This window comes from Sarcophilus harrisii, chromosome 2, assembly GCF_902635505.1.
Source record: "Sarcophilus harrisii chromosome 2, mSarHar1.11, whole genome shotgun sequence".
NCBI classification, from domain to species: domain Eukaryota; kingdom Metazoa; phylum Chordata; class Mammalia; order Dasyuromorphia; family Dasyuridae; genus Sarcophilus; species Sarcophilus harrisii.
The window spans coordinates 351,652,544-351,796,722 of NC_045427.1; the positions used below are offsets into that span (position 1 = coordinate 351,652,544).

Genomic DNA, 144,179 nt, shown 5'->3' on the forward strand with positions numbered 1-144,179 from the left:
CTTAGGAAATAACTCCCTATTTGATAAAATGTGCTGGGAAGAATACAAAGCAGTTTGGCAGAAATCAGGCTTATGCCAACATATTTCAAAATTCCAGAATTTAAATTTATTGCTGCCCTCCCCACCCCACCTTTCTATCCTAACTTACCTGTTACTATTGAAGCCACAACTATCCTCCCAGTCTCCTAAGCCATGTAACTTCCTTCACTCCTCATTCCCTTTTACCCTCCCTTATTCAATACATTGTCAAAACCTGTTGTTTCTGCTTTTGAATCATCTCTTGAATATGCTTTCTTCTCTTCTCAGACACCACCACAATTCTGCATCACAAACACTTCATGCTTAGACTATTGTAATAGTTCTGGGGTGGTCTTCCTGCTTAATCTATCTCCCCACTCCAGTTCATTTTCCACTCAGCTATCAAATTGATCTTCCTAAAGCACAAATCTGCCCGTGTCAAACTCCTCTCCCATTTAATAAACTGCAATGGCTCCCTGACTCTCGGGATAAAAGTTAAAATCTTCTGATTGGTTTTTAAACAAAAAGTATTTAGGCGATTCAGTGGATAGAGCACCAGGCCCGGAGTCAGGAAAATCTAAGTTCAAATGCAACCTGAAACACTTACTGTTACAATACCATGGACTTAATCACTTAAGCTAGTTACCTCAGTTTCCTCATCTGTAAAATGAGAACCTACTTTCCAGGACTATTGTGAGAATCACCTGAAATAATTATTATAAAGCAGTTAGCACAATGCTGGACACATAGTAAGGCACTATATAGATGTTTGCTATTATTATTAAAGCCCTTTATAATTTGCTTGCTTCCTATCTTTTTAGATATCTTACATCTTATTCCTTTCCATATCCTATGGAATCCAATGATACTGGACTCTTTGATAATGACACTCCATCTTCCACTTAGAACTTTCACTGACTTTCCCCCATGTTTGGAACTTATCTCTCTATCCTGAATTCCTTTGCCTTCCTTTAATATTAGGTTCTGTGTGAAGTAAACTTAATCTTAGTGCTTTTCTTTTGAGACTATCTCCAATTTCTCTTGTATATATAAAAAAATATATATATACATACTAATTACAAAAATGAAAATCAAATTAACAATCACAAAACAATATAATTGAATGTTGCAAAATCACAAATAAGAAGCATGATTCCAAAGAATAGTTGAGTCAAAGAACAAATCATAGAAACAATCATTAATTTCACTAAGGATAATGATAATAAGACAACATATATTTTGGGGATACAACCAAAGCATCCACTAACAGAAATTTTGTTTCTAGCTATCTTCATTAATAATAATTTTTTAAAAGGAAGAAAAAGAAAAAGATCAGTGAATAGGGCATGCAAGTATAAAAAATTAAAAACCAACAAATTTTAACACTAAAATAGAAATATTGAAAATCAAATAACAGATTAACAAATTTTAAAATAAAAAATGAATTTAATAAGTAAAATTAGGTATTGCTTTTAAAAAAATCAATAAATAGACCATTTGTTAATTTGATTTTTTTTAAAAAGGAAGAAGAAAACCAAATTACCATTTTCAAAAATGGAAAAAATGAATTCACAATCAATGAAAAATAAATAATTATAAACTATTTTGTCTAATTATATGCCAATAAAACTGAACTATCAGCATGAAATAAATATTTATAAAAATATGTAATGATCAGAAATAAGAGGGCTCGGTGCCAACTCTAAATCAGCCAATTCTGTTCCCCTTGTCAGGAAATGCTAGAGATCAATTTTCTCAGAGTGTCTCGTAAGCATACATGAACCAGGAACTCTTAATCTTAACTCATCCAGCCTCAGTTGTTAGAAACTTTAGCCATCCATCTTGTCTCCAACCTCTTAGACTGTCTTGTTTAGTCCTGGTGAGTCACACCTGGCTCTTCCTTGATCCCTTCCTGGCCTCTTCCCAATGCTTCCTACACTCTTCCCCTTACTCTCTAGACCTAAGAAGACCCTAGGAAAGACCTGACCTTCAGATACAATGATTAGGCCTGAGTGAAGTATAAACACCTCCAGACCAATTCTGTGGAATCATCAAAGAAGCCCATAATACAGTCTGAGTTGAGAGGCAGCCTCTACCTTAGAAACTTTTGTGTGTGTGTGTGTGTGTGTGTGTGTGTGTGTGTGTGAAGAATCTGAAGACTGAGTAGGAGATTTGAAGGATATTCCAGTGTCAAAGGATGCCAAGCACAGCTGTCCTAACCAGATATGTCTGAGGTTGGTCTGCTATTGCCAGGGGAAAGGAGCTACCACATACCTGTTGAATGCAGTAGTACTAGGGCAGGGACCCTGCAGCTGTCAACTGTAGCTTGCAGTCACTGAAGGTACCTCAGAAAGTAAAATCACGAGTGGGACAGCATGACAGGGGTTCTAGCTATGGCTTAATAGTAGAGAAGAAAGTCCTAGATAGACATCAGAAAATAAAAGGCTTGGCGCATTATTCCCCATACTTCCAGACTAAAACTACTAATAGCAAGCAGGTAAAAATAAAATAAAACAAAAAATAAAAATGAGCAAGTAAGGGAGAAAGAACCTAACAATAAATAGCTTCTATGGGGATAATGAAAATTTGGGTTCACAGTTACAGGAAGATAATGAAGCTAGAAAAAAAAGCCTCTCCTTTTTCAAAGAGAAACATCAAATGGTGCCAAGGACAAAAAGATTTCTTAGAAGAACTTAAAAAATCTTTTAAAAAATCAAATAAGAGAGTTCAAGGAAAAATTTTTAAAAATATAAGAACAATCCCAGAAAATCAAGTAAATTATGAAAAGAAAGCCAACCAAACCAAAAACTTAAGGAATAAAATCATTCCTTGAAAACTAGAATTGGGCAAAAGAAGAGCTATTGATGAGATCAGGATAGCAATAGATCCTTCAAATAAACATGTGACAATTCACAATTCTCTTTGCCAAAAAGTAAGTTTATTTAGGGAGAGGTTACAGACAAAACAAGAGATAAAACAGGTACCAGGAATGGCAAATATGAAACAGTTGGGAGAACAATAGGGTTGCCAAGGAAAGGACTTTGTAAGAATCCATTAAAGGAATATGTAATGAGGTCTGGGTATGCCATTAGATTCATAGTGGAATTTAGTAGACTAGCCAGAATTAGTTATAGTAAGAAGATGTCATTAAAGGAAGGCACTATGAGGAGGGAGAGAAAATAACCTCATTGTGGGCTTAATCCAGAAAAGGACTTAGCAAAAATCTTCATCATGAACATATCTTTTTTTTTTGGGGGGGGGATATTAATTTTTATTTTAAAAACTTTTTTTATTAATAGCCTTTTATTTACAAGTTATATATATGGGTAGTTTTACAGCATTGACAATTGCCAAACCTTTTGTTCCAATTTTTCCCCTCCTTCCCCCACCCCCTCCCCTAGATGGCAGGATGACCAATACATGTTAAATATGTTAAAGTATAAATTAAATATAAAATAAGTATACATGTACAAACCATTATTTTGCTGTACAAAAAGGATCAGATTCTGAAATAGTGTACAATTATCCTGTGAAGGAAATAAAAAATGCAGGCAGACAAAAATATAGGGATTGGGAATTCTATGTTCTTAGTCATCTCCCAGAGTTCTTTGGCCGGGTGTAGCTGGTTCAGTTCATTATTGCTCCATTGGAACTGATTTGATTCATCTCATTGCTGAGGATGGCCAGGTCCATCAGAATTGATCATCATATAGTATTGTTGTTGAAGTATATAATGATCTCCTGGTCTTGCTCATTTCAATGAGGATATCTTTTATAGGGAAAATTGGGGGCTTTTCAGGGAAATCAGGGAAATAAAGGCAAGAACTCAGAGGGAGGGATCAAGGAGGAGGGAAAGTACCTGGAAGCTCAGACGGGGATCCAGATAGAATACCTGGCAGATCAGGTTCCTTTAGACCTGTCTAGGGTCTAAAGATATGCAATCATTATCTCAAAGTTTGTTTAAAAATGCACAGAAGTTGGGGAATAGACAGTGGAGGTGAATAAAAAGTTCCATCCACACAAACACTCTAAAGACATAGGATAGTCTGGGACTTGGCTATACTTGATAATAGACACATAGGTTTCTTCCTGACAGGAGAAGAGAGTAAGTAAAAGAGAAATGAATTGAGTTGATTAACTTCACCTCCTCTAAGTTTTCAGTTATCATCTCATCCAACTTGAACTGCAGCTCTATTCATGTTTTCTTCATTTTTACACATGAACTTCTGTATACCAAAGGAGGAAGTCACAGATTTTTTCTGAGTCCACCATAAATTTGTATTATATAACCTTAACTTATTGTTGTATGCTTATCTTTTCAACCTTTCTCTCTCTTTTTCTCACTCTCTTTATCTTCCCCTTCATCCTTGCCTATCCCCAAAGAGATTATCCTATAATTCTTCACTCTTTCCTAGTTAAATACCTAGGAAAAGCCATCTCTGCTGGTTGCCTCTACTTCCTCACTTGACCCTTGTCATTCCCTCCAATCTTATCACTCAACTAAAACTGCTGTCTCAAAAATTACCAATAATCTCTTTGTATTCAGGTTCCAAACTAATTTCTCCAAAAGTACAAGAAAGGGCTTCAGATTCTTAACTGGGGACCCTGGAAATTGTAATTGTGGAGGGTCTGTGTTCCCTCCTATACCTGAGAGACTAATACTATCATATACATTTGGGATTTCTTTTTTAGGTGAGGCAGTCATATTCAGTTTATGATGAAGCCAAAAAATGAAACAGAGCCAAAAATGAGGAATACCTTATACTTTTGTGGTTATTTTAAATGAAATTTCTTTCTTCCTATTTTTTCCCAATATTCAGAATGCTAATAATTTTTGTGTTTGTGTAGATTTATTTTATTTCTCACAGTTTCACTGGTTAACTACACACCTCTTAGACTAGCTGACAGGAAAAGATAATGATGAATGTTGGAGGGGATGTGGGAAAACTGGGACACTGATACATTGTTGGTGGAACTGTGAACGCAATCAACCATTCTAGAAAGCAATTTGGAACTATGCTCAAAAAGTTATCAAGCTATGCATACCCTTTGACCCAGCAGTGTTTCTACTGGCTTATATCCCAAAGAGATCATAAAGGAGGGAAAGCAACCCACATATGCAAAAATGTTTGTAGCAGTCCTTTTTGTAGTGGCCAGAAACTGGAAACTGAGTGGATGCCCATCAGTTGGAGAATGGGTGAATAAATTATGGTATATGAATGCTATGGAATATTGTTGTTCTGTAAGAAATGACTAACAGGATGATTTCAGAGAAGCCTGGAGAGACTTACATGAATTGATGCTGAGTGAAATGAGCAGAACCAGGAGATCATTAAACATGGCAATAACAAGACTATATGATGATCAATTCTGATGGACATGGCTCTCTTCAACAATGGGATGATTCAAACCAGTTCCAATTGTTCATAATGAAGAGAGCCATCTACACCCAGAAAGAGGAGTATGGGAACTGAGTATGGTCCACAACACAGCATTTTTACCCTTTCTGTTGTTTGCTTGCATTTTGTTTTTTCTCAGGTTATTTTCCTTCTTGATCTGATTTTTCTTGTGCAGCAAGATAACTGAATAAATATGTGTGTGTGCAGAGAGAGAGAGAGAGAGAGAGAGAGAGAGAGGATTTAACATATATTTTAATATATTTAACATGTATTGGGCTACCTGCCATCTACGGGAAGGAATGGAAAGAGGGAGGGAAAAATTTGGAACAGAAGATTTTGCAAGAGTCAATGTTGAAAAATTACCCATGCATATGTTTTGTAAAGAAACAAAAAACAATTTTGCTGGTTATTATTTCAATTTTTTTGTTGACTTTATAGGGTCAATTTTTAGGTCACCAAATTCAGCCTCGGTGAGCCAAGAATAATTTTTGCATTTTAAAATACAATAAAAACTATTTAAACTATTAAAAAATTTTAAACTACAACTAGGTTATAATTAGTAAAAAATATGATGAGGCAGCTACATAACTCATGAGTTCAAATTCAGCCTCAGGTACTAGCTGTGTTACTCTGGGAAAATACTTAAAACCTTTGCTTGCCTTAATTCACTGGAGAAAAAAAAAGGCAAATCAAGTCAGTACCTTTACCAAGAAGACACCATGGATAGTATCACCCATGGCATCATGCAAAGTCTGACACAATAGCAACAAGTACAAAAACAGATGAAGAAATTGGCCTCTTACTTTAAAGTTTTCTAAGTAAAATATCATCTACAAAAAGTATGACAAAGTCTGGTATGTCAATCCTATGGAAAAATGGATAAAACACAAGCTAGACAATAATGGTGGTTTTAGTTTTTTGGAACTGAAAAACTAGTCTTAAATAATAGTTTTTAGTGGTTTGATTGTCAAGTTAGAAGTAATGTGCCTAAGATTTTCATTTGGTTCAGTGTTGTTGAGCATTTTTATTAGAAGTTTGCATATAAAAGAAATAGGCATACTTATGATATTTGTTTATCTTTCTTTTGCATGTTATCTAGACTATTTAAAAAGCAAGTAATTCCTTCAGTTTTAGTTTTCTTCCCAGGAATGTTTTGAATGCCTCTTTATTATTGAATATTTTTCATAGCTTGGTTCAAATTTGCAAGGCATGGCATTCTGGATTGCTTCTTGAGCTTCACTGCTATTTGGAACATATTCCATTCCTTCATTTGGTTTCTGGTGAATACAGAATAGTCTTGTTTTAATCCAATTTCTTTTGAAAATTGAGTATTTTGGAATTTATAGAATTTGTAGTTGGTCTGTAGAATTGTTAAGTATAGCCATTAGTCATTACAAAGTTTGGACTACGGGTGTTGGTGTGAGTTTTTTGTGGAGAGAAGATCTGAGCCTTTTTTGAATTGGTACTTTGTTTTCTGTCTGAAAACTCTAGGCAGTTTTCTTATATCTTACATTATAGTGTTCAAATTTTTTGATGTTTTATGTTCTTTTGGAGCCCTAAAACCCAATAGTTGTTTTTAATGCAGGTTATCAAGACCAATAGGTTTTCCTTGTATAGAGATCATACTTTCTTTTAATGTTAACACACTTCTTTTATATTATGCTTCACTTCTGTGCATTTACATTCTCAATAATCCTTTCTTGTTTCTTTGATGATATTTGCCACCACAGATTCAAGCTTTTCTATTCTACTAATTATTTGTTATATAGATTATAAATTTTATTTTCACAATTCTTTTCTCTTTTAAACTATTCAGGAACATCCTACTACGGTTCTCTTCTGTCTTGGGAAAACAGAATCCTCTGCCTCATCAGATGTTAATTCATTTTCCTTTGTCTTGCACCATATTGGCATCTACTAGTAATAACTTGTTGCTTATGCACAAGGTTTTATTCCCTTCAACAATTTTGGTAATTTCAATCTTTTTTCCTTATTTTTCTTTATTGCTTACTTTCTGATTCCTTTCCTTTGACATTGGTATCTTTGAGGGCTGGATTTCAAGTCTCTCTCTTAGCTTCTAAGCTAATTAATTCATGATTCACCAGCCTTGGTCACTGACCAATATTTGGGGAGGACAGAACTGACCCCAAAGAAATACTAGTAATTTCCCTCCAGGTCTGGTGGGCTGCCAAAGTCACCCATATGTTTTATCCCTGTTCCCTTGTTCTTCGGTTGTCTGGTCCAGCAGCACAGATCACTACCATGCTATCAAAGTGTAAAACCAATTTCTTCTTATTTGGATATTCACAGCACTTGGGGATAGGGTGGGAGGGAGATTTGGGATGGAGTTGAGTTCTGTCAACAGCAGCTATTGAAGTGACACCACTGAATGCATGGTAGGCTGTTGGGGAAGTGGTGTGGGTGAACACCTGGTTATGATTTAGGGATAATTGATTTACTCAGATGCTTATTACATTTTTATTTTGTCTGAGTTTTTGATGTCTTAGATTGTAAAGACAAGTGGAGAGAGCTGAAATTGTTAAATCCATGATGAATGATTATCATTTTAGAGAACACTGAAAGGTTGTGAGGAATGAAGGAAAATATCTACTTCATACTGTTGGCCCATGTGATATTTTAAGATACTGCAATGACATCTTTCTACTTTTATTATATTTGCAATTTATTATTATTTTTAAAATTTTATATCTACATTTATCATCACCAAACCCATTCTTCACCCATCTGGGGGGAAGGGAACTCACCACTCTCTTTTGTAGTAATTAAGAATAAGAAGTCAAGCAAAACAAATTACCCAAAGATTTTATCCAAAAGTGAATCTCATTCTGCACTTCTAGTTTATTACCTCTGTTAATGACAGAAAGCATATTTTATCATTGATCCTCTGTATTCTGCTTAGTCATTTGATCTGAGTTCTTAGGTCTTTCATTGTGTTTCTCTAATATTTAATGATAGTATATAAATTGTTTTGGTTCTGTTTACTTTACCCTGTATACACACTTCACAAATTTCTCTGAACATGTCCTTTTCACTATTTCTTAAGGTTCTAGGATTTGTTCAGCTGTCTTAATAGGTACTTCCTTAGACTCCAGTTTTTACTACAAAAGCATATGCCACAAATATTTTTGTACATGAGTGTCCTTTTTTCTTTTACTGTCTCTCTTTGAAGATAAATGCTTAGTACTGATATTGCTAGATCAAAATGTATATATAATTTAGTGACTTGGAGGGGAAAGTTCCAAATTGTTTTTCCAGAATGGCCAGACCAATTCAGAGCTCTGCATCAGTGTATTTGTCCATCCACAGCCTCAAAATTTTCCTTTTGTCATCTTGTCAATTTAAGGTGTACTATATTGAAACTCTGAATTTTCTGTTTGACTTTTCGTTTCTCTTATTAATGAATTGGAGCATATTTTCCCCCAATACAGACTGCTTTTTTTCTTTTGAGAGTAACACTTTGATAATTTGATTGGTATGAACCCAAATAAGCAAATTTTAGTAATACTGTCCTTCTTATATTAACATGATATGATCCGATTATGTACAATTTATGATCTAATTATTCAGGTATTTTCTGGGAAGTATTGTAGTTGTCTTCATGTAATTCCTGTGTGTCTTGGTACACTCCCAAACATTTCATACCTTCTAGTTACTCTAAATGAAATTTTTCTCTGTCAGTAATATCCAAGAAAGGTCAGCTAGTTGGTGGATTTTGTATCTTGCTTCTATGCCAAGTTATTGTTTCAATTAATTTAATTGAGCCTCTGGGTTCTCTTAAGATTATTATAAGCAAAAGTTGATAAATTTGCTTTCTTTTTGCCTATTTATATCATTAACACTTCTTCATTTACAAATACTAGGCTCTTGGTTTTAGATACCATTGTTCACATTAAAGAAAGATCTACTTACGTTTTAAATAAAGATGAATGTTATGTTATGATCCGTCAAGATAGTTTTCTTAATATGATCTATTATGTTTATAGTTTCACTGTGTATGAATTGAAGTTAGATAACTACTAAAACAATTTACAAAACAATTACACTCGTAGAAAGAACACTAAATGAAATAAGAAGTGGTGGAGAGATGATGAAAGAGATCATTAGATATGGCCAATGTATTGATGTGTTCTGAGTATCTTTGTTCTGAGGGAGGGTTCTATTGGGGATGGGTGAAGAAGTCATTGGGAAATGACAGTATTATTAAAATTAAAAATCAACAAAACATTTTGTTAAAGGAAAAGACAGTTATTCACACAGGATTTGAGACAAACATACAAATTGTCCTTTCCCAGACAGGAATGTGACTATTAATGTTATTTTTACAATGGCTAATTACCAGAACATTTTTGATTAGTGACAGCAATGGATTATGGTCAGATTCCTTAAATCTATGGCTTGACTTGGATCCAGAGGGAAGGAGAAAAAGGTGGGAACTATAAAGATGTGATTTTTCTCAAAGTGGGTAAAATGCAAACTAGGCCAGTTAATAACCATTTCAAAGGTCGACAGAGGAATCAGCAAACAGAATTAGCCTAAGGGACAGACCTTGAGCAGATTACTCTAGTAGACATTAACTTATTAAAGTTTCTCTGATCTTTGATCCAACCTTTGCCTCCTGCTACACGCAGCCACTAATCACTAGGGTGATTTCGACCTATAAAAAGCAAGAGGTCTGTGCTGGCAGTCACATCTCCAGCTTCCTACACACTGCCATGGGGCATCTTAAACTCTTAGCCTTGTTCATGGTGTGCCTGCTGCTCGTGAGTCAGGTAAGGATAAGGGGTAAGGCCTTACCATAATTCTGGGCAAATATGCCTGTAACATGACTCAGCCTTTTGGGACAGATTGCAAGATAACTGAAGGAAAGATGGGCCTGTTTCACTTTTGAAACTCAACCTTTACTCTTCCCCTTTCTCCGTTAAGGTAGTTCTTTTTTTGTTGTTGTTGTTCAGCTGTTTCTAACTCTTCCATGATCCTACCTGGGGTTTTCTTGGCAAAAATACTGGATACGGACGTGATTTGTCATTTTTTTAGCTCATCTTTACAGATGAGGAAATGGAAGCAAACAGGGCTAAATAATTTGCCCAGAATCACAGAGCTAGTGTCAGAGCTACTGTCCAAAGATTTGAACTCATGAAGATGAGTTTTCTTGACTCCAGGATTGGTCCTCTACTTACTGCACTATCTAGCTGCCCCGAGATTGGGTTTAACAAAGACTTTCCTTATTCTCCTAATCTCACAGGGCTGCTGTGAGGAAAGCAAGAGGCATTACTTAACCTATAATGATCATCACTTTCCACTCTATTCCTTAGGTGGGATCATCTCCCTTGCCCCAACAGAGCTCAACCCAGAGAAGACTTAAAAGAATGACCCCCTTCTGGCGAGGTGTCTCCCTCAGGCCCATTGGGGCATCCTGTCATGATGACTCTGAATGCATCACAAGACTATGCAGGTACTTACAATTTGGAGGCTGTGTGTGTGTGTGTGTGTGTGGGGGGGGGACAATTTGGAGAGAAGGGAGGATATGAATGCAAAAGAAATAATAACTAGTGAAAACTGCTAAAATTTATATAGCACCAGGTATGTGATTGGCCCTGTGCTAAACACTTTACTATTATCTCATTTAATCCCTACACAATCATGATTATCCCCATTTAGCCGATGAGAAAACCGAGGAAAACAGAAGATCACACAGTTACAAAGTGTTGGAGGCTAATTTTGAACTCTGATCTTCCTGACTACAGGCCACATCATTCTAGCCACGGCATCACCTACCTACCTACCAGAGAGGGTACAAAAGGAAAAGAATGCCTGTTAGGTTTAGGAGATAGAAGATTTTAAGACATAAGGACATTTTATTTATTGAGATAAAGAGAGGAAATGAGACACAGAAAGAGAGAGAGGGACAGAGAGCGAGTGCACACACATCCTTGTTTCTTCATGACTGGCACAAAACTGGGACTGTATTCTGGGACAGCGATAGATCTTAAGGGTATAGGGATTAAGGCTTGCTTTTTTTTTTTTTTTTTGTCAGTCAGTTTAGCAACAATTCAGGTAATCAGGACTGTTTAGAAAGACAAATTGCATTCTCTACCATATAAGAGTCCAAAATGGGGCAAAACAATAGAAGCTTTAATTTACATACATACACGTGCATCTGTGTATGTATATATGTATTATGCATGTGTATATATGCCTCTGCCATGTAACATGTCTTTTTATTCACTTAGGAAAAGGCGCTGTTCCCTCAACATGACCCAGGAATAATATATGAACTGAAAAAAAGAGAAGAAAGCAGCTGCTTCTAACAATGCTCCGTTCTATGGAATATTGATTATTAGCTGTATAACTTCTGGAATTATCTGTGAAGCTGTTTTACTATTTAATATTTAAAGGCAGATAGATGCATACCTTTACTCAGTACCATTCTTAAAAAACATGAACACATGGATAAAGACTTTCAAACTTTTGAACTTAAGAGTATGTATTTTTATATGCATGTATTTTTGTTAAAAATTGAAAAATTAAATTAAAAAAAATCTTTTCCTAACAATCAAAAAAATCTGGAATTCAAGCTTTTTGTATATGGAATGTAGAAAAATACATCTATTCTTTTATATAATGGATTAGAAAAATTTTCAGTCTGGAAAGTTGAGGGAGGAGGTCAATAACATGTTAAAGAATAGGAATAATACAGTAGAATGTTAAAATTTAAGACAAAAGTCTATAATTTCAAAACCTATATGTGTAATACTGATCTTTCACTTATGTTTCCAGTGACAAAGTTATGATCAGTAACTCTGACACCTTTCTACCACCCTTCCAAAAAATACAACATGCTTTAAATTATCCTCAAGGGAACTGAAAAATCTTGTAAATTTATCAGAGACAAATCCAACGCTAAGAACAAAGGACGGAATAAAAGCTAAAACTTTCATACAATATCATTTCAATAATCTGATTTCTATGCACATGGATCACATTATAATCCTACCGATCAATTAAGAAGCAGGAATAAGATTTGTGATAAAGTAAAAATACATCTACCAAAACATGTTTTCAAAGAATATGGATCCAGTGCAAAAATATAAAATAAGAATCCAAACTAGACAAGAAAAAATAGAAGTGTAAAGAACACATTAATTATAAAGTTTAATACAGAAAAATCTATTTGATATTTATTAAACTTAGGTTTTTCCAGTTATGGTTTTGCATTATACAAAGCATTTAATGACACAGTAGTTAAAAAGATCTTTACAAATTGAAATGTGATACCCTTTTCTCCAAATATTTTAATTGCCATAAATTTGTTTAAAAATACACATTAAATGCATGTTTCAGACACTCTAAACTTTCTATAATCTCAATACCACAAAATACATAGAATATACTATACAGATGTGGAAAAATCTAGTTAGTATATAATACTTTGCTCACCATTAACAGCTTTATTACGTGAAATGCACATATTGACTTTAAAATCCTAACTTCTGAGCCCCAAACTATCCCTTGAAATTTAAGTGTATTGCAACAAATAAAACTCACAGTATATATTTTAAGTTTTGGTTGAAAATGTCAGATGCCTAAATAATTTGGATAAAATAAATGCAAAACAGGGACTTAAGTCATATACAAATAAAGACATCTTGTCAGTCACTAAACAATATCTTTTCTTTAGGATCAACCAGGGCTTACAAGTTAGCTACTCTCCCCAGCTTCCCTTCCATATCCCCCCCAACAAACAAAAACAAAACAACAAAAAAACCTTAAACCCTTATTCACCAAATAATTATAATTTCAAATAAGATAAAGGATTTTAAATAAATATATAAGCACTTCATCCTCCATATATAAAACTGCTTAAAATCATTCAAAAGGGAGACCAGATACAAATTCTAGGACCTGTGCTTGCTAACACCATGTCTGGTCTTAGGTGAACTTTCAGGCATTCGTATCAATGCAGTCAACTCAATTAGTGAGTACTACAATACTGATGAATGCTCAGTTGAATAATTTGCTAGAGTTACGCATAAAGTCACAAAAACAGGGACATTTTTTGAAAGTCTACATCACCAGCTAGTGGAATAAATATGGGCCCTCATGGCATAGACTTGAAAGGCAGCATTTCCGGTCACTTTTTCCTGATGAAATAAAACAGGTAGAGAATTTCAAAGGTGAATAGTTATAATTAAACCACATTTCTGGATAGCCTTTTCTTGCTTATTTTAAGACATACTGAATAATGGCATAAGGAAAATTAATGGGCTTATTCTCCAAAGGCTATTTAAAAGCATGAGAACCAATCTGCAACTTTAAGATTTTCACAGGGCAAAATCTGTTTACATACATCCCTAACTCCCAGCTTGACCTCTTGTGGTGGAAGTATCAAAGTTTCTTCAACTGAACTATTGGTCTAGAGACCTAATGGAACTTAGTAAGAAGTGCTTTACCTTTAAAATCAGTCTTAATGATAATATTCTAATAAGTGACTTCTGTTTACTTCCAGTCTCTAGAGAGCCAAAAGTTGCTCCATTAGCTTAAGAAATAAGCACTTTTAGAAACCACCAACCCTGGAAAACTAACATAAACTGTTGATGACAATTTACTCAAGTCATCTGGAAGTAAGTTAACTCATGTATCATTTACTTTAATGCAGAATTAATCTGGGTCCATATTACTTATTACTAGGGGGGAAAACCCACTTCTCCACCATACCTTATACTAAAGCTAAAGATAATGAGATCTGTGTTTCAAAGAATTGAGGAATTCTAGTCATAGACTTTATAAGGTTGTACAATGGTTACTCCCGAGTGGGGTGAGTTTAAAACTTGGACTTGCTCAGGCTTAACATAACCTACTTCATACAAAAATCCCACTAAGTGCACCTGTGACAAAGCAAAATATTATATAAATAAAACACACAATGAGGCCATTTTTATCCAAATAGCAATTGGAAAATTAAGACTCCTCTTCACCTGATCCCCCCTCCCCCCTTACAAAGCCCTGACATATTAATAAAGGGCACAGATACATTTTAGAATGAGCTTACTGCAAATAAACTCTTAATCTAAAGGAATACACATTGCACTCTTGTACATTACTATGCAACAAATGTCACTGAATAAGTGACAGAAATGTCACTGAGAAAGTGACTTAGGTCAATTTAATAAATAATGTGGAAACGGGTGCACTAAGCTAAAATACTACACATATATACTTTAGACAAACTGATTTCATGGTTTTTAAAAAATACATTATATATAAAGTGAGTATGTGTACATAATTCTAAAGATTCAAACTGCTCACTATCACACCAAGAAGAGTGCAGAATGTACTCCTTTTATGGCTAAATTATCTTCAACCAAAACGACTGGGACTACACTGGATTCACATGGATTATTATTATTAATAATCCACTAAAAATGAATGTCAAAACCTTGAGCTGTAAAGATTTGTTTTCTGTAATCTTGCTTCACAAAGAGAAACCCAGTTGCTATAAATCAAATAAATTCCATAATATTTTAAACTTTCAGCCAATACTAAATAATGCTTGTCTGAGCCAGCCTGATCTGATTATGATGTTTCTTTAATTAAAAGAAGAAATGGATGTGGAGAAAAGAATTTAGTCAAACTACAAGTGGTTCAAAGTGCAACACTGATATATAAATATATATCGATCCACAATAATAGGAACCTTCTTGGTATAATAAGAAGTGGCCTTTTCCCCAAATGTTCATTATTTGAGATTGGTTTGCATTGTTGGCTTAGGCCAGAGTTTTTCAAACACCTTCTTTGGCAGACTTATGTACAAATCTCATCCTGTGTCACAGCATAAAACTCCTAAAAAGGCCACCTTCTTTAGGGTTTGCTTTAAAGGAGGGAATATTGGTGCTGTCAACAAAAATCACGGATAAGCCACCTCACTAGGTGGAAATTACAGGTCTGCTTCTTGAAGCAGGATCGAAGGGGATGAAAGAAAAAAAGATCTTGACAGGTGATGATAATGGCCCTGAAGAAAAGTTACATCATCTCAAGAGGTTGGGGTCCTTACAACCTAGCTCAGCCAGGCTATGTTGAGGCTCCCAGAATGAAAAAAAGCATTGTTGGACATGACAATATTCTATACTTTGGTTGTATATAAAGGAAAACGTTAGCTAAATCATGTATGTATGATAGGAAGCAGAAAAAATTAAGTCTTTAATGAAACTATGTGATCTGTTTAAAGAGCTATATTTCCAAGATGATCGATACATTAAAGGTCAGATCAACTTTTTGTCATTAGCTATGTTCAGTTTTAAAAGTTAAAATAAAAAAGTCACAAGAAACTTGAGGTGGAAAGTTCACCTACAAAAAAGAGCCAAATATTCAGATGACTGCAGACACAGAGTCAGGGAGGCCATATTCTACACATTGCTACTGGGGTTTCTGCAAGAAACCATGGCATTTGAAATACAATTACTCAGACCCAAACTTTCTATTGCCTATTACTAACTGGAAGGAAATACTTTTCAACTGAAAAGAATTTATCATCCCAGTATGAATACAATTTTAAGAAAAATATTTTAGTGCAGCACCTTTCACCATACATGAGAATTTCTATTCACAACACACACACACACACACACACACACACACACACACACACACATGTGTGTGTGTGAAGTTTCTGTTGACCATCAGGCCATACAAAGATATAAAATACACAGGGCCTTAAGGTCCCCTAAGACAACTGTGGAGCTAAAAGGGAAAGACTGTATCTGCTTTGATGCTAGCTGAAAAACTTTTTACTAAAACATCATTACAGACTTTACAAGAAGGTCCTTTCTTTGAATATAGCCCCTAACAGTCAGTCTCTCCTTCCTCTTTGTCTCTCTGTCACTCATTCACTTACTCACACTCACACATACACACAGATTAAATTCAGAAGGGTGCTAAACTGATAGAAATCTACACCAAAGGAAAAGTTTTCAATTCAACATTGGTCTGCTAACTTTCCCTTCTCTGACAGTAGAAAACCATCTCTTTTTTTTGGAAGTACAAAACAATCAAGGAAGCCCTATAAATATGCAACTATAATACAATAAAAGCTTGCTAGTTTGTAAAATATGAGCTTAAAAGATCAAACTCAGAGGATAAATTGCAGTACTTGATGTTGTACTATGTTTACAACTCAACATTCAATTCCTTTTTTTTTTTTTTTTTCTGAAAGCATATGTTCATTTCTGGTACTGGGAAGAAAATCTGCTTCTTTCAGCAGCCTTATATAATCCAGACTCCCTAGTTTTAGACTAAGTCACGATATTAAAGGGTTACCATTTATAAAAGCAATTATTTTTACATGGTTAGTCTTAAAGAAAATGAAATTTTACCTAAACTACTGCACAAAACCAGCTGTACACAGTAGACCTGGTCCTCCTGTGACACTTCATCTGTAAACAGTCCATCAAGTCTTCATCTAAATGTTAAAGATTTAAGGCACACCAGACGTGATAGGGGCACTAAGCAAAGTACAAACAGTACAGTTCTCACCTTGTATTCCAATAAGCACCTTGTATGGAAAGGTACTTTGGTGCACAACTTTTACAAAAGCAGCCACTTCAAACCCATGGAGGGCTCTCCTTTTACTTACAGTAAGATACTTCTCTAAAGTGAATATTCTGCTCCCAACAGAAATAATTATCACTCATTGGGGGCCTTCATAATACAATGGGGTAAATACATGATTAAAACAAGTTCTATGTCTCCAGATTAGAACAGTTTTACAACTTTGCTCTAAGTTGTAAGGTAAAATAGGACACACCTGAATTCCAGCTCATTTCCACAGCAATCAATGTACATGCATATCAGAGCATCACAAATGAATCGACAAAGAGAAAATAAAAAGAATTCTGAAGATGGATGTGAATTTTTGAACAAAATTTCTCATTCATTGGAAGAGACAGAAATTGTAATAACTAAGGAATTTTCTAACCCATTTTTTCAAATGGTTAAATATACTGTTTTCAATGCAGTATCAAGTGACAAAAACAATGAGAATAAAATTACAACAAAATTTTTTAAAAAGTTCAAGATTGTCCTTTCATTAAAAAAACAAACAAACATAAAACTTCTGTAAGATGCATATCTCCTAGAATCCATGTTCTTGATCTCTTTAATAATTCATTAAATGTAAGTAACTTTAACACTGTGAGACTGCTATGGTATTATTAAGTGTGATCATGATTTTTAAAATAACAAACTAACTTGAATCAAACATGATTTCTCCCCAATCTAGAATGTTATATTCTAATATTTAAATTTCTTTTCACATGTTCAAGAAACCTTTTTGGGTCCTTTTCCTTAACATTAAGTACAAATTCTGCAATATTAAAACTGTAGTTGTCATTTAAGATTTGAGTAAGAGGCAACAGACATGTTAAATACATGTCTTTACATCTGAGAATATAATAATCCTCTTTTACAAGCTTTACCACATGGAGACATTACTGAGAACAACGTTTAAAGTACATAAATAAAAGTGTCTGCATGAAATTTCTGCTAAGCATTTGGTAGGATTAATTTATAGGTAGAAATAATTATTCAAATAGTCCCACCAAACTGGGCAGTTAAAAAATTAAAATAAATATGATTTAAATTGATTACTTATGCATTACAACTAGAATTCCAATCCCATTTCAGATCAGCTAAAACTGCATCTTATCAATATGCTGCAGATGTAAAAATACTTAAATAACTTTCCAAATAGGGAATACCTTAGGAGTCCATTAACATGATGGCTTTGGGTTTAAAGAAAAAAAAAAAAACAAAAACAAAAACAAAAACAAAACAAAAAACAATAACAAAACAACAAAAACCAAAAACACAACTTTTACATGAGACAGTGAGGCAGAAGCATTCCTTGCTCTTAGTGTTGACTAAGCAGTGTTATGGCAGTCTTCCTTATTGATATGACACAGTGTTGTGGAGAAAAATCAGAGGCAACGAGAATATGTTCTGGGTAAGAATCCTTCAGTTCAAGATATCAACTTGGCATCCAGACGAAGCCAGTGAAGTCCCTGCCGGGTATAACGAACTAGGTCTGTCATGATGCTTGAATTAAAGATGAGAGGACCCATTACTTTATCCAGTTCAGCAAAGAACTCTAAAATGAGGAAAAACATCAATTAAATCAAGATATCCATAATTTATGAGAAGAAAATAAGTTTTCTCTTTCCTCCTCTGAGCAATATTAAGCAAACTATATTTAAAATAGCTATTTTCCCACGGAACATTCTATACTTCATGCATAGACTCACTAAATTTCAGCATCAGAAGAGATTCCAAAGTTTTCTAGTACAAACCTTAGCTGTACAGAAACCCTTTCTACCATCCTATACAAGTGATCACTAAAACTTCCAGGTGAAGACCTTTGGTAGAGAAGAATCCACTCTTCTGAAGCATCCAATTCTACTTATGGTTGGTTTTTTAATCAGAATTGTACTACACTACCTTAGGAAATCTTCCATTTTCCAATTCAATCTGGCATCATTTTATTCTTCCTTTTACTTGGAACATAAAGACTGGTGTTTAGAATATAGAGGATTCTTAGTGCATTAAGATGAAACTAGCCAATTTTAGAAGATACTTTTTTAACTACAAAATCTAGTAGATATTTTCACAAATATAGATGTCTCAGTGATACATTCCTCTAACTAGTTTTCACTACCAAAAAAAAGCAAATTAAATTAATTTTAAGTGAACTAAAGATATATCTTACATTATATTTTAAATGTGGATACACACACACACACACACACACACACACACACCCTTTTTAGAAGAGTTCAAAAAGTATCACTGAGGCTGACAAAGTTTTGGGGTTTCTTTTTCCTCCCAAAGAGCTATAACTTTGTTACCAAATGAGATTGTACTCTCTCTATAATCTATTAAGTCTCTGAAAGTTACCACAGCTAAAAATTTCATCACTTTGTGATCACCCTGACAAAGAGCTTCTCTTGATTCAGTAAGTATGATCCTTAGAGAAGAGGGTTATGAACACATTACCTATATTGTCTCTTATCAGGTCTAGGATCAAAATCTTTCCTTTTTAACTTGGTTAACTTTTTAACTTGGAGCTACTGACTCTTACTCTTTGCAGGCATGTATATCTAGAGCCAACTTCCCCCCACAATGAAGCAAAAGTATTAGGCAGAACAAATGTCTGTACTACAGTATTAGTCTTATAAGTATCCTTATTAAAAGCTAAAAATCTGCAAATTAATGTCATTAACCCTAAAACAGATTATACAAAATGAATACCAATACTTTAAAAAATACCAAGACTTAAGTTAATCAAAAAAATTAACTTGTTTGGTTTTTCAAAACTTCATCTATTATCCTCTGAATACATTGATTTCCTGAGATCTACCTTTTTGCTCCTTAGAAAGCTGTTCGGCTTGGTCCCAGATTTCGGTAGCATAAAGGAAGTTGGAAGTGACCTGAACATAGCTGGCTGCCATCTGGTGGATTCTCTGTGGAATTGTTACCGAAGAACTGCTCCCTGAAGTACTGCTTGCCCCTGAAGTGTAATTTCCTGAATTGCCAGGAGAGAGCTTTGGAGAAACTGGAGAAGGCATTCCAACAGCTTTGCTATATGTACATAGAAAGAAAAGGCAACAACTTTGATTGTGACAAGGTGCAGAGAATACACCAAAATTCACCATTTTCATAAAATCCTAGAATAGGGGGCAGCTAGTTAGTGTAGTAGATAGAGCACCAGCCCTTAAGTCAGGAGGACCCAAGTTCAAATCTGGACTCAGACACTTAACATGTCCTGGGCTCAATTGCATCAGCAAAACAAACAAATCAATCTATCGATAAGTAATAATAAATAAAATAAAATCCTAGAATAATGAAATGGCCTTGTTTTTCACAATAGGTATGTAATATAAAATAGTTTCTTAAAATAGGCAATGAAAGAGCCCAGTATTTTACTATGACCACTATAATGCGCCACACAAATCATTTATTTATTATTATCATTTTTTTATTATAGCTTTTTATTTACAAGTTATATGTATGGGTAATTTTACAGCATCAACAATTGCCAAACCTCTTGTTCCAATTTTTCCTCTCCTTTCCCCCACACCCTTCTCCAGATAGCAGGTTGACCAATACATGTTAAATATGTTAAATATACAAATTATTTAACAAGATTATTCAACAATGACAGGCACAGCTTTCAACTATCTTCAGTACTCTAACAGTACAGTTTCTTATGGACTTTTCTTATAGTTGTGATAGTAGCTTCATACTACTTTGACCTTTATAGGACTAATTCAGAAAAAGTTCCAAAATTCATTACTATCTTACCAATGGATACTAATATATGATGACATGCTAAGTAATTAACAGGATATCCATTTGGGAAAAACAATTTTATATAATTACACATATCTAATTTTATATGCAGAATATACATTAAAAATACATCTGAAACTGGAAGATCAGTCAGCGGAAATTTAACCTCAAAGCAAATGAATGAATGTACAATATATAGGCATTTCAATTCCAATCTGAAGTATTAAAAATACTAATGTTTTAACCTGGGGATATAATTTTTAAACAAAAATTGGAATAAAAAAGCCCATAATAATAAAAATCTACATTTGGTGTAGGGAAATCAAATAGACAAAATTACTGTGGATAGTGGTCCCTTTCAATCTGAATAAAATTTTTGGCTCTCCCTTCATACCACAGAAGAAATCTGAATTTTTTCTTTTATGGGGGTATTTAGAGCATCTTGCTGTAAAGTTTGGGTGTCAATTACATACATACACACACACACACAAATACATTTCTGAATTTCTAAATTTTTTGTTTTTGTATCATCTGCTGGCTTTGCATGTCATCTACAGCTTTCACAAAACTCTCCCCAAATTCCCATTTAATTTCTTGGACTAACCTCAATAAACTGAAACCACAATGAGGAAAAGTCACAATGTGGAAAAGATAACTCTATTTAGGGGTGATGGTATAAATAAATGCATCTAAGAATTCTGGGGATACAAATATGTTTATTCTTCTGAAATAGCTTTCCTAGATCAGTGGCCCTCATTAATCTTTCCCCTCTCTCTAATACTTGTCAACTCTTGAGCTTTTACTTCTGTGGATTCCCAAATTTTTATCTGTAGTTCTGATTTCTCTCAAGCTCTACCCACATTTCCAATTGTCTTTTGACACCTGTACTTAAGTGATGTCCTCAAAATTCAATAGATCTGAAACCAAATTGATCATTGGAAGTGTCCTCTAGTATTAATTAGAATGTTGGTATTTGGGGGTGGGGAGCCCACTCCTCAAAATTTTTCTCCCTAGTTCCTGTGTTACAGGTGGGTCTGGCAGCAGTGGTTTTTAAGAGTAGAGGAGAAGTAAACCTCTGGCCTGCTCACATGAGGGTTTCTGAGGACCAGTTTCAAGGTCAAATATCCTAAAAGTTTCAGTTTTAAAGGAGACAAATTATATCCAGTAATTTAGCCAAGAATGTCCCAAATTTTTAGGATAAAAGCATGCCAATTCTTTAGGTTCAATCTATAAAATCTTCAAATGTCAATACATGGAATTGTGCTTTCTGAATAAGGAAGTACAGTACATATTAACTGTTCTTATTATCAATTATAACATAAATTTATGTATTCCACAAATATCAAAGGACTATTAGGAAATAATTTTTCTTTCACAGGATAAGAATGACATTACCTACCTTCCCATGCCAGGTGATGGAGCTTGAGAATTATTATAGGAATTCTAGAGACAAAACACACACACAAATTTACTTGTCAGTTACATCAACAAATATCAAATGTCTACTATGTACAAACTTTGTATTTGCCAAAGCAAGCAAAAAACATGTTTTTTTACCCTCAAAAAGAACTCATAATCCTTTATAAAGAGAAGTCATATGTGCATACAGCACAGATGAAAGACATAATAAAGAAATATATGAATACAAAAGAGGGAGACATTACTGTGAGTTTTGGGGAGATAAAAAGTAGGTTGTGAAAAAAGATTTTATGAAAGAACAGTCGCCTAGAAGTTTTCAGATAAGCAGGAAGGGCATCTCAGGCAAAGGAATTGATGAAATAAAGCTACAGAGGTGGGAATGTACAGAGCTTATTCATGGACAGTGGGTAGCTTTGATGGATAAAGCTCAAAAAGGAAGGATGGGAGTGGATTGTAGATGGTTTTTAATGATAAACGAAGTAGGGACAGAAAAAAAGAAATGCAAGGAGTTAAGAGTCTATTTTAAAGCTTAATGAAAATGTATTTATATACTGAAATATTATTTACATATGGCTAAATAAACTGTTGAAAATAGTCTAAATGGAATTTCAAAGGGCAGTTCACCAAAAACTGTTTTGTTGGAAACCCTACCTAAAAAATGAACATTCAACACAGTCATTAACTACCTTCTCCTCAAAAATCCTCCAATACTCAGATGGTTGTAATGCCCTCCCCACTGCCCCTATCTCCCAATATTCAGAAATATTATAAGGAAAATGAAACCCCTTCCCAAAATTAGATTTGAGAATATGAATTTATATTTCTATCAGCTACATTTACCTTTAAATGTTCAGTTAATGTTTTAGAGTATTTCAAAGCATTCTCCTTCTTCAGCTTAAATAACCTCAGGTACAATAAGGACTGGCACCGAAGACTTAAAAAAAAAAGAGAGAGAGAAAGAGAAGAAAGATTTGTTTAAAATGTCAATACTGGACAGTTCAGGGAAAAAAAAGTCACTTTTTGTTTTTTCAAGTTTATTTGAAATAAATGGTTATCTAAATTGACAATGACATTAGATTAAGTCATAGGTAAAATAACTCAACTACTAATATTACCAGAGGAGACAAAATTACTATCAATAAAAATTTATTAAGAGCCTAAGATTATTTATCTGTCCAAAATATGCCAAGCATAAGTTCTGAGGATATAATGGGATACAAAAAGAAGAAAAAAGTTCTTTGCCTGAAAGAGCTCATAACTTAATGGATTATTAAAATACTAAAATAGAATTAAGAAGTAACATTATTACTAATATTATTAATTACTAAATGGAAACTACATACATTGAGAAATGTAATATCATTGATATCATTATGATTCTAAGAGTAATCAGTTAAAAGCCCCTATTTCTGAGACTGTATTTTTTTATGACTCCCTACCATAAACAAGTCATAAAAATATAGAAAGTCGGCCCATTACACTATCTATATACCTGAGACATCAGATATATTCCAAGAAAAGTTCCTGTACTCTACCAAGACTCTACCCAAAGTAAAATGAAGGGATCTATCTGGCAGACAACTCCATAATGTTTTATAATTTGAAAGACAGAAATCTCATTTTTTTCTTAACTTCTTGTGCCTTATAACACACAAAAACAAATCCCAAACAAAACAAAAAACACCACTAATAGTGCATATTAAAATTAGAAAGCATTCTGTGTTTATCACAATCTGGTGCAAACACAGTACTTTATACAAATCTACACACCAAAGAATGGCCAGTCTTTTATCTGCAGCTGTAGCATCTGGTGCCAAGTAATTCTTCAGTTTCATAGTATATCTGTAACAAAGTAATACACAGATCAGTGAACACAAAATGTAAGCAAAATCAAATACTTCATTTAATCTAGTTACTTCTTTCCTCCCACCCTCCAACATATTAGAATCAAACAAATTCAAAACAAAAAAAACCTAAAAAATCATTTAATTCAGAAGTCATTTAGTCACTCTATGTCAATCCACGATTAAATTTTTGTTATCAGCTGCATCCTTCACATCCAGGTCAGTTAATCAGCATTAATGACTTTGCTGATGCAGATATTTCCATGTACTTACTTAATTAGCTCTACAGTCTCTGAATACATAAGGAATGGAGATTTGAATTCCTGAGCATTTTTCTCCAAAGCATTCCCACATTCAATGAAGGAAACCACAGCATCAAGATAATAGACAGCTTTCTCAAATCTATCAGACTAAAGAGAAGGTACATACAAGAAGGAAATATTAGTCTACAAAGAAGGCTAAAATCAAAGCAAAAATTACAGTTAATTCCAAAAACCTATATATAAAGGCCAACATACCAAAGCATCTGCATTGTGTTTTAATTTTTTAGCTTCTTGTAAATAATGATCTGCTGAATAAGTCCTGCAACAGAAATGGGGGGGGAAAAAAAAAACCTTTCATAAGATAACATTCTAGTTTGTGTTATAGTTTAATATTCAATTTGTTCAATGTTCATAATTACAGGAAATACTGTATGTAATCAAAAGTTATTTTATTTTGCAAATAGACTAATTGTTGCAAGCAAAATATAAATCAGACATAGTTTTGATTATTTCATTATTTCCTATTGTCCCTAGGATATATTATAAACAACTAAATTTGGCATTAAAACTCTTTGTCATTATGGCACCCAACTCTGTTTTCAAGCTGACTTATATTACTTTCTTTTCACACAATCTACAGTCCCATTCAAATTGATCTATTTGCAAACTCAGAATTCTACTTCCCATCTTCATATTGTTATGTAAAGTTATTCCTTATGCCTGGAATGTACTCCTTTCTCATATTTAGTTATTAGAATCCCTAGTTCTTTCAAGATTTATTTTATGAGCCACATCCTAAGGAATATTTTCACAATGCCTTTGTTGTTAGTGCTTTCTTCTTCCTCAAATGATCTTGTGCTCAACTTCTTTCTGTTAATATGTTATATTTCTTCCAATAATATGTAAGCTTTGTGAGGCTAATCACCAATTACTTTTGTTTTGTTCTTATATCTCAGCATCTACCACCTGTCACTGAATAACTGCTTGCCGAATTGGATTCAAATAAATATACTCAACATTTCAGAAAGCAAAATGAGACACCAGGAAGATACTCTTTTCTACACTTTCTAGTATGAAGTATTTAATAATCTAATTTACTCCTGAGATTGAGTACAAATCCAAGAGATAACTTTTTGAATACAGCTGTTATAAAAATAATAATGGAACGATGTTAATGGTTTAAGCTCAGAAAAAGTCATTTATTTTTTTCAGATAGTATTCTGTTGTTAAGAGTAAACATATAACTTGAAGTACGCTTTAATGCCTTGAGGAGGATTTTGTACTCATGTTGGAGTATATTGTGCTATCACAAGAAAGGTAAGAATGCATCTTCTAAAGTTTTAACATTTTTACACACGCTATGTCAGGAGCTCTAATCATGACAAGACATTCATATCTACAATCCATCACTAGTTTAATGATGGGAAGCTTTGTGTACACAGACACATTTCCATTCACTTTACCTGTCATCAAAGGCCAGCTTTGCTCTTCGTGTTTTAGAGCTATCAGGAATTTGTGAAGCTGGAGGATAGTTTGAAGAACTACTTGGAACCTTTTCCTAAAAAAAGGGTAATTAGCACACTTGAAACAAACAATTGCCAGCTAGAGTTAATAAGATATGTAAACAACACAAAAATTATTTTCTATTTCAAGATAACATATGGATCAACTCCTTATATTTTTGCAATTAATTTTAATTCATAATGCTTCATAAACCAAACTTTTCTATGATTTAAGAATTTCTCAAAATGCTCAGAAAGTTATTTTACATTTTACATGAACATAGTTCATTTTATTCACTATCAGTGAAAACATAAGAAACACATGGATCTACGGTCAAAATCACATTACTTCTTAGAATTAATAGTAAATAATATAGTAAATCAATAAGCCTAATAGGCATTATTTTCATGCATGGATTAGCAATTCTGTTTTTTGATACTGAACATCAAGTTCACTCTCACTCATTCCTAGATTATGTGCCTATATAAAGAACTCCATTCATGGTGGAATGGAGGAAGCATAAAATTTAGACACGGTTCTCGCCTTTATGGAGCTCATACTCTAGTTGATGGAAGAAAACACAAAAATACTCAATACTCAAATGCTTTAGAAAATGGCAAAACAAGTACTATGTGAGGTCTGAAGAAAGAAGTTTTGTTGACAGGGGAAAACAGTATAATAGAAAGGATTTGGAATTAGAAGACATTCAAATTCTGACTATGTTACTATAAGATTGTAGACAAGTCATTTCATCTTCATGGATATCAGTTTTCACATCTGCAAAATGAGGAGAGTAGGCTAAAATTCTTTCTACTCTAATCTATTTTATACAATATCACTGAGTTGGGCTCTAAAGGATAGGTAAGACTTCAACAGGAAAAGGAAAAGGAAAACATTTCCAGCATAATTAACAATGTGGCCAGGTTTGGAGGCACATACTTTAAATCTGCTGCTGGGGAGACTGAAGCTGATGGATTGTTTGAATTGTAGCGTTTTGAGCTATTGCAGAGTTAAAGTTTAAGTCAAGCAATAGTATGGCATGGGTGAGCCACTAGGCTACCACAGGAAGGACAAAATGTCCCAAATCAAAAAAATGGAGCTATCTAAAGCTTTCATGTTGATCAGTATTGGGATTGGTACTGTGAGTGGCTATTGCACCTGGTTTATACTGGGTAAGATAGGGAGATTCAGTCCCCAAAACAAAATAGCAACAAAACAACCAAAGGCAGAAGAAAGTAATATAAAAAATTGAGTGCAGCAGCAAGTTGTGAAGGTCCTTATATTCTAGGAGAGACTCTTTTTTAATAGGCAAAAAGAAATTACTAATAATTTCTGAGCAAAAGAATGACATGATCAGAAGTATGCATGGGTATGAGAAATGGATTAGATGGGGAAAGATTAGAAGGCAAGAATACTTGTTAAGAAGATTTTTAACAAGAGTTCAGACAGATGATAATAAGAATCTATAAATCAGGGTAATGTCAGCAAAAACAGAGAAATAGGAGATTAATTTAAGAAATGTCATAGAACTGAAAGGACTTAGAAACTGATCATGAGAGATGGTCTTGAAAATGGTAAATTTAAAGAACCAATGGAATAAGGGGAAGTATACTATAGGCAGTTGGGAAATACCTGTATTTTTCTTATTAGGGATTTGTAACATATATCTTGGTACAATATATAATTTAAAAAGATTTTTCCTTCAGTTTACTACATCCTTTATCTTAGAGGCATTAATTCTGTTTACGTAAAGCTTTTCAATTTACTGTCATCAGAATTATCTGTTATATGTTCTTTAATTGCTATATCTCTAGTTAACAATTCACTTCTGACCCATAGCTGTAAAGTCTTATGATCTGCTTCTCTTATATATTCAGATTACATAGTGATTTTGAATTTACTGTAGAATATTGCTACAAATCCCTAATAAGAAAATTACAAATCAAAACAACCCTGAGATTTTTAACAATTTGTTAAAGGTATTATGTAAAATAACAAGAGACAGCCAGTAAATTGTAAAGAGGTGGTAGAAATGGTTACATTAATGCACTGTACGTGTAGCTGTGAATTAATACAACCATTCTGAAAAGCCATTTCAAATTATGTTAGTAAAGAAAGTAGCTGAGATGTTCATATCTTGTGATTTGGAGATGCCATTTTTAGGTATATATTTCCCAAGCTTGTCACTGACAAAAAGATTTCACATATACAAAATATTTATAAGAGCACTTTTTTTTGAGGTATCAAAGAATTATAAACTAAGTAGATGCTTACTGATTGAGGAATTGGTAAACAAATTCTAATCCAAATGTCTTAGAATAATACTATGCTATAAGAAACAGAAACATATACCAAATAATGAAAAAAATGGATCTTTCTATTTACTCTCTAATTCTAATAGATTCAGGCCGTTTTCTTTCAACATTTCCTGAAATATAATGGCTAGACTATTGTTTTGGTCATGACTTTCAGGTAAATCCAATGATTCAAAAAAAACTCTTTTATTTGTTTTTCAGGTCAGTTGTTTTCACTGTGATACCTTTTTTTTTTTTTTTTTTAAATCTTTTAACTTTTGTTATAATATTTCTTGTAATCTCAGGGAGTCATTAACTTCTAATCAGTTCATTTTTTTCATATTTTTTTGTTGCTTGGGTCAGGTTTTATACCTTATAGTAAAATGCTAATTCGCTAATCCTTTCCTCCACAGCTCTTATTTATTTTGTTAATTCTTTCCTGAAGGGCTCTCATTTTATTTATAAAGTAACTTAACTTTTTAAAAACATTCAATTTGTTTCTTTCAGTAATGTTAGTTGATTTTGTGGTCAATCTGTGTTTTTCTTTGCAGTCATTCTCTCCTAATGTGTGTGACTTGGGCATCCTTATCACCACAACATCTCTTTAATGCTAGATTCTTTATATTTATAGCATATTATTATATCATTTTTTCCTGACTTATTTTCTAAATTTGGACTTCATTTTAAAGCTAGAAGACTCTTACCATGTTTGAAGTGAATATTTAGACCATGCTTGGTCCTGTTTTGTATTGTCTTAGATCCTGCCACTTTCTCCAGATTATAAGTACTTGAAGGATCTCAGGAACAGCTTAGGATGCAAATTTTCAATGAGCTAAAACGATCTGATATAGAGAGAAATCTGTTTCCTGTTTTACGGTCTAAACTCTGCAAGTCCCTGCCCTGGATCTGAGTCTCAATTAACACAACTATGGATTTACTCCTAACTGAAACTCTACTAATAAGCTGCTAGACTCAAATATTGTCAAATACCTAGAAAGCTCTAAGGTTCTAAATGACAAAACCGTAAGCTTCTCTTTGACTTACGTTCCCTGAATTTGTTATTCTGCTGCAAGCTTGAGGCCAGATGGAGGCTGGATCTAAGATCCTATGCACTCCAGTTTAACAGTCATAATCACACACTTGCTATTCAGTTTTTAGAGACCCTAGCCTTGTGTCACACTACTCTTTCCCCCAGATCACCACTCCTAGCAACAGGTTCTTTCCTCAGTGCACACTAACTAGAGGACAATTGAGCTCTGAAAAATGAGTGACAGAACCACCAGTTCACACCTGTTCCTGCTTCCTGTACAAGGTTCAGTACATTCTGTGCTGGATCTGGGACTACTTCTTGCCCTAGTATACCATGCTGGCCAGCTCCGAGCTGTGTCTTACTTGCTCAACCCTGTCCTCAGACCTTTGTACCTAACTCCCAACACATTTATCTGCTAGATTTCAATTGTATAGCTTGCCAAAAGTAACATAAGACACAGCACAGTACCACTAATGATGCCCTGTGATAATAATTTAAAGGAAATTGCTATGCCCAGTGGTCACAGCTTCCTGAGTCACCTCCAAATGTCAAGTAGATTAAATTCTGATGTAAGCAGGGGACCCTAATGCCCCCCCATCCTTATTCCATTCTCTTCAGATAGATACATCTATCACTGTAACTTCTGAGTCAGTGCTCATTCATATCTGTTCCTTCATTCTGACTGAGGAGAATTTAGTAGCTACTTAACTATTGCCAAAAGAGCCCAAACACACTGAACACTTACACTTAAGTTTAGCATTCATAAATTAGTGTTTAACAATGCCATGATTCAAGACAATTCCAGAAGACTTGGGAAGGAAAATGCCATTTGCATCCAGAGAACCATGGAGACTGAATGTGATCAAAGCATAATAATTTTCACCTTTTTGTTTGTTTTTTCTTTCTTGTGGTTTTTTTACCCTTTTGGTCTGATTTTTTTTTGCACAATGACAAATATGGAATTATGTTTTAAAAGGACTACATATATTTAACCTTTATTGGATTGTTTGCTATCTTGGGGGGGGGGGGGAGTAAGGAAGGGAGGAAAAAAAATTAAAACACTAAATCTTACAAAAATGAATGCTGAAAACTATCTTCACAGGCATTTGGAAAAATAAAATAAAATTAATTGGGAAGAATTTCTGGGTAAGACAGCCAAATTAATGAATTAAACACTATTTTCAAAATTTTGCTAACTTATGGAATCTAAACTCAATAACGTTAATTCAAGATCCCAATATCCTAGGACAGTAGTTCAATTCTACTTTTTTTATTCAGTCTTTAAGGAGTTTCCTTAATTACCATGATAGTGTGAAGAGAGATTCATATAAAAGTTTAACATTTTTACCTAAGAAAATTCAAAATTTTAAAAATTTCTTTTTCAAAATGTTCTGCTTTATAAATTAGATGAAAATTTTGACTGGTATCTCTTTACAATTATGAAAGGCTTTCAATTGAATCAAGGCTGGCTCAGCAAAAAACCTCCTTGGCTCTCAAAAAGCTGAATGACTAATTGAGTTCATTTTACATATGTTATCTTAATTATTCAGCTAGAAATTTAAAGAAATCTAACCCTCAAATCTCATACCAAAACTCTAAGCCAGTTATTTACTTAGCAGACTAAACTTTTACAGTCAATAAGAATCTTAAAACCATGGGGTTAGTTTTAATTAACATGTAGTTAACCATTACTAGGCTGTTTTCATAATCTCTCTCCCTTTTCATGTTTTATTGACACCTTTTGTTTTGACCTCATAATTACAAAATATACGAAGAATGAATTTGACAACATGTGCAACATTCTGATTCGTGCCTGCTCGAAGATGAGTCTCTGTTGTTTTCAGTACTTAAGTTTTCTATCAAAATGATGGGTTTTGTTACTAATGTCTGGGATCTATAGAATATATACATATTTTAAATAAAGTACATTTTTAACAAGATTTTTTTAAACTGCCAATCAGAAATACCACACTGGAAAAGTCACATGTAAACCAAAATTTAAAGCAAATAAATCTTCAAAGGGTTAATCCTTTGAGAAGGCGTCTAAATTCTTACCTTGGCTTCCTTGGAACTACTAAAAACTTTCCCTTCTGTCTTTTTCTGCTTGGAAGTAGAACTATTTTTACCAGTACTTTCTTTGTTGCTGCTATTAGTAGATTTTAAGGAAGATGACTGGCTGACTGTTCTCTTCCTAGATCCATGCTCAGTTTTTGAATCTTTCACAGGAATAGGCCCAGCAGGAGAAGGCAATGGATCCTTCTCTTTCACAGCACTCTGTTTGGATGACCTGCCAAATCAAGTAAATGAAATTTAATTCTCCAAATGGAGAAAGGAATAGGAAAACTGTAGATGACACGAGTATTTATTCCCCCCACCCATCCCCTTAAAGGAAAATCAACTTTCTTCTTAGTATTTGATGATCAGGGTTTGATTTAAATATGCATTAATGAATTTTACTCTTCCATTTACTCGTCCAAAAACAAATAATGGCCAAGATTGGCTCTGAAGAAGTGCCACGAAAATGTTCCCCTCCGCTTTTTATGAAGTATTTATTGAATATTTCGTATGTTGTCAGACACAGTCAATGTGTTAGTTCATTATGCCGACTTTTTTTTTTCTACTTTTAAAAGCTTTGTCAAAGCTTTTCATACAGCTCAATATGAGTAGTCCGGGGAGGGATATGTTCAGTCATGAAGATACAAAACAAAAGCTATTAATAAAAATAAGTATTATTTTAAAGCATATAACATAAATGATTTCTTCCTAATGAAAGATGCTCACTGATTATCAATAAACTTTTTTTTAATTTAAAAAAGTTTTACTGATACCTTTTGCTTTTACATCAGTCATTTCTGAAGATCAGTCATTTATAGTCATTCCCCCCCCTTCCAAATGAATTTTTTCATAACAAAGAAAAAGAGATAAGCAAAAATAAGACCTACATCTGCATCTAACAGTGAAGGCCCTATTCTACCCCTGTAGTCCCTCTGCTTCTCTGCTGAGAAGTGAGGAAGAGATTCCATGATGTGTTCTTCAAATTCATTTCCAGTTTTTTTCCAATTACTCAGAGTTTGGCTTCCTTTTTAATAATAATATATTCATTTCAACTGTTGTCATACCTGTGTATACTGTTCTGCTTATTTTTTTTTTCTGAATTCCTCATCTTTGTTAATTTCTTAATGTACAAAATTTCGCTACATTCCTATTACCAGAGGCAATTAAGTGGCATAGTGAATAGGGGATTGAGTCTGAAATCAGAAAGATCTGAATTTAAATCTGACCATAAGCATTAATTAATTCCTATGTGATATGAAGCTGCACTTAAATATTGCTTGTCTCAGTTTCCTCCTCTGTTTATTAAAAAAAAAACAAAAAAAAAAAAAAAAAAAAAAAAAAAAAAAAACCACTTACTTCCCATGATTGCTATGAGGATAAAACAAATATTTGTAAGGTATTTTGCAAACTTAAGTGTTACATTGAGTGCTAGCTATATTATCACTCAACTATACACTTGATCCAAAATATATAAGATTATAGATTCATTCCCCAATTAATAGGCACCCATTTTATTTCCAATTCTTTGATATCATTACAATTGCTCCTAAATTTTCATAAACATACTGGACACTTTCATTTTTTATCTCTCAGGAGCATATATCTGGTAGTAGGATAACTGGGCCCAAGAGCAAGAATTCTTTAACTATTTTTGCATAATTCCAAAATTGTTTTCTGGGATGGTTGTACCAAAGCACATCTTCACGAACAGTGTATTGGGGGGATAGGAGAAGGGAGTCATTTTTGACAATTTTTTGAATGTGAGATGAAAAAACTGACAATTTACATTTCTTTAACAACTGTTCACTTAAAAGCATTTTTTGCATATGGTTCCTGATAGTGTGTAATTTTTATAGGCAATTGGTATTAAGTGATTTGCCTAGGGTCATACATTTAGTGTCTGAGGATGGATCCTACTGATTCCAGGAGCAGCAGATACAGATCTTTAATACTTAATGAGAATTTTTTGCAAAGATTATCCCATTCAAAGTTTCTTTTATCTGCATTTTGTATGCAAAAATATTTTTTTTATTTTACATAATCAAAAATTTTATATGCTCTTTTATGATGACCTCTATTTGTTGTTTGATTAAGAATTCTCTCCCTATTCACATCTGTGAAAGCCAGCCCCCTTCTATTCTCCTTGAAATATTATTGCGGCTTTTAAAATTTAGATTGCATATATATTTGGAACCCGGTTTCTTCACTTTCTAATTATGAGTTTATACTCCAGGAAGAGAAGGATGGCATGGAGCTTTTATCTGCAGATTCTTATATGATGTCATGTATTCTTTGTAGAATACATGAAACAATGCTCCCAAAACCCAGAAAAAAAGAAATGGCATCTTTATCTTCATTTACTTCTCAACTATGTTAAAGGTCCTAGTAATAAGAAAAAAAGTAAAATTGGTATTATAAGTACAACAGGAATTAAAGGTCTAGTTTCAAGTACAATACAGCAAATATGATGTTGCCTTAGAAATTCATGTGGAGAAACATGTATTTCCCTTGTGTTGTAACATTTATTAACTGCCTGAATCACATATTAGGCAGAATCTAATATTAGTGGGCAGAATCTAATATTAGTGGTTGTATGCAATGACAAATACTATGTAATAATTACATCAATTTTCAACAAACATTGGGACTCACTCTCTATTGCTGGATGTCTTATGGCCTGATGAACTCTTCTCCTCAATCTTAGGTTTCTTGCTCTCGGAGGCTCGGTTATCATCTTCATTCTAGATGAAACAAGAACATAAAGTCTTTTGGGAATAAATTCAATCATACTCCTTCAAACTTAAATTTTCTAGTATTCCTGAAGTGGTTTATACTTAGCAGACACTAGCAATAAATACACAAGATGATCAAGGGTTCCCCCAAATCACAAGTTTCATTGAGTCTTCCAAATATGGCTCTTTAGTCTTCTAAGGCAACTAGGTGCCACAATGGATAGAAGAGTACCAGGTCTGGAGTCAGGGAACGTTCACCTCCCCGAGTTCAAATCTGGCCTCTGCTACTTACCAGTTGTATGACTCTGGCAAATCACTTAACCCTGTTTGCCTCAGTTCTTCATTTGTAAAAAGAGCTAAAATAGGAAATGGCAATTCATTCTAGTATTTGTGAAAGAATGGAATCATGAAGAATTGGACATAAGTGAGTATGACTGAACAATGAATTTTAAGTCATTACAGGAGCTTGGTGATCACCATTTCCACTTATATAAACAAAATCAAGAGCATATAGCTGAAAGCTTTTATTGTGTTTTCAAGTATATTAGTGATGGACAGCAAAGTAGTATATATAACTGAAAAAGGAAGAGTCTAGTGAAAATCCATTTAACATAGGAACACAAAAATATGTACCTGCAAACTAATAATTCCATTTACTTTTCTTTTCTCTGTCACTCCAACTATAGCCAGGCAGATATAAATGACCTTTCAGTGCAAGCGAATACCATGCTTAATAGCAAAGTTCGGGTTTTAGAAATTCTTCCTGTTGAAACTCAAACCTACTACTTTGACACTTAGATCTCTTACTTTTATCACATAGACATTAGCTTAGTAATTGTTACTGCATATTAGTTTAATTACTTAAGACTGAAAAAGCCTTTCTTATAAGCTTTACAAACCTTATGTTTCCTCTTCCCCTTGGTGGAACCTTTATCTGAGACTTGTTTTTGAGGCTCTCTTGTGTGCTTCTCAGGCGCATTTTTCTTTTCTACTTTGGGGGGCTCCATTTCTTTATAAGGCTTCCCTGGTATTCTTGACAAGAGATTCAGGTCAATCTTGACAATAAGTGGATACCTGTCATCAGGATCACTAAGTGGGGAAAGAAGTTCCTTCTCTTCCATAGGAGAGAACATTCTTGGCCGAAAAAAGCTATCTTCCTCCTCTACTGAGGAGGGTTTAACAGGAGTTCTGTTGCTTTCAGGATACTTAGGAGTTTGTGAAGAAGGAAAAAGGCCCTCACTTTCATCCGAATCAGAGGATGAAGTATCTGTTTCTATGATTTCTCTAGATTTTTGTGAAGGTTTATTTGTTGACTTGTATTTCTTTTTTTCTGTTGTTGACCTAGGGGAAGATTTGGGCTCCTTTTTTATATTGGGTTTTCTTGAGCCTTTTGTGGCTGCCTTGTGCCTATTAGAGGGCATACTTGTTGTCATGTCTACAGGGGTTTCACTTTCTATTTTTAAGCCCCCTCGAGGCTCTTCTACACCTGCCTTCTCCGTTTTTTTGGGTTGTTTTTTCCCTACAGTTCTTCGCTGTGTAGTGTTATCACTCTGTGCTGGGGACTTTTGTCTCCCACGACCACTCTCTGATCCCTTTTGAACAGTTTTAGAATCTCGTCCAGGAGTAGAAGAATTGGATTCTTTAGGTCCATTTTGTTCAACATAGCCACTTCCTGGCCCTTGTTCCCGACCTTCTTTTTTATAACCTTGAGAAGATGGAATATTACTATCTACAGAAGAAGCTGGTGATACTTTATGTGGATTCACTTTATTCAACCAATTATCAAGTTGCCATTTATTTGTTGGTGGTGGTTCAGGCTGAAAAAGAAAACAGAATGTCATTTCTATATTAAATTTACTCCTCTTTATCTTCCTAAAGAGATTAGATTTAAATTAAGAGTATGGTATAAATGCTCGGTCCCATTCAGAAATTAATTGGCAGTTTGAAGAAAGGACACTATCCCTTCACCTCCCCCTTCTCCCCTTCCCAATCCCCAATCCTAATAATTCAATATCATGACTTGGAATTCTGATAACTTTAGTGAAAAGCTAAATGCCATATATGGCTTCTAAGTGGCCAATATTCCCATTAATCATCAAAGTCCAAAAGGAATATTGAACTGAATACAAACAATTAATATTTAATAGCCTCGAGTGGCGGAAAATCCCATGATCAAAGTTGTACACAATGGATGAAACTTCACCTGCATATTCAATAAAATTTAGTAACAAAATTATATTTAGATTTTCTTATTTCCTGCCCTAATATCCTTGAGGACTTAAAACTGAAATTATACAAACTGAAGTTATAAGCCTTATGTTTTAAGTGATTTACAATATCAATTCAAAAAACCAAGGATGCTGTAGATAAAGCAAATTAGACCAGAAATAAGGATAGCAAGAAACAGGAAAAATAATTATCTTTTTTACCTACAAAATTTTCCTACTTCCCTTGTCATGCAGCTTCCCTGTAATTATAGTGGACAACTTCAGCTTGGATAGTCAAAAATGCACGGAGTATTTTTCTTCATACTCTTACTTTCAGATTTGCTCCTTCCAATTAATCCTAACTCTCAGTAGCCCATGAAGATCAGGTCAGAGTAAGGACTACCTTCACCTTACCTCAGGAGATGCACTCTGTGATGGCTCATTGGCTTCACTGTCACTGGAACTACTTTCACTCTCCGAATCAGATCCAGAGCTGCTTTCAGATCCACTATGGCTACTTGAGTCATCCCTGGAATTATCTGCTCCTTCGCTATTGTGGTGTGAAGGTTCAGAATTACTTTAAAAAAAAAAAAAAAAGATAAAACTTAAACTTTATCTCAATGAAGAAATGAATATAGCTTTCTTAAACTAACACAATTTCATTAAAGTTCAAACACTTCCTAATTATTAACTATTTTGTAAAGTGTTTCTGTCTGAAAATATCAAATAAGATGTTTTTGTGCAAAGCTGCCATGCCCCAAAGCTACTTCCCCATAACTTACGTCCTTATATCCAAAGGTTTCTGAAGCTATTTTATAATGTACTCACACCCAGAATGTACATATTATACATACAAGCAATTACATAAACAAATAAGTATTATTATATCACACTTTCATCCCAAACACACATCAATGCCTACCTTCCCGGTGTACTTCTTGGCACAGTTTTATCACAATCCTATAATTAAAGTATAATAATTCATGAAAAACATTTATTATTCTACAAACTGAATATCAACATGCTAAATCATAATGAAAGGCATTATCAATTTATCTTTGCAATAAATTCCCAATACTTGCTTTCACTGAGGAATCTGTATCATAATTATCTTCCTAACTGGTACAGATTCAGTGTAGAAAAAGGCATCTTCAAAAAATTAAATTCATCTGTATGAATATTTTGCCATAAATATAATAGTGTATTTATCATGCTGAGAACTATCCCTACTAAAAAGGAGGGACTGGACTCCACTGGACCCAAAATAAATAAAAAACAGGTAATGATAGTGAAGATTTGGATTGTTTTAGTCCCTAAAAGGAATGGTGGCCTTTTTAAAAATTATAAGTGGCCATTTTTGTTAGATCTAAAAGTGTTAACCCCCAACTTTTCAGGATAATCTTGTCCCATTCTAAGGGGGAAAAAAACATTAGATGCTCTTACTATCAGGAAACTTTATAAGAGACTAAAATGTATTAATAAAGTAAAGGGAAGACCAAATTACCCTAAGTTCTCCATGTTTGTTTGTTTGTTTGGGGAGGGGGTAATGAGAAGAAAGGAAAAGAAATTGCAGAACATATTTATCCAATACTGCCAAAGAATAAAAAAGCAGGGAAATGTTCACTAAGAAAGCAACCAAGAGAGTCCATTTAATTCTTTCCTGAAAAATTCTCCTAATTCATGCATTCTCACATATTATTTTGAGTATAACATCAAGCAAACCATATTTCATTTTAAGACAAGCTAATCTTGTCCAGTTAAGAGACAAGAAACCAGAATTTCCCTCAGTCAGAATGCAATAGTTAAAAAAAATTTTTTAAAAAAATATTAATCTTTATTTTAACAATTAAGAATTAACTATCATGGGACAGCTAGGTGGCACAGTGGTTAGAGCACCAGCCCTGAAGTCAGGAGGATCCGAGTTCAAATCTGACCTTAGACACAATATTTCCTAGCTATGTGACCCTTGGAAAGTCACTCAATCCCTCAGCAAAAAAAAAAAAAAAAAAAAAATTGCTATAAATTCTTTGAGAGCATAGAAGATTTCATTTTTGTCTCTATATCTCATAGCACAGTTGCCTGCCACATAGTTGGTCAGATGGGGTAATAATATTTGGGTAAAGTTCTTAACAGAGAGTGATAGTAGGAGACAAAAGTCCCCAGCATAGTATGAAAACTCTATACTGTCAAAAAGTAAGAGCACTACACAGTGCCAGACATATGTCAGACCCTATATAAATGCTTATTTTCTGACCTCGCTACATAGTAAAATTCTTGCTAATTGATATACATGGTGCTATATACAAACATTAAGGATTCCTCTTACTACCACTTCTACTACAACAATTGACAACCAAAATCTGTTATTTAACTTTTTAAATACTGGCAAGATTTGAAATTACCTACCTGCTCTCCATCACTATCTTCGCTGCTGCTAAGTTTTAAATCATCCTTTAACATACTAGAGGGAAAAAAAAAAGAGGTTAGGGTTTTTCAAAATATTCTATAATAGCATGCTTAGACATTTAATATCTACCAATTATATTAATATCAATTTTCAATGATGAAACCAATGATTTAGTCAAGTCTTATTCTGGCTGGTTTGTTTCATATCTGGAATTAAGAAATAAGAAAGAAGGAATAATTTCAACCATTTTTATGATCACTAATTTTTTCTACAAGAACTTCTTAATATCAATGAAGTAAAATTGTTAAAAGTATTATACAAAACAATACTCATAAATTCATAGACTTGATATCAGAAGGGGCCTTTAAGATTATTTAGACCAATTATACCCACAATTTGCAAGAATTACCCACAACTGCTAACTGGGAGTCTACCCCAAAACAATTACATATACAGAGAAAACAAGCTGAGAAAAACATCTAGCTATGATTTCCTTCTCCTTCCTCCCAAATCTGGAGGCAGATATGTTCAATCATTTGTAAAAATCACGGTTCATTCTCACCAATCAATAGTCTAATTTATCTAATCTGTAGCAAAGAACAAGGGATTTTGTTCCATATTGTAGATGAATTACATATGAAGGTAAGAATCCCAAGGGATATGTGTTCAATAGCTGGTAATTATTCTCCTGAATAGTTCTAAACTTCAATACTTCTCTTTAATATGGGTACTTCCCCTAACCATATGTAATCCATCAAACAGTCCCTCATTCTATGCAATTCCTTTCCATTTGATAATACACTATTAATTACTCATCCTACCCTCACATACTAGAGATTTTCTTACAGGTCTTATTAACCTGTACCAAAGTTTTCTAAGTTTTTTGCCTGGAGTTAGTGAATGCCTTTTTTTTCCCCCAGGAAGAATTAAATAACATGGATGTAAACAGTGATCTTCAACCCCCTTCAACACCCCCCTCAAAAAAAAAAAAAAGAAAGAAAAAAATTGTGACTGAATTTTACCATATGGGAAATAATTTATTAATGTTATTTCTGAATCACTCATTTATATGCAGTATTTAAAGGGTACCAAAGTAAAGTGCTTTGATTATCCATCTATTATTCCTTATTTCTGCTAAATAACCAATCTAACTCCTTTTCTGGACACTTATTTCTTGGAAAATACCTTGTTTCTTACAAATCACTGTCTGTAATATGCCATAGTAATACCAATGATCTCTCCATTGCAATAATGATTTTTTTGGATACTATGGTGTTCTGTGAATTACAGCCATAAAGCAGCACTTGAGACTGATGGTATTAAAATACAGATGTATCTAAGAGCAGTACAGAATAACTGAAAACACTGTAATATAGAGCACATTGTCCATCAATGCTATATGAGTGTTAGCTATTAATTATTTTTTTAGTAATATTTTATTTTCCCTCAATTATATGTAAACTACTATTTGTTAATTATAATAATTACTTCATTTTCCTGTATGGGTTATTAGGCAGCTATCTTTTTAGTGATTATTTTCCCCAATCATTATGACTGTTTCCTCTTTCAGTTCTGACAATGTTTTCAAAATTATGCTGTATCCAGCAGAGAGTTTTCTTACATGGCACTTGGTTTGGTCTAATAGCACTTAACTTCATTTTCTTTTTATTACTATTATTATTGTAGCTTTTTATTTACAAGATATATGCATAGGTAATTTTTCAGCATTGACAGTTGCAAATGCTTTTGTTCCAACTTTTCCCCTTCTTTCCCCCACCCCTTCCCCCAGATGGCAGGTTGACCAATACATGCTTAACTTCATTTTCTTAAGTCTCATTTCCATTTCCTTACTGAATATATCAGCACACTAAGGAAGTAATAGACTTATGTATTGCAGATGAATCTATAATTATAAAAGACCTATACCTACTATATCTTTTACAGAGCAAAGTTTTCTGGCTAAGGGAATTTCCTTGGGTTTTTTTTGCCTTCCTTTATTTACAATGTTTTATTATATAAGATCATGCTTCTATAAGAAAGCATGATATTTATTGTTATCAAGACATTTATAAGTTTGGATTCCATTTAGGTTTTCTTTTCTTTTTTATTTTAACTTGGCACTGGTATTAACTTTTGCTCTAATTAGTTGATGGTATCACTGCATATAAATGAGTGATTCAGAAATAACATTAATAAATTATTTCCCATATGGTAAAATTCAGTCACAATTTCTTTCTTTCTTTCTTTCTTTTTTTTTTTTTTGGGGGGGGGGAGGAGGTTTGAAGATCACTGTTTACATCCATGTTATTTAATTCTTCCTGGGGAAAAAAAAGGCATTCACTAATTCCAGGCAAACTTACAAGTAAGCAGTCTTATAATTCTTCTTTTCTTCTTTCTAAATTAAATTTTCTCATATACTTAGAATAAATGTCTACTTCAACATAGGCTTTGTCACTCACATCTGTGACCTCAGGGATGTCATCTAACCTCTTTGAATTTTTGAAACTGAGGTCCAGAAGAGAAGATGATATACCTGTTAGTGAATGCTTTTTTTGGTGGTTAGTATCAGTAAAAAAAAAAAAAAAAAAAAAAATTTGAGCATGAACCCCTAAAATGAATATATTTAATTATTGATAAACTGGCACCTACACTGTGAGAAATTTCTTCTAGTATTTTTTCATACTAATGAAATTCCAGATCTAGTCCCTATCCTTATAAATTACATCTATGTGCTATTATACTAGAATGAATATTATAAAAACATATATAAAAGGATATTTTTAAAGGGATGACAAAGATGAAATAATATTTTATCCTAGAGTCAATATGGAGTCACTAAGTAAGGGAATGACATAGTTATATCTGCACTTAGGAAAATTACTTAAGTCACAAGTAGTATGGAAGATGATCAGGAGTGGGGAGAAGCCACTGTAATAATCAAAGCAAAAAGTGATATGGGCCTGAACAAATGGAGTGTTTCCCTTCTTTTTTGTCTCATAAAATCTTCAAAACTTAATAATATTATTTATAGGTTGTCTGTCTCAAATGACTACCTGTATAGCTTTTCTTGATATTCTTTTTTTTTTCCTGAGGCAATTGGGGTTAATTGACTTGTCCAGGGTCACACAGACAGGAAGTGTTAAGTGTCTGAGACCATATTTGAATTCAGATCCTCCTGACTTCAGGGCTGGTGCTCTATCCACTGCCCCACCTAGCTGGCGATAATAAGATTCTTGAAGAATATTTTTAACATCTGGAACGTAAAGTTTTTATAAAATGCCTTCTGACTATTTATTTGTAGCCATCTTTCCCCCTCTGATTTCCAGATTTACACTTCCAACTTTCTTTTCAGCTCTAGTTTGTTGTTTTTTCCTTCTCACCAGGAATATGTTTTTTTTTTTTAAATTTTATTTTATTTAATAGCCTTTTATTTGCAGGTTATATGTATGGGTAACTTTACAGCATTAACAATTGCCAAACCTCTTGTTCCAATTTTTCACCTCCTACTCCCCATTCCCTCTCCTAGATGGCAGAATGACCAGTAGATGTTAAATATATTTAAATATAAATTAGATACACAATAAGTATACATGACCAAACCGTTATTTTGCTGTACAAAAAGAATCAGACTCTGAAATATTGTACAATTAGCTTGTGAAGGAAATCAAAAATGCAGGTGGGCATAAATATGGGGACTGGGAATTCACTGTAATGGTTTTTAGTCATCTTCCAGAGTTCTTTCTCTGGGCGTAGCTTCACCAGGAATATTTGAAAAATTCTCTATTTTACTGAAGTTGTTTCTTTTTTCCTTATAGAGCAACTAAATTTTCCTGGATAAGTTATTCCTGATTGTAGACTTTTGTCTTTGAGAATATCTAATTTCATATTTAACACTTCATTTCAGTGAAAGTTGATAAATTTTGAACAATCTAAATTGTGGTTTCTTGATAAAATTCTTTTTCTGGCTGCTTATATTATTTTAAAAATTTTAGTTCTGGATTTTGGAAGTAGCATTCTTCTTTCAGGAAATGAATAGTGGATTTGATTTTCACATTTACTAACATATCTGGACAATATTCTTGATATATAACAAGGGATTTTTTGGTCACAAAGAATGTCTCCACGGAGAATCTTTTGAGTTATCCTTCTGTTTAGTTGTAACATTTTTTATATTTTCTGGTTTCATTTATAGCAACAATATTTAAAAAAAAAAAACCAGAAATTGTTTCTTATTTGCTAAAGATCTAATATTTAGAGTAATAAGGGTTAAATTAATGTTTGTAGACCATGCTAAAAATCCACACCATTTATAGTACTCCCCCCTCCTCCATTTCCCTGTTCTGCCATTGTCATTGCTGATGTATGTTTCTGTAACATTTCTGCTGTCCAAGGTCCAAAACAACTTATTTAAATATAGAAAGCTAGTAGACTGGCCATGACAACCAATAAAACAAAAGTACTTCCATACTCAAGTATGTGAGGAAAAATGAAAAGATTAGTCAAATATTTAAACTCTTTCAACATTTAAAATTTAAGGGAAGCAAAGACAGCAGAGTGGTCATTGCATTTGTGAAGAACAGGGTTCCAAAAGTAAGGGAATCTCAATTATTTTATATCACCTAGGTAGGCAACAATGAGAACAATTACCAACTCTTCTCTATCCTTCCCCATTCATAATCAATCTGCTCTCAAATCTTCTAGATTCTACCTCTGATATCTATCCCCTTCTTTCCTCTTATAAATTTATGCTGCAAGTTCACATCTTCACAACCTCTCTACTTGGACTACTGCAATAGCTTCTTAATTGGTCTGCATATCCCCCCTCTCTAGTTTGTCCTCTCACAACTGTCAAAGTACATTTCTAAAACACAGGTATAATCATGTCAGTACCTCCCTAAAATAAAACGCAACTTCTTGTCTTTGGTATTTAAAGCCCTTCATAACATGGATCTACACTATATTTCCAAAATGATTTCCAATTAATTCGTAAACATATATTTTATGTTCCAATACAACATATACTTGCTGTTTTTGTATGTCTTTACATGACCCTATCTACTTAAACGGAACACTTCCTTTTTTACCTCTAGCTAAAGATCTTTACTAATCTCTCTAGTTGTTTCTGTTCTCCCTCATTCACATTTCATTTATGTCTTTGTATCCCTGGCATGTAGTATAGTTCCTCAATAAATGTTTACTGAATTGAAGGCTTCATTTACCAGAATTCTCATTTTGTAATGGTTTCTGTTCCTGGGATTATATTTCAATAAACAGTCAATGGGAAAAGAATTCTTTTATTATGATTATTTACACTTCTTTTCACACCTGTATTGGTAAATCTGATCTCAGTTCAGAGCCTTATTCATCATGCCAACTAAACAGTACTTCCTTGATGGCTAGATTTGAGCATAAAAATGAGACAAATTGTCTGAATGACCTTCTTCTTAGTGTATTATATTGCTTTGAGTTCCAAGACAGCTTTAAGAAAATTTCCTGACTTCTTCATCCAAGTTCCCTAAACATTTGGTACAGAGCATGTTTTATAATTATATTCAGTATCAATTTTCTTCATGCCTGTATATCAAATGTTTAACACTTTTTTGACTAGACTGCTAAAAATCTTAATACATATGTTCAGCATGTTATGTATATGATAGAACTCAAAACTCTTCATACATGAAGATGATTAAAAAAGGCCTATGATAAATACAAATGTGATTATGAGCTGTTCTGCAGCAATGATGAATTACACTGATTAAGTCTCTCCTGTCTTAATCAGGTTCAATAAATGATCAGTAGAACATTTTTAGTCAGTCTCCCTCTCTCTTTTTCTTTCTCTGTTGTATACTAAAACATCATCAGTTGGCTCATAGGTTTTATAAGCATTGATCATACTTTTAAAGGACATTTTAATACTTACTATACAATCACAAATAAAATTAAGAAAAATTATTCCAAATCTAAAAAGATAACATTTCTAAAATTTTGTCCTAAACTCTCAAACTATTTAGATTAATAAGCTCTAAACAAAGGAATTCTAAAAACTAAAAATAATTATGAAATTAACTTACGATTTGGACTGATGCCCATTTGAAGTTTTAGATGAAGGATTGTATCTTTCTAGAATAAAGAGATGAGTCAAATAAGTAACTAACAATTTGAGAAACAACTGTAATAACATTTAATGAGAATAACTGAGAGGATTTAAATGGTAATACAGCTGACTCGAGACAACCTCAGTTTTCTTAGACTACCCTGTTTTGCTATATCAGTGAATAGTAACAGAAAAAAAAAATCCTTTTTGACAAAATATCAGTAACTTTCAATATCAAGAAAAGCATCTTTAACTATGAATGTAAAGTGAGATTAGTTTGCAATGTTTAACTAAAAAGTTTAAAATGACTACTGAATTTTAGTAGAATTAAGTCTAAATCAGTATTATAGTTATGTAATTCCATGTCTGAAAATACAACCCCAAATAAATCACTGATTGTACTTAATGGAATAGTTATTGCTCATGGTATCAGGCCACAATGGAATTCACACCAATTCAATATTTTGCACCTTGTGCCCTTAATCCTAAACAAAAAGGTCAATATCTGGAAGGCAGTTCATTTTAGGGAGCTCATTATAAATGGAATGAGAGCACCCCAGTTCAAAACTTTGTTTCTCCAATCACAAGCTCTATGAATATGGGGCAAGTCTCTTCCTCACTGTGGTCTTCAGTTTTCTCATTTGTAAAATGGGAAGGATCAAATTAAATGGCTGAGTTTCCTTCCAACTCTAAGATTTTATGATATAAAATCTTCACTCACTGACAGTATCCTCAGCTACATATCTTTATATATTTTGCTTAGCAAATACAATCACCATGCAATGGTGTTTTTAGGGTACCACAGTCTATCTAAAGATCTTGGTCTGGGTGTAAATAAACCTCTTTTTCCTCTAACAATAGGTAAAAATCTAATGTTGGTAGTGGCAACTGCTAGTGTAATTTAGAATCCTGAGAACAATTTTGAAATATGGACAGATATAGGAAAAAGCTGGGAAAAAGCTTAAGATGGAAGGGGGAAAAGGGGTACTAAAAACTTCTGGGAATTTTCCAGCAAAGTCTTACATTGTTTTCATAGTTAGGAAAAGATGATTAGAGATACACAAAATCCATTTATGTATTTTCTGTTAAGCATAGCTTGGGAATCTTTCATGTTGATTTATGGGTCAGAAATTTATTTGAACATGATGAATATGTTAACTGAGGTCAATAGTGACCTAAGAAATTTAGCTTTGTAAGTAAAAATAAGTATTCCAAATATCTTATTATAAAGCAACTCATTAACTAAAAGATAAAAAACAAAATAGGCATATCTTAAAGGGTACTTGATTTTACAAAGGAAACTAACTAGACAGCTTATTCAAGGAGTAACTTTCTAGGTATGAACTCATTCTTGATTCCCCCATGCCACCCCCATATCTTTCATACTACTCTAACTCCCTTATAATTTAACTTGCATTATATTTTTTCTGTGTATATGTTTATCACTCTTACAAGATTAAATGATTATTATATTAGGGGAAGGCCTAGGTCTTATGTGTCAACAACTCAAAGCACAAAATACACATTATTGTCTGTATAATTTGAGAACCAAAATAACAGAAATACTTACTCTGTTCTCCAGAGCCAAAATTTGACTGAGATTCCTAAAAATGCAAAAAGAAAATTATATTACAGTAATCTCAAAAGAAAATTGAAATATTCATTTGAGAAACTGACTTCAAACCAAACTGCCTTGTTCCAGATAACTTATCTGGGAGTACTATTATGTTTTTATAGTTATATAATAAGGTAAAAAAATTAATCATTTATAATATTCTGTTCACCCAACTATTTCAGATTATTAGCCAACGCAACTTCATGGCCAATTATGAACTTTTCCTTTGCCAAAAGGCAACATTCTGAATTATTTAAATGTGCTCTTCTTTCTTTACTAGTCACTAACATTACATATTACAATGTTGCTCCTGTCTTAACTCACATTACCTTCAATGGAAAATGAGTGGTTTCTTACGCTAACACGGTCAAAACATATTTTCTTAATTAAAACCATTACAGCAAAATATATTGGTCTAAATATTTATAGAATTCACAGAAGTTTGAATGTTGTCATCAAAAAGAATTTAACATGGTACTTTGCTACACTGTATGTCTCCCACCACAAAGAATAACTCCATAGCTTATAGTGTCAAGAGTCCCCTCCAAATCCCTGTATTTCCATAAACCCAGCTCCATATAACATTATTTGGGGGATGAGAAAACAGAATAAGATCTTTTAGGTACACTTATGATTAAAGAGTAACACAGAGAAACAGCAACTGAAACTAAGAAGCAGCAGTTAGAATAGCAGTAAGAAAAATGAAAGTAGTATCTTGGAATTCAAGAGAAGAGAGAGTAACAAGAGGCTACTCAATGAGTTTCAAAGCTGCAAAAAAGGACAAGAAGAATGAGAATTAGAAAATACCATTAGCCCTGGGATTGAAGAGATCATTTTTCACTTTAGAGAGAATAATTTCAGTAAGGTGGTGGAATTTGGTGCCAAACTAATGGCTTGAAAAGTGAAATATAATTAGGAAGTGAATTTTATAGATATAAGAAGCTTTTGTGTTCCTAAGATTTTGTTTGTGAAAGGAGAAGTAGGAAATGATAAATTAAACAGATGATAAAATTTAAAAAGAAAAAGAAGAAAAACCTCTGGAATAGATTGCTAAAATCTGCCAACATTCTATTTAAATTGACATATAAAAACTCCATTTTACATCAATGATTATTAGTGATATTAGTATAGAGTACTTGTTCTCTGAGATGCTGTAGTTTGAATATCAAGATCACCTATGTTCCATAGAAGAAATTTCTTTCTAGATTCTGGCTTTTCTCTGTTTTTTGAAAGCTATTTTGTTTTTATCCTCTAAATGCTTGATAGAATTTACTAATAAGTTCAATATTAGTCATAAAAGCATTTTCTTCTGTAACAGTTAATGTGCAGTATTAATCTTGGAAATCTTAGTTGGATCTTCAGGTCATCTAGTCCAATTCCTTTATTTTATGGATGACAACATCATGGTCTAAAAATGTTAAGTGATTTATCATATTCAAAGTGGCAGGTTATTTGGGTTATTTTTAAATTTTGCTCTAATTTTATATTTCTGTAGATATTCATCTATGTCACTTAGATTTCTAGTAATAGCCTGTAATTTATTAATTGTCCAATTACTATAATTTCTCTTTTCTCATTAATTTTTAAATTTGTTCTTCTGAGTAATTTACATTTAATCAATTTATATATTTTCAAAAACTCAATTTTTACTTTATTATTTCAATTAAAAAAAATCAAATCTGTTAAATTGTATTTCTCTATGAAGAGAATTGTAATTCTCTTTGTAATTGATTTCTTTTTAGCCCAATTTTTTTTTTGTTTAAAGCTTTTTATTTTTAAAACACATGCATAATTTTTAACATTCACTCTTGCACAAAATCTTGTGTTCCAAAAAAACTTTTCCCACCCTTCTCCCCATCCTCTCTTCCAGAGGTCAAGTAATCTAATATGTTAAAACATATTCAATTTTTCTATATATATTTCCACAATTACCATGTTACACAAGAAAAATCAGATCAAAAAGGAAAAAAAATGAAAATGTTGTTTCCACACTCAGTCCCCATAGTCCTCTCTCTGGGTACAGATGACTCTCTTCACCAGAAGACCATTGGAACTTAGCCCAATTTTTTGATTCATTAGTCTTCTCTTTCATTAATATAAGTGTACAAAAATATAAATCTGCCACTAAGGACTACATTAGTCACGTCAAAAATGTTATATAGTATTGCCTTCGTTATCTGTGATGTAATTTTAAAGTTTTTCTCTCAAGTGCTCATTGCTCTCAATTTTTGGCAAGTATTTTTAAAATTTTTTCAATTGTCTTTTGTTTTCAAATTAACTTATTTTCCCTAATATTTTTCTCCACTCTTCAGAAATTTGTCCCTTAAAAAAGAAAAAAGTTCAGTAAAACTAACCAATACATCAACCTAGCTTACCAATATAAGCAGTTTCACAACCCTTTAAGATCCTACTTCTGTAAATAAGACATTAAGAATATATTTTAATTTCTTATGAAAAATTAAGAAATAAGAATATATTTTATTTCTCTTCTTTGGGGAAAAGTTTGGATATTATAAATATATAGTATATATTTTCAATTTATTTTTTGTTCTTTCAGTTGTAAATCTCATGCATGCTCTATTTTGCTGGTTCTATTTGATACAGTAATAAAAAATTCTTTATAGGTATACATCTTTTGTTCATATTCCCAAGTCAACCAGCATTTACTAAGTATCTACTATCTTTTGATTTTTGGGATTTTTTTTTTTTTTTTTTTTTGCTGAAGCTCAATTCTAGGCCTTTTTTCTTCCTTATTTTCTCTCACATCAGTAAGCAGCGTTTTTCAAATGATTTTTAAAGCTACATGTGTAAAGTCCTAAATCTCTCTCCTAAACTTGAATCTTGAATTTCTAACTGCATATTGGGCACCCCTTTAACATCTCAAAACTTGACACGTCAAAATTAAAATCATTTCACCATACTTTGGTTCTCCACTTCTCCCTTGTGGAGAAACATCTCTCCTGTAGAGGGCACTATTCCTCCCCACCTCCAAGTCTGTAAACACATTCCAATTTATCATATTTTCCTCTCCCTTAACTCTTCCCATAGTGGCACTAGGTGGCTCAGGGCGTAGAGCTCTAGGCCTAGAAAATCTGAGTTCAAATTTAACCTCATAAGCTATCTGTGATTTTAGCAAAGTAACTTTTAATCTCTATCTTCTTCAGTTTTCTTAAATATACAATGGGAAAACTAGTATGGGTTGTTGTGAGGATCAAATGAAATAATATTTATAAGGTGCTGAGCATAGTGCCTGGAACAAGGAAGGGGATTAATAATGTTCCCTTCTCTCTACAACCCACTGGTTGCCCTGGTTTTAGTTATAGCTGTCAAAATAATCTTAAAACACTGTTTGGATCCATGTTACTCTCCTGCTCAAAAATCTTCAGTAGCTCTAGCTTCTTTCTGCCACTAGGATAAAATACAAATTCCTCAGCTTGGCACATAAAGCTCTGTCTAAGGCCTTGTTCTAACCAGAAATCTTACCCTCATTTCCCACCATTCCTGTAGTTTATGCTCAGCAAAACAAGTGAATTTGAATGGCAAGAAACATTTCAGAAAAGTTGATATGTGATATGGAATTTTGTGTTTATTATATTTCTGATTCCTTGAATGATCCCAAACATTAAATTATCCCAAATACACAGCTATCTAAAGAAATGTATTTGGGGTAAAAAAAAAAAAAAAATGCCAACGTTATTAGTAGCACAGAAAAAATGCTTGATTTTCAGAACTTTCAGTTTCAGTAGATGGCAAAAAACTGGAACAGATGAAAGTGAAGACAAAGAAAAGAAATAGAATTGTGTTCTATAAAAAAACAATTATTAAGAAGACTAAGCATGCAGGAGTCATTAATGCTAACTTATGAGTCCAAAATTTATTTTCAGAACTGAATAAGCCACATTTATATATCTTTATAACTTTACTAAAGTCATTTAGAAATTGTTTATAGCATGAAAGTAATTTTGTTTACTCACTTTAGTTGGAAAAGGAAATTTAGAAGGCTCTGTTTTGCATGGTGTATGAATTGCAGTTAAGGGGGGTGGCCAGGAATGGGTCATCTCCTAAAATGAATTATTATAATTATTTACAACCAAGTCAAATATAAAAAAACCAAACCACCAAAAGCAATATTTTTGTCATAACTTTTTCTATAATTGTTGCGTGTACTTGCACATGTCCAAATTAGAAAATACATCTAGTTATCCAACAAATATCTCTTTATTATGTGCAAAACATTATAAAGATGAACAGTAATAAAATACACAACCTCATATCTATATCCTAGTTCAAGAGGTCAAGCAAATGAAGATTTTAAATAAGACTAATGTTTATGTGTAAGTCCAAGGTCAAATGAGTGGTATAAGCAAAAAATCCTTCTACAAAATCACGGTGGGCTAATTAAGAAAGACTTTACTTGCTAAATAAAAGAAGCGAAGTGGTACCATGGAGAGAGCACCAGCTCTGAAGTCAGGAGGACCCAAGTTCAAGTTTGACCTCAGACACTTAATACTTCCTACTAGTGTGACTCTGAGTAAGTCACTTAATCCCAATTGTCTCAGGAGGGGGGAAAAAAAAAAAAAAAGGAAGCTAAGTAACAACTAGTACCCACAGCCCAGGAATGTAATTCCTGGCCATGAACTTATTTTGATTAGATTTTAATGCTATTCTCAAATTAAATGATTAGCAAAGCATTAGGACCATATCTACACCTCAAAAACACTATCTGTTGTACTTGTCAAGTGACAATTTGTGCTTATTCCTGCTTTCAAAACTGTCAATTTGAAGGTTTCTTTTGGAAAGTGTAAAGTTTCCACTTATTATTAGGAGTTAAGTACTCCTAACAATGTAATTAAAACAAACCATCTGATGGTAAACAAGGATGTCAACGTTGACAAAAATCTATTACTGTAATTGATCTTAGCCAAAATCATAAATAATTTTCACAAGCTAAAATAATCAGATGACTTACTTTAAGAATTTCATCCACACAGCTTACATCACCAGATGCAGATGCCTAAAAAAAGGAAGATTGCTGATGATTTTTCATTTGAACATATTAAATAATACTCAACAAGTGAGGAAAGGAACAAGACAAAAAACACATTCAAATAAAACACCATTTAACATTATCATCTTGAGGAAAATACTTTTTTGGATAACATAAAGCTTAGCTACCACAATGTACAGCATAAGCAAAATAAGCTCCAAAAGTAAAGTTGATCTTGATGTAAAAAAGCAGATGATAAAAAAAAACCCTACAGGATGAAATAAAGTACTTTTTGGATCTATGGTTTTAGGGAAAATTTGTAATTAACCAAGAGATATAGATTACAAAAGCAAAATAATTTTAATCTTTGCAAATTTTAAAGTCATTACATATAAATCAACAAACATTATTTTAGAGGAAAATAGTAAAAATGGAAGTTGAAAAATAAATGTTATCAACCAGGAAAGAGATCACTAAAATTATAAATGGAGCTTTCCTTTTATAGTATTTAATGAACAAGCTGGGATAAAAAACAAACAAAACCTGCTCTTTTTTTGTTTTAAGATCACCTTCAGTTTTGAATACCTCCCTGTGAATTCCTTTTATTTAAAGAAACACCCCTTTTGCAAATGAAGTGGAAAAGTTATTTAGAAAAACTAAGCAACAAATCAAGTGAGTCTGACAATGAAGTATGTTCCAAAAGCCTTTTATGAGGAAATCTATTTTATATGCAATGTTCTACACTCATAGTAACCCACCTCTTTATTAAAGAGAAGGCACATTCTCTCATCTCTTTTGATCTTAATCTTTACAATTACTTAATAAATAGTTGTTTCAAATACAAATTTAATTAAATTTTATACTTTCAATTTCTGGGTACTAAAACTTTCCTGAAAACCTAAAAATTGACCATTTTATTAATATTGTGGTTCATCCCTGTAACAACTTTGAAGAATATTTTGGAACTGTCATTACTATACAAATAACTTTGAATTTAAAATGTCTCCTTTATCGGATTGCTTATTGTCTTAGGTTGGTGGGAGGGGAAGAGAAAGGGAGAAAAATTTGGAACACAAGATTTTGCAAAGATGAATGCTGAAAACTATCTTTGCATGTATTTGGAAAAAACATAAGAAAAATTTTGTTAAAAAAAGTTTTTATACGCATCTTTAATAATGTTGTTTCTATAGTTTTGAGGTATGTAGTGAGAGCCCTGATATTTATCTTTAGAATATGTAAATCTAGCATATAAATGAGAACAGGTACAAATATAATATATAATCTATATAATTTAAAAGGGAAAAAAGATCTGTTATTAATGAATCATGGTTACCACTTCATCACAGTTTTCCCAGCTAGACAGGGCTATTTCCTATAGAATTCAGCAAAATGCAACACTTCTTGCTGCCAAAAACCCAAATATTTAGTTTAGGATCAGTAGTATTCCCAAAATGAGTAGCTAAACTTTTTGCATAAGATCCCTTTACCTCAACTCAAAAATGAAAGGTTCTTCTAGTTCTAAAAATATACTTCTATCATCTACCTTAAGTCAAATTTCTTTAAGTAAATAATAAACTTACATCTAATGGTTGAGAAGGTATTTTCAGTTTGGTAAGATGTGCTTTGCTACTAGGCTTCAGCTCACTCATGTTGTTGCTATGAGATTGGCTGCTGTAGTGCTCAGAGGTTAGCTTTGGTTCCATGGACTCCTGTCCATCCATGGGTCTTACATAGGCAGTAGGTTTCTGTAACATTGAATTTGACTTTGACATTAATGAAGGTGGAAAAGACTGGCTGGAGTGTTGCCCACTTGAAAATGAAGGAACACGAGAAGGTGAGTCCCAAGTTGCATCTGGGTCCCGTGGTGATTTAGAACGCTGCTCCTTGCTGTGGTGATCATTCCCATGAGGTCTGGAATGACTAGAGCTTAATGAAGAAACAGCAGGTGGTTTTCCAGGACTGGAAGAACGAGATTTGGAGTGTTCTGTTCCGTGCTGGCTTTTTTTACGGCTACTACCACCACCAGTACTACTGTATGATTCACGATCATGCCTCTGACCAACACCACTAGTGCTGTTACTGCTGCTTCCACTGGTCCGTTGGCTAGTGTGTCCACTCTGTAAACCTGAAGACCGTTTCTGTGACTGTGAAGAAGTGCTAGGTGCTGGCCCTACAGGTGTCCATTTGCTGCTCTGATGAGAGCTACCATGTCTGTGTTCACTAAAGAAACTTGGATTTGGTTTTTCATCTGCTGTTGATGGTATGGTAGGTTTGGGGATTGCAACAAGCTTTTGTAGAGATCTGTCTCCTATAAAATCCTTCATTTCGTAGGAGTCATCATAGTTTCCAAGCATGCTCTGAATACGACTAGATAATTTGTCTTCTTTGCTAGTCTACACAAAGAACAAAATGACATGAAATTACAATAAAGTGTATAATTAAAATTATTTTCTAACTAAACAGGAAAATTTGTTTAATCTAACTTTGACAAAAGCCAGACACTATAAAAGCAAAGCCCAATTACATTACATAAAGAAAAGTTGACTCTTCTAAGAATATATTTTTACATTCAAATATTTTATGTCACTAAGATTTTAAAAGCTCTAAAATTTAATAGGAAGGAAGATTAGAAAAGGATAAAAATTTCAGTGATATGAATTTTTTTGCTGGAGCTAGAAAACCTTGGTGGTTAAAGAGGTAGTTTTAGTGGCAGCAAACAGTTTGGAAAACTAATGAAAACACCATATAATATTTTCAAATGCAATCTAGCTTTGTCTCTTCCTCTAATCATTTGCTGATAAAGTAGTTGGGGGGAAAACCGTGTATCAGGGAGCCAGAAACATCAAACTTTAATATTCTCTAACTTATCAAAGCTCTAGGCCAATCAAATAGCCCATGCTCATATTCTGTTAGTATATTCCCAATTATGTTCCTTAATATTCAATATTCAGGTTCAAGTTACAACTGGAATATTTTCCCAATTCAACAAAGCTTCAGGTTAGTCAGTTGGTCAATGTTCATATTTTGAATGCTAATGAAAACAGCCCTAAGAATGTCATGTTCCCTGGTACCCCAGGCTAAATTTATGAATAAAATTTAGTGTATCAGACCTTATTTCTTATTCAAACCCTACAATAGTAACAGTTAAGTTAAAAAACCACAAATTTAAAAAACATAAAGATAATTTAAAATATTAATTCTGGTCATCCTATATTTAATTTTAAAATACAGTAAAGTTTTAGTATCAATAATGTACAAATGTACTTAAGGTAAGAAAACAAAACCAAAACAAATAAAAGGCAATTGGTCAGTCTAATACATTTGTATCTCTGATATACTTCATAGAAAGTAAAAATTTTTTTTTAGTTACTGTCCAAACAGAATTAACACTATCTCACTACCAAAAGGAACACAAAGTACTGGCACTCATCAGTAATGATTTCAGAGTTTTTAAAAAATAACTGCCAGTAAGTAAAATTTGAGAGAAACAAATGCATATCTCTTTAAACTGTTTCTACGATAAATTGTTCTCAGACCTTTTTGTTTTAGTTTAATACTTTTAAAAATTTTATTCAAAATTATTCTCCTGCCTTTTCCTCTCCCTGGCTCTTGCCCACATACATCATTTTGTGGGGAAAAACATTTATTTATGCAACATAAATCGTTATATCAATAAATCTAGATGAAATTTAGAAAAACCTGCAAAAAACTCCTCTGGTGAAGTATATTGCTTTTGGATTTTTAAATGCCAAATTTTCTTCTCTGTTTGCTAGAGAAATCAAGAAAAGAAATCCTTGTCATCTTAGTATTACTATTGCTATTATACGATGAATGTATACAGTTTCATAGATTTGAAATCAGTCACAAAATAGACCAAAAGCAATTAAAGGACCTCTAACCAACAATAAAGGATATTTCAAGTTTCTCAAAATTTTAAAAAGTCAGAATTTTAGCAAGGATAGCACTGATCAATGTTGTATATATTATAAGTAAAATGCCAAAAAGGACTGTTAATTTTGATCTAAGAAATTCAGCAGAAAAATTAAGGGGAGCAACTACTTAGAACAAGATGAAAATTTGTCACATTCCCATTGATACCTTTAATAAATTTACTGTTTTCTTAGTAAGTTTCTTAAATCATTGAACCTTGAAATTTAGAAAACTAGTTTAGAAATTAGAAAAATTAGAAAATCTTAAGGTACAATGACTGAAACATGTTCCAATTATCAATATGCTACAAATATTAATGAAAACATTGATTCATGCAACTGTTTTGACCAAAAATGTGATATAATACCACATTTATTGTGAAGCAATTAAAAAATGCAGCAATAAAATGTATTTGCAAATTAAAATAAAAATACAAAAGTTGGAAGTTTTAGAGTGTTAATGGCCATTAAAGATCATCTAGCCCAACTAAATCACTTTAGAGATAAGGAAAATCAGTTCCAGATTTTAGGGAATTTATTCAATTCCTTACACACAGCCAATTAGTGACAAAGCAGAAGGTACAACAATGAACCAAATTTTCAAGTTAAAAAAAAAAAACCATAATACAGAACCATTACATTTTAGTTTTGATGCAAGTTTAAAATTAGGCAAACTCACAACTTTGTATGGTTCAGCAAAGAGAGGAGAGTTGGGTGGGAAGGCTTCTTCACCCTGATGAATTTCCTGATTTCGCCTTTCCCTTTCTTTCATACGAAGCACATTCCGGTCTTCACGGTTCATGTTGCTATGAACAAAAACATAATATTCTATCATGGACAGAAGAGGAAAAAAAGATAAAACAACATCTGTTATATTGAATATGTTGTCCATTGAGAATGTAAAATTGGAGAGTTCCTTATTACAACCTCTTTCCCAAATACAAAGGACACTACCTAAGTACGATTATGAATTGTTGAATGTTGTTTCTTTCTAGTCACTACTGAAACATGTTTCATTAATGAATTTTATGCAATAATTTACACATGAAATCATAACCAAAATTGTCCAATCCCTTCCACCAACACACTTTTAATTTAATATAAGTAAATTTGTTAAAAGGAGTTTAATACAAATCAAGCAAGGGAAATTTGTAAATGTGATTTCTCTAAGTTCTGAAGGAAGGCACCAGTGAAACCCAACTTACCACCATTTACTATTATGCTTCTAGGTTTTCTTCTTAAGAAATTTCCTCATTTTAATATTCTCCTAACTTGAATTATTATGCCCATTCTCCTCCCTCCTCCCCCTTCCCTTTTTCCCATGTCCCCAACAGGCCAGTGCTTGTTCTCTACTTTTCATCTACCTTATTTTGATTTCTTTTTGTTCCCAACACAGCTTCCTTGGTGTCCATCCTGTATGGCAGTTTGACCTCAGCTTTGCTGTTGTTCTAGATTCCCTAAAAAACGACATTTCTGCTCTAAATAAATTAATATTTCAATAAAGGGCAAAACTGGAGCATCTAATCCAGGCATGTTGGGGGTGGGTGGGAGGAATGGGAGACAATGTAACAATTTTACTCAAAATTATCTTGGATTAATGTCATTAGAATGTATTGAAAAACAGAAAATTTTGCTTTCAAGGGGAAAAGGGCATTTTTATTTCTTTAAAAAGCTGTTTGACATGTTCTGTTTCTTCTAAGAGCAGAACAAGGTGAGTCAGCAGAAAGGATTTAGGTAAAAGAGAGAATTAAAAAAAGTAACTGGAATGGATTACCAAAGAAGGCTATGCACAACCTACTTCTCTGAAAATCCTAGACCATTTGTCCTGGTTTCATTAAGAATAGCCCTGCTAATGGCAAAGACCAGGCAATTCTAGTCTCATACTATGTACTTAATCTAATAAGAAAATTATGACTATTTTGTTTTCTTAGAAGAAATAAAATGACTTGAGTAAAAAAAACTTAAAATAAGGGAGTTATAGAATATTCAATTGAATGCTCAGAGGACCAATATCTGAAAACAAAAATATTAATTTCAAAATATTTGATCCTATTCACATATATATATTTCACATAACTATTTATTAAGAATGCCCTTAAAAAAACAAAATAAAACAAACAAACAAACAAAAAAACAAAAAAACAACTTCTGAGTGAATACTTAAGCCAAAAATCTTGTCACACTGTTAGGATATTGTACAAAAATAAAGTTTATAAACTTTTTGAAAGCAGAGAAAATGTCTTTTACTTTTTTGGTCTTCCCAGTTCTTAGCACAATGCCAAGCAAACAGCAGCTTTAATAAGTGCTTGCTGATTATCTGATTCCTTTACATTCTGAAGCTTTACTAAAAGTTGTCTTATCAAACTTTAAAAGATTAGTTTATCTTATTTTGTTTTAGTCATGAATAAAATCCAAAGTAAAATTTCTACACCTGAGAATCTTTGTTTTGTTGAAATGTATGCTAATATGCAATCAGCATTTACACTAAATTTCATTCTAAAAGTTTCATCAAAGTTATTTGTGAAAATTTTCATTATCTTCTTTTGGAGAATGGGAATGAGAATTATTGGCATTTTCTAAGAAATTAATAAGGAGAAGCTAATTTGATCTTTTTGAATAGTTATTTCAATAAAAAGTGAAATTTCCCCCTAATTTCTTAAAACACCAATATAATTACCTAATTAATTTGAATTCTTCATTGAAAATCTACAACAATTCTACAGGAACTGGATTAAAGTTAAAAAAAAATATTCTTTGGAAACGAATTGCATGGAATCTGTGTTATATACTAAAAACTTATCTAAATATGACCATCACTGATGAAATTACAATCTGAACCCACTAAGTTTAGATAGAAAATAGCTTCCCTGGAATGAGTAAGTAAAAAACAATTGGTCAAAATTTCAAAGGGGATGGAAGGAGAAGTATAAATAAACTCTTTGTGCCCTTTGTCCCACCTACATCCCTTCTTTATCCTGGCAGAATTTTCCTTATATTTTTCATAAGTGATCTAGAAGATGAGTTTATTTTGAGGTCTTTAAAATGTCTGGAGTGGGAAGAAGTAGAAATATAGCTCCTATTTGGCAGAAGATCAAAAGTAATTATAAAGAGCTCACATAATTCTTACCCACTCATTTTCCCTAGTCTAACTAGAAAAGGTACTTAACAAGAGTATATATATTATGATTTTTCTTCAATAATTCAGATATAAATATAACTGATAGAAGAAGCATTAATAAGCCTATTTATACACACACACACACACACCTGAGATTCAAAAGGGAAAAATGACTTAGCTAATGTTTCAAGGCCAATACGCTATTCCAAGAGCTGCCTCCCCTAATTATGTCCCATATATTGCCAGCACTCTTATAGAAGAAGTTATTACTATTCCTCAATTTACCCAAACAACCATCTCTATAGGGAGATTTAAAATCAGCTATATACTGTGTAGCCATCTATGGATCTTTGGGAACCTCCAAACTCTATTCTTCCCTTTCAACTTATGGCGAGGTTTTTAAAAGCTAAGTTTGAAAATAACAAAAGGAAATATGAAGTTTACTTTTCTCACTCCTATTAACTAGGAGGGGCTAAGGTTCCCCAGTAATCCTATTGCTAAAAATTTAGGATTCAATTAAATTTAAAGGATTGAGGTATCTACTATAGGGAAAGGACAGTGCACTAGGCATTCAGATACAAAAGGAAGCTGAAAACTACTTTGCTCATCTCTCAAGAGGTTTACAATCTGCTAGTAAAGACATAAGACATGTACAAAATTAGAATAAAATGGTGATAAAGGAGTGATCCAAAGGGCTATAAGAAAACTTAAGATAACACTTGCAAGAAATCAAGGAAAACTTCATGGAGCAACTAACTCCTGACCTCAAGGAAGATTTTAAAGGCAAAGATGAGGATGTTCTAATTGATTCATTTGGTCAACAGTGACAAAAATATTACATGAAACCAGTGGGGAAAAAACTGACACTAAGCAATTCTTACTTAATACAAGACTCTTAAAGAGACAAACTGTTTTTTGTTACTGTGAGCCAGGGTGTACAATATCCAATCTGGTTGCTACATATAAGGTAAAAACGTCAGAAAAGTTTTTTTTTTTTTTTTAATAAGGCCTGTTTGCCTCTGTTTCCACAACTGTAAAATAGTGTTGTAAAGATTAAATGAGATAATATTTGTAAACTGTTTGCACAGTATCTGGCACATGATAGAAGCTTAATTAAGACTTGTTCACCCTCCCTCTGACATTGCTAAATGATAGTCTTAACATTTTCTATTTTTTTTTTTTTTTTTTAACTTTAAGGTCTAGAGCTGACTGGTTTTATCAGATACTTCAAGAATTAAAGCTCAAGATTTTAAAGTATCCTCTTTTAGTTGAAAGTTTCATGACATTTACAGGGGTACTGCCTAAAGCTGTTTACACATTAGCACAGAAAAGAGTTATCTTTTGAAGAGATTGTGTAGGGATTTGTCAAAAATTTTGATGTCAGAGCTTCTCCAATGCTTGATGTGAAGACCGCGTATTTTAAAATCAGCCGGAGTCAGGAATTCAGGTTAGGGGAAAATCATCAATCTTTATTCTCAGTGAAGAAAGATCGGAGGTGGAAGGGAATGGGCAATAGCAATGTGTGCAGCTGAGTCAAGAAGCTAGCTAGACCAACAGCCACACAGCAGCTAGGAGCATAGAACCCAGGCTTAATCTCCCCCAGCTTCTCTTCCTGTCTCTCCACCTCCACCCACCAAAATCGTCATTTCCTATACAACACATCAGGACTTGCACAGAGAGTGGGCAGGGACCATTCTTTATCCAAACATATATATTAATAGGGTATAGTCCAATTACTATTTAGCTTCATGTGCTTGGGACCTCAGTGCATCAACTCAAGCTTCAACACATTACAGCTTGATTCTCTCTTCTTATAGAAGTTCTCCTGTACTCCGTATATCCTTCATCCCAAACTTTGTATAAGACTATTTCATATAAGCCTTCCTATATTTCTTTGTATCCTTGTCATTTCTTATGGAATAAATCTTCACTTAACTCTACTCTGACATATTTTGTAAAAATATGCCTCTTCTTTCCCCTACTGATCAAATCAGAACAAGAATGAGACCACAAATTATTTTTTATAAGGGGGAGGGAAAGGCTAGAGGAACACAAAGAGAAAGCAAAGGATGCAAGCAAGATTTTCCTCTTAAGCTATCTCTCTGTACTACCTGTCAGAGATGGGAAGGGAATCTACTAACTGTCAAATACAAGGTCGACCCTGAGAGAGGTTTATTTCAGTAAGTTTCCACATTGCACTGAGAAATGGAAAACAATGCATTTCTGGAAATTATAGAGACACTTAAAAAAAGCAATAATGTGCCACATACACCATGAGTGCCTTCAATAGTAGGCAATCTCAACATGAATGTTCTTTCAATGAAATAAGGCGAATCCTCAGTGGTCATAGATGACATTTTCTAGCAATACCTATTATATTAATTATTAATTCATTCTAACATAGAAGTCAGATCTAATTTAAGAAGCTGACATAACTTCCTACAAAAGATACTACTTGAAGTTTAGTTTTTTCTAGGATTTATTGGCACAAAATTAAATAATCAATTATGTCCAAAATACCTTTTGAAAGATCATCTTTTCAGGAGACTAGTCTAACTGGTAAAGACATGTTCAGTCTACTAGAAAAGGATTTTGAGTCAGGAGCTTTTTTTTTCTCCCATGGGCAACTTACAAGTCTACCAAGATTAGAGAAAGTTCTATTGTGTTGGTAACCAGTTGGTCATCAAAATATTAAGGTCCTTTGTTAGAATATTAAATTACTACAAAAATAACATCATTATTACTACACCCTAACTATTCACTGTCATGAGGAATATTTTTTTTTTAGTGGTTTTTTTTTAATAGCCTTTTATTTACAGGATATATACATGGGTAACTTTACAGCATTAACAATTGCCAAACCTCTTGTTCCAATTTTTCACCTCTTACCCCCCCACCCCCTCCCCTAGATGGCAGGATGACCAGTAGATGTTAAATATATTAAAATATAAATTAGATACACAATAAGTATACCTGACCAAAACGTTATTTTGCTGTACAAAAAGAATCAGACTCTGAAATATTGTACAATTAGCTTGTGAAGGAAATCAAAAATGCAGGTGTGCATAAATATAGGGATTGGGAATTCAATGTAATGGTTTTTAGTCATCTCCCAGAGTTCTTTTTCTGGGCATAGCTAGTTCAGTTCATTACTGCTCCATTAGAAATGATTTGGTTGATCTCGTTGCTGAGGATGGCCTGGTCCATCAGAACTGGTCATCATATAGTATTGTTGTTGAAGTATATAATGATCTCCTGGTCCTGCTCATTTCACTCAGCATCAGTTCATGTAAGTCTCTCCAGGCCTTTCTGAAATTATCCTGTTGGTCATTTCTTACAGAACAGTAATATCATGAGGAAGATTTTAAGAAATTATTTGACAATATTCTTAATAAATACAAATAACAAAATATAAGGAAAATCCCCAAATAAAACAAAACCTAAACTGGGAAGTTTTAAAAGCTATATGCTCTTTAAAAAAAAAAAAAAAAAGCTGACTTCCAGGAGTAGGTCCAAGATGGCAGAGACAACACATGTTTTTCTGACTTTCTCTTACAACCCTCAGACTAATTAGCAAATCCAGGCTCTGAATTAGCTCTGATGGCACAACCCACAAATATTGGGAGTGCAACAAATTACCAGCAGAGGATAATTTAGAAGATGGCCAGAAAAGGTCTGTTTCAATTGGAAATGGGAGGGAGGCAGCCAACACAAGCAGTTAAGCACAACCATCAGCACAGACAGTGCAGAGTCCTGGATTGGTGAAGTCTCCACATGGCAGAATCTACAGCAGCAGTGTTGACTACTCTGCCCTGGCTGCAAGCCAGTAGATCAGGAGAGAAATTAGAAAAGTTAGAAAATATCCAACACAAAAAGTAAATAGTGAACCCCCCAAACCACAAGAATCTCATGGGATCTGGCCACACCCAGCCAGCACCAGGAATGAGTCAGCACTAACCCAGCACACAGCTTAAGCTGCTGCTTGGAAAACCTCCCCTGCCCTAAAAAGCAGACTTTAATGTTTTTTAAAAACTGAGTAAAAAGGTAAAGAGAACTCTGATGATAGACAGCTTTTATGATGAAAGAGAAGAGATTTCAAATCCTGAGGAGACTAAAGGCAAATTTTCTCCAGATGAAGCACCAAAAAGTGATACAGGTTATATCCCCATCACACAAGGCTCTCTTAGAAGGAATTAAAAAGGATCTTAAGAGAGCTAGAAGAAAAATGGGGAAAGGAAATGAACACTTTACAAGAGGGTATGGAAAAAGCATATAACTCATTAAAAGATGGATTTGATAAGAAAAACAGAACTTGTGAAATGGAAAATAAAATTCCATAGAACAAAACAACTCATTTAAAAATTCAACTGAACAAATACAAAAAGTAAAAAAACAAAACAAAACAAAAAAACTAAATGAAGAAAACAACTCACTAAAATTCAGAACTGGACAAATAGAAATAAATGACAATGAGAAAACAAGAATCAGTTAAGCAAAACCAAAAAGAAAAAAAAAAAAAAGAAAAGAAAAAATGTAAATTATCTAACTGACCCGGAAAATAGATCTAGGAAAGACAATCTAAGGATTATTGGACTCCCTGAAATCTATGATGAAAAAAAGAGCTTAGACAGTATTTTTCAGGAAATCATCAAAGAGAACTGCCTGCATGTCATAGAATCAGAAAGTAAAATGACCACTGAAAGAATTCACTGAACATCTCTTGAAAGAGACCCCAAAATTAAAACCCCAAGGAATATTGTGGATAAATTTCAAAACTATAGGACCAAGAAAAAAATATTACAAGCAGCAAGAAAGAAACAATTCAAAAATATATTACTCTGCTAAAATGAGCATTTCCTTTCAGGTTAGAAGATGGACATTCAATGAAACTGGTGAATTGCATTTATTTTTGATGAAAAGACCAGAGCTTAACAAAAAATTTGACCTCCAAATATAGAACTCAAGAGAAGTATAAAAAGATAAAAAGAAAAAAAACTATTGAGAACTATTTCTGTTATAGATATACATAAAGAATACATGTATAGGGGCAGCTAGGTAGTACAGTGGATAGAGCACCAGCCCTGAAATGAGGAATACCTGAGTTCAAATCTGGCCTCAGACCCTTAACACTTCTTAGCTATGTGACGCTGGGCAAGTCACTTAACCCCAATTGCCTCAGCATTAAAAAAAAAAAAAAAAAAAAAAAAATACATGTATAATCTGATTTTTACTATTATAATATAAAAAAAGAGACTAGTGGTGAAAGGGGAATTGCAACAGAAAAAAAGAGGAAAGTAAAGGCAAAATGAGTAAAATTACATCTCAGGAAGAGGCAAAGAAAACCTATTATAATTGAGGGAAAGAAGAGTGACGAATATTGTGTGAATCTTAGTCTAATCAGATTTGGCTCAAAAAAAGAATATTAGATATATTTGGTTTCACCGAGAAATTTCTCTTATAGAAAACTGGGAGGGGAAAGGCAAAAAGGGAAGGAGTAGGCTAAATAGAAGGGAAAACAGAAATAGTAGGGGAAAGGTATAAGAAAGGGGGAGGGTCTCTAAAGGGGAAGGACTGTTGGAATCTTTACAAAGTGTTAAGACATTGGAGTTGATAGAGACAATAATTATCTAATTTGGCATGGTTCAATATGATTGATTTGATCTTAGAAGGAGATAAGAACTTGAAACAAGGTTTCAAGTACAACTAAGTACAACTGATGGAAACAATGCTTGTGTTCACACCTTTAGAGAGCTCATAAATATCTAAGTACTCAATGGGATTCACACGTTTGGGAGAGGTCAGGGTTTAGAAAGAGATATCTGAATTCACACTTCCCTTAGGGCCAGAGAGCATGCTGAGAGATATCCTACAATCCCACTCTTGGAGAAGTAGCATAAATACAGCTCCAGTAAGCCATCCGAAAGAGTTTTTCTTGGGAGCTCAAGAGAGTTTTTACTTGGGAGCATTCCCAGGAGTCGGAGAGGAACACTCTGCAAGAAAGCCTACAAGCCCTATCTTTGAGGCAAGAGAGACTCATCATATCTTCTACCTTGGTGCTTGCTGGAGTCAGAAGGACAAATCTTTGAATTTGGAGACATTCGGGTGGAGGCTCTTAGAACCAAGTGGAGATATAGGCTTCTGGGCTAACTGGACTATATTGAAGGACACAATAAAAGATCTGAACTCTCATCACCTGGCTGTGTTTTGGAAAAGAAACACCCATGGGTAGCCATGCTCATCTCAGATCAAGCAAAAGCAAAAGCAAAAATTGTTCTAATTAAGAGATGAGGGAAACTATATCTTGCTAGATAATGAAGCAATATCAATATTAAACATATATGCACCAAGTGGTGCAGCTCCTAAATTCCTAAAGGAGAAGTTAAGAGAGTCACAAGAAGAAATAGATAGCAAAACTATACTAGTAGGAGATCTCAACCTTGCTCTCTCCAGAATTAGAGAAATCAAAACACAAAATAAATAAAAAAGACATTAAAGAGATAAATAGAATACTAGAAAAGCTAGATATGATAGATCTTTGGAGAAAATTGAGTGGTGACAGAAAGAAGTATACTTTCTTCTCAGCAGTTCATGGAACCTATACAAAAATTGACTATATATTAGGACATAAAGGCAGAAATCAAATGTAAAAAGGCAGAAATAGTAAATGCATTTTTTTCAGATCATGATGCAATAAAAAATTACATTCAATAAAAGGACAGAGGAAAATAGACCAAAAAGAAATTGTAAACTAAATAATCTCATCCTAAAGAATGAATGGGTGAAACAGCAAATCATAGACACAATCAATCATTTCATCTAAAAGAATGACAATAATGAGACAACATATCAAAATTTGTGGGATGCAGCCAAAGCAGTAATAAGGGAAAAATTGATATCTCTAAATACTTACTTGCATAAAATAGAGAAAGAGATCAATAAATTGGACTTACAACTAAAAAAGCTAGAAAAAGAACAAATTTTTAAAAAACTCAATCAAATACCAAACTTGAAATTCAAAATAAAAGGAGATCAATAAAATTTAAAGTAAAAAAAAAAAAACTATTAAATGAATAAATAAAACCAAGAGTTGGCTTTATGAAAACCAACAAAATAGATAAACCTTTAGTTAATTTGATTAGAAAAAGTTAAGAGGAAAATCAAATTGTTAGTTTCAAAAATGAAAAGGGAGAACTATTCACCAATGAAGAGGAAATCAGAGCAATTATTAGGAGTTACTTTGCCCAACTTTATGCCAATAAATTTGACAACCTAAGTGAAATGGAGGAATACTTACAAAAATAGATTGCCCAGATTAACAGAAGAGGAAATAAATTATTTAAATAGTCCCATTTTAGAAAAAAGAAATAGAATAATCTATTAATCAACTCCCTAAGAAAAAATCCCCAGGACCAGATGGATTTACATGTGAATTCTACCAAACATTTAAAGAACTTAATAATTAACTCCAATATATACATATATATGCACTATTTGAAAAAATAGGGAATGAAGGACTCCTACCAAATTCTTTTTATGACATATATGTACTGATGCCTAAACCAGGTAGGACGAAAACAGAGAAAGAAAATTATAGACCAATCTCCCTAATGAATACTGATGCAAAAATCTTCAATAAAATATTAGCTAAGAGATTACAGATAATCATCCCCAGGATAACACACCATGACTTAGTAGGATTTATACCAGGAATGCAGGGCTGGTTCAATATTAGGAAAACTATTAGCATAACTGACTATATCAATAACCAAATTAACAAAAACCATATGACTATCTTAATAGATACAAAAAAAGCATTCGATAAAATCCAATACCTATTCCTAATAAAAACACTAGCGAGTATAGGAATAAATGGACTTTTCCTTAGTAGTCAGTAGCATCTGTTTAAAACTATCAGCAAGTATCATATGTAATGAGGATAAACTGGAACCATTCCCAATAAGATTAGGGGCAAAAGAAGGTTGCCCACTGTCACCACTGCTATTCAATATTGTATTAGAAATGCTAGCATTGGCAATAAGAGAAGAAAAAGAGATTAAAGGAATTAAGAGTAGGTAATAAGGAAACCAAATTATCACTCTTTGGAGTTGATATGATGGTATACTTAGAAAACCCTAGAAAATCAACTAAAAAAGTTTTTTATTTATTTATTACAATCCACAACTTCAGCAAAGTTGCAGGATACAAAATAAATCCATATAAATCATCAGCATTTTTATACATCACTAACAAAATCCAAAAGCAAGAGAGACAAAGAGAAATTCCAGTTAAAATAACTGTCGATAGTATAAGATATTTGGGAATCTATCTACCAAGGGAAAGTCAGGAACTATATGAGCAAAACTACAAACACTTGACACACAAAGAAAGAAGGCAACTGGAAAAATAACAAGTGCTTGTGGATAGGTCAAGCGAATATTTATAATGAAGATGACAATACTCTCAACTAATCTATTTATTTAGTGCTATACCACCAAACTCCCAAGAAACTATTTTACTGATCTAGAAAAAATAACAAAATTCATCTGGAAGAACAAAAGGTCAAGAATTTCAAAGGATTTAATGAAGAGAAAAGCAAATGAAGATGGCTTAGCTGTACCAGATCTAAAATTATATTATATATAAAGCAGTGGTCATCAAACCCATTTGGTACTGGCTAAGAAATAGAGAAGTTGATCTGTGGAATAAGTTAGGTTCACAAAATAAAATAGTCAATGACTATAGCAATCTAGTTATTTGACAAACCTAAAGGCCCCAGCTTTGGGGATTAAGAATTCACTATTCGACAAAAACTGCTGGGAAATTTTGAAAGTAGGCATAGACTCACTCCTAGCACCATATACCAAGATAAGGTCAAAATGGGTTCAAGATCTAGACATAAAGAATATAATAAACAAATTAGAAGAATATAGGATAGTTTACCTCTCAAACCTACGGAGGAGGAAGGAATTTGTGACCAAAGAAGAACTAGCGATCATTATTGATCACAAAATAGATAATTTTGATTATATTAACTTAAAAAGTTTTTGTACAAACAAAACTAAGGCAGACAAGATTAAAAGGGAAGCAATAAACTGGGAAAACATTTTTACATTCAAAGGATCTGATAAAGGCCTCATTTCTAAAACATATAAAGAATTGACTCAAATTTATAATAGTTCAAGCCATTCTCCAATTGATAAATGGTCACAATTTTCAGATGAAGAAATTGAAACTATTTGTAGCCACATGAAAAGATGCTCCAAATCACTATCGATCAGAGAAATGCAAATTAAGACAATTCTGAGATATCACTACACACCTCTCAGATTGGCTAAAATGACATGAAAGGATAATGACAAATTTTGGAAGGGATGTGGGAAAACTGGGATACTGATACATTGTTGGTGGAACTGTGAACAGATCCAATCATTCTGGAAAGCAGTTTGGAACTATGCTCAAAAACTTATCAAATTGTGCATACCCTTTGACCCAGCAGTGTTTCTACTGGGATTATATCCCAAAGAGATTTTAAAGGAAAAGAGACCCACATGCAAAAATGTTTGTGGCAGTACTCCTTGTAGTGGCAAGAAACTGGAAACTGAGTGGATGCCCATCAATTGGAGAATGGCTTAATAAATTATGGAATATGAATGTTATGGAATACTATTGTTCTCTAAGAAATGACCAGCAGGGTGATTTCAGAAAAGCTTGGAAAGGCCTACACGAACTGATGCTAAGTGAAATGAGCAGAACGAGGAGATACATGGCAACAAGAAGACTATACGATGATCAATTCTGATGGACCTGGCCCTCTTCAACATTGAGCTGATTCAAACTAGTTCCACTTGTTCAGTGATAAAGACAGCAATCTATCTACACCCAGAGAAAGAACTATGGGAACAGAGTGTGGAACACAACATAGCACTCTCACTCTCTTCTGTTGTTATTTGCTTGAATTTTGTTTTCTTTCTCTGTTTTTCTTTTCCTTCCTTCTTGATTTGATTTTTCTTGTGCAGCAAGATAACTGTATAAATATGTGTGTGTATATATATATATATATATATATATATTGGATTTAGCATCTATTTCAATATATTTAACATGTATTAGACTACCTGCCAGCTAGGGGAGAGGGTGGGGGGAAGGAGGGGAAAATTTGGAACAAAAGGTTTTGCAAGGGTCAGTGTTGGAAAAATTACCTGTGCATATACTTTGTTAATAAAAAGCTTTAATTAAAAAAAAAAAAAGACTTTATTAGAGCAAATCATCCCTAGATATGGAATAGTGGAGAGTACAGACTTATACCAGGGAACTCATTTCACAGCCAAGAATCTGAGAGACTTAGCCAAAGCACTAGAAATCACTGGGATTTTCATACCCGCTGTCCTCTGGCAAGGTTGAACAGATGAATCAGGAAATCAAAAGACAATTAACTAAATTGGCAATGGAAACCCACTTACCATGCATTACATGTCTGCCCCTGGCTTTAATAAGAATTAGAACCAAACCTCTACCCTATAAATTATTATACAGCCATCCCTTCCTCACCTCTCCTCCTCTATCTTCACAACAAACCTGGGAACCTATATTTAATATCAAAAATTTATTCCTAAAAAGGTATTTTAAGTCTTTAATGATTGCCCAAACTCCTCCTTTGGGTTTTTCCATATACAAATTCCAGGTTGGTGATTGGGTATATATAAAAGTATGGAAAGAAGAAAAATTAACCCGGGCTGATGGTCCTTTTCAGATTTTATTGATTTCAGACACAGCCATCCGCACCCACAAATGTGGTTGGACTCACCATACATGTAAAAGGACTTGCTCCTTACTTGAAGCCCAAATGGACATCTGAGGCCTGAGGTGATCTGAAATTACACCTTCAGCTAAAACATCCTACTGATCAGCCTCCTGACTCATGAGGAATAATGTTTAGAAATTCCCAGGAAGGGAGCGCACAATTCTTGTAGTTGTCATTTCTATTTATGAAGAAAACATCTCCTTTTCTGAGGGATACCTCCTCTCTTTTCTCCAGAAGTGCAATTCCAGTGCTAGAATATAAAGTCATATTCTCAGTCAATTAGAATGAGTCAATGACGGGGGAAAGCCGATATTATTTATTGCCCCTTCTGTCTGTGCTGAAAGCTCTCACTTCTCCCTCCCTCCTTCTCTCTCTCTAAATAAAGCTTTTTATTTTCAAAACTTATGTATGAATAATTTAACAATGACCCTTGCATAGTCTTGTGTTTCAGATTTTCTCCTCTCTCTCCCCATCCTCTCCTCTAGATGACAGGTAATCCAGTATATGATAAACATGTTAAAATATATGTTAAATCCAACATGCATAAACATATTTATACAATTATCTTGCTGCACAGGAAAAATCAAATCAAAAAAATAATGTAATTGAGTAGAAAACAAGACTCAAGTGAACAAACAACAAAAAGAGTAAGAATGTTATGTTGTGATTCATATTCAGTTCCCACAGTCCTCTCTCTGGGTGTAGATGGTTCTCTTCATCACAAGATCAATGGAACTGGCATCAATCACCTCATTGTTGGAAAGAGTTACTTCATCAGAATTGATCATCGTACAATAATGATGTTGTTGTGTACAATGATCTCCTGGTTCTGCTCATTTCACTTAACATCAGTTCATATAACTTTCTCAAGGCCTCTCTAAAAATATCTTCCTGATCATTTCTTATAGAACAGTAATATAGAACATATATCACAATTTATTCAGCCATTCTCCAATTGATGTGCATCCACTCAATTTCTAGTTTCTTGACACTACGAAAAGGGCTGCCACAAATATTTTTGCACATGTGGGTCCTGTTCCTTCAAGATCTCTTTGGGATATAGGCCCAATAGAAATATTGCTGGGTCAAAGGGTATGCAGTTTGATAATTTTTTGAACATAATTCCAAATTGCACTCCAGAATGGCTGGATCCGTTCACAGTTCCACCAACAACATATTAGTGCCCCAGTTTTCCCACATTCCCTCCAACATTCATCCTTGTCTTTTCCTGTCATCCTAGTCAATCTGAGAGATGTGTACTAGTAGTATCTCAGAGTTGTCTTAATTTGCATTTCTTTGATCAGTAGTGATTTAGAACACTTTCTCATATAATTAGAAATAATTTTAATGTCTTCATCTGAAAATTGTCTGTTCATATCCTTTGACCATTTGGAGAATGGCTTGAATTCTTATAAATCTGAGTCAATTCTCTATATATTTTAGAAATGAGGCCTTTATCAAAATGTAAAAATGATTTACCAATTTATTGTGACTGCCCACTTCTCATGAGAACTGAATAAACTCTCTCCTGGCACCTTGAAAGATCTCTGAGATTTATTGGGTAAGTTGTATATCAACAATGGCAAGTATTATAACATTTAGGAATCCATACTGATTACTATGCTTTTAATCAGGTCTCTAATACCAGAATACTATGACTGAAACATGATCTGTTACTTATCTGTTACTAATGCTGTAACAAAAGAGCTATTATATGATAGAAAATTTGTATTATATCGTATACTGTATTATAAAAGACATATAACACTCACATAATTTGATCCCGACATAAGATTTCAGATTCCTGCATACATTATGGGCCCTCAAATTATCAGCCACTATTTCTAATACTATTTATTGCATATTTGCAGAGGAAAAAAAACTTTTCATTGTGTCCTTTCCATTTGAGCTCTCAATCAGGATGGCTGCAACAGATGTCTGCCAGCTGAATACAGAGAGTATGGAGACTGAATGTATTTCAAAGCATATTTCACCTTTTTTTTTTGTTGTTGTTTGGTTTTCTCCTCCCTCCCCCAAATTTTTTCCCTTTTGAGTAGATTTTTCTTGTACAGTATGACAAATGTGGAAACATGTTTAGAAAAATTTTATATGTTTAACTTATATTGGATTGTTTGCTTTGAACTGTTCCAAAAATTTAGGACACAAGATTTTGTGAAGGTAAATAATGAAAACTAACTTTGCATGTATTTGGGAAAATAAAATACTATAAATAATTTTTAGAAAGTAAGATTTTTCTTACTTTCATTCTATTATACTAATTCAGATTTTTCGACATTAATTATTTAACAGATTTAGTATTGCAACATCTGCCTACCTATCCTGATAACAAAAAATGTTATGAAAGGAAAAAGGAGGGACACGGTTATAACAATATCAAAAGTATCCCCTTAAGAGCAGACAACATAAGTCACGAGAGGGGAAAAAAAAGTCCCTTAACTAACTGTTTAATTCCAGGCTCACACAGCAAAGTCCCACATTATTTATAGGTTATTGTAACCAGGTTTAGAATTAACCAGGTGGGAAAATTTCTTATTCATAAATAAAATAGTAATGAGGGAGAAACTGAGTCAAAAGGATCCTGTATCTGCCAAGGTCATCCCTTCAACTCTTTCCATCCACCTATAATGGCTCTCAGGAAGCACATGATATTTCCCTTGAATTGACTTATTAACCTGATATTATAATATCTGAAATCAAAACTGAGAACAATATCAAATTATAGTTCCAAAAACTTTTACCTTGAATAGCAAAATTTCACTATTCATGGGGATACCACTTTCATTAGGGTAATCATTTCTCTTATGTTGCAATAACAGTTAACTATAAAAAAATTTACCCCAAATTTTGAAAAAAATTCACTCAACAGCTTTTGCTTTCTTTCTCTTTTTTTCAATTTAAATTCATCCTGGTATAAAAATCATTCATTATAAATTAAGAGAATAATCATGTTCTAGAATTCCAGATTGATACTTAATATATGAAAAAAAAAACCCACTGGCTACTTTCAAAATTTTCATAATCACGAATCATCACATAAACCACTTCTACATCATAAGTATTTGTGATGGAAGAGGGATCCTATTTTCTCAGTGAACCAATTCATTATTTAGAATTTCAAAACATTTACCAGATTCTTTCAAAATACTGATAAGAGTTTATGACCTTGCTTAAGCAAACAACCTTAAGTAATCCTACAGATAAAGATAACTTTAGAGGACTTTGTTACTTTTTTCTTCCAACAGTAATTTAGTATTGGCCACTTTAAAGCAAAATATCCAATTAAATATTTAACAATTTTTAAACATTTTGATCACATTTTTTATTTTTTTGAGACAGAATTAAGTGACTTGCTCAGCGTCACACAGCTAGTATGTCTGAGGCTGGATTTGAACTTGGATCCTCCTGATTTCAGGGTGGGTACTCTATCCATTGTGTCACCTAGTTCCCCTGACCACATTCTTTTAATAGCTCAAATTCATAATCTAACAAAGTATGAATTAAAAGTTACCTTTCTAATAAAACTGTTTACCAGTTTACCAAACTTCACAAAAAATTTTAGAAGCACAATAACAATATACACAACATCTTATAGTGAAACAAAACTTCTTACCAGTGAAGACGACCTCAATTCGGCGGAATGCATTTACAAATTATCTTATATAGAAAAGGCATTTATTTTATCACCTTTGGCATTTCATACTATTCACATCTGAAAGTCTACATAGTTATACAGTAAGAAATAATTACATGTAAGTAAAGAACAATAATAACAGTTAATATTATGGTGCCTACCATGTGACAGGCACAGTGCTAAACACTGCACAATTATATCATTTGGTCCTCACAACAACCCTAGAAGATAGGTGCTATAATTTTTCTCCTTTACAAATTGGGAAACTGAGGTAAACAGAGGTGAAATCATTAAATTCTATTTATAGAGGGTTAAACATCACAATTATCCCAAAAGCAGAACACATCTCACTTAAAATAAAACTAGAATAAATTCAATCGACTCTATTCTTATAAATAATAGCATATACTGTCACTACTGATTTTATATCCCAAAGAGATCATAAAGAGGGAAAAGGACCCACATGTAAATTTGCAAAATTATTTGTAGCAGCTCTTTTTGGGGGTGGCAAGGAATTAGAAAATGAGAGATTTAAGCTGAATCTAAATCGAAGCATACTATTTTCATCTTTTTTTGTTTGCTTTTTCTTTCTTGTGATTTTTTTCCCTTTTGTTCTAATTTTTTTTTTAAAACAAAATGACTAATATGGAAATATGTTTAAAATGACTGTGTATGTATAACCTATATCAGATTATTTGCTGTCGTGGGAAAGAAAGACATAAAGAAGAGAGGGAGAAAAAAATTTGGAACTCAAAATCTTACAAAAATGACTGTTTAAAACCATCTCAATTTGGCCAAAACTAGATTCACATTATAGGCTATACTATTTTCATTAATCTACTGCCAAAGATTTAAACTGACAGTCTTGTATTAACATCCACATTTTAAAATCCATAAAGGTTTTCTTGGAATTTCATGAAAACTACAAACATTATAATTTCTATAATGCAATCATTAAATTCCTTACATAAGGACCCATATACCCATGGGTATATAAAATATACCCATCCCATCTAATGATCCTTTAAGGGCAGAATTTTTATATACTTCCTTCAAATAAGCCCATGCTGTAAATTTATTACTATAGTTTCCATATAATAAAGAATAACCGCATAACATTTCTCATAACCTTCTTAGCTCAAGAAAACAAAAACCTTCTTCAAACTTCTTTCCAAAACCCTTTTACACTCAAACCCTACTTGCTTGAATTTTTTTTCTTGAATTTTTTTTCTTCTTTTCTCCAGATAGCTCTCCATTTTCTTGTTCTTTTTATATTCTGATCTTATGCTTCTCTTACTTTCTTACTCAAGTCTTTATTTCTCAATCATATTCCAGACTATTTATAGAACACAGCTTCATTCTACTAAATTTTCCTTTCTAATTTAGGGTGATTTATTTCAGAATACAGTTAATGATAATATTGCTCTTTGGGGTTTATTTTTTAGAAAGACTTTATTTCTGGTTTACCTATCAATTAAATTCTGTTTTATCATTTAGAGAAGAAAAAAACAGCAATAACACCAAAACATTCTTCCAAATTTTATTTACTCTTTAGTTATTTCCTAATTTAAACAAGCTTCTCAATCATCTTCTTTGCTGGCATTACATTCTTCAGTGAAAAAGAAATAAAGGTTTCTATGTAACTTCCAGTTTTATTTTTGTTTTTCCTTAAAACAAATTCTATAGCATTACTAAAAACTTATTTAAAAATTCAAATGTTTCAAATCAAATTTGCAAAGTTTACGATAGAAACCTTACATTTTTGTCACGGATTTAGTCTCTAGTTTATAATGCCTTAAATCCCTGCAGACTAGGAAGAAAGATTCCTTTTCTTCTTATCAGCATACCTCTTGTCTATCTTCCCAGGTTGGCCAGAATTAAAGAGACAGAAAAAGAGAATTTCTGTAGGCTTTTAAATGTTTGAAAGGAAAAAAAAAAACCACTTTCCTATAGCTAATTAGGACCCGGGAGAAGCTAGAACAGATAATACAAAAGAGACACATGGAAATGCTATCTAGAAAAGTCTTTCAGGGACTGCTAGATGGTGTAGTGGATTGAATACTGGCCCAGGGACACTTAATACCTTCTAACTGTGTGACTCTGGGCAAGCCACCCCAATTGACTCACAAAAAAAGCAGAGATTTTTGATTTCCTTCACAAGCTAATTGTACAATAATTCAGAGTCTGATTCTTTTTGTACAGCAAAATAATGTTTTGGTCATGTATACTTATTGTGTATCTAAGTTATATTTTAATATATTTAACATCTACTGGTCATCCTGCCATTTGGGGGGGGGGGGGGGGGGGGTAAGAGGTGAAAAATTGGAACAAGAGGTTTGGCAATTGTTAATGCTGTAAAGTTACCCATGTATATATCCTGTAAATAAATAAAAGGCTATTAAATAAAAATAAAAATAAAAATAAAAAAAACAAAAAAAGCAGAGGAGGAAATTTTGAAAACTATGCATAAATGAAAAGAATAGAGGGGCAGAGCCAAGATGTTAGAGGTAAAATGAATTTACCTAAGAGCTCTTCCTGGGTTCCCTCAGAATCAAACTAGATCAAATCTCTGAATAGATTTTTGAGTGACAGAATCAAAAATATTTGGAGTGTAACAAACTTCCATCAGAAGATATCTTGGAAGGACTTCAGGAAAGGTCTGTTTTAACTGGGGAGAGAGGAAGTATGCAGCCTGGCAGGCACAGTGCGAAGAGGCCCCACACAAGGAATCTAGTGGGAAGCTCTTAGTCAATATAGTGGCATTGACTACTCTGTCCTGATTCGGAAGGCCAGTGGATCAGAAGACTAGCTGTGAGACTTCCAATGTAACTGCAGAGAGCAAATAGTGAGCCCCTGAAACCCAGCATAACAGGTGGCACTTGGCCAGGCCCATCCAGGACAGAGAGGAAGCTTGCAGCACCACAAGCCCCAGCTTCTCAATGAGAAGCCCCTGTCACTTTGTAAAGGAAGCTTGGCACAATCTGTCCTGTGCCCTGTGAGCAGACTTCAACCTTTAAAAATGCTTAAAAAAAGCAAAAAGACCTCTAACCACAGACAGCTATTATGGAGACAAGGAAGAATAAACCGAGAACACTAAAGGCAAAATGCCTCCAGATGAAGCCTCAAAGTGGGATATGAACTGGTCTCTAACTCAAAAGGCTCTCTTAGAATTCAAAAAGGACCTTTAAAAAAAAATTAGAAGAAAAATGGGGAAAGGTAAAGAAGGTTTTGCAGGAGAATTTGGAAAAGGAAACAGAAATTGACTGAAAAAAACAACTCCTTAAAAATGCATTTTTGGGGGGTAGCTTTAAAAAAATAGATTTGGTGAAATGGAAAAAGAGAACACCTCCTTTAAAGATACAATTGGTAAAATGGGGAAAAAATCCAACAAACAACTCCATTAAAAGTAAAATTGCCCAAGTGCCAAGTTGGAGGTAAAAAAAAAAAAAAGTAACTAAAGAAAATGTATGAAGTAAATGACTCAATTGAGACATCAATAATTAGTTTAAAAAAAAAAAAAAAGGAAAAGAAAACGAAAAATGAAAAAAAAAAAATAAGAGGAATATGTAAAATACCCCACTGGAAAAGCAAATGATATGGAAAACAGATCCAGGGGAAACAATCTTAAGAATTATTAGACTATCTGAAAATCACGATGAAAAAAGGAAACTGGACAACATCTTTCAAGAAATCATCAGGATAAACTGCCCTAATATCACAGTCCCAGAGGATAAAAGTCATTAAAAGAATCCACCAATTACCTCCTGAAAAAGACCCCAAAATGAAATCTCCAAGGAATATTGTAGCTAAATTCCAAAATTATCCAATCAAGGAGAAAGCACTGTAAGCAGCCAAAAAGAAACTATTTAACTATTAAGAAGCCACAATCAGGATTACCCAAAATCTAGTAGTTTCTACTTTAAAGGATCAGAGGACCTGGAATATGATATTCCAGTGGGCAGAGGAGCTTGAACTACAGCTAAGAATCAACTATCTAGCAAAACTAAACATTATTTTTCAGGGAAAAGATGAGACATTCAATGAAATAGGGGGTTTTCAATTTTTGATGAAAAGATCATAGGTGAACAGAAAAATTGATCTTCAAAAACAAAACTCAAGACAAGCATACGAAAGTAAAAAGGGAAGGGGAAAAAAACAACCCTATGTTTTTTAAAGATTAAAATGTTTACATCCCTACATGGGAAGATGAAACTCTTGAGAACCCTTTGTCAGTGGTATACTTAGAGGATGTAGATAAAAGTTGACATTAATGTGACAATATTAAAAAGAAACTAAGGGTCAAAAAGGGATGGAATTGTAAGAAAAAGAAAGGGGAGGTAAATTATATCACATGAAGAGAAAAAAATCTCTATCACAGTTGAGGGAAAGAAGGAAGAGGGATGAGCATTGTTTGAACCTTAATCTCATTGGATTTGGCTCAAGGAGAGAATATCATACATATTTTGTTTGGTATAGAACTCTATACTATATATATATATATCAATCACCCTATAGATAAGTAGTAGAGGAAAGGGGAAAGGAAAGGGAGCTACATATTGGGAGGTTTTTTTTAATATCAACTTTTGAGTTTCTGCACAAAGTATAATTTTTGAAAAAAAAAAATCTGATACTATTAAACAAACTTCAAAAGACTTCCCCAGCCAATAGTGCCAACCATAAAAATTTACTTTTTAAAAAAACTTTCTAAGTATGCAAGTTGAAGACCACACCTAAGTGAGAAACCCAGAAAGCCTGTAAAGAGTTAAAGCGGACTGTACCCTTAATAGGTAGATCAGTTCCCTGAAAGCCCCCACAGCTGTGAATCATAACACACTTGAAGGAATTGTAAATCAGCCTTTACTGACACAGATGTTGCTTGTGAATTGGGAATGAAATAAATTGGAGGCAAAAGGGAAGAGGAGAGGATCGGAGAATGCAACTGCCTCACGGTGTCCTTGTATTGTTATCATCTTCTCACATGAAGGGATCTATTCTGCTGGTCAGAATTAAATCCTCAGCATCCACTAGCAGCCTGCTCCCGTAACACATGCACACGCACATTTTATCTCCTTTAATACAAGGTAAATTGTTCTTTGAAGGCAGGGATGGCTTCATTTTTTTGTCAACGTATCCTTTTTTTTTTTTTTTTTAAATTAATTTTTTTTTTTTTTTATTTAATAGCCTTTAATTTACAGGATATATACATGGGTAACTTTACAGCATTAACAATTGCCAAACCTCTTGTTCCAATTTTTCACCTCTTACCCCCCACCCCCCCCTAGATGGCAGGATGACCAGTAGATGTTAAATATATTAAAATATAACTTAGATACACAATAAGTATACATGACCAAAACATTATTTTGCTGTACAAAAAGAATCAGACTCTGAATTATTGTACAATTAGCTTGTGAAGGAAATCAAAGATGCAGGTGTGCATAAATATAGGGACTGGGAATTCAATGTAATGGTTTTTAGTCATCTCCCAGAGTTCTTTTTCTGGGTATAGTTAGTTCAGTTCATTACTGCTCCATTAGAAATGATTTGGTTGATCTTGTTGCTGAGGATGGCCTGATCCATCAGGACTAGTCATCATCTAGTATTGTTGTTGAAGTATATAATGATCTCCTGGTCCTGCTCATTTCACTCAGCATCAGTTCGTGTAAGTCTCTCCAGGCCTTTCTGAAATCATCCTGTTGGTCATTTCTTACAGAACAGCAATATTCCATAATTTTCATATACCACAATTTATTCAGCCATTCTCCAACTGATGGACATCCATTCAGTTTCCAGTTTCTAGCCACTACAAAAAGGGCTGCCACAAACATTCGTGCACATACAGGTCCCTTTCCCTTCTTTATAATCTCTTTGGGATATAATCCCAGTAGTAACACTGCTGGATCAAAGGGTATGCACAGTTTGATAACTTTTTGAGCATAGTTCCAAACTACTCTCCAAAATGGTTGGATTCGCTTCACAACTCCACCAACAATGAATCAATGTCCCAGTTTTCCCACATCCCTCCAACAATCATCATTATTTTTTCATCGTCATCTTAGCCAATCTGACAGGTGTGTAGTGGTATCTTAGAGTTGTCTTAATTTGCATTTCTCTGATTAATAATGACTTGGAGCATCTTTTCATATGACTAGAAATAGTTTCAATTTCTTCATCTGAGAATTGTCTGTTCATATCCTTTGACCATTTTTCAATTGGAGAATGGCTTGATTTTTTATAAATTAGAGTTAATTCTCTATATATTTTGGAAATGAGGCCTTTATCAGAACCTTTGACTGTAAAAATATTTTCCCAGTTTATTGCTTCCCTTCTAATCTTGTCTGCATTAGTTTTGTTTGTACAAAAACTTTTCAGTTTGGTATAATTGAAATTTTCTATTTTGTGATCAGTAATGATCTCTAGTTCTGCTTTGGTCATAAAAACCTTCCCCTTCCACAGGTCTGAGAGGTAAACTATCCTATGTTCCTCTAATTTATTAATAATTTCATTCTTTATGCCTAGGTCATGAACCCATTTTGTCAACGTATCCTTAATGACTGGCACAAAGTAGAGTTAATAAGGCTTGTGAATGACAGGCACTTCCTTACATTGGACAGAATGCTATACTTCTCCAAGCAATAGAATGCTTGGAGTCAGATTCTGTGTTCAAGTTCAGTCTTCAACACTTAATAGCTTTGAGAACTCGGACAAATCACTTAACTCCTCACAGTTCCAATAACTAAGAATATAAATTACCAATGATCAGAACTGGTATCCTTCCTTACTACCCAATATGGTTTGCTGGGATTCATTAGGTGACTATAATCAAGGTGGGGGAAATGACTTTTTCAAACAAATTTTAGCTTCGTGCCAAAAATTTATACTTATTTTGAAACAAATTCAATTTTCAAAATAAAATGACATATCCACTAAATGAATACCTATCCCAATACAAAGAAGCTATTTTTCATTTAAAGGATACTTCAACCCTCAAATTTTGCTTCATTTGTATGCTAAATTTATTTAAATAACTTCAAAATAATAGATATTGACTTTTATCTTGATGTCCTCAAAACTTATTTTGACAATAACATAAAAGAAAAAACTAAAAGGAAGCTAAATGCAAATTAACTTGAATGATTAATCTTGGTGTTAGAGAACATAACATAATAAAACAAACTTCCCTTTTCTCAGAGAGGTAGGGGACTATGGATTCAAATTATTGTAAACATCCTCTGGTACAAATGCTTTGACCAGTTTTACTAAATAGTTTGGGTTTCTTTTTTTAAAAAGAAAATAAAAATAAAATGTGGAGACAGCATATGACTTGTGTATAAAACAAATGACATAAAAAATTTTTTAAAAAAACCTATTTTTATTTAGTTTTTTCTAATTTTCCATTTTTACTCCAAGAAATTTTAGTTACAATATCTGGCTGGGGATAAAATTAAGAAATAATATACTACTACCTAGACTAGATGAGGCCCAAATTTAAGGGCTAAAACTTCAAATATGTATTATAGAACACAAGAAAGCCAGCCTACTTGAAGCAGAAACACACCTTAAAGGAGAGATAACAACCAGCATGTGTCAGGCAAGTTAAACCACTAAAAGAGCCCTGAATAAGGCAGTGTCCTAGGACAAGGTTTTTCAAACATTTCCCATTCATGACCCCCTTTTCCCTTGAGAAATTTTTACATGACTCCAGGTATATAGATATATAAAACAGGTATACAAATCAAACACTTAATAATAATAATAAATCATGATTTCACAACCCCCATATTCAATTGAGACTTCATTAGAGGTCTTAAGCCACAGTTTAAGAAGTTAGATCTTATCAATTCTAATGGACATGACTCTTTCCAACAATAAGATGATCAAAGCCAGTTCCAATGATCTTGTGATGAAGAGAGCCATCTACACCCTGAGAGTGGACAAACACAACTTATGTTGTGAATGTGGATCACAACATAACATTCTCACTCTTTTTTTTGGTTGTTGTTTGGTTGTTCCTCCCCTTCAGGGGGAGTGGTACACTGCCACTCCGGTAATACAGGGCCTCCTCAGCTGAAACAGCCTATAAGTGGATCTGCCTGCCTCAAGTCTCCTCCTATTTCAATCCATCTTCCATTCAACCACAAAAGTGATTTTCCTACAATGCCACAGCATCCCCTATTCAGTAAATTCCAGTGGTTCCTTATCACTTCCAGGATCAAATACAAAATGTTCTGGTTGGTATTCAAAGTCCTTCATAACTTTACCACATCCTAGATTTCCATTCTTCTTTCATGTTATACTCCACTACTTGGTACAGTGACACAGTCCTCCATGTTGTTCAATTAACAAGACACTTCATTTCTCAGCTCCAGATATTTTCTTTGACTGTCTTCCCCCAACCCCTCAAACCCCCTACCCCTCCCTATATCTAGAATGCTCTCTCCTTATCTCTGCCTCTTGTCTTAATTTAAATCCTAATTAAAATACCATTATGGACAGGAAGCCTTTTCTAGCCTCCCTTATTTTTAGGCCCTTCCCTCTTTAAATTACTTCCTATTTACTCTGTATAGAGCATGTTTGTAATAGAATTGTTTTTACTAAGCTTTCTGAAGGCATGGACTGTCTTTTGCTTCTTTTTGTATCCTCAATGCTTATACAGTAGCTGGCATATAATAGGGATTAATAAAAATTTATTAACTGTTTATTGGTCTCCCAGCCTCATCTCATCCATCCCAATCTATCTTCCATTCAACTGGCAAGGTGATTTTCCTAAAGAGGTTTAATCATGTCACTCCCTGGTTCAATAAACTCCAGTGGCTGCCTATTACTTCCAGAGTGAAATTAAAAAACTCTTCTGGCATTTAAAGCTCTCCATAACCTATCCCTTACTATCTTACCATCTTTTAAAAATTCTTATTCTATATATTAGTATTAATATTCTGAGAGGACCTTTTAGATTTAAACTTAATTAACTTATGAATTTTCTGGCTCCAAATTTCTCTCTTCTTGGTATTTAACTAAAAATTTATATCTTTATGGGTTTTTTTCCTTTAAAATTTTTTTAAAAATCAAGGTTATGAGGTTTTTTTTTTCCTTGCCCATCCTCACTCAGAAAAAAAAAAAATTAACAAACCTCTTAATGACAAACATGCATAGTCATGAAGACATTTCCATATGGGCTATGTCCAAAAATGGTCTCATTCTGCACAATAATCCATCATATCTGTTAGTAGATGGGGTAGACAGCATTCATCAGAATTTACTCTTTAAAAATTGTTCTATATACAATGGTGATGTTCTCCTAATTCTTCTTACTTCATTCTGTATCAGTCCATACATGTCTTTCTAGCTTTCTCTGGAACAATCTTTCTCCATTTCCTAGAGGCACAATAGTATTCCATATTAATGTACCACAATTTGTTCAACCATTTCCAATCAATAGAAAGCCCCTTAGTTTCCAATTCTTCATTTACACACAAAGAGTTGCTATGAATACCTTTATTTGCTTTTCTGAAAATATAAACTTCAGTAGTATTGTTAGGTCAAAACATGGGCACAGTAGTTAATTTTTGGGGCACAGTTCCAAACTGCTTTCCAAAAAGGCTAGACCAATTCACAGCTCTACCAACAATGTATTCAATATACCCATTTTCCTACAGACTTTTCAATATTTGTGATTTTACTTTAAAAACAACAACTTTGGCAAACCAGTCAGGTGTGAGACAGAACTTCAAAGTTGCTTTAGTTTCTATTTCTTATGATTTGAAGCATTTTCCATAAGGCTAAAATAGTTTGTATTTCTCCCTCGAGAACTGATCACATCATTTAATCATTTATCAATTGAATAATGGCTTCTATTCTTATATATTTAATTCAGTTCTTTACATGTCTCAGACACGAGACTTTTAGCAGAAAAACTTATTACAAAGACCCCCCCCCCATTGTTTCCCTTTTAATCTTAGATACATGGGATTTGTCTGTACAAAAACTTTTAAATTTTATGTAATTTAAATTTTCTATTTTATCTTCTGTGATCTTCTCTATTATTTGTTTTACCACAAAATTTTCTCCTATCCATAAATAAACTTCTTCCATGTTTTTCTAATTTGTTTATAATGTGATTTTCTGTCTAAGCCATGTAAAGTAGGCTGCTCAGAAGGTCTTCAAACAAAGTGTGGACTGCACAACTGCTGAGTACTATAATGGACACTCTTTTTTAATATGGGCTAGATTAAATGGTTGTCAAGGTTTCCTTCAACTCTGAAATTCTGTGATCCAATTCATTTTCCTACGACAACTTGTCCTTAAAGGGGGAATAAAGGACTAAGCTAAACTATTTTTTCCTACAAATTTTAAATAGTGCAACCCTCATTTTACATGTGAAGAAATTTCATATGAGGAAGGTGACTGACTTATCCAAGGTTCAAATTCAGATCCTTGGACTTCAAATCCAATACTCTTTCCACTATACCATGCTGCTTTTCTGGACAAACTAACAACCTGAAACTTCTTAAGGCAAGTTAAAATGCTTAAATTTGAATGTACAAACATGTCTTACTATCTATGTGCACATAATCATGTATTCAAATTAACATATGCTAATCCATAATCGTGTATCTTGCATGTGTCAGGTTTTTACATGATGTTGTCCCTATTAGAAAATGAGCTTCAAAGGGCAAGAACTGCTTTTGCTTCTCTTTATATTCCCCAGCATTTAGCACAAAGAAATTTCTTAATATTTGTTGACCCCTGTGACAATATGGAAATGAAAAAAAGTTCAGCTTAACATTCCTACAGAGCACCAGGCAAAGGAATAAATACTATGAAACTGTTTCAGAATCAAAACTTAGAACTGATACAATAGAAATTACAAATATTTTCTTTGTTTATATAACTATTAATATAAAGTTCAGCAGGGTTCACTACTATCACTAAACACAGAACTGCTACTTTATCTCTGATCCAAAGATACAAACTAGAATCACAATATAATAGACAGAAACCTTAGGAGTGAAGTGAACTGGTTTTTACTCTTGGCTCCACCACTAACTCGTTATGTAACTATAAACAACTTACTTTGCCTTCCTGGGTCCCTATTGCCTTTTAAGTCGAATCTGGGAGAGATTTGTGTATATAGGGGAAACACCTGAAATTTTGTTATCATGCAAGTTCATTAAGTCAACAATGTAATATGGCAACTAAAAGAGTTAAGGTAAATTTAAGCTGTGTTAAGAATACCTTCCAGGTATAAAGACATGAGAGTAGTTCTATTCTATCCAGATCATACCCAATTTGTCTCTATTATGTTTATGCTGGCACCACATTTTAGGGAGAAAGCTGATAAGCTGGAGACTGCCCAGAGGCAGACAACAAACACCTCAGGTAAAGTCAAATGAAAGGACTAGTGGAAGGAAATGAGGTATTTATTCTGGAGTAGAAAAGCCTCAGTGAATATATAACAGTACTTTCAAATATTGGAAGGGCTGTCATGTGAAAGAGGGAGTAGACTTATTTTGCTTGCCCATTAGGCAATAATTAGACGCAATGGGTGAAAATTGCAAAGTTAAAAATTTAAGCTTAATATTAGAAAATAATTCCCAAGTAATTAAAAACTTCAAAAGTGAAATAAACTACCTCAGAAGTTCTTCAAATAAAAACTACATGACTACTTGATTGGTATTATTAGTGGGCACTTTTTTTTTTAAAATATGGATTAGACCAAATGGCTGTTAAGGTCCCTTTCAACTCTGAAATTCTAAGATTCAATTTACAAATATTCTCACATAACAATCTGTCCCCAAAAGATAAATGAAATATTAAAAGGGGTTGGGGGGGGGGGGGGAAGAACCACACAAAGCAAAAATTTGCATTTTCCCTACAAATTCAAGCATTCAGTAAAGTAAATACAGTACAGTAAATACAGCAACTACTTGAAAATAAGTTTTTGAAACATTAAATAATAAACTTACGTTTCTTTTAAAGAATTTTATAATTTGGAGATTTGCCACTTAATTCAGATTAGCCTCTCTACCTTCCTCTCCAAGATTATTAAGGATTAGAGAGGATTAGTTACCAAACATGCTTTCAAATATGTTTCTTCAGATAACTTGACACACAAAGCACAAGGCTAATAAGCCTGTCCAAAAATGGATCACCACAAACAAGAGTAAGATACTAAGAAAAGAGAAACAGCTTCCTGTGACTTCTATTCCATGAAAATCTAGACTCAAGGCTATAGACTCTGTGACTGATAGTTTCTGCTAAAGAATCTCATAGGATAGAAATAGGGACTGGATGGGCCTTTGATTTCACTGATATAAGGAACACCTTTAAAGGAAGAAACTCCATCTAGCAAAGTAGGTCAATCAGCACTTTCTCTGCAAAGTATAATCTTTAAGCGATACCTAGGGAGGTTAAGTAACTTGCCCAGGTTTACTGTTAAGAGGTAGAACTGGAATCCAGGTCTTCTTGACTCTGAAGCAAATTCTTTTAACTTCTATGCCATACTCCCTTTTCAAAAAATCTAATACAACATGAAATATTAATATTGTTCATGCTTATTTATCCATTGCCACGATGAACTTTTGTAGATCTTTACATTTTTTTATTGCCTACTTTCTTACTTCATACACATTGTTTCACTGTACCTCAAAAAAATGCTACCTTCAGTTTGACTCAAAAAAGTCAAGGTCAATAATTTTAGCTGAGTTCAAGGATGCCAATTCCTGAACTATGGTTTAATAGAAAATAGAAACCAAATAAATGGTTCTCTTGGCCTAGGGACCTTAAATAAATCTTACAAAAAGCAGTCAAAACCAGACTAGTCTTCAAAGATAAAGAGCCCAGTGTAATTTAATTATCTTCTAGCCAGTCCCTGGTTCTTTTCTACCAAACTAAAAATGCTCACAATGTTGTTCTTTTATTCTACTTTAGAAAATGATTCCATGAAAATTAATTTATAGGCCATCAAATTTTAGCATACCTGATGTTGGTCAAATTCATCTCTTTTTGGCCAAATTGCCTACAAAGCCTAACTACTTTCTGAAGTTTTTGTAGACCTTATTATTTCTGTTAAAAAAACAACATGAAAGTTTATCTTATGAATTAAACAGATATGGATAATATACAAATTTATATTTCTCTCACAAACCTAATTTTGTGACTGAGTTTCAGTACAAAAAATATTTTTAAAAATTTTATTTAAATGACTGACACAAAAGTTGCTTAGTACTGTGCCTGAAGTTCTCTTTAAAAAAATATTTTTGGGGAGTTATTGAGTTGAAAACCAAGCCATGTTGAGAAAAGGACCTGAGTTTCAAATCCTGCTTTTAATGCTTACTGAAATGTCACCTTGGGCAAATTACTTAAAATCTCCATGGACATCAGTTTCCTCATCTGTAAAATGAGTAGACAGCACTAAATGGCCTCTGATACACCTTCCAGCTCTAGGCCTGTGATCCTATAACTTTGTATATAATCTTTAGCTAGTTTTCCATATATTATATTCACAACCCTTTAGGTACATTTTGAACATCCAAGAAAGGTGGATCTGTAGAGTTTTCACGTACTAAAAGTAGGGGAAGAATATAGCCTTCTAAAGGAGGAAAAAGGGAGCAGGGTAACTGGTCAGGCTAGCTCCTGGTACACCCTTTAGTCACTGACTACACCCAATTTCACAATAACTAAAAACCTGGACAACAAATTTCAAATGACCAAGTGATTCCTCTAATTTATCAGAGAAAATGAAAAAGGGAGTGAAATTTAATACTGAAAAGGGATTAAAAACTAAAAAACTTTTATAAAGTTTAGGAAACATTTTTCCACAGTAAGATTCTGCCTGCTGTATTAGAATAATAACACCAACACAGAAATCCAATACTGAGTTATTTCACATACAGACACAGTTATTCAGGGTTTTCTGCTCCCCAAATAGTTTACCTTCCCCCCAAAAAAACTCCAACAGATTGTTTAGGGTTTTGTGGAGAGTAGAGTCACAAACTGGGGAGACTCATGTTTTGAAATGGGTCTGAACAGTTATGAAAAATGCCCACTTTCTCTATAATTGACATTCACATAAAATTACAAAAAAAAAAAATTCCGTAAAATTCTGAAAAATACAAGAAATGAAATTTTTAGAAGCATTCTATGCCCTGACAAATTACAAATAGGATGATGATGTTTAACCATATTTCCTCCCCATTCTAATTCCTCCCAAATGAAATGTCAGTCTTCCTCACAATTTCACGTCACCACATTTGCTGTCAAGTTAGGCTAAAAAAAAAAAGTTAATCTTCTATTCAATATTTAAAACCCTATTAAACAGGAAGCAAAAATGTTTCTTCCTGAAATCAAACAATAATATTTGATATTTGCTACATCTTTCAATATCTCAGTATTTCCCATTAATTACAGTACTTTACAAAAAGAACAAAACTACATTTACACCCCACTCGGTAATTAACCCAGTTTCAAGTACCCAAAAGGTGCTAGAGGAAGAAAAGTTCTAAGCAATTCAACAAATTCTCATTTTTATGAAAAGTAACTGTTCCCTTTAGAACTAACAATACCAAAATCTTTGGAATGCAAATCCCAGAAGCTATATGAAACTTTCTATGTAAAAGAATGTTTTAACTTGATTTGAACACTGGATAAAATTTGAAACTGAAAAAGATGGTAGGAATAATCTGGTGCTTTAGCCAGACGTTTTTACAATGGGAGGTGGAAGTGAGAAATTTAAAGGGACAACTTTTCAAGGAGTCAAGTGCCCACTTCTGAAGACTTCTTTTAAGTCTATAAAAAACTTCCAGAGATGATTCTAGGCAATCATTCAAATTACAAAAGTTTTTTTTTTCTCGATTTCTTAATGTATAAAAGTTACAAAAAATAAAATGTTTCACCCTAAGTAAATTGAGTAGCAGAAGAATTTAGCAACTCTATGAGCAAATATTTTAGGCAATTTAGTCCTAAGAACAAAAATGTTTGGAGGGGAGGGAAAAGTCTGCCCATAGGCTTGAGATCGAGTAAAGTGTAACTCAATTTTCCTTAGCATTTTAAATAGGCCCCAATTTCCCCATATAGGGGAAAAAGTCATACACTCCGAACAGAAATAATATTAACTCTTGCCCTTCATACTGCTCCCCACCCAGAAATTGGAAGTTCATATTATCACCTCTATTTCCCTATAAATGTCTTCTATGAAAGAAAGGAGGCTTTTCTCAAAATCATCTAGCCTACAATCCCATCCTTGGAGTGTGAAATACAGCAAAGTGGAAGGAACAAAGCACTGACGTCAATTACTGGAGGAGATTAACCCCCGCGACTAGCAGCAAGTAAAAAGCCTAAACATTAATATCCAACTATAGGCAAGTGAATGTGTGGAAACAGCTCTTTAGTTACCAGGAGAATCCCTTCTGGATTATATGGATTGGGGGGAGGGTGGGTGAGTTCAATTACATATTACAAGTACATACTCTCCCCCTATAAGTACTATTTTTACAAGATTAATTTATTACAGGTTAAAAAAGGAATGGCGGAGGAGAGTCTAGAGACCTTAAGAGAGAAAACAAGAACTAATAGGGCGAAAAAATCTCCGAAATCGGGATCCATTTTTCCTTTAGCTAAAGAATACTTGGCCAAACTAGGGAAGATGGACGTCTGAAAAAAGAAAAGTATGAGTGAGACCCATCAAGCAAGCAAGTGCGGGGGAGAAATGCAGAAAAGAGGTTTTGTTCGGAGGTGGAGGGGCGATAATAAGGGAAGGGAGAGGAGACCCCTGCGGGGAGTGGCAGGAGGAAACCCACAGCCCCGCTCCTCCTCCCTGCTCGCGACGCTCTGCTGAGCGGCCTGACCGGCTTAGGCCCGGCCGGCCCCGCGGTCCTAAGAGACTCTCACCTCCTGTCCCGGCTCCGCTAGGCCCAAACCATGTCCCGGTGACGGTGGCGTTGGCGGTCGGCGGCGGCGTCCCGGGCCGCGGGCCTTCGATTCGACTGGGCCTCTCACCGAGCACACATTGAGGCCTGGCCCCGAGGGACCGAGCTGGAGGACCGAAGACCAACCCCGAGGCAAGGGGCCGACGGGCGGCGGCGGAGGCTGAGAGAAGCAAGGCCCAGGAAGTCCCAGAGGCCCTCGGAGGAGGCGACGACGGCAGCGGCTACGCCTCACAAGGTGGGGGCGGTGGCTGTTGCCTTGGGGCCCCAGCCCTGCTCCATGGCGGTCGGAGCTTGAGCCTGAAGACGCAGGCAGGAAGGTGATGGCGGAGGCCGCAGCGCTGGAATCCCCACCCCCGCCCCGTCCGGCGGTGGTGGCGGCTGCGGAGACTCTCTCTCCCCGCAGTCGGGAACAGTGACTTACCCTAGCAGCAGCAGGACCGCCCACGTGACCCTCCCACCGGTGCGGGGAGGGAGGAGAGCAGCCCAGGCTCCAACCCGAATGAGCGTCACGTGACCCTGCCCCGCCCCTCCAGGAGTTGGAAGTGGAGGAGGAGAGTGGAGATCTGCGAGCGGACCTAAATCTCCTCCGCCCCGGGCCTGCGGCCTCCTCTGTGCTGCGCACGGCCCTCTTCTTGGAGCGCCTGGGGGTGGGGGTATCTGGAGCCCGAAGGCGGGGCTTTGCGCATGTGTACTTCGTAAGTCGGAACGTCGTCCAACCCAGAATGGTCATAGCTTTAGAGGACTGCCAACAGGCGTCCGAGTTGGTCCCCTTCTCGTTGGCCTTCTTCCTTCTTCCCGCCCTCATTTCCTTGGGATGGGATGGAGGTACAGATGGGGCCTGGCCTGATGGATCTGTTTGTTCTTTGCCTGGAGGGATGCCATGCCTGATAGGGAGGCCTTCCTTCGTCATAAGCTTGGCACGACCTATAGGCGCCCCTACAGGGCCCGACTTGGCTTCCTCCTCAGCCCAGGGCGCTCGGCCCCCTACCGCCGGACTGGGGCCTACAACCCCCTCCCCCCCCCAAAAAAAAAATCTCAAAAAGAAATGAATGGTGGGTTCACTGTTACTCAGGAGCCCCATGTTTGAACCACCACCTTAAGCTGGTCTTGGGGAAGATCTGAATCCAAAAGGGACTCGGACACACTTAAGTAGCCATTTGACCTTGGGAAAATCACATGGTCTGTTTTCTCACCTGTAAAATGAGAATAAGAGAATTTACTTCCCAGAGTTATTATGAAGATCAAGTCCTAATTATAAAAGGCTTAGAAAAATGTAAAGCAATACAAATAATAGCTATTGATTCAGCTATTATTAAACCTTCCATCATATATAGATACAAAAATAATCAAATACAAAAATTAGCCTTGCATCCTTCTTTCAATATTTATCACCACATGATGCATAGAGAGAATAGTGATGAGTGCAGGATTTTGAATTATCTCACATAATAATTTTCTTGGATGTCATTTGTGAAGTTTTTCTCCAACCAAATTCAACTCCTCTTAATTATTCCTCCTTCAGCAGCAAAATCGTGGGCTTAACAAGTTAAGGAAGCAGTAATAAGGTAGGGAGAAGAGGGCCATTTTGGCAGTTAAAATATACTCATAATACAATTGTGCTATAAGAAATGATGAGAGGGATGGTTTCAGAAAAATCTGGGAAGACATGAATTGATGCAAATTTAAGTAAGGAAAACATGGCTCACAATAATAGCATATTGTAATGATGATCAACTGTGAAAGACTAAGCTACTATGGTTAACACAGTGATCTATGACAGTTCTAAAAGACCCATGATGAAAAAGGTCTTGCTTTTTTTTTTTTTTTTGCAACATAGCTAACATGGAACTGTTTTGTATGATTGAACATGTATATTTGGTATAGCTTGCTAAACTAAATGGAGGAGAGAGAATTTGGAAGTCAACATTTTAAAAAAACAAGATAAAGGTTTTAAAAAGTATACCTGGAGACCTAAATTTCCTTTAGAAATGTTCTTAGATGTATGAAATCTATGAATCATAAATCAGAATCTTTTAAATGTCTTATTAAAAGAGGAATTGACAGGTGGATAGCCTAAGAACTTCACTGATTTAAGAAGAAATTGAAGGAATCTCCTCAATTAGTCTCATTACTGTCTTAGGAGGTTAGATGAATTCACTTAAGGGAAGAAGGGAAGACAGAACAGCAGTTATAGAAATGATGCTCAATATCACAGAATCACCATTTGAATCTAGGCCTTCCAAACTCCCAAAACTCAATTTCTCTTGCCGTTCATATTTAATTATAAAGATTTTTTTCCTCCTTTGATCTTCAATCATGTCTCCCCCCCACTATATTTACTCATGTCATTTGTACCTCATTCAAGATATGCTTCTAGATGTTGGTAGACAAAGATAGACACAGCACACAAGCCCTTTTTCTAAGAGTTTTTCAATCCTAAATTCTCTTATTTTCTATTTATTAATTTAAGGGCACACATTTTTAAAATTCATGTTCCATGTGTCTAGAGCAGCTTTTAGTGATCTAAATAATTGTACTTTTATCAAATATTTTACCATTCCCTAAATTGTTCACAAATTCACCACCATCATATTCTTTTGATAAAAGTGAGCACTTATACCCTAAAGGATAGTACTTTTTAATATTTATCAAAAAAGATTTCTCTTAAAAAGATTATTCATTGTGAATTTCATCATCTCTTCTAAATTGGAACACACGCTCTCCTTTGATTTCAAGTCTCTAAGGAAGAAATAATCATGGTCAAAACTAATTCCTTTACTTGTATTTTTAATTCAATCCATTTTTCCTGGGTGCTGTTTCCAGGAATCACTTTCACCATTCTCCTACCAATTTAATCATTCCTATGTACAGGCTCTTTCACTACTTAAAACATGTCCACATTGGTTTTTTCCCCCACAATTCTTAACTTTTACTCCACCCTCAAGCCACTATTCTATATTTCTTTTCCTTTAAACTCCTGGAGTCAACTACATCCATTTCCTTACTTCCACTAATTATTCAGTTTTGACTTTTTATCCTATAATTCTTTTTTTTTTTTTTTTTTTTTTTTTTTTTTTTATTTAATAGCCTTTAATTTACAGGATATATACATGGGTAACTTTACAGCATTAACAATTGCCAAACCTCTTGTTCCAATTTTTCACCTCTTACCCCCCCACCCCCTCCCCTAAATGGCAGGATGACCAGTAGATGTTAAATATATTAAAATATAACTTAGATACACAATAAGTATACATGACCAAAACATTATTTTGCTGTACAAAAAGAATCAGACTCTGAATTATTGTACAATTAGCTTGTGAAGGAAATCAAAGATGCAGGTGTGCATAAATATAGGGACTGGGAATTCAATGTAATGGTTTTTAGTCATCTCCCAGAGTTCTTTTTCTGGGTATAGCTAGTTCAGTTCATTACTGCTCCATTAGAAATGATTTGGTTGATCTCGTTGCTGAGGATGGCCTGATCCATCAGGACTGGTCATCATCTAGTATTGTTGTTGAAGTATATAATGATCTCCTGGTCCTGCTCATTTCACTTAGCATCAGTTGTGTAAGTCTCTCAGGCCTTTCTGAAATCATCCTGTTGGTCATTTCTTACAGAACAGTAATATTCCATAATTTTCATATACCACAATTTATTCAGCCATTCTCCAACTGATGGACATCCATTCAGTTTCCAGTTTCTAGCCACTACAAAAGGGCTGCCACAAACATTCGTGCACATACAGGTCCCTTTCCTTCTTTATAATCTCTTTGGGATATAATCCCAGTAGTAACACTGCTGGATCAAAGGGTATGCACAGTTTGATAACTTTTGAGCATAGTTCCAAACTACTCTCCAAAATGGTTGGATTGTTCACAACTCCACCAACAATGAATCAATGTCCCAGTTTTCCCACATCCCCTCCAACAATCATCATTATTTTTTCCTGTCATCTTAGCCAATCTGACAGGTGTGTAGTAGGTATCTTAGAGTTGTCTTAATTTGCATTTCTCTGATTAATAATGACTTGGAGCATCTTTTCATATGACTAGAAATAGTTTCAATTTCTTCATCTGAGAATTGTCTGTTCATATCTTGACCATTTTTCAATTGGAGAATGGCTTGATTTTTTATAAATTAGAGTTAATTCTCTATATATTTTGGAAATGAGGCCTTTATCAGAACCTTTGACTGTAAAAATATTTTCCCAGTTTATTGCTTCCCTTCTAATCTTGTCTGCATTAGTTTTGTTTGTACAAAACTTTTCAGTTTGGTATAATCGAAATTTTCTATTTTGTGATCAGTAATGATCTCTAGTTCTGCTTTGGTCATAAAACCTTCCCCTTCCACAGGTCTGAGAGGTAAACTATCCTATGTTCCTCTAATTTATTAATAATTTCATTCTTTATCCTAGGTCATGAACCCATTTTGACCTTATCTTGGTGTCTGGCGTTAAGTATGGATCAATGCCTAGTTTCTGCCATATTAGTTTCCAATTTTCCCAGCAATTTTATCAAACAGTAAGTTCTTATCCCAAAAGCTGGGATCTTTGGGTTTGTCAAAGACTAGGTTGCTATATTTGTTGACTGTTTTATCCCTTGAACCTAATCTATTCCACTGATCAACTAATCTATTCCTTAGCCAATACCAAATAGTTTTGGTAACTGCTGCTCTATAGTATAGTTTTAGATCTGGTACAGCTAAGCCACCATCATTTGATTTTTTTTTTAATTCCCTTGAAATTCTGGACCTTTTGTTTTCCATATGAACTTTGTTGTTATTTTTCTAGGTCATTAAAATAGTTTTTGGGAGTCTGATTGGTATAGCGTAAATAAATAGATTAGTTTAGGTAATATTGTCATCTTTATTATATTTCTAGCCCTATCCAAGAGCATTTAATATTTTCAATTGGTTAGATCAGACTTAATTTGTGTGAAAAGTGGTCTGTAATTTTGCTCATAAAGTTTCTGATTTTCCCTTGGCAGATAGATTCCTAAATATTTTATATTATCAGTAGTTACTTTAAATGGAATTTCTCTTTGTAACTCTGACTGTTGGATTTTTTAGTGATATATAAGAATGCTGATGACTTATGTGGGTTTATTTTATAACCAGCAACTTTGCTAAAGTTGTGGATTATTTCTAATAACTTTTTAGCAGAATCTCTGGGGTTCTCTAAGTATACCATCATGTCATCGGCAAAGAGTGATAATTTGGCTTCCTCATTGCCTATTCTTATTCCTTTAATCTCTTTCTCAGCTCTTATTGCTATAGCTAGCGTTTCTAATACAATATTAAATAATAGCTGGTGATAGTGGGCAACCTTGTTTCACTCCAGATCTTATTGGGAATGGTTGCAGTTTGTCTCCATTACATATGATGCTTACTGATGGTTTTAAATAGATGCTGCTGATTATTTTAAGGAAAAGTCCATTTATTCCTATACTCTCAAGTGTTTTTAATAGGAATGGTTGTTGGATTTTATCAAATGCTTTTTCTGCATCTATTGAGATGATCATATGGTTTTTGTTAATTTGGTTATTGACATGGCCAATTATATTGATAGTTTTCCTAATATTGAACCAGCCCTGCATTCCTGGTATAAATCCTACTTGATCATAGTGTATTATCTTGGAGATGATTTTCTGTAGTCTTTTTGCTAATATCTTATTTAAGATTTTAGCATCAATATTCATTAGGGAGATTGGTCTATAATTTTCTTTCTCTGTTTTCAGCCTACCTGGTTTAGGTATCAGTACCATGTCTGTGTCATAGAAGGAATTTGGTAGGATATCCTATAATTCTATTGAAACTATTCTATTCTAGATTACTTACAATTTTTAAGTGCTAAATCCAATTACATTTTCTGTCTTTATCTTCTTTGGACTTCTCTGCTGCTTTTTTCCCTGACTTCATTTTAAATTTAAAAAATTATGATGATTCTAATAAGCACCTGTAAATATAAACATTTTCATGTACAAAGAACAGAAAAGGGGGGATTGTTATGAACAAAATTTGTTATGAACACATTGACTTTTAGCAAACATTAAGTTGGGGGCATATGTTATGTTAGCCCTTTTCAGGGCTGCTCTTTTAGTATGCACCTTCACCCAATTCTGACCTATTGCTCCAAGAAGCTATATTATACACAGCATCCATATTCTAGTAAAACTGTCTCAGGAGATGGGCTAAATAAATCAGGTTGAGGATAACTGGCAGGCTTCAAGGCCCATTGATAATAGGATGTCTACCACAAGAAGGTGAAGACTTTTCCCAGAAGAATGGGTAGATAAGAACAATTTGTCCCAATAGTCATGAAGGTGGCTGAAGCACATAGAGTGCTTAGTCAGACAGCAAAGATGCCAGTCATCCACTGCAACCTGGACCATTACTAGTCATTCTGACTTTTACCATTTATCTTAAATGACTGAAGAGAGAATGAGGCTGATGACTTTATGCAACTCTGCCTCACTTAAATTCAAATTGTAAGCAAGTCAAAACATCTTGACTTTGATGTTATCAGACCCCTGAAAACAAAGAATAAACAGTAACATTTTGTTTCTACAATGTTTCTACACTAGTTTCTACAATGCTTTTCTGTGCCTCTTTTTTAATTCCTTTCTTTTATGTATTTTTTTGTTTCATTAACAGCCCTGCTGTTAATGTAACACTACTCCCTGATTACCCAATACATATTCTAATATTTCTTTTCCTCTCATGGAGTCCTTGGTTCCATTCTGTTTTTCAAGGAATACTTTCTTCCTTCTGTTATTTCTCTTTCCAATTTTTTCCCTTCAAATCTCATGTTTCCATTCTATTGCTTTATTTTTTCCATTTATTTTTATAGTACTTACGACCAAACTTTTTTTTCCTCACATAATCTTTTTTTAATCCATTCTTTTATTTTTAAGAATTTGTTACCATTAAATATGACCATTTATTTATAAAAGAACAAAAAACTGAATTTTAATCAAATTTTGAATTTCTAAAATGTATCTTATACACTTAAAAATATAGTCAATTCAGCACATAAATTTTAATACTGTTCTGCTGACCTTCGTCTCCTGAACCTGGTTATGTTTTTTTTCCTGTGAATTGTTTTTTTATTATAGCTTTTTATTTACAAGATATATGCATGGGTAATTTTTCAGCATTGACAATTGCAAAACCTTTTGTTCCAATTTTTCCCCTCCTTCCCCCCACCCTCTCCCCCAGATCCCAGATGGCAGGTAGACCAATTCATGTTAAATATATTAAAGTATATGTTAAATACAATATATGTATACATATCCATATCCATACAGTTATTTTGCTGCACAAGAAGAATCAGACTTTGAAATAATGTACAATTAATCTGTGAAGGAAATAAAAAATGCAAGCAGACAAAAACAAAGGGATTAGAAATGCTATGTAGTGGTTCAAACTCATTTCCCAGAGTTCTTTCCCTGGGTGTAGTTGGCTCTATTCGTTATTGAACAAATGGAACTGATTTGGTTCATCTCATTGTTGAAGAGGGCCATGTCCATCAGAATTGATCATCATATAGTATTGTTGTTGAAGTATATAACCACATAATCTTTTCACTTGAAATTACCTCTTATATTTCTCTTAGTCTGTCATATTCATTGTGTTTGGTATTTTCTTCTATTTACTCATAATTTTTTAGGAGTAGGTCCTTTTATTCAGTGCATTTAGGCTTTAGGTTAGATTACTTGGACATGTTCTGATTTCTGTTGTACAAAACTCTCTGGAGTAGGAATCAAGTTGGGTAACACTGTTTCACATTTGCCATTTTGGGTCTGGCTTTTGGCCCTGACTTTGAGAGTCAGGCAGCCTCATCTTGTCTTCAGTTTCTCTGGTGCTGGTTGCTGACTACTAGAAGAAGTGTTTTGACAACATTAACTAGCTCCTTCTACTAAGTACTCTGCCATCCATTGACTTCTATGATGCTTCATCCTTCTGCCTGTCTGAACTTCTTTGCTAGCTCATTATTCATTTTCCATGTGAGGTCCTTATCATTTTTTATACTTTCTTCTTTAGTGCTCTCATTAGCTTTCATGGATTCAGTTATTCATTATGTCTATGCAGATCACTTTTTAAAAACAGTATTTTATTTTTCCGAATACATGCAAAGATAGTTTTCAACATTTCTTTTTTTTTTACTATAGCTTTTTATTTATAAGATATATGCATGGGTAATTTTTCAGCACTGACAGTTGCAAAACCTTTTGTTCCAATTTTTCTCCTCCTTCCCCCCCATCTCCTCCCCCAGATAGCAGGTTGACCAATACATGTTAAATATCCACATTCACCTTTGCAAAACCTTGTGTTCAAAATTTTTCTCCCTCTCTTCCCTTCTCTTCCCTTCCCCAGACAGTAAGCAAGCTGATAAAGGTTAAACATGTGCAGTTCTAAACATATTTCCACATTTGCCATACTGCACAAAGAAAATCAAATCAAAAGGAAAAAACCACATGAAAAAAACAAGCAAACAATAACAATCAAAAAAAGGTGAAAATACTATGTTTTGATCCACATTCAGTTTTCATACTTCTCTCTTTGGATGTGAATGATTCTTTCCAAATCAAATCTATTGGAATATAAATTAGTGAAGAGACTGTATACTGCATAGTGTTATACTTGGAGTTAGAAAAACCTGAGTTCAAATACAGCCTTAGACGCTAGCTGTATGATAGTCACTAACCTCTCAGCTTCAATTTTCTGTAAAAGTAGTATCCAACTTGTAGGGCTCTTAGGGAGATCAAAAAAAGTAACATACATAAAGCACTTTGTAAATCTTACAGTGCTACATAAATGCTAGCTATTATTATTACTCATAATTGTAACAATAGTTAATAATAATAAATGTTTATGTCCAGCCCTAAACTTTCTTCTCAACTGCAAGTTTCTGTAACATCATCATGAATGTCTTTACATGGATTGGCACTTCAAACTAAACTTGCTCAACATGAAGAAGGAAGTTGGGAAAGTAAAAAAGTTAAGTAAAACAAGCTATTAAAACAAGAATTAGTCTAATTCTGACTGAAAAAGGAAATTGAATGTAGTTTGAATAAGTTGTTAACAGGTAATAAAATAAGAGGCATAAGTTTTAAATTGGTGCTTAGGTACCAAGACATCAGCCAATTGACTAAAATAAATAAGTGCTCAAAAATGTAAAAAGTTTTCAAAAGAAAAATTGCAAGCTACTAATAACCAAATAAAGGAATGCTCCAAAATACTAATAATAAGAGAAATACAAATCAAAACAACCCAGATATTTTACCTCATAGTCTGAATATTAACAACAGTCAATGTTAAAGGGTTAAAGGAATAACGTGCAAGAGTGGAACTAGTACATTATTACTGTAACTGTGAATCAGTACAACCATTCAGGAAAGCAATTTGGAATTAAAATATTTGCAAATAAAGCAAAATTTCTTCTGATGTTTATATATCTGCATTGCTAAATATGTAAAAATTGTTTTAAATCTACAGATGCCTCAAAATAAGTGTCTAATCTTCTTAAAACTGAAAACAGAGACTCAAACAACAACCAAAAAAAAAAACCCCAGAAGTGAAGCAAGAAATAAAAAAATAAAAACTGGAGGAAAGAATTTGAAGAAAAAGTGGTAATCCTTACTCAAAAATTACACTTTCCTCCAAATGAGAATAGACAAAACAAAAATTAATAAATATAATATATATAAAAATTAATGACTCTAGAAGACAGCAAGAAAAATTAGAACAAGAGACTGAGAAAGAAGAAACTGTAAGCTATTTGATATCAAAAACAATTGACCTGGAAAAAAGTCAAGGAGAGAGAATTTTATTAGCCTCCCCAAAAAAACCGTTAAAAAAAACAAAACCCTAGATACTGTGTATCAAGAAAAGAGGTGAAAAATGCCCAAATCTATTCAAACTGGAAGGTAAAGGAAAGAAAAAACAATCCACTGCTCAACTCCTGAAAGGAAATCCAAAAAGAAAAATTCCTAGGAAAGTCATAACCAAAATCAAACATTGCCTCATCAAGGAAAAAATACTGCAACCAGAGAAACAGTTTGAATTTCAAAGAATTATAATTCTTTGTCAAAATCACAAAAGACCAGGAAGTTTCTAAAGGAGAGGAGATCTTGGAATACAACATTCCAAAAGGCAAAATATAGACTTAAGAATAATTTGCCCTGCAAAGCTGAGTATAATTCTACAGCGAAGAAAAGGACCTTTAATAGAATAGATTTTCAAATATTCATAATAGAGCAGAGCTGAGGAGAAACTTTGGAATGCAAACAAGACTCTAGAGAAGAAAATTTTATTTAAGCATTTAGCAGGAGCTATGTGACATGTTTACATTCTAATAAGAGAGACAAGAGAGTGGGGATCTTACTATTTTTAAAGGGCATTTAGGGAGCTATGAAAATTTAAGGGAATGAATTCTGTTCATAGGGTTTGAAGAGGGATTAGAAAGGGTAAAAAGAAGAATATACTAGTCTCTGAAGGAGGAAGAAGTGGGCAGAAGTTGCTATTTTTCATAATTAGAGTGCATAAGAAAAGTTATATAAACATGAACTTCACTTTTATCTGAAATACATAAAAAACAGCTGTACACATACATATAAATGAAAATTTTGATGTAGAAATACATCAAATTCAAAAGTGAAACAAATGGAGGGGGGAATCATATATATACATATATAGTCTATGACTTCAGTTTTACCTATATATTCGCAGCTTCCAAAGTCTTTTTCCTCTCTCTCCTTCTTGAAATTGGTTTGGAAAGAGTATAGCAAGAATTCTTTCTCAAAACAGAAATGAAAAATGTCTCTTCTCCCAGGAAAGACCTTGTACCTATACTGCTCTTCACATTGACATAAAGCAACTGAAATTTATGGCAGGTTGATAGATAATTTGAAAGCTTTACAATTTTATTACTTTGGATTTATTAATGGGCTCCTGTGAGGTTTTCCTTTTTTTTTTTTTTTTTTTTTTTTTAATTTTGTGATAAAAGTAGGGGGTAGCATGGGTGTATTGTGGATCATTCAAAGTTCCACTCTTGGCTTTTTGTGAGAAGAAACAACATTAAGGAGGACCTGAAAAAAATTCAGGTAGGAAGATGAGAAGGCAGTTGGCAAAGTAATTTAAAAAGGCAACAAAGTAACTGGTGAATAAAACAAATAAAAACAAATAAAAGATTAGTACTGCTAGAAAAGGAAATACAGTGTGACTGAAGAACTATTTTTGAAATAAGGAAAAGGAAATAGAATGTGGTTTAAATAAATTAAGACGTGATGAAAGGCTACAAAGGTCTTAGCTTGGTGCTTAAGTAATTGAGATTAAATCAATCAATAAATCAAATAGTATACATTAAACATTTTACCAGGTGTGATGCACAGATGTTGGTGATGGAGACAAATATAAATAATAATGAAATAATGTCTACTTGCAATGAGCTGATACTCTAATGGGGGGAGGGGAGAAGGGACAACAAGAAAAAATATAAAGCATACTATTAATAAAATAAAACAAATATATATATATATATATATATATATATATATATATATATATATATATATATATAATAAAATATGGGATAGCATGAGAGGAAGGGTACTAGTAATTAGAGGAAAATCAAGAAAGACTTCCTACAGAAGATGGTGACTGAGCCGCATCTTAAAAGAAAAGAGACTTCATGAAAGAATACATTCCAGGCATTGGAGATGGCCAATCAAAAGCATGAAGACAGGAGATGTGAGGAACAGAGAGAAAACCAATTTGGACAGATTATAGCATATGGGAAGGGAAATCTTATCAAATGAAACTGGAAAGATAGGTTATGCAGGGCCATCAATAAGCATTTTAAAGCATCTATTATGTACTACGCACTGTGCTCAGCACAAGGTCAAAAAGCAAGGCTGAAAATTTCATCCAATATGGAGTAAGATATTTTTGCAATGACTTGAATTGATAGTTTAAAAATGTATTTCCATCACAGTCAAATAACTGCTGTCTATTCTTGAATACCAACTTATCAGGAAGAATAAAGTTAACTTACAAAAAAAACAAAAATCCTAGAATGGAACTTAAATTTAAAGGCAGCTGGGTGAAGTACATGGGAGTGTCAGGCCTGGAGTAAGAAAGACTCATCTTCTGAGCAAACAGATTTCAGAAAAACCTGGAAAGACTTACATGAACTGACAATGAATGAAGTGAGCAGAACAGAAGAACATTGTATTCAATAACAAGATTATATGGTGACCAACTGTGATGAATCTTGCTCTTCCAATAGACTTGTGATAGAAAATGCCATCCCTATCCAGAGAAAAAAACTATGAAGGCAATACAGATTGAAGCATATTATTTTCACTGTTTTTCCTTTTTTCTTTCTCATAATTTTTCCCTTTTGTACTGATTTATCTTTTACCACAAGACTAATATGGAAAAATGTTCAAAATGATGGCATATGTATAATCTATATCAGATTGCTTGCTACCGTGGGAAGAGGAGGAGGAAGAAAAACCTTGGAACTCAAAATCTTACAAAAAAAATTTTTTTTTCATTTTTTTCCTTTTTGATCTGATTTTTCTTGTGCAGCAAGATAATTGTATAAATATGTATGCCTATATTGGATTTACATATATTTTTTATCATGTTTAACATATATTAGATTACTTGCCATCTAGGGGAGGGGGTGGGGAAGAAAGAGGTTAAATTGGAACACAAGGTTTTGCAAGGGTCAATGGTGAAAAATTATCCTTGCCTATGTTTTGAGAATAAAAAGCTTCAGGGCAGCTAGATGGAGCAATGGATAGAGCACCAGTCCTGAAGTCAAGAGGAACTGAGTTCAAATCTCAGCTACTTAACACGTACTAGCTGTGTGACCCTGAGCAAGTCATTTAATCCCAATTGCCTCAGCAAAAAAAAAAAAAATAATAATAATAATGAAAAAAGCTTCAATAAAAATAAAAAGATGAACGTTAAAAACGATCTCTTATATGTAATTGGGAAAAATGAAATACCATTAAGTGGGGGGAAAGGGGGGAGGAAAACTCATTTTTCTTGAATACAATTCTGACCTCAGACACTTACCTATGTGATCCTGGGCAAGTCACTTAATCCTGTTTGCCACAGTTTCCTCCTCTGTAAAAATTTGCTAGAAAAGGAAATGGAAAGTCACTCCAGTATCTTTCCCAAGAAAAGCTCAAATGGGGTCACAAAGAGCTGGGTAGGACTAAAAATGAGTAAATTACAGACCACAATGTAGAACTTCAATGGGGAAAAAAAGTGTCTAACATGATAGAGAGGAAATCTGAATCTTGAAGGAAGCTTTTAGTAAATTAAGAAGCTATGCAAAGGAAGAATGGAAGGAAAAGAACAACTGAAACCTGGAAGTAAAAAAAAAAAAACAAATGAGGCTCATCCCTAAAAAGGAAGGAACTGAATAAAAATGAATGCACTGAATAAAAAAATGATGCTTGTGTTCTCTAGCTATTTACCCCACTTTTGCACAAAGCACCACCAGATATGAAACTTTTAGTAATCATTTCTTAAGTGTTCATTTTGCTGTATGCAAGGCTTTTGACAAGCCTTATCAGTTCTATCTCCACAATAATATCATCTAGTTCCCTTTCTTTCACACAGCCAGTATGGGCTCTTATTACCTGTTAACAGTATTTCAACAGCCTACTAATTGGTTTCTTGAATCTAGTCTTCAATCCTTTCTATACACAACTGCTAAATTAATATTCCTAAAGCACAGGACTGATTATCATTCCCCTGCTTAAGAAGATCCAATGATTCCCTATTATCTTTAATGTAAAATTGTGGTTGAATAAGACAATCTCAAAGGACTCATGATGAAGCATACTCTGTCTCCATAGAAGTGATAATGTGCAAATAGACTAAGGCATAATATTTTTCTCTTTCAAGTCTCCCTGTTCAAAATGACTAATATGGAAATATTTTACATAATTGCACATATTAAAATTTTTATCAAATTGTTTATTGTCTCAAGAAAGGAGGAGAGGAAGGAATAGAATTTGGAAGTCAAACTTTAAAAATGTTAACTTATTCTGACATGTAATTGAGGAAATATAAAATATCAAAGTCAAAAAATAAATGTGGTTGAATAAATGATACAGTAAAACTAAAAAGCTATCAGGTGAGAGATCATTCATCAAGGGTCAGTGATAAAAGAGTAGGTAGTTGGTATCTCACTGTTAAGTTACTGAACAAGATATGTTGTCTTCTTATGTTCAAGCTATAAAAGAGAATCTCCTAAGACTTGCCAGAAGATTTCATGGACTATCAACCACTTCTGGTGCTGCACAGAGACACAAATGGTATTGTAGCAAAGAACCTGCAGAAATCTGTAAGGGTACAAGTTGTACTTTTCACACTGCTACCTTGAAGGTAGGGATATAGAAGAAAAAATTCAGTTTAGGAAGTATCTAGATAAGAAAGTGATGTTAGAGAATTTGATTTGCTATTTTTTTAAGGAAAAAAGTGATTTTCAGTAAATTAAACCCTAAAAAGGGTAAGTTATTAATGTATCTCTTGCATGCTATAGCTATTTCCTTTAATACATTACTAGCAATTCTGCCTAGATTTTAAAATGTTAATTTTTTTTAAAAAAGGGATTGGAATTTACTAACTACAGCTTAAAATATGACAAACTGACCAGGAATGGAGTGTACTTTAACAAAAGCTAGTAAAAAATGTTTTTGTCTTGCAAATCTATCCAAAAGGGCTTCAAAATAATAAAGATAGGGGAGAAAGAAAATTGCCTGTGTGTAGTCCCCAAACCAGATACCACAGAAAGTTGCTACAATAAAGCAAAAATAATAGTAGAGACACCAAAAGGCACAGGAAACAAAACGCAAGAAAGAAGCCGCTAATAATCATGCCCTCAACTGCCTATTCAAAATGTGCTCTCTTCTTCCCCCTAAAAAAACATCAGGCAATAGACAGGAAGAAACAGGACTTCTCAATATAAGGAGGCCAATTTGACCTCAGATATCACAGTTTTGGTGGAATGAAAATCATGATTGGAAGATGGTCCTCAATGATTATACGTTATTCAAAATCTGTAGGAGGGATAAAAGGGGTGAAGAAATCCAGGAACTCAGAGTAGAAACATTAACATTTAGGTAAAGATCAATGGAAGGGAAAATAGAAGCAATTTTGCCCCTGGAATATATTACAGAAAACCTAAACCACAACAACAAAAAAGGAAACATAAGGAGTTCTGGAAATATCATAAATCTGGCATGATGAAGTAGTGATAGGAATCAGTTTCTCTCTGTCTCTTTGTTAAAAGAAGAAAAGCCAATAATATCTCTATTGCCTCCATGCTAATTGCATACTTCAAAAGACAGGGGAATCAACAATGGAAAATTTTATTAGTGGATCTGATTCTCACTACTAAGAAGGAATTGGTTCCATCAGTAATGATTATGGAAATCCTATGGTTCCTACAACAGAAATCATTCCTTCCTTGACTTTGCTTAGAGAGAAAAAAGAAGTTGACATGATTTTATATGCACACCAAGTTCAAATAATTCAGGAGGATGGTGGATCCTGGACCAAATTTTTATAGGAGACAATAGTCAAGGAGGAATGGGAAACTCTCAAGAATGAAATTCTGAAGATACAAAAGGAAACAATTCCAATGGGGAAGAAAAAGGGAATTTCCCAGAGACCATTGTGAATATAAAAGGAATTCATTAACCAATATGGATTTTTAAGATACATGCAATAGTTTTCCCCCAATGCTTTGATATCCTCCCCTCTTTAAAACATCGGGGAAATCACTCTCTCAATGGCCCTTAAATTGTCTTGACTCTAGTACACATCTCTCCTGTGTATATTTGATGTATTTCTGCCAGTCAATTCAGAACTTTTTCCAAAACTGGTTTAAAGGGATGATAAGATATTTAACTAAATAATCATCTCAAGGGCATTCTAGGATGAAAATCAAAGGACTACAAACAAAAAACAATTCCCTAATGAGGTTCTCCAGAGACTAGTACTTGCACATGTCAAGATCTGGAATCCTGCTAATAAAAAAGATCATTATCATTAAAGAGGGTTCAGGTCTCAGGACATAGGGGGAAAAAAATCACAGGGATGAATACCTATTGTTCAGACTATGATAACAGTCATTCCTTCACTTCATGACACTTAAATAGTGGGCAACGGAACAAGAATTAAACTAAAAGAGTTAGACTGCCTCTGGGAAAATTGTACTATACTGTTCTTATAAATCATCTCAACCACCTCTCTGAAACAAAGCCTCATTTTAAAAACATGCTACATGGCTGCAAATCATGGAATAAGTTTCCAAAGAATTAAAAGTTTAGGGCCTTCCAAAAGATTAATAGAAAAATGCTTCTGTGTATGAGTAACACTGTATCTTTAACATTTTAATACTTTACCAATGAAGGGTTGTTCAAGAGAAGTTGAGTAAGGGTTGTCATCCTAGAAATAAATGGCTAGAAAAGGAATGGCAGCCAATTTTAACATGAGGAATTATTGGGGATAGTTTGTGTACTATTGCTATTCATGTAATATCAAATTTTAGGGGAAGGTCCCCAGCACATTAAATGAATTCTCAGATAGAGGGGCACAGATAAAATAGCTATATAAGATGAAAGAGCACAGAAAGGTCATGATCTGCATTGTTGGACAGAATAATCATATCAGAGGATCTAGAAAAAGAAATATATTTTGAGTCTAAATGTTGATTGTAATATTTGCTATAAACCCTATGTTACTTTTGCTGTTCTTCCTGTTTGTTTCTTTCTTTAATACTAGAAAGTGCCACTTAAATAGAATTTTTAAAAAGCAATTTTCTCAATCAATAAGCATTTTCTTAAGTGCCAGGTACTATGTTAAGTGCTGAAGATACAAAGAAATACAAAAAACAGTCACTGCTCTTAAGCTTAGATTCTTTAATATATTTGTCCTTCTGATAGACAAATTTTCAGTCTGCTTTTTAAAGGAAGTCTTGACTCATATTTGTATGCACTTTGAAAACTTGGGTGTTGCCATGTAGAAATTCAAGAATTACAGCTTCAAGGGCATTGGAGAGTGCTTGCAATTTAGCTAGTAGTAGTGACATACACTGAGAGAGCTAGATGGCATAGTAGATAAGAATACTAGGTCCAAAGTCAGGAAGACTCAAACATTTACTAGAGAAGTCCTCAAACTTTTTAAATAGGGGGCCAGTTCATTGTCTCTCAGACTGTTGGAGGGCCTGACTATATAGTAAAAACAAAAACTATGAACAAATTCATATGCATGCTGCATATATCTTATTTTGAAGTGAAGAAACAAAATGGGAACAAATACAATATTTAAAATGAAGTAAAGTTAAATCAACAAACTTACCAGTATTTCAATGGGAACTATGGGCCTGCTTTTGGCTAATGAGATGGTCAATGTCTGGTTTCATATTTGTCACTGCTAGTCGTAACAAGTGATACAAGTGTGCATCCTTTAGTCTTGATCTGGTTGGAGATTTCAAATGTTTCATTCTAGAAAAAATCTGTTCACAGACATAAGTGCTGCCAAAGATGGTTGCCATTTTGAGTGCATGGTTCCCAAGATGAGGATATGTCTCAGAAGGGAGATGCATAGAAATTATGAAGGCTGCTTGACTTGAATGCATCTTTTAGAGAGTCACAATTCTGCAGTCCAGCCAGTTCCATTTGGTAAATTGTATCCACATTTTCAATGTCAATAGAAAATAGGTTACAGAAAAGCTGCATGTCCTGTTCATGGAGATGAAGCTCTTTAAATCTAAATTGGAACTCCTTTTGCAATTTTTCCAGTGAATCCATACATGTTTTGTTTGGGAATGCAATCAGCGGTTTTTCCGCTAACAGATTTTGAGTTGTGAGGAGATGGCAGAAGTTTTCCTTCTTCACTTGTTTGATGAGGAGGCCCAATTTTACTTCAAATGCTTTGACATGTGATTCCAGATGAGCTTCCCCTTTCCTTGAAGTTGCATATTGAAATTGTTGAGTAGCTCTGTTATATCTGTTAGAAAAGCAAGGTACCATTTCCATTCTGCTGGGAAAATTGGAAAACAATATGGTAGAAACTGGGCATGAACCAACATGGAACACCCTATACCAAGATAAGGTCAAAATGCATTAATGATTTAGCTATAAAAGGTGATACTATAAGCAAATTGGGGGAACAAAGCAAAAGTACTTCTCAGATCTGTGGAGAAGTTAGGAATTTATGGCCAAAGAAGGATTAGAGAACATTATAAAGTGCAAAATAGTTAATTTTGATTATATTAAATGTAAAAGTTTTTGTATAAACAAAGCCAATGCAATGTAAGAAGGGAAGCAGAAAACCAGGAAAAACTTTTATATCCAAGGGTCATGATAAAGGTCTCATTTCCAAATTATATAGCAGGGGTCCTCAAACATTTTAAATAGGGGCCTCAGACTGTTGGAGGGCCAGACTACAGTAAAAACAAAAACTTTGTTTTGTGGGCCTTTAAATAAAGAAACTTCATAACCCTGGGTGAAGGGGATAATTGTCCTCAGATGCTGCATCTGGCCCACGGCCGTAGTTTGAGGACCCCTGAGAATTGACTCAAATTACAAGTTATTCTTTAATTGATAAGTGGTCAAGGGATATGAACAATTTTCAGATGAAATTAAAACCATTTCTAGTAACATGAAAAAGTTCTAAATCACTATTGATTAGAGAAATGCAAATTAAAACAACTATGAGGTAGTACTTCACCTCTCAGATGGCTAAGATAACAGGAAAAATGTGTTGGAGGGGGTGTGGAAAAACTGGGACAATAAAACACTGCTGGAGTTGTTAACTGATCCAATCATCCTGGAGAGCAATATGGAACTATGCCCAAAGAGGTATCAAATTGTGCATACCCTTTGATTCAGCAGTGTCTCTACTGGGCTTGTATCTCAGAGATCATAAAAAAAGGGGAGAGGATCTTTCTAAACAAAAGTTTGTAGCTGCTCTTTTTGTAAGGGGAAGAAACTAGAAACTGAGTGGATGCCCAACTGTTGGGGAATGGCTAAATTATAGTATGTGAATGTTATGAAATATTGTTCTATAAGAAATGATCAACAGGATTTCAGAAAGGCCTGGAGAGACCGACATGAACTGATGCTAAGTGAAGTGAGTAGAACCAAGAGAACACAATAACAAGAACAAGAGTACACAATAGTAACAAAATTATGTGATGATCAACTAATGGATGGGCTCTTTTCAAGAATGAGATGATTCAGGCCAATTCCAATAGACTTGTGACAGAGATCCATTCAGAAAGAAGACTGTGGGAACTGAATGTGGATAACAACATAGTATTTGCACCTTTTTTGTTTGTTCTTTTCATTTTTTTTCTGATTTTTGATCTGATTTTTCTTGTGCGACATGATAAACGTGGAAATATGTATAGAAGAATTGCACATATTTTAAAATATATTGGATTGCTTGCTATCTAGGGAAGGCAGGTGGGGGGAAGGGAGGGAGAAAAATTCAGGGATTTGGGGATACAGGATTTTGTATTTGTTTGTATTTGTATTTGTTGAATGTTGAAAATTACTTATGCATGTGCTTTGAAAATTAAAAGCTATTATTAAAAATTTTTTAAATGATATAGATTATTTTATAAACTTTTAAAAAATGAATTGCCTGTTAATTCATGCCTTTGACTACACAGATTTATCTTCTTAAGCTAAAAACCATTTCCTAAATCAATTTCAGTGTTTTTCCTAGACATTAAAAGGTCTAGCCCTTATAGTCACATATCAAACTTCAAGCTTTCTATGCCAAAAATAATAATAATAAATAAAAATAAAAAGGCTGATTTTTAAAAGAATATTTACAATTAAGAGCTGGAAACTTCATTTCATTTCAAATCTTACAATGTATCAACTCTTTTCAGACTTATGGCTGTTAACAATAATTACACCTACAAAGAACATTAGCTTAGTAAATTGTGCTTGTTTGATAATTTATTACTTCCCTGTTAACTGATACATTCTTTAACATGACTCTTTTAAATAATGTTCTAGTAATTTATTTACAATCTTTACAAGTGATTCTGTAAAACATACAAATAATTACAGACTTGTTAAGACTGACAAGATACTTATTTTTTCAACATTTAAATAGATGCACATTTTATTTAAAAGTAACTCTATACTACTTTCTCATAAAAATAGAAAAATAGTTTAATATCCATAGTTTACATTATATTGAAACAAAAATCAGGATATTTGAAATTTCCCCCACAAATGTTGGAAAAACCCCACCCTGAAAAAAAAGGGAATACCATCAATAATCAACTTAAAACATTACATCACAGGATAAATGACTGTCAAGTGATTAAACTCATCACAACAAATTGTTATCTAGTAAGAAGTATAATTCTATAATATTTTATTTTTAACCTGCATCTTTCATGCTGGATTTCAATGTGCACATTCTGTTTTTGTAAACATATTGGAGGTATCCAAAATACGCTCTTATTATAATTATAATGTCAGTACCTTGGGAATTGTGCAACAACACATTATTGCAAAAATAGTAAAGGGAAAGAATCTTCCTTTTGTGTACTTTGAAATTAAAAGGCAACTTTTTTGTTTCAACTTTGTAAAAAAAAAATAAAAAATCCTCTATTTCATCCATTCATCACCCCTTTCCCTCCCATCTGTCATTCTTCTGGAATGGTAACTCCGTTAGCATCTTATTTCAAGTTTAGTGTACGTACATACAAACACTCTCTCTCACCCAATGAATATATTCAGATTACATATGTGTGTGTGTATTCATTTAAGTGCCTAAATAAAAAAAATTTTTTTCATGCAGCCAGTTGTTTCTAGTATCATATGTTTTTATCAAAAGGCACCAAGATTTACACTAAATAATTTCAGTTTCCTTTTTCTTCTCCCTTTACTTTATTCAAGATGATTGTTTTCCTATCAGAATTCTATCTCCAAAATAGTATGGCTCTGAGCATTTAGGGAACCAGAATAAAACAGAAATCCTAGCAAGTTGAAAATTGTTGCCCACAAATAAAAATACCTACTAGATTAGTACAGATCTTAATATATTTCATTTCTGACATTAGGTTAAAAAAAAAAAATCACAGAAATAACAAACCCTCCAAGAATAAACTTAGAAATATAACACTGTAACAATGGGATGATACCTTCATAGTAGTAACACTGTATTCAATCTAATTAATACAGTCATATTTAGCCAAAACCATTAGAAATTCATTGTTCCCAATTATTTTACAGGATTATTCTGAGAACAAGTGAAACCAGTGTTAGCATATACAATATCAACATATAAACAAGTTATGGCATTTATTCACAAAGAAAAAATTTGCACGTTTCATTACATAAAAACCAGATTTACTAGATTTCAGCTTTGATCAAATTTTAAAGATATGTTTTTAAGATTCAAAAAAAAAAAAAAAAACCAAAAACAAAACAAAAACAAAATTCTTTTTTAAAATAAAAATACTTTTTACATACATACTTTGTTATTTAATAACCTTTATGCCCTTAAAATGTGAAACATTTAGAAAGCTTTTGAATTATAGAAATTTTGACAAGTTAATCTATTTGGCCACAACATATTCCAACTCCTCTTTTGAGAAATACATTAGCATTTTTTAATTCATCAGTCCTAAATGATCAGAAATACTTAAAGCAATTCTATTTCTTTTTCTTCTTCTTTGGTGGTTCATCATCAGAGCTGCTATCTGTGCTAGAGCTGGTGCTAGAGGAAGAGCTGGAATCTGACTCAGAATCAGAAGAAGAGGAAGAACTAGTTGAGGAGTGTGATGATGATGAAGTAGAAGAGCTTTCCTCAGTATCACTATCATCAGAGGAAGAAGAGGAAGAGGAATCTTCACTCTCTGATGAAGAATCACTGGCTGAACTCTCACTGCTACTGCTGCTGGAACTGGTAACACTTTTAGACCTAATAGAAAAGGAAAAATCAGACTGGGGAGAAGCTACTATTATTTAAACATGTAAAAGAGTAGTTTCTTATATGTTCAAGAAAAATAAGCCCTCTTAAGCATATTAGAGAATACTGAGATATTATCCCTGGATTCCATGCTTTGGGATTACTTTATACAAGATCATTTTGAATCTCTTTAATTAAGTCTCTTCTTGATACTAAAATAGCTATGTTTTCATGGATGGGAATCAAAACAATGTATTTTATTCTATAGTCAAATATTATAGTAATATTCGAATATACCAAATAAGGTTTGATATATATATATATAAATGTATATAAATTTTAAAAACCAAAATTAATATTTAATTTTCTTATATTTAGCTACATCAGAACACAAGGGTGCTAGTCATGAACAATTAAAAGCTTTCTATTCTAAGCTAAAAATTTCTCTTTCCTAATAGAGAGGAACAGAAAACAAAGAAAGAAAAAGAAAAGGAAGAAATGAAAAGGGGAAAAAAAGGGATAAGGAAAAAAGCAGGTCTAAAGATATTCTAATGCTTAATATTTAAATATTTCTAGTCATTTGCTCTTTCTTCCTGCAGTCACTATAATATAATGTTCCTAAATCTTCTTCCAGTCATTCTAATACATTCTATACAATGTTCCTAAATCCACACATACCTTTTTTTCTTGGTCTTTTTTTCTGTATTAGTTTCTCCAATGCTAATAATAATAAACATGGAGGATTGGGAGAAGGGAGGAGGAGGGGAAAGGGGATGGGGAAATTTCCATTAATAAATGTTTACAATAACATATACAAACACGCCCCTATTATTCCAAGAACTTAGATTTACATTAGAGAAAAACAGTTGTACACTCAGAAAACAAGATATTTTGCTAAAATTGAACAGAAATTTTCTATTATAGAATGTAGAAAGAAGTAATATGAGGGAAAAAAATTACGAACATAAAAAAAGAAATGGATCAGTCTTGGTCACTAAGAGTGAGGGATAATACATACATTCATCATTTTACCAGAAGTTGTAACCACTATCTACTGAGCCCCCAAATAAAAAGATATCCCTTATGTTCTTGAGGTAGCATTTCTTTTATGGCATTTTTCATTTTGTGCTATGGAAAAAATGCCAACAAAGAAAAACCACTAGTGAGTCTGATTAACTACCTACTACTCTATTCTTTAAAATCTGAACCTAGAGGTCAATAACATTTTGCAATGGTAAAAAAGCTCACAAGTATCGCATACATGATCTTCATTAAATAGAAAAAAGGATTCTTTCACATCTTAGTTTCTCTATACATTCCTTATTTTATAGCAATATTCAATCTAGAGAAAGCATAATAAACATTACATATGTTTATTATATATTCTTTTTAGCATCATAACTGATAGGGTAAACTTACCTTTGTTGTAGTAAGAATCTATTTTCTTTTTCTTTTAAAGCTTTCTTAAGTTCTGCTGTTCTTGAAGGTCTATGCAAATATTTTCTTTTTCCTGTACATTCATATGTCCAATGTCCAAATTCTAAACATTTCTGACATCTTACATGTTGTTTATTTGCTTCCCTACAAAAGCAATACATATTAGAATACAATAAGATAGGATTTACAAATATAACAGGACCTGCCCTTAAACTTAAGCAATAAGAAATTTTAAGGGACACATTTCTAGAATTCTAATTAACTCTTAAGTTTCATCTTGATACAATCATTTGTATTACCACAACAAGGCCAGTAATGATTTTCAAATACATTTTTTTCAGAGAGAAGGGAAGCAATCCGATAAAATACTTGATCTTCATTTCTACTAAAATATTCTAGGAGAAAAAGGGCATTAAATTACCTACAATAGTTAAATTACCTTCATAAAACATAGATAGTACATGGTAAGGTTTTAATTTATTAATTTCTCCCAGGCTGGTCAGACTTCCAAAAGCTTATGTGTGAATCCCAAGTTAAAGACTGTCTCAGGTGATGAGCAATGAGCAAAACAGTTAAATGTGACATATTCATAAATACTAAAGGAAAACCTACCTTTTATCTGGTTCATATTCATATTGACATTCTCACTATAAACGAAACCAGAAGACAAAAAATAAGTTGCAGCTAAATGGAAGGGTGGCTCACAGGTTTTCCTTGGAGACAAATAAAGGAGTGTGTTGAGATGGTTTCATCAGGTGCCCAAAAGCACCAAGAAACATCAATTCTGGTCAACTCACCGTATAGTGCTTATGGTTAAATATAAGCAAAAAGACGACGATGAAGATAATTGTAGCTTATGTACCAACATCTGTTACAGAGGATGAAGTAGTTAAATTCTCTGAGGAACTTGACATGATCATCTAAACCAAATCCACATGTAATCTGATACTCAGTGACTTCAATATTTTCATGGCCATGGAGGAATGGGAAAATGTCAGAAAACATGGTTTGGGATTAAAAATCAAAGCAGTCAAAGTTCTGTAGAATATTCAGAAGCCTTGTGCCAGTATATCATGAATTTCTTCAAGAAGATGATCAAAAGGAATAGGAAATAAGAAACAATGGACTCTATCATATTTTAGAAAGGCTATCATTTCTTGTGTTGTCACAAGAGAATCATTTCAAAATAAGCAACTTGTGGATCATCAGATTGGTTAGAGTGTATGTAAAAAACAACAAACTATTAAATTAGAACAAAGAATCAAAATGAGAAGAAAATCCGATTATAGTGTCTCTAACCTGACATACATAAGTCATTGATTCCAAAAGAACAAAAGACAGCTTTGTGGTTTTCATAATTCTCATGGAAGTTTAGCCAATGTAAAAGAATGTAAGAAATGCTTGAACTGAAAAATTCTTTTTTGTTTTGGAGTAGCTATATTATATTATACACTAAAGTACAAACTCATTTGCAAAATATTATAAAAGATGACCAGTTTCTGACACTGTTTTATAAGACAAAAGTGGAAAGCAAACCCAGCTTGCCAAAATAAGGTTTCCAATTAAGCATTTATGGATAACATTAAGTGGACAACAGACATGAAATGAAACAGATTTGTTTATGTTTTATATCTCTATACTCATCGAAACGAATATATTCACATATGAAAAAGTAAAGAAGTTAGGAAGAATGGCTACAATTGACCAAATACAAGGAAAACATCTGTACCAGAAGCACCATAATTTTAAAGGCACTCAGAGACTGATTTTTAAAATATTTCAAAATTGAATATTCCTTATGAATGCAAAAGATCATAGATGGCATTACCAAAAAAAAAAAAAAAATCACATAAATAAATAAATAAAAAGGGGGGGGGGGAGGGAGAGGTGTGACTAAGGAGACCTTATAAGATCATAGATCTATAGCTATAAGGGAATTCAGAGATCATCTAATCCTTCATTTTACATATGAAGAAACTAAGATTTAGAGATGACTTGTCCAAGGATATGCAAATAAGAAGTGGCATAGCCAGGATGAATACAAGTGTTCTTATCTACAAATCCAGCACCCTTTCTACTACATCATTAACTACTGACTTACATGTCTTCTAATTTCTATAAGATATCAATGAGTATGGCTAGTATACAGATCTAAATTGCACCTGATGAATACAAACAGGATGCGTGATTTCCCAGATGCTTCTCTACAGCATATCACATTTTTTAAAGGCACACTACCATCATTTATTAAACACTTACATTATAGGCACTGTGTCAGGATATAGGGATACAAAGACCAAAAATAAAGTAAAAAGCTTCAAAGAGTCTATCTGAAATATACAACATGCATACAAATATGTATAATACACAGTAAAATTTGGGAAGAGAAAACATCCAAAGAAAAAAGGTTAAGGAAAGCTTTAGTTAAGTCAGTCAACAAGGATTTATTAAGTAGATATTATGTGCCAGGAACTGTGCTAAGAAGTAGGTATATAAAAAAAGACAAAAACCAGAACCCACAGTCTAATGGAGACAACAACTATATATATATATATATATATATATATATATATATATATATATACACAACTATACACAAAAACCTATCTGTAATTATACACATATAATACACATACACACATGTATGTATATGTATATATGCTTCCAGAGAGAAGGCAGAACCTGACATGAGATTTAAGGGGAGACAGGATTTTAACACTAGTATTCTCCCAATGTTACTCTATAGTTGTAAATAAGAGAATACAATGATATCAAGAATCAAAATTACAGATAACCCAAAGAGCAAGGGAAAGACAGGTGGTATTTTTGCATTCCCAGAACCTACCATACTTTCTTGTATGTAAGAGATGCATCATTAATATATGATGAATCAAATCATGGATAAAACAAGATCATACTATATTACCAATAATGATTTGTATGTAAGAAGTGACATAAAAGACATCATCAAGAACAGCAGAAATTAGAAAAAGAGATGGTCTTATAACACATGGAAAACAGATGGGACAGTGTACATGTTGCACTGATATCCATGAAATCTTTTTACTAGACTTAGCAATCTTCTCAAAAATGCAAAGTGATGTTTTCTCTATCTCTCATTGCTATTTCTTTAAATCAACTGAAAATTTCTCTTTCCAACTAACATAAATTCATTATTTAATGGCATGGGGTCAAAAGAAATCTACAAGTATAGAGTACCAACCTTGAAATCAGAAGACCCCAGTTCAAATGCAGCCTCAGACTTAACACTTTACTAGCTGTGTGATCCTTAAGAAAGCAAGAACCCAGGATTCTTAAAAATAGAATGGGATTCTAAAAGTATTCAAAAACTAGTCAGAAAATTAAATACACCAAAACAAAACAAAAAACACTCTCACAACCCTATTTTAAAAACTTCTCCTCCATGCCAAACCTTCCAAATAATACAGTGTTGGTAGGATTGCGAATTATTGTAATCATGCTGGAAAGCAATTTGGAATTATGCTATGAGCGTGACTAAAATGTCCATACCCATTGACTCAGAGATTCTACCACTAATAATTTATCCCAAGGAGGTAAAAGAAAAGTTGATTCCATATACATCAAAATATTTATAACAGTGCCTTTAGAAATAACAAAGAACTAGAAACAAAACAGATTCCCATCAATTGGAGAATGGCTAAACAAATTCTGATACATGAATGTAATGGCACATACTTTGCTATCAGAGAGAAATATGAAAATTGCAGAAAGACATACTAATTGATAAGCAAAATAAACAATATACAGACTGATGCGATTAGTATAAATTAAAAGAACCAAGCAAATTAACAAAGAAACAACCCTGAAATTGAATGTTCAAAAATTATAATTAAGTTTGGCTTTGAAGAAAAGAGAAAATTCACCATCTTCCTTTTCAGAAGAGAGTTAAGAATATAGAACATTGCATAAATTATTAAGTATTTGGTTAGTTATGTTGAATTTGGTTGCTTTTTTTTCCTTTCTCTCTTTTAAAAAAATTCTTTTTTTTACAAGGGAATCTCTGTGGGAATAGGAGGAGAAAGGACAAGAATATATTTAGAAAATAAAAATAATGCAGAAACAGAAGTTATCACTTTTTTTTTTTTAAAGGGAGGGGGGAAAAGTTCCTTTTCTGTGTTTCCTGCATGAATTAAAGGATCTAGACACGATGTACTTTTGCTTTGTCTACTTTTGAACAATCACAATATTGACTGAATGGATCCAGCATTAAAAAAAAAAAAAAAGTGGTAGTGAATTTCTTTTGAAGAAAACTGTAAAATATCTAAACTGTGCAGAGCTTCAATTTCCTGAACTCCGCCCCCACCTCCCAAAAAATCCCACTTTATCCTTTTAATTCTAATAATCTTCTAGATAATAATACATAATTTCAAGCCATGGAATTCTACTAGTCTGAAGAATCAAAAATGCAGTTGACTCTAAGGGAAACAGATTTAAGATGGATCCAATACAGACATGCTCAAAACCTATTCAGATTTCTGCCATGCTTAAAACAATTTTCACTGATTCTGCCATACTCTTAAGCTACCTTCTGGATCTATTGGGCCCTTTCAGTGCCATACTCCTAGAAAAAGTCATCTATATTTAATACTTTCACTTATTCCCACCTACCTAGTTTCTGAACTACTCACAATCTGCCTTCTATCCATAATACTTAATAAAATTTGCTCTCTTCAAGGTTAACAATGAACTCACTTTTATGAACATCAGTTTTACTGATTTTTTTTCATTTCTTAATAATCCTCATCCTGTGACAAAGTATAGCTAAACAAAACAAATCCACATTGGTCAAGCCTGGAACAGTATGTTTCATTCTACACTCAATCTATTTAAACACCATCCTTCTACAGGAGACGAGAGGTAAGTTTCAAAATCAGGCACCTAGAAACAAAAACTGCTAGATCTAATGTCCTCTTTTCCTGTTTTTAACATTGTTGACCAGTGTAATATTCTTCTTGGTTTGGTTTTCTGGTGGTCTCTGGGAGCGGCTTATGTTTCAGTTCAGTCATCACCACAAGTGCATCCAGGTGTTAAAGTCCATATCCTTTATTATCTCTGCCTGGGGCAGGGGCCAGCTTTCTTGAGGTCCATCCTTCAGAATGTGTCTTGGTTTCTGTTGGGGAGGCAGGAGGACCACCACCACAGTCTCTGTTTTCCCTAGTTCTGCTTCTGGCTGAGTTTGTTTGAGCTTATTTGCTCTCTTATCATAGGTGTGAATCTTGTAGAACATGTACTGAATTACCATTGTCTTTATCAATTCCACTGACTTAATACTTTGTAAGAATCCTTGTTTCAGAGTTCTGGCCCATAATAGACCAGCTAGTCCTTCAAAATAACATCTCCTTCCCAGGATCTCACTCTCTCATTGGACCCCTCCTTTTTAGTTTCCTTTGCTATTAACTATCTCTGTTCTCTATATTCTCTTAGAAAATTCATTACTTCCCAAGAGATCAATGATCATTTCTATATAACTGTCTTCCCAGTTTTATGACCATAGACTCATTTTCATCTTCACTAATAGTCACCTAATTAATTCAAGCCCTCTAACAGGTATTACAGCATACTAACTGGTATCCCTTTTTCCAATCTTTACTTTCCTGCTTAAAAACATCCAGAAACTCATTACCTTAAAAAAAAAAAAATCTCAGCCTATCACTTAAGCCTTTCCACCTTTCTCCAAATTACTTTTTCATATTTTCAATATATTACTCCCCTTTACAATCTATGTTTTAGCCCAAATTAGATTTCCCTGTACTTGATGTTTCATTTTCTGACCAGGTCCATTTAAAAAACCACATCACACTTCTGAATTTCACTCCCTCATCTCTACTTCTCTGAATCTGCCTTTGAGATTCATTTCAGCTAGCAACTTGTCAATAAAATAGAGTCCTCAGTTGTTTATGGCTTTTTCCTCATCAATTATTTTATATTTCCTTCCAGTAGAAGGTAAGCTCCATAAGGACAAGGACTATTTTCTAAAAAATCTCCAATACTAAGTATAGTGTCTTGCATGTTATAGTAACACTAATATTTAACTGTAAAAGATTTTCAGACATATATAGAAGAATTGCACATGTTTAATATATATTGGATTACTTGGGGAGGGGATGGGGGAGAGAAAAAAATTTTGGAACACAAAGTTTGCACGGGTGAATGTTGAAAATTATCTATGCATAATATGTTTTGAAAATAAAAAGCTTTAATTAAGAAAATTTCAAAAGATTTTCTGAAATAGTAGGATATTGTCAATGATGGCTTGCCCGCAAAAATGTCATGAAAGATTATCAAGTAAATGTAGGATTTAAAAGGAATAAGGCTGTAATGTTGGGAGAGTAAGAAATAACAGATGGATACTCCAAACTCCAATAATGATATTCACGAACTATTGAAAGATCTATGGGAAATCTTCCATTACATTAGGCTGACCCTCAATAAAACACCTGTGGAAGACATGGACAACAATTTTTAAGAGAAGTCATTAGAAAGAAAAGAAGATGGACAAGTCATGTCAAGAGAGCAAGGAATGGTATCCATGAATCAACAAGAGATTTAAGGGAAAGCCTCAAAACATTTGGTGGCCCTCCTGAAGATTTTCAGGACATGGATAGGAATTTCACATAAGGAGAGGGTATTAACAGGTTGTAATCTGCATTCCTGTAGGATTACATATATCCAGTAGATCACAAATTCACCAAAATATAAAAGTACCAACAAAAATTATTCAGGAAAGGGCACATGACCTGTATTAATTGAGAAGTTCTGACATGAATGAGATCTATAAATCAAAATGAGTAAATTTTTATAATTTTGGAGTTTTCACAAAGTTTTTCTAAAATTTTATTCCTTCTTCCTCTGAAACAGCCTTTATCAATGGAACCAACCCATTTAACTTAAAAATTCAATCTCCCATCATTCTCATCAGGTTAATCCAATTACTTGTTCCCATACAAGCCAAGTTCACATCTGGTTTCATTTACTCAAATTAATGTTCTTGTACAGCTCACTTTCCCATCTCTCTCTACCAATCTAAATTCTATTTCCCCCTCCCCCCCAGCTTGGTTAACGGTTCAACGTTTCCATAAAAACTAAACAAAACAAAAACTCTTTATTTCCTAAACTGCTATAGTGTATGTCTGAAATATATAAACATTTGGTAATATATTACTAATTATTAATGTAAAATATACTACTTGCTTAATAATTTTTTGATATGGTAAGCAAGCACCTAAAGGATAAGGATTATATCCTTTATTTGTTTTTTGTTCTTCATTTTATAGTACCTAAAATTGAGCTTATCATATAGAAGCTTAATTACATTGCCTAAAAGATTTGCTTCGGGTCTAGAAGCTAACTCTATAAAAGCTAGAAAAAATTCTCTACACAGTCTTACATTGGAAGGTTTGGTGGCGACCAAAAATAAGATCTAAGCTGATCCCTACTGTTGCTTGTCCTACATAATATTATTAAAAGTTTTAGGTTTCTTTTCAAGTAATTGTGTTAATGTAATGTGAGCCTGTAGAACTAGAAGAACATGAGCTGAAAGAACATTGCATAATATTCTAGTTTTAGGTAAGATAGTCCTGAAAATAATAAGGTTCATGGCAGCTAGATAGTGCAATGGATGGATAGAGCACTAGATTTGAAATCAGGAAGACTTATCTTTCTGAGTTCAAATCCAGCTTCAGACAATTATTAGCTGTTCATTTGTAAAATGATCTGGAGAAGAAAATGGCAAACCATTCCAGTATCTTTGCCAAAAAAAACCCTAAATGGAGTCCTGAAGAATCAGATGTGACTGAAAACAACCTAACAGCAAAAGAGGGTTACCATTCAAAATTTTTTAATTCTTAATAAAAACTTGCTGACTTGACCTTTGTAATTTGTAATGTACCTTTTAGATATTTAAAAGAAATTGTAATTAATAATAAATTAAAAAGAAATTTAAAAGAAACATTAAAAGAAAGATATTTTTAATCCAATCCAAGTTTTGTAAGTACAGTGAGAATAAATAAAGCAAGAATACATTTTAATTCCAAACAAGTATTATTTGTAAAATTTTTGCCCACTATTAAACAGGTACAACTTTGTACTTGTGCATACTTCTTTGTATTTGTACAATGAAAAGCAAAAAACAAAAAAATCCCCCCAAATAAATGAAAACTATTTACATTTGTGAAAAATCTGATAAAAGGAAAACAGTCATGCTTTCTTCTTTTAAGCAAAAAATTTCTTAGTTTTAATAATAAAATTTTCTAAAAGTCTAAAATTTACATTAGTGATAATAATATTGGCTTTAAAAAAATCGACACTTTTTAAAGAATCTTACAGCTTCTTCAAGTTCTATTCCTTTAAAAATGAGACTACCAGGATCTACAAATTACTTGGGTTTACCGACAGATATTCACGTTCCAAGATCACATCCTGTTGTTATTGTTTAGTTGATTTTCAGTCCTGTCGGACTCTTATGTGTGACCCCTTATCCTTAACCTACAATTAGAATCTTCAATAGCACATTTGTTTGGGAATACCTGAAATGGGGAAACTGGAACTAATATGCACATCCCTCATGTGATTTTGCTACTTTAATAAAGCTCTAAACAAGAATTTTTTCTATCACCCGCTGAAAGATGAGAGAAATGAAACGGAAAGAAAACAACGAGAAGTTTTAAGTCTTCGGACTGGAGCCAAAGATGCCCGTTTCGGTAGAATAGAAAGCCTGCCTTCCGTGCTCCATCTCCCCAAGCTGCCAGTCCGGGACTCTCCCACTTAGGCCACTTTCCCTCTCCCTGGGGCCCACAATTCCAGGTAATCTCCCTTTCCACCCCCCTTGGCTTATTCCATTCACAGTCCCCCAAAGACATGAAACCCCCATTTCCCAGTTCAATTAAGGGATCCTCAAAGAAAGTTAAGAAGGCTACGGAAAACAGAAAGGAGAACTCCCTACGCCACCGAGGGTCCTCACTTACGCCTGCCTCCTGGCGATAAGTCGGTGCATGGGAGTCGCCATCTTAGTGAGAACCGGGGACCACCGCGATGCATTCTGGGAAGTTTCTCCGCGATGGAAACAGAACACGACGGAGGCCATAGAGACGGGAATTGCGGTGGCTAGAGAGTCTTCTCGCAACGGTGGCTGCCATCTTCCTCCGCGGCCTGGGCTAACTTGAAGTAGTCGTCAGGGATATTTTACGCAGGTGCCCTCAGGGAAGACATAGATGGCCAACTCTGGCTTCCAGACTCAGGGTCGTGCGCAGTATTGCCGCGCTTTTGAGGAAATTAAGAGTGGGAAAACTCTAGGTGGGCCCGGGAAGCAGAAACCCAAGCCTCTCAGCTTGGTACCACAAGGGAAGGGGGCGGGGCAGTTGGGGCAAAGGGCGTATCCCGTTTTCCTCCCCTCCCCTCCAGGGGCGTGTGTGGTATCCCCTCCAGCCTCCGGAGGTGTGTCCTATCTGCCCCGCTCCCTTCATATTTACTGCTTGTACTGCCTCCGCCCGCCGAGTTCTGGGTGTGGAGAGTTCCACCCAAGTCGGACAACTACGCAGCTGTTGGGAAATGGGGAGAACTCAGTCTTCCACGCCCTTTCCTTCCCTCGGACCTCTCTTCTTGGCCCTCTGACGTTGGAGGAGGCAGTTGCCTATCTAGTTTTGACCCCTTCCTTTTCTTTACCCTCTTTCTATCCTCCCCCACATGAGGTGTATCTTGCAATCTCTCCTTTCTTATTGGGGTGTTTTCTCCTCCATCCTTACGGCACTCCTATTTCTCTTATTATTAATATAAATTATTACACTCGCAACAGAATGAGCATGTCCCCTACTCCCCTTCCCACGTTTTGAACCAAAAATAACAGTTTTTCCGAGGGTTTGGGGGTGAGAAGATAGAGGAAGGCATCACAGCATTTAATTTTTTTCATATATACTATCATGACCTCTAACCCAACCATTCAATCAAACATGTTGGCCCAGGGAGATGACTAAAAACCATTACGTTGAATTCCCAATCCCTATATTTTTGGCACCTGCATTTTTGATTTCCTTCACAGGCTAATTGTACGACCGCAAAATAACGTTTTGGTCATGTATACTTATTGTGTATCTAATTTATATTTTAATATATTTAACATCTACTGGTCATCCTGCCATCTGGGGGAGGGGGTGGGGGGTAAGAGGTGAAAAATTGGAACAAGAGGTTTGGCAATTGTCAATGCTGTAAAGTTACCCATACATATAACCTGTAAATAAAAGGCTATTAAATAAAAAAAATTTAAAAAAAAAAAATGTTGGCCCAGGGACCCTACGTTAATGGAGAGTAATTTCTTCTACCTAAATCCATTTGACTGACCGTCAATAAATCTAGAGTCAAAGCTAGAGGATAGGGTTTAATTAAAATAGCTGATGGGCAGTTGCCAAATGGCTAGGAACTTCTCAGAATAGAGGAAAATATATACATATTTAGGATTTCATGAAACTTTAGGGAAGACAGCAAAAGAAGTCTATTAGGTGAGGCTGTTCAGCCACTTATTTCTGAGATTGAGTAATAGGGACCAGAAGTTGGGTAAATTTTTTTTCCTGGGTAAAGGGTGAACACCTTAATTTTGGAGTAACCTTGTTGTATCCCAAATTCAGATTTGTTCTAGATAGGCTGTTTGCATCAGAAAGTCTAGATGAAACTGAAGATCTAAGTCCTCCTTTTGAGACTAAAAGTCTGTTCTTTACACAGTTCTTCAAAATACACTTCTTTGACCTCTGAGGGCATTACTGAGGCAATGTTTCCCACACACAGCACATGGGTTTTGTATTTCCTCCACATTAGAAAGCATTAAGTTTTACTATGTGTTAAGCACAAAATCCGGTGCTTGACAAAGTCAGGTTGGTTAAGATGACAAGAAAAGATAATGAATGTTGGAGGGGATGTGGGAAAACTGAGACACTAGTACATTGTTGGTGGGACTGTGAACTGATCCAATCACTTTGGAGAGCAATTTGGAACTATGCCCAAAGGACTATCAAGTTGTGCATACCTCTTTGATCCAGCAGTGCCATTTCTGGGTCTGTATCCCAAAGAGAAAAGGACCCACATGTGCAAAAACGTTTGTGACAGCCCTTTTTATGGCGGCAAAAAACTGGACATTGAGTGGATGCCTATCAGAGAATGGCTGACTAAATTATAGTATATCAATGTTATGGAGTATTATTGTTCTATAAGAAATGATCAGCAGGATGATTTCAGAGAGGTCTGGAGAGATTTATATGAAGTGATGCTAAGTGAAGTGAGTAGAACCAAGAGAACATTGTACACAGCAACAGCAATATTATACAATGATCAATTCTGATGGACATGGCTCTTTTCAACATTGAAGTAATACAGGCCAATTCCAATGGTCTTCTGATGAGGAGAGCCCATTTTGCACTCAGAGGACGGTGGTGGTTGAGTGTGTATCACAACACAGTATTTTCACTTTTTTTGTTGTTTGCATTTTTTCTTATTTTTTTTTCTTTTTGATCTGATTTTTCTTGTGCAGCATGATAATTGTGGAAATATGTAGAGAAGAATCGCACATGTTTAACATATTTCAGATTACATGCTATCTAGGGGAAGGAAAAATTTGGAACACAAGGTTTTGCAAGAGTGAATGTTGAAAATTATCTGTGCATATGTTTTGAAAATAAAAAGCTTTAATAAAAAGGAAAAAAAAAGTAATTGCTTGGGATTGAGAAAAAAGCAAAGTGTTTCTGAATTCAAATAACTTACATTCTAAATAGAGACGATTTATATATATATTGGCATGTACAAAGCACATATATAACTATATATAAAATATGTACCATGGTAAGTGAATTTCTTGGAAGCAGTAATTGTGATATTGTTTCAATTTTTTTTGGCAGCACTAGTAATGCATGTCCTTCACCTGAAGGATGATCATCTACCTGAGAGCCAGTGTGGCTTCAGAAAGGGTTACAAATGTTTGACATGATGTTTGCTGCTCAACAACTCTAGCAGAAATGGCAGGAACAAAACAGTAGTCTCAAAACAATATTCATCTATCTGACCAAGGCCTTTGATACTTTCAGTCATGGGGGTCTGTGGAAGATCGGTCTTCTACTTTCTCAGTCACCAGTGGAATGAAGCAGGGTTGTGTGCTTGCTCCCAAAAGTTTTAGTATGATATTTATGATACTTTCTGTTATGTCATATGCCTTCAATGGGTATGAAAATGGCATCAAGGGCAGCTACCACAATGATGGTAAATTATTTAACTTGAAAAAGCTAGAAGCCAAGACTAAAGTGGAGAGACTTGGTACATGACATTTGATTCACAGATGATGATGTACTCAATGCAGCTTCTAAGCTTGAAATGCAACAAAGCATCATATGTTTCTCTGCCGCTTGTGCTAATTTTGATCTAACACAACCAAGAAAATAGGGATTCTTCACCAGCTCGTACCAAATCATACATGGAACCATTAATTACAGCAAATGGAGAAATTTTGAATGCTGTGGATAGGTTCACTTATCTTGGCAGTATATTTTCAGGGATGTCCACATAGATGATGGGGTTGATACATGGCCAGGGCCAGCTCACTTTTTGGGAGGGCTCTGAAGGTAAGTGTGTGGAAAAGAGGTATTAGATTGCCTATCAAAACTGAAAGTCTACAGAACCATTGTACTGACCTCGTTATATGCTTGAGAAACTTGGAGACTTTGAGTAATGAATTTACAAATTCGTTTATTGATCTGAGATTCAGGGTTTATATTCTTTTTATGCTAATGTTGCAATAACACCAGATGTCTCTAAATTATATAATGTATATTCCATTGCTACACTGTAACTAGACATTAATTTTAAACAGTAACTTGCAATAACAATCTGTATTACAACAATCATAAATTTTCTAATTTGTGATGTCTTATTCCAGTTCCATGCATTCATCACCAAATTTATATTGAAATTATATCAAACATGTTTTCTTGATGCTTACATGTTCACATAAGTAACTTCCAGATTTATTACAACTTTGTGCTAGCAGCACTTGTTTGAAATAATAGGTCAACAAGACCTATTCTCAACTTTGGTTGTGGAAGAGTGTTGAGCCTGCTGTACATCAATTCACAGCTGCACAGAGAGTATGTTAACTCCTGCATAGCTTTTTAGGAGATCTGCTTTTTGCTAGCCCTCTGCACAATGGATATCTTTGTGGAATATTCTTTTCTTGCTAAGACTAAAAAAATTTTTTTTGTTAACTGTTGAATGAGTTTTATCAAAGTCTCATTTTGTTCATAGCAAATTTAAACTACATGGAGACTGGCCTGAGTCAGGACCTGCCCAGATAAGAAGTTACAAATGATTTCACAGTTCTTATAAGATAATGCCTTACTCTATAGTTTTCCAAAAGAATTGTACCAATTCCCAACTCCATAGGTGGCATAATACTGTGCCTATTGAGATAATATTAGGAAAGTGCTTAGCATAATGCCTGGTTCATAGCAGGCACTTAATACTTGTTCCTTTCCTTTTCCTTCTACATTGAATTTTAGAGTTTTAAGGTATCTTGACCAATTTAACTGAGATAAGTGACTTCTCAGAATTATTTTAATTTGTATATTTGGTTATTAGAAAGTTTGAGCAATTTTAGGTTTTTTTTTCTTCTTTTGAATATTGCTTATCTCTTTTGACCACTCTCATATTAGAGAATGGCTCTTACTCTTAAAGATTGTATCAGTTCCTTATTGGGAATCAGATATATCAGAAAAATTTCTTGCAAAGACTTTTATTTCCCAGTCTCTGTCGGCTTCCTTTTTATTTTAGATACCTTGTTATTTTTGTCATATGAAACTTTTATTTTCATATAGTAAAATCCCTTTATTTTGTTTCTTAAAATTTCTTCTATTTATTGAATAGCTAAGAATTATTAATACTCTCATCAATGATGCCCTTGAAGCAAATGCACATTATTTTTATTTCTATAAATGGGAATGTGAGCATATGAGAACATTTCTTTGTTTCCTGAAGTCTGAAATTTTTCCTCACGTCTTTAGTATCATCCTTTCCCTTTAGAGATCTTGAAAATCAGTCCCTCAATGCTTTTAAAGGTGTTCATCACTGTCATGAAGAAGAGCCAGTATGAAGTCCAAGAGTTGTTCTTCTTTTCAGATATACTGATTGCATCATGTCCTAGAATATTACAGAGTACACTAAATGAGATCCATAATCACTCAGAAAAATTGAAAAGCCAAGTGAATGAAGAATGTCTATCATATAAACTATGATATGCAATTAAAAGGAAAAGCTTATAGATTCATTTCATATGTATGTATGTGTGTGTGTGTGTATAATATGTGTTATTGTTGTTTAGCCATTCGGTCATATCTGACTCTTCATGACTCTGTGGACCACACTGTCCATGGGTTTTCTTGGCAAATATACTGGAGTGCTTTGCAATTTTTTCTCTCTAGCAGATAAAAGCAAGCAGATGTTAAATAACTTTTCCAAGGTCTTAATGAATGTCTGAGGTCAAATTTAAATTTAGGTCTCCTTGATTCTAGGCCTAGCATTATATTAACTGAGCCACAGCGCTACCTCTGTTTATAAGTTTATGTGTGTATGTGTGTGTGTGTATAGTGTATGTATTCCTACAAGAGTATATGTATGTTTCCCTGGGACATTGATGCATTGTTGGTGGAGTTGTGAACGAATCCAACCATTTTGGAGAGTAGTTTGGAACTATGCTCAAAAAGTTATCAAACTGTGCATACCCTTTGATCCAGCAGTGTTACTACTGGGATTATATCCCAAAGAGATTATAAAGAAAGGAAAGGGACCTGTATGTGCACGAATGTTTGTGGCAGCCCTTTTTGTAGTGGCTAAAAACTGGAAACTGAATCGATGTCCATCAGTTGGAGAATGGTTGAATAAATTGTGGTATATGAAAATTATGGAATATTACTGTTCTGTAAGAAATGACCAACAGGATAATTTCAGAAAGGCCTGGAGAGACTTACATGAACTGATGCTGAGTGAAATGAGCAGGACCAGGAGATCATTATATACTTCAACAACAATACTATATGATGACCAGTTCTGATGGATCAGGCCATCCTCAGCAACGAGATCAACCAAATCATTTCTAATGGAGCAGTAATGAACTGAACTAGCTATGCCCAGAAAAAGAACTCTGGGAGATGACTAAAACCATTACATTGAATTCTAATCCCTATATTTATGCCCACCTGCATTTTGATTTCCTTCACAAGCTAATTGTACAATATTTCAGAGTCTGATTCTTTTTCTACAGCAAAATAACGTTTTGGTCAGGTATACTTATTGTGTATCTAATTTATATTTTAATATATTTAACATCTACTGGTCATCCTGCCATTTAGGGGAGGGGGTGGGGGGGGTAAGAGGTGAAAAATTGGAACAAGAGGTTTGGCAATTGTTAATGCTGTAAAGTTACCCATGTATATATCCTGTAAATAAAAGGCTATTAAATAAAAAATAAATAAACAATCCATAGAATTTTCTAAGGCATTGGAAAAAAAAAAAAAGAGTATATGTATGTTTCCAATGGAGTAGTAATGAACTGAACCAGCTACGCCCAGAGAAAGAACTCTGGGTGATGACTAAAAACCATTACATTGAATGCCCACCTGCATTTTTGATTTCCTTCACAAGCTAATTGTACAATATTTCAGAGTCTGATTCTTTTTGTACAGCAAAATAACGGTTTGGTCATGTATACTTATTATGTATCTAATTTATATTTTAATATATTTAACATCTACTGGTCATCCTGCCATCTAGGGGAGGGGGGGGTAAGAAGTGAAAAATTGGAACAAGAGGTTTGACAATTGTTAATGCTGTAAAGTTACTCATGCATATAACCTGTAAATAAAAGGCTATTAAATAAAAAAAAAAAAAGAGTATATGTAGGCACACACACACACATAATACATGACATTGGCAAAGGAATGGGACAGGTTGCCTTTGGGAATTTCAAAGATCTTTTAATGATAGCAAGCTTCTTTTTGAAACAAAAATCCATCTACTTAACACTAATAAATTACTAATAAATGGAGTTGGTATTTAGAATGCTACATTATTTGAAGAATTGATATTAAGATTACTCAGAAGGCAATGGAGAGGTTCACAGTAGATATGACCAAGCTGCAACAAAATACAAAAGAGAGACTATAAATGAGTAGTTTAAAAGACACCAGGAAAATACTATATGACATTTTTGTTTCAATGCCTCCTTTATTTTTTTTACTAGTATATTTCAGATATGCAGTTTATATGCAAATTGGATAAGCAAAATTGGATTGCAAACAAATTGCAAATATTACAAGCATTATCAAATAACACTAATGTTATTTTTTAAATAATTATAACTTTTTATTGAAAGTACATATGCATAAGTAATTTTTTACAACATTATTCCTTGCACTCATTTCTGTTCTTATTTTTCCCTTCCCTCCCTTAACCCTTTCCCCTAGATGGCAGGCAGTTTTATACATGTTAAATGTTATAGTATATCCTAGATACAATATATGTGTGCAGTTCTCTTGTTGCACAGGAAGAATTGAATTCAGAAGGTAAAAATAACCTGGGAAGAAAAACAAAAATGCAACAGTTTACACTCATTTCCCAGTGTTCCTTCTCTGGATGTAGCTGATTCTGTCCATCATTGATCAATTGGAACTGAATTAGATCTTCTCTTTGTCGAAGATATCCACTTCCATCAGAATACATCCTCATAGGTTTGGCAATTGTTAATGCTGTAAAGTTACCCATGTATATATATCCTGTAAATTAAAGGCTATTAAATTAATAAAAAAAAAAAAAAAAAAAAGAATACATCCTCATACAGTATTGTTGTTGGAGTGTATAATGATCTCCTGGTTCTGCTCATTTCACTCCGCATCAGTTCATGTAAGTTTCTCCAAGCCTCTCTTGTCTTCATCCTGCTAGTCATTTCTTACAGAACAATAATATTCCATAACATTCATATACCACAATTTACCCAGCCATTCTCCAATTGATGGGCATCCATTCATTTTCCACTTTCTAGCCACTACAAAAAGGGCTGCCACAAACATTAACACTAATGTTATAAGCAAATTAATGGAACTGGTAGGAAATATCGTGGAAGAGAACTATAGCCCATGGCATTTTTCTTTTTAAATAAGTCAAAACTCTCAGTAGCATCATACTTATAAAAAACAGAAGATAGAACATTTTTACTAGTGTTTTTCCCAGAATAATTTGCTTCGAATCTTAGTGAATTAGGCAGGAAAGTTAACAGTGCATGCATTTTGGTCAGTGTCAATTTCCTTTGTAGGCAAAAGTTAAAGGGAATAAAGCTGGTCATACTGGGAATCTACCTTTTCTACATGTGCAAGCACTGCACTGTACTTTGATTTAATGATTGGAAATGGGCATGTGTTTTGCAAACTGCTATTATGTAAAAGTTGTCCGATAAAGCCTGAGTGACTCTTTGTTAGGCTGGTATCTCTTCATCATCATTATATATTATCTCTTTAAACAGCCAGGAAGACTTCTGTCACATAGGTTAAAATCCAGTGCAGAAGATTGAAATAATTTAGAGTGCATTACCCGAGTCAGCCACCAGGGGATTGCTTAAAGTAAATTGTTGCCGCTCTGAATTCTCAACTTTTCTGCAAAATGTCATATTCCCTCCAGCTGCTAGAGAAAGCTCAATCACTTTTGTGTCTTTTGTGAAAGGCTTTCCCCATTTTGCATGCTACTGCTTACCATGTTAATATTTAGGGAATGATAATATTTAAAATATTCCTATAATTATCTTGACTTGTCTCAACTTCTTGGAATGGATTCACTCTCAAATTCACATAAGTAAAATATAGCTTGCTTCAATTTTAACATGTGAAATTAAAGATGATAGCCATCCCTTGCAATTCCCATGAGGCAAACTTTGTCTCTTTCTTTTCTTATGTTCAACCTGCTCTTCTGTGCAGGAAATTCCTCAAACATTCCTGTGGTTCAGACTATCAGAAGAGCAGAAGGACTTTTGCAAGGTTCCTGGTGATAAAGAAAAACAGATGGAAAACAAGAACTCTCTGGATCATCCAGTCTGATCCAGAAGGAAGATTTATTTTAACTCAAAGTTCTCAGCTGGTTCTATACAGTCCTGCATGGAAATTCCAAAAAGGCTAACAAATTATAATCATTTTCCTTCTATAATATTTTCTATAGCTAATTATCAATGGTCACAGATATATAAGGGGGAAGAAAAAAATGATATGGTCACATGGTAGAAACATAACCAATAAATCATCTACCCTCTACTTGAAGGTGTGCTTGGCCTTTTTTTTTTTTTTTAATAGTTTTCTTGCTGAAATTTAGATTCAATTATCATATCATGCAGATGACTCTTAGATCTTTCCATACTCTTTCCTCAACTCCAATTCCACATTGATTTACTATTAGATATTTCAAATTGACTATATCATAGGCATCTCAAGTTCAACATATTCAATTCAATAAACATTAAGTGCCTACAATGTGCCAGGTACCATGTTACTTAAAAGCTCAGCTCAAGCACGATTTCCAAAATGAAGCCTTTCCCAATGTATGGAATTACTGGTGTCTCTTCCCCATAATTCCCTTGTTTTAACTTTGTATTTCCTTTGTTTCTGAGATTCTGTCCTTGAATGAAATAATTCTGTTTTTCCTAGGTGTCTTGTTCTGTTTGGATATTACATAAACATTTCACAACTATTGAGTTTTCTCAATTGTATCTTGAGATTTCTTAACCACATTCAGTTCATTCTTTAATCTTGTGATATTATTATTTAATGTTTCATTATTCCTTTGGCATCAAAGAGAATGGTTTAATAATGATGATGGTTGTTAGGATTCTTACAAGGTGCTAAGTCAGTTGTCTAATTTTAGCATGTGCTTAGCAGTTCTCTGGTTCACTAATGTATTTAGTACTCATTGGAGTTCTACAAGATTTACAAGTCTAGGAGATTCACAAGTCAGGATTCAGTCAAGGAGATTCACAAGTCACAGCTCCCACAATCCAACAAAAACTTTGTTTTGTGGGCCTTTAAATAAAAAAACTTTGTAGCTGTGGGTGAGGGGGATAAACATCCTCAGCTGCTGCATCTGGCCTGTGGGCCATAGTTTGAGGACCCCTGCTCAGACTTAACACTTCCTAGCTGCATGACTCTGGGCAAGTCACTTAATCCCAATTGCCTCAGGAGGAAAAAAAAAGGGCTAGGGGCAGCTAGACAATGCAGAAGATGGAGCACTGGACTTATAATCAGGAAGACTCAGTGAGTTCAAGTCTGGCTGACAGTTGTAGGACTCTGGAAAAGTTACTTAACCCCATTTGTCTCAGTTACAGATGGGCAAATCTCACTAGCTCTCTTCAAAGTCTAGCTCACATATTACTTTTCTAATTCACAAAGTCATTAGTCTTTTTCCTCTTTCTTCCCATCTCATTTCTTCATATAAGTTTTGTATGAAATACTCATCCCTCCTCTCTCCATTAGACTGAGGGACAAAATAAAAAAAACAAAAAGTCTTGAAAAGGCACAGGTTCTGAGGCAGCTATTTTAGAGTTCTGCTGGTTTTGAGAGAGACTTCAATAGAGAAACCAAATCATTGCTCTGGATTACTACTTGGCCTGGCAGACTGGGAGTGGAGGAATGGCCTGTCATTACTCATGAGAAAGCCATGAGCAGATAAGACCAGGGTAGAGCTGAAACAGTGAATTTCAGCCAAGGGCCAAAGCTTCCAAGGTTAGATCATATAGAAAGAAGTGTGGTCAATGAAATACCTAAAAGTTAGTTCAATTCCATCTTTGCTTTTCTCTCTCCTTCCTAGAAGCATAACTGGAGAAACTGCTACCCAGGAGTCATCATTTACTTGTTCAACTATTTTCTTCCTAGAAGGGAGGAGGATGAAATAAAAATGGACCCAGTATCCTTGACTGCAGTATTTTGGTGTTTGCAATTGGAAGGCTGTTCTTTTAAATGCTTATTTGATTTTCTGTGTAACTTGAAGCAGTTGCTATTAAATTATATGGTCACTTTCTAAGATGCATGTCCAAAGTATTTAAACAATTCAAAACACAGAAGGAAGAGGATAACTCAAAACAGACAAAGAGAAGAGAGAGATTTTCTTCTTTCCTATGAAAGACTGGGAAATCCTGGGTCTTCAGGCTGTATCAAGCTTCAATGTCAGAAATGCCTCTTCAGTATTCACCATAACACATCTTTGAGGAGAAGGCAATCCCTGACTTGATTTGCTAGAAGACATGAACATGGAATTTTTTGGATGGTGCAGAGCTAAGGTGAAATGTAAAATACCTATTTAGTAGTTCTATAGTATATATTGTAGCATTTCTTGATGTTTTAGGTATCAATCTCCAGAGAAAGTATAAAAGTAGTTACACATAAAGAATTAGTCTATTGCTAGACACAATCTATCTGACACAAATGATTGTACATTTGACCACTGGTTGACCTGCTTATGTATCAGGAAGTTCCCATGGACCCAAGAACTGGATTTGTCAAACACATTTAAACAAGGAATGCAAACTTTTTTATGTTCAAGGTTAATAAATCTTTTTAATCACAATGCTTTTGTTGTCCATTGTGGATGGGGGCAGGAACCAGACAGTCCAAATGATCTGCTTATTGACTGATCCTTAGTTCCCCTTCCTATTCAGTCCCTGTGAAGCTACCCAGCAACAACATTCAGATATAAGGGTAGAGACCGGGAGATCTGGGTTCTATCAGGATATGCATCTTACTATATGCCTGATTCTGTGTCCATTAGACTCTAAGGCTAGGGAGCCACATGCTTACATGCCTATTAGTAATTATCTTTGTGACATACAATTCATTGAATACATATGTCCCTTCTTGGTACCTTACCCATAACATCCTTAACACTATATTACTGATGCCATTTAAATTTATCTGTTAACATGAACTTATGGGTCTCATGCACATTAAAACATGAAATTAGAGCTGTTTATTTAAAAAAAAAAAGTCAGTTCTAGAGCTGTAGTGCCTTGGAGAGGCAGAGAGGGCTTCTAAAATCCAGCCTTAGCTCTGAAAAAACCTCAATGCTATATATTCTGTATAAAAGATGTGCCCACAATGAAGATCTTTGCTGAGTACTTTTCAGGATTAAACCCACTATTAGGTGTTCTTTCTCATTCTCATAGTGCCTTCCCTTTAATGATGTCTTTCTCCTTACTATATAGCTATCTTTGGTTAGTCTGTTAAACTCCTCCAGACAATGGGATGATCCCACCTCATAACATATTCCTTTAATGGATTCTTCCAAATTCTTTTCCTTGGTTCTTTTCTTGGTAACACTATTATTCTCCTAACTCTATTTTATATTTGCCACTCCTGGTACCTATTTTACTTCCTATTTTGTCTATAACTTCTTCTCTTACATAAACCTACCTTTTGGCAAAAAGAATGGCCATTGTCAATTTGTCACATGTTTATTTTGAACTAGAAATTGCTACCCTGACCTCATCAATACTATTTTCACCTTTTAAAAATTTATGTTTGTTTTTTCTTTCTTGTGGTTTTTCTCTATCCTGATTTTTCTTTCACAACATGATTAATACGGAATATGTTTAAAATAATTGTACATATATAATCTATATCAGATTGCTTGTTCTCTTGGGGAGTAAGAAGTTGAGGAAGGGAGAAGAAAAAAAAAACTATGGAACTCAAAATATTATAAAAAGTAATGTTGAAAGCTATCTTTACATGTAATTGAAAAAATAAAAAATATTGTTAAAAAAATAAAATAAAATCCTTAGATATTTACTAGTTGTATGATCCTGGGTAAGTCACTTAACTGTTTTCCTCAAGTTCTTCATCCATAAAAAGAACTGAAAGAAATAGCAAACCATTTCAGTATCTTTGCCAAGAAAATCTCAAAACCTCTAAAATAATAGTTCATGGGCAGCTTAATCTGATCTAGTATAAAAAGCCTACAATTAATGTATTTCTATCTAATACAAGTTTTGCAAATGCTATCACACCCCAGAACAATATTTTTCTAATTAAAATAAAAAATTCTTGGGTTTAAAAATCGTCTTGATTTAATATTTGAGCATGGACATTTGAACAGATTAGTTCTGTAAGGTACAGGAGTTTCTCTTCTTTATAAGAGAACCTGCCTTAATGGTAAAGGTTTAAAGGTTGGTGAATGGGCAAGTAATGATCTTTTGCCCTTAAGAGGTGGGAATCAGGTTGAGATCTGTTTAATAAAAGCCAAGCTTGTACTAACACCAGAGTCTTTTTGCACAAACTTGAATGAACATAGCAGTAAACTCATTTGTTTTCCTATCTAGGCCCTCATGTACATGTAAAGATGGGGGCAGGATCCCAACAGTCTTATTTTACCCATGAAGACACTGAGTCCAGAGGTTTGGGATTTACTCAGGGTCATAACAGCTAGTAACTTTTTTTAACTTTAAAGAAAATTTTGAAGAAATGATTAGTTTTAATAGTATTTTATTTTTTGCAATTACATATAATGTTAGTTTCCAACATTCATTTTTTAAATAAGATATTGAGTTCCCTTCTTTTCCTCTTCCTTCCCCAAAAAAATATGAAATCAGATATAGATTATATATGTGCAATCATGTAAATATAATTCCACATTAGTCATGTTGTGAAAGAAAAAATAGAACAAAAGGGAAAAGTAAACACGCGCACACACACGCACACACACACACACACACACAAAACCTTCCCAAAACAAAAAAAAGTGAAAATAGTATACTTTGATCTTCATTCAGATTCCATAGTTCTTTCTCTAAATGTGGTTAGCATTTTTTCTTATGAGTCTTTGGGAATTGTCTTGTATCATTGTGTTGGTGAGAAAAGCTAAGCTAATCATAATTGCTCCTTGAACAATATTGCTATTACTGTGTTCAATATTCTCCTGGTTCTGTTCACTTCACCTATTATCAGTTCATTTAATAGGTTTTTCTAAAATCTTCCTGCTCATCATTTCTTATAACACAATAGTAGTCCAATACATTCATGTACAAAAACTTGTTCAGTCATAGCCCAATTAAAGGGTATTCCTTCAGTTTCTAATTCTTTGCCATCATGAAAAGAGCTGTTATAAATATTCTTCTATATGCATGTTCCTTCCCCTTTTTATGATCTCTTTGGGGTACAACCCTAATAATAGGATCAAAGAGTATGCACAGTTTTATAGCCCTTTGAGCATAATTCTAAATTGCTCTCCAGAATGGTTGGATTTACCATTGTACCAACAATGCTTTAATGTCCCAGTTTTCCCACATCTTCGCCGATATTTATCATTTTTCTTTTCTGTCATACTAGCCAATCTGACAGAGTTGTTTTAATTTGTATTTCTCTAATCAATAGTTATTCAGAGCATTTTTTCATGTAAATAGCTTTAATTTCTTTCTCTGAAAGCTGCCTGTTCATATCTTTTGACCATTTACCAATTGGGAAATGATTTGTATTCTTACAAATTTGACTCCATTTTCTATATATTTGGGAAATGAGGCCTATATGAGAAACACTGGTTATAAAAATTTTCCCACATTTCTACTTCCCTTGTTTTTGTTTGGGCAAAAACTTTTCAAATTTATTGTAATTGCAAAATAACGGCTTGGACATGTATACTTATTTTGTATTTAATTTATGCTTTAATATATTTAACATGTTTAGTCATCCTGCCATCTAGGGGAGAGGGTGGGGGAAAAGAGGAGAAAAATTAGAGCAAAAGGTTTGGCAATTGTCAATGCTGTAAAATTACCCATGCATATAACTTGTAAATAAAAAGCTATTAAAAATAAAAAAATAATAAAAAAAGAAAAAAAATTATTGTAATCAAAATTATCCATTCTGCATTTCATAATGCTATCTCGTTTGGCCATAAATTCTTCCTTTCTCTATAGACCTCATAGGCAAACTATCTTTGCTCTCCTAATTTCCTTATGGTATCATCCTTTATGTCTAACATGTATACATTTTGATCTTATTTTGGTAAGATGTTTGAGATGTTGGTCTAGCCTATTTTCTGCCATACTATTTTCCAGTTTTCTTATCAGTTTTTATAAAATAGTTTGAGTTGAACAAACATGGATTACTATAGTCATTTACTACTGTGTCTTGGAGATCTAATCTATTCCACTGACTCATCATTCTTATTTCTTAGCTAGTACCAAATAGTTTTGATAATTGTTGCTTTATAATCTAGTTTGAGATCTGATATGGGTTGGCTACCTTCCTTTGAAGTTTTTTTCATTAATTTTGTTAATAGTCTTGATCTTTTGTTCTTCCAGATGAATTTTGTTATTATTTTCCTAGCTCTATAAAATAAATTTGGTAGTTTGATTGGTATGGCATTGAATAAGCAAATTAATTAGGTAGAATTGTCATTTTTATTATATTAGCTTAGCCTAACCATGAGCATGTGATAATTTTTTAAGTAGTTTAATCTAATTTTATTTGTGTGAAAAGTGTTTTGTAATTGTGCTCATGTAGTTCTGTGATTTGTCTTGGCAAGTAGACTCCCAAATATTTATACTGTCTACAGTTATTTTAAATTGAATTTCTCTTTCTATCTTTTATTGCTGAGGGTTTTTTTTTTTTTGTAATATATAGAGATGCTGATATTTGTGTGAGTTTATTTTATATCCTGAAACTTTGCTAAAGTTGTTAATTATTTCAAATAGTTTTTTAGTTAATTCTTTAGGATTCTCTAAGTATACGATCATATCATATGCAAAGAGTGCTTATTTTGTTTCCTCATTATCTACTCTAATTCCTTCAATCTTTTTTTTTTCTCTTATTGATAAGGCTAACATTTCTAGTACAATATTACAATTACCAATTGTACTGGTAATAATGGGCATTCTTGTTTCAAACTTGATCTTATTGGAAAGGCTTCTCAGTAATTTTCAGAAGTGAAATTTGAAGCCGTGTCTTTCTGATTCATGTCCAGTGCCTGTTTCCCATATTCCAACCTTTTATTGTCTTCCCCAAATTTTTTCACCTACAATTAATGGATAGTAAATGGAAGACCTGAGTTTAAATTCTACATCACTCATTTAATAGTTGAGTAACCCTCAACAAGTCACTTAACCCCTGTCTGCCTTAGTTTTCTTATCTATAGAATTAATAATTTCAAGGAAGATAATATATATGAAGTATTTTGTAAACCATAGTTTACAAGATCTAAATACAGTAAAGTTTACAATAAAGTTTTATTAAATTTTTTTTTACAATAAATACAAATGTTGTTATTGTTGTTATTTGTCCTTTGTTCTTAAAGAGGACCATGACATCAGGGAGGTGACGCCATGACATGCAAGTGAATTTGATTTAAGTGAGGGAAGACTGTGCAATGTCACTTGCCTCACTTTCCCCTCTAGAGCCACCTGAGTCCACTGGCCAGGTATACATCAGGACAACTAGATTATTAGTATTAATTCTCATCTCCTTTAGGGGAAAAATAAAATGATCATAAATTTTTGGACTTCATTCCCATTAAAAATTGAAATCTTCTTCCTCACTTTGCATGACCCAAAAAACTGTATGGTATTCAGTCAAGACTCTTATATCAAGGCCTCTAGTTTTCTTCAAAATAAATAAAATATTTATAATATCTACCTCTAAATGTTGTTGAGTGGATCAAATGCAATTGTGTATATAGTGTTTTGTAAGCCTTAAAACTTTATATACATTCACATTATAGATTCTAAAGTAATATTCTAAATAGAAATTAAGTTTAAAAGCTCTCAGTAGCTGAGCTAGTTATTCCTAAACTGGCTAGCAAAGTTCCTAGACAGTTCTAAAAACTACACTTTCTGTAATTCTCCCTGCTTTCTTCTTTGACTGCCTTGTGACTCTTACTGCAAAAGACTTACCTTGAGACTTTGGTAGAAAAATACTTCCAAGTATTTTCAAGTATACTTCCAAATACTTCCACACTAGTCATGATGTAGGAAGAACCATCTCACTATATAGGAACATTCCCTCTATTCCTGTACAGTCCTGTATGACTGCATTTTCTTCCTGACCAATTGTCCAACAGAAGTTGGAGTTTGATAGCCATTAGAGCCATTAGACATCTCTTTGATGTTTCTGACATCACCCCTCACTAAGCGCAAGAACATATACATGTTATAAGCTTATTGGCTGGTCATGCTATCAGTGGCATGTCTGATTTGTTTCCATGTTTATTCCCCTGGGTCTCTTTTGGCATATTTTCCATAATGCAAACAAATCTTTTTTTAAAATGTTCTGCTATGATACAACATTACGTGATCTTTTTGGCAGCTCCTTTTGCATTAATTCTCTGAGCCTTTAAGAGTCACATTCTTCCTGTCATTTTAGTGCTTTTAAAAGAATTCAATGGGAAAGAAAACTCAGAAAAAACTGAAGCTATTTCAGACATAATTTATATTTTTATTATTGAATAAAACTGAAACTTTGCCTTTAACCACATCAATAGAACAGAACACATGTGGGACATGCAAAAAATAAAAAAAATCATGCATATTATGTATACCCCTTATATTAACTCTGGGTATCTTTATTCCAACTCTTATTCTCATAGGTTGGTTGAATCCCAAGAATGAGGATATATCTCCCCACCTCTCCAGAGGTAGCTCTGAAGATTGGGAGTTTCTTTCTTCAAAGCTATTGGCTCGTGCCTCCATTCCAGCATTTTTCCAATATTAGTCACCATTGATTATTCCCAGTTTCATTTAACCAACTAATATCAATTAGTTTTTGAAAAGAAATGTTTATTGGGAAAAACACAGCAAGAACTGAAGTTTATTTAATCTCTGAGGCAATTCTGTTTCCTATACCTGTTTCTTAAACCTCAGATGGGGTCTCATAAGTAAGTGTGGGAGTGATGAAATTATGGTTTATTATCAGCAAATATTTGATCTGTATGCTAATTCATGTAAGAATTTCTCTGGCGAAACCAGGTCAGGAGTGGAAAAAGTTTTAGAAGTCCTGCCCTATACAACCCGGATTGCTTTAAGAGAGTTTAAGTTAGTTTCTATAGAGTTCTATCAAATTCACATCACAACCATTATTTAAGTCTCCATCTCACTCAGATATTGCCAAGTTTGGCTTCCAATCTTTGGAGCTTCATTTATGTTTTGGCTAATAGCAAACTCTGGTCTGGCCTTCCAATTTTGGATTTTGCATAACTTATTCTCCTAATCAATGAAAATTAATGATTCTGGCCACTTCCAATATTTCTTCACTTAAAAGCAACAAAGAACAAAAACATATACTAACGGCCACATGTGGGCCCCAGCAAAGAAACTGAAGCCTCAGGTCTTTCTCCCCACCATGGGGCTTAAAGTTGCAGGATGTCTTCCCTTAATCATAGCCAATCAGAAAAGAAAAAATGCTTTGCTGGGTTTGTGTCTTTTGTAAGCACTCTTAGTTCTAATTCCTTTTTTTTTAAATACATGACCAAACCGTTATTTTGCTGTACAAAAAGAATCGGACTCTGAAATATTATGCAATTAGTCTGTGAAGGAAATCCAAAATGCAGGTGGGCAAAAATATAGGGATTGGGAATTCAATGTAATGGTTTTTAGTCATCTCCCAGAATTCTTTCTTTTTTTTTTTTCTTTTTTTAAAAATTTAATAGCCTTTTATTTACAGGTTATATACATGGGTAACTTTACAGCATTAGTAATTGCCAAACCTCTTGTTCTAATTTTTCACCTCTTACCCCCCACACTCTCCCCCAGATGGCAGGATGACCAGTAGATGTTAAATATATTAAAATATAAATTAGATACACAATAAGTATACATGACCAAACTGTTATTTTGCTGTACAAAAAGAATCAGACTCTGAAATATTGTACAATTAGCTTGTGAAGGAAATCAAAAATGCAGGTGTGCATAAATATAGGGATTGGGAATTCAATGTAATGGTTTTTAGTCATCTCCCAGAGTTCTTTTTCTGGGCATAGCTAGTTCAGTTCATTACTGCTCCATTAGAAATGATTTGGTTGATCTCGTTGCTGAGGATGGCCTGGTCCATCAGAACTGGTCATCATATAGTATTGTTGTTGAAGTATATAATGATCTCCTGGTCCTGCTCATTTCACTCAGATCAGTTCGTATAAGTCTCTCCAGGCCTTTTGAAATCATCCTGTTGGTCATTCTTACAGAACAATAATATTCCATAATATTCATATACCACAATTTATTTAGCCATTCTCCAATTGATGGGCATCCACTCAGTTTCCAGTTTCTGGCCACTACAAAGAGGGCTGCCACAAACATTCGTGGACATACAGGTCCCTTTCCCTTCTTTATGATCTCTTTGGGATACAAGCCCAGTAGTAACACTGCTGGATCAAAGGGTATGCACAGTTTGATAACTTTTTGAGCGTAGTTCCAAATTGCTCTCCAGAATGGTTGGATGTATTCACAGTTCCACCAACAATGTATTAGTGTCCCTGTTTTCCCACATCTCTTCCAACATTCCGTATTATCTTTCCCTGTCATTCTAGCCATTCTGACAGGTGTATAGTGATATCTCAGAGTTGTCTTAATTTGCATTTCTCTGATTAATAATGACTTGGAGCATCTTTTCATATGGCTAGAAATAGTTTCAATTTCTTCATCTGAGAATTGTCTGTTCATATCCTTTAACCACTTATCAATTGGAGAATGGCTTGATTTCTTATAAATTAGAGTCAATTCTGTATATATTTTGGAAATGAGGCCTTTATCAGAACCTTTGACTGTAAAAATATTTTCATTTATTGTTTCCCTTCTAATCTTGTCTGCATTAGTTTTGTTTGTACAAAAACTTTTCAGTTTGGTATAGTCAAAATTTTCTATTTTGTGATCAGTAATGATCTCTAGTTCTTCTTTGGTCATAAAGACCTGTGGAAGAGGAAGGAATTTATGACCAAAGAAGAACTAGAGATCATCACTGATCTTAGTTCCAATTCCAATAGTCATTGAAAGACTCCTCTTCTTCATGTGACAAGCAGACCAGAAATAATACCTATGTACTCACTACAAAAAAAAAAAAAAAACAACAACAAGTTATAAATAACCTATGGTTAAATCCTCCTGGAAAAAAGCTTCTAAGTATTGTACATGTTTATAAGAGTTTGAGCAGTTCTCCTTTATATATAAAAATATTAGTCATTTGTTTTGTGTAAACAGCATTTCTATTTTCTCTTGAAAATTTTTTTCTTCCAAAACATTTTAAGGAGAGAATTTTTTATGTTGCATTGTGTCTAAATATTTACCTAGTGACTAAATATCTTTAATTTTTTTTTCTTTAGTATTTTATTTTTTCCCTCTCTAACATGTAAAAATAATTTTTAACATCTGTTAAATTTTCTTGCTTTCTCTCTTTCTTGTTCCTCACTCTCCCTTTCCCCATTGAGAATGCAAGCAATTGAATATAGCTTATACATATGTAGTCAAGCAAAACATTTCCATAATAATCATGTTATAAAAGAAAATATAGACCAACCCCCCCCCCAAAAAAAAAAACTTAAGAAAAATAAAGTAAAAAAAGAAATATGCATTCAAAATACCATCAGTTCTTTCTCTGGGTATAGATAGCATTTTTCCTAAGTCCTTCAGAATTGTCTTGGATTATTGTATTGCTAAGAATAGCTAATGTCATTAACAGTTGATTATCTTAAAATATTGCTGTTACTTTGTATACAGTATATTTTATTTGCCATCAGTTCCAGTTCATGGAATTCTTTCCAAATTTTTCTGAGAGCATCCTGCTAATTATGTCTTATATTATTACAGTATTCCATCATCATCACATACCACTATTTAGACATTCTCCAGTTGATGAGTATCCCCTCAATTTTTAATTCTTTGCCCCGAGGAGATTTGCTATAAATATTTTTGTACATTTAGGTAATTTTCCCTTTTTTAAAAAATCTCTTTCATAATATAGATTTATATTATATTGCTAGGTCAAAATATATGTGTGGTTTTATAGGAGTTTTGGATATAGTTTTAATTGCTTTACAGAGTAGTTGAGTCAGTTCACAATGCTACAATACATTAATGTCTTATTTTTCCCACATCCCTTCCAATATTTGTCATTTTTCTTATCTGTCCTACTAGCCAAACTAATAGGTACGTAGTGCTATTTTAGAATTGGTTTAATTTGCCTTTCTCAAATAAATAGAAGTTAGAACATTTTTTCATATGGCTATGAATAGCTATGATTACTTCATTTGAAAATTGTTCTTATCTTTTGATCATTTATCAATTGGAGAATGACTCTACTTTTTATAAATTTGACTCAATTCTCTAATATGTTTGAGAAATGATGCCTTTAACTTTTTTTTTTTGTCACAATTACTCTTGCTAACTTATTCTTCCTTGTTTATTCTATTCTCTTTCCCCTTTCACCCTGTTCCTCCTCAAAAGAGTTTACTTCTTCCTCAATCTGCCTCCCTTCTATTACCTGATTCCCCTCATATCCTCTTTCCTTCCCACTATCTCGCAGGGGAAGACAGATTTCTATCCCTAATTGAATGTGTTATTCCTCCTTTAGCCAATTCTGATGAAAATAAGATTCACTCACTTCTGCTTGCTTCTCTCTTCACCTCAACTATAATAACTTTTTTTTTTTTTGCCTCTTTCATATGTGATAATTTAACACATTTTACTTCTCCCTTTCCCTTTCTCCCAATACATTCTTCTTTTACCCTTTAATTTTATTTTTAAAGATATCACCCCTTCATATTCTAGTTTTAATTTTAGCATTTTGGTACAAACAAAACCTAGTAGGTGCTAGTACTGTAATTTTCTAACCACATAGTTTAGTCCCCGACAGGCATGGATGACCTCTCAAGATTTGGTTGACCTGAGTCGTAAAGACTCAAGCCATTGAAGTTGCTTTCCAGATATCTATAGTACTCAGCCCATGAGGAGGTAGTTCCTTTTGGACATAACAGATACTCTACTGCCATGAGAGTCAACATATCTTTTTAAAATTCCAATAGTTTATTATTTTTATTTTTCAAATAACAAATTTTTCTTTTTGTTGTTTTCTTGGATTTCTTCTTTGAAAACTGCCTGTTTAATATTTTCTAACCATTTGTCTACAGGGAAATGAATTTTACTCTTAGATATTTTAAAATATCTTATATATCTAAGCTTTATCAATTTCTTGCAGATTTTTTTCCTCATATACATGTTTCCATTCTAAATTTTACTACATTAAGTATGTGTGCAAAAACATTCTAGGTTAATTTTATATTATTAAAATTGTTCCTTTTATCTTATGTGATCCTTTCTATCACTTGTTTAATCATCAACACTTCTCTTATCCACAATGGAAAGGTAATTTACTTTCTTGCTCCTCTAATTGCTTATGATGTGTCTTTTTATATTTAGATCATGTATGCATTTGGAGGCTATTAAACAAAATGATGGGTTTGTCCGAACTTAATTTTTACTGGATGACTGTCAAGTTTTCCCAGCAGTATTTAATCCATTTAATAATGCTTTGAAGTACAGTTTGGACCTGGTACTGACAAATCCCCTCCCTTCCTACTTTCTTTTCATTATTGTCTCTACAATTTTTAATCTTTTCCCCCTTCTATATGACTTTTATGAATTTTTTTAGCTCCACTTTGTGGGAGCTTGGTATAGCATTGAATAAGGTAAATTAATCTGAAAAGTATATTTTTTCATCAAATTTTCAATCTCCCCATGAGCAACTAATGTTTTTTCCCCCAATTATTCAATTTTGTCTTTATTTCTGCAAAGAGTGTCTTTATACTTGAATTCATATATTATAGTCCCTGGGAGAATCTTAGAAGATGAACTCTCAAGAATATTATAGTTTCTGTTATTATGTTGAATATAATTTTTCTTTCTATCTCCTCTTGATTGATTTTGTTGTTTACATGTAGGAATGACAATGATTTATGTGAATTTGTATTATATCCTGCAGATTTGCTGAAATTTTTATTTCAATAAATTTTTAGTTGACTCTCTAGGGTTTTCTAAATACAGTATCATTTCTATA

General features: G+C 33.7%; 3 protein-coding genes across 5 annotated transcripts; 1 reads left to right on the plus strand and 2 right to left on the minus strand.

Moving 5' to 3' along the window:
- The first annotated feature begins 10,042 nt into the window (after positions 1-10,042).
- Positions 10,043-11,725, plus strand: LEAP2 (liver enriched antimicrobial peptide 2). Its single transcript, XM_003756485.3, has 3 exons — positions 10,043-10,207; positions 10,751-10,890; positions 11,669-11,725. Exons 1-3 carry the CDS (start codon positions 10,151-10,153, stop codon positions 11,703-11,705), a joined length of 234 nt encoding a protein of 77 aa, XP_003756533.1. The 5' UTR covers positions 10,043-10,150; the 3' UTR covers positions 11,706-11,725.
- Positions 11,726-16,623: 4,898 nt separating this feature from the next.
- On the minus strand, positions 16,624-88,689 carry AFF4 (AF4/FMR2 family member 4). Of its 3 annotated transcripts, none has more exons than XM_012549851.3 (21): positions 88,616-88,689; positions 55,836-55,962; positions 52,808-53,620; positions 51,210-51,254; positions 50,215-50,301; positions 46,196-46,229; positions 44,603-44,651; positions 38,531-38,585; positions 37,047-37,084; positions 36,539-36,701; positions 34,817-35,734; positions 33,838-33,926; positions 31,186-31,417; positions 25,767-25,861; positions 24,559-24,622; positions 24,314-24,450; positions 23,967-24,038; positions 23,037-23,130; positions 22,177-22,220; positions 19,846-20,066; positions 18,452-18,579 (listed from the first exon to the last, which is right to left on the minus strand). In XM_012549851.3, exons 2-21 carry the CDS (start codon positions 55,956-55,958, stop codon positions 18,452-18,454), a joined length of 3,501 nt encoding a protein of 1,166 aa, XP_012405305.1. In that variant the 5' UTR covers positions 55,959-55,962; positions 88,616-88,689. The 3 variants fall into 3 exon arrangements, with proteins under 3 accessions (XP_031808981.1, XP_012405305.1, XP_031808980.1); XM_031953120.1 differs by lacking the exon at positions 88,616-88,689 and adding an exon at positions 56,521-56,611; XM_031953121.1 differs by lacking the exon at positions 88,616-88,689 and having other exon boundaries at positions 16,624-18,579; positions 55,836-55,958.
- Positions 88,690-108,708: 20,019 nt separating this feature from the next.
- Positions 108,709-121,241, minus strand: ZCCHC10 (zinc finger CCHC-type containing 10). Its single transcript, XM_003756487.4, has 4 exons — positions 121,071-121,241; positions 112,048-112,209; positions 111,307-111,348; positions 108,709-110,640 (listed from the first exon to the last, which is right to left on the minus strand). The coding sequence occupies exons 1-4, from the start codon at positions 121,187-121,189 to the stop codon at positions 110,373-110,375; spliced, it is 591 nt and encodes a 196-aa protein (XP_003756535.2). The 5' UTR covers positions 121,190-121,241; the 3' UTR covers positions 108,709-110,372.
- Positions 121,242-144,179: the final 22,938 nt, after the last annotated feature.

Bases quoted from the DNA above. Each gene is read 5' to 3' on its own strand.
- LEAP2 (XM_003756485.3), top strand. From the start codon at position 10,151: ATGGGGCATCTTAAACTCTTAGCCTTGTTCATGGTGTGCCTGCTGCTC. The intron at 10,208-10,750 runs GTAAGGATAAGG...TCTATTCCTTAG, and splicing joins GCCTGCTGCTCGTGAGTCAG to GTGGGATCATCTCCCTTGCC. The intron at 10,891-11,668 runs GTACTTACAATT...TTATTCACTTAG, and splicing joins TGCATCACAAGACTATGCAG to GAAAAGGCGCTGTTCCCTCA.
- AFF4 (XM_031953121.1), bottom strand. From the start codon at position 55,958: ATGAACCGTGAAGACCGGAATGTGCTTCGTATGAAAGAAAGGGAAAGG. The intron at 35,735-36,538 runs GTAAGGTGAAGG...TTTCTTTTTCAG, and splicing joins CACAGAGTGCATCTCCTGAG to CCTGAACCACCACCAACAAA. The intron at 33,927-34,816 runs GTTTGTAAAGCT...TGTTTCATCTAG, and splicing joins AGGGGAAGAGGAAACATAAG to AATGAAGATGATAACCGAGC.
- ZCCHC10 (XM_003756487.4), bottom strand. From the start codon at position 121,189: ATGGCCTCCGTCGTGTTCTGTTTCCATCGCGGAGAAACTTCCCAGAAT. The intron at 112,210-121,070 runs GTAAGTGAGGAC...TTGCTTTTGTAG, and splicing joins CTTATCGCCAGGAGGCAGGC to GGAAGCAAATAAACAACATG. The intron at 111,349-112,047 runs GTAAGTTTACCC...TATTATTATTAG, and splicing joins AGATTCTTACTACAACAAAG to CATTGGAGAAACTAATACAG.